Raw genomic sequence first — 144,179 nt, 5'->3', positions numbered from 1 at the left:
ATTTCTGAAGCAGCAATTTGAGTTCAGAATCAATTTTAAGAAGAGGGTCCATGCATTGTGATTGCAAATTTGTAATTTCTAATTGAAGACTGGCATTGAGTGTAGTTTGTAAAGCTTGTAAATCACTTCTTAATTTCTTGACTCTGACATCAAGCATCAGAATCTCATCACTGTGATCTTCATGTCTTGTATGGCCAAAAATATCATAGGCATTTTTGATTTAATGGTTATTTATTATAGAGTATCTGATTCTTAATTCTATAAAAAAGGGTATAAGCTTGTCATAGGATCCAGGGACCTCAATATATAAGCAGTCACCAGCAGAAACAGTATAAACAGTGCCAGAAATCATGTTTGAGTGCTTTATTCTATAAATATTTCTCACTACTGAAATTTTAACATCACCCTCAGGGGTTGTAATAAATTGCAATTGCCCACTTACAGGTAATTGGTAATGATTTAAATTATTGTTAAATATGTACAATATTTTGCCTGTTTCATCATCATCTGTAAGTATGCTGTTCAGATGAATAATTAAGAAACCACTTAGTTTAGATATTATATCAGAAGAGGGTTGTGGTGTTGGCAGCTCCATAATAGCCCGTTTCTTGAACCCAAATAAGTTCATAGGCATGTTTATTTATTTCAAATCATGCTCTGTGTTTTTGCATTGATTCGCACTTTTCAAATCACAATGACCCCATGGTAGAGTATGTATGCCACATGATAAAATGCATCTCTTATCATCATGTGGGTTCAGAGTCACTTTTCTTACAATATTGCTAGTCAATAAGTGATCCACACTCTGAATTCTGCATTCTGATGTTCTGATTGTGCTACATGATTTGAGGCAATTTTCATAATCTTCAAATTCAAGCTCTTTTTCAACAGTTACTCTGCCAATGCCCTTGGCTTTTTTGGCAACAACACCACTACGTGTTTCAAAACTGTACATCTTGGCCCTTAACCCAGCAAATGCCACAATAACATCACCAAGTGTCTCATCTTTTAACTTGCCAGGCTCCTTTTTGTTGTGGTGTTGAATCTTTGTATGTTCACTGGTATCAAAGTATTGAAACAATTCAGGCTGTGATATATCTTTATAAACATCTTCTGTTTTAATATCAAGAACAAAACTATCAGTGTCCATGTACATCAATTTTACACTATCACCATAAAAAGGTTTCAGCACATCATAATACAATTTTAACATGTGTAATTTGGCCAATTCCAATATCACAGCCCCTACATAAATAGGTTTATCAAACTTAATTTTTGTTTTTTTCATGTTGAAAAGTGCCATATTTTCATCATAAATTCTTCTATAATTGAAATTAGGCTTTGCAACCAATTTTTTGCTCAGGCTGGGGTCAGTAATTATTTTAACATCGGTATGTTTTCTGACATTTTCAATAGTTTTGCCATACACAGAATTGACCATCAATTTAAACAAGGCCTTATCAAATTGGCTTTTTGCAGATGTTCGAAGCTTTGTATTTGTATCAATATATGGCTTCACCATTTTAAGTGCCTGAACCTCAAAACTTTGCCAATTTTGGTCACTTGAACACCATGTTTCATCAGGAACTGGAGGTTTTTGTAATATATGACATAACCCTGTTTTGGCTCCAGTGTCATCATAAGCTTCTTCTGTTTAGAGCCAGGTGAGCACTGAACCTCAGGAATTGGGGGCAGATCAGAAAATTTGTTGTGTAAATCATCAGGAATTGTCAGATCAACCTCTAAGAAGAGGCCATAGTCACTGTCATCAAAATCCTTAAGATCTTCAATATTAAAATCTTCAAACCCATTCAAGCCCTGCATATGGCAGTTTATCCATCATGGCATAACCATACAGGCTGTTTGCATCTACATACAATATATAATTTGATGGCCGTGCTGGATCATAATCAGAAATATATTTGTTATTTGCTCTGGCATATCTCTGAGAACATTGCACCATGCCTCCTCTTATACATTGCTCCATAAACAGATACATGTCCTGATCCTGGATCAGATCCAAATGCATTTTAGTGTTCAAAAACATTGCAGCCAATGCTAGGCCCGGAGCACTGTAAAAATATATTGGATCCAGTTCATAATTTTTCATGGAAGATTTTCTGAATACCTGCAATATATCAGCTAAGAGGGTCACATCAAGTTTTAAATATGCCATGTGATAATTACCAAATGTCTGGCATTTTAAATTGTTCCACATCAATTGGGCATGGTGATAATCATCATCAGTGATTCCAGATCCTCTGATTTTGCTGTAAAACTCTTGTTCTGGTGGCAAAAAACACTCATCAAATTTAGAAAAATCTGTAACATAGTCATATGGATATACACCCTTCCGCCAAATTAATTTCAGGTCCTGATTTGGAAACAAAGCACATGTGATTTTGAATTGATCATCAGATAATTGAGTGGCCAGTGTAGCCAGGCTAGCCGATAAAATTCTGTATGAATCAAGAAATCTTATGTGAATAGGAACACCATTAACTTTAATTATTTTGCTAATAGCTATATATTTCTCATCATTTTCAGCTAAAATATTTAAATTCTGCTTGTCAAACCCCTCGTATCTGATCAGATGATGAAAATCATAATTGGATGCTCCATGGCAAAATATAGGGACAAATTTTGGTCTCTTGATCTTAATATTACACCTATTACACAGGGCCATTTTGAATTTACCATCTGTATGAGAATGGTGTTTCACCTTGATTTTTGTATCTGAAAATTCAGAATCACATACCGGGCATTTTTCTGCATTGTTGAAATCTTCAATCTGTTTCTCTGTTAAAGGCAACATGGGTTTTGATTTTAATAAAATATTAGATGCTATGTCACGGCACTCATTTTCTATTCTATGTGCAAATTTTTTGATGGCATCTGGTCCCAAGTATGAATCTTTTTTAGTAACAACACCATCCTGTACAATCACATAATAAAAGCTGGAAGGTTCATGTAGCTGGTAAGGTGTAATTGAAGATTATTCAGGATCTGGGCTACAGAATGCAAGAGGTTTAAGGTTTGATTCAAAATCACAGACTATATATGCTGGGTGTTCCGACAAGGCTTCAAACTTTTTGAATTCTGCATTTTCACTTGGCATTGGCATCACCATATGAACAGATTTATAGTTGCCACAGTATTTTAAATGTTCAATTAACTTGTTTTTAGCAATTTCTGCATTTTTTTCCCGAACCCCATTCACCATTTTTTGACCATCAAATACAGTTAAACATCTTCGGCACAACTTGAATATTGTATTGGATTTGTAAAGTTGTGTTCTCACTAAAGCTTCAAGATTATGTATCAGAGTGTAATGATATGTGCCATCCCCTTCAATTAAGAGCAGATCAATCGGAACAGTAGAATCATCATCAAGTGTACTGATTCTGAGAGGTTCTATCAAACAATTGCCACGGCCAGTGGAACAAATAAATACATTAATAGATAATTGTTTGCCATTGATATCCCGGGCTTTTTCTTCAAATTTATCAATATTCTGAACAGACATTGGATATTCTAAACCCTCCATTGCCTCATCAAAATCGTGCTCATGTTGTTTGTAATAAGTTATTCTCTCAGGATGCCTTGAAACTGGATACAAAGCAGCTAAAATACACCACAAAAAGCATTTCTCATCATTATTTTTTATATTAACCACGGCTTTTTTGTTTTTAATATTGGCAGGTAATAGCAAATATGTAGATCCTTGTAATGGGCTGAATTCAGAAATATTAATATATAACTTGTGTGGAGATCCGCATAGGCTCCATCCTGACTCTTTTGCCGCAAATTCAGAGTGTTTAATATTCAATTGAGCTATCAAACTGCTTATTATTTTGTCTGAATTTGCATTTGAATATACAGGTACAGTTTCTGTTATGTGGGGCTGTGTAAATTTTGTGCCATTTGGCTTCTTATATTGTGTAAACAATTTGAGGGACAGCTTATAAGAGCCATTTTGTGCATTTAGAATTGCCTGCACATCAGGATTTACACTGCTCAAAAAATTCTTAATACCACATCTTGGCTCTGATACAAACCGATAATCTCTTAATTGGCCATTAAAACTGCTATGGATAGGTGGTGCATTGCGTGGCTGTTTTGCCGGTCCAGCATTAACAGGTGCTTCATGCTTCCTTTTCAGACCAGATGTAGATGGTTGTGAGGGCAATATTGATGACTGTACATAAGAATTACACTTATGCCATTTGTAATATGCCTTGCTTAATATTTTATGGCATCTTGGACACAATTTAGTAGCTTTTCTGCATTTCTTAGAGTCACAAATATGCCGGTGCCTAGACCAATGAGAACTACATATATTTTTATTACACTGATTGCAATATTTTTGTTTTGGCATTTTTGTTGTTGTTTATTATATAAAATTTCTTGGGGTTCAAATCAAAATTCTATACAAAATATCAGTTGGGTTCAGCAGTTAGTGGCTGAGCTGGTGCTTTTATACCCAAACAACAGGAGTAACTAGGTTTTGGTGATAGTTTTGCTCTATTATCCTGATGTACAACACACTTCACCAGGTTTAAAACCTCATCTCTATATCAACTAAATACAATTCAAAATTGGATTTTGAACTGTGCAATAAATATTCTGTAAGTCTCACTTGTGTTTATATTAACAGAACAAGACAAAACCAGAATTGTATTCAGGATTGCATGTTTTCATACAAAAAAGCCATATTTTTGACAAGTTTATAAACAACAATCACACAGATATAGCTTTTACACACATGGCCGAATCTGTCTGAGGGGGGGGGGATTCAAGATTCTTCGGATTTTGACAGAAAAATACACTGTGAACAATAAGATGATATGGGAACTTGCTATTGTTTTAAGTATAGGCAAATCTGTCTGAGGGGCTTCTCCTTTTCTACACTTCTTCAGAGCATATCACACCTGAAGAATTGGGGTATAGGCCCCTCTTGGCATTGTTTTAAGTGTGGGCAAATCTGTCTGAGGGGCTTCTCCCTTTCTACACTAGAATTCAAAATTCTTAAAAATTCAGAGCATATCACACCTGAAGAATTGGGGTATAGGCCCCTCTTGGCATTGTTTTAAGTATGGGCAAATCTGTCTGAGGGGCTTCTCCCTTTCTACACTAGAATTCAAAATTCTTAAAAATTCAGAGCATATCACACCTGAAGAATTGGGGTATAGGCCCCTCTTGGCATTGTTTTAAGTGTAGACAATTCGGGCTGTTCAATCAAATAGCCTCTCCTTTTCTACACTTGTAAGTGGTCCTTGTTATAGCATCAACCCCACTACTTGCATTTTATACCTAATTGTACAACATTTTGTACCTAATTGTACAACAGTACGTGTGGATTCGACATCTAAAAAATCATACATCAGCATATCTACATACGTATATAAATAAACACCCCCCAAAAATATGCGTCCTACGAAGATTTGTATTATGTATCCAGTGCATATTATGCACGACATAGTCGTACCTGTGTACCTGACAAACATTTAACAGCAACCGAATTGTGTCCTAAGTGTAACAAACACTTTACAATTGCATATGTCAAATAGCATATGCTTAATTGCAAGGGTACTGGAGACCCTGTGCTGCAACCATCGACCTCGGTCAAAAGGAAGGCTGAAGCAGATTTTTTTTTAACATATTACCATCTGCCAAACCCGTCAAGTCGGCAACAAAAGCAAGCCCGTTTGCTTTTGATCATATATTTGAGGATTTTGATTTTACCTCAGATAGCTTATGCGATGTACCTAGCTTCCTAGAGAGTGTGCGACCCAAGATAATTTCTATCTTAAGTGATGGACTGGCTTTAAACTCTACTAAATTTTATGCATCGCTGGGATGCCAATACAAAAAACCATCTGATGAGAAATACAGCTTTCACCATAATACCAAGGCAAAAATATTGCACTTGGCAGATGTTGCCAATCTCGAGAGTATCTACGACAAATTCTTGGAGGAGCTGGTTGCCAAACAGGAAGAACATCAGGCTGAAGGCTCGGGTGGTTCGTTGTGTGGTACTCCGCCTTAACTTAAATTGAGTCTTAACAAGTTTGTTCCACTGTCTGGGTCTAGTTATGTTCCACTGCCGGCAATAATTGCAGTCAAGAAGGCTGTTCTAAACATCCAGAATAGCGATTCAAAATGTTTTCTTTGGTCGGTGCTGGCACCGCTGCATCGTATCCACTGGAAAGATCAGCCGCGTCGTGTTACCCACTACATACCCTACGAATCAAATTTAGAAAATGCGATGACTGGGATTACCTACCCAGTTCAGTTGTCGGACATAAACAAATTCGAGACCCGTGCACACAACTTACTTAACCTGCAATTAGCTATCAATGTTTACGGCCTTACTAAGAACACGAATATTGTATACCCTATTCGAGTGAGCAACATGGAAGGTGAAGCTGTACAAGAAATCAATTTGTTACTTATCAAGAACGAGACTTGCCATCATTACACGCTTATTCGATCTCTCTCACGGTTAGTCTCAGATCAAAAAAGCAAGCATGTTGGTTGCATAGAAGTCTGTCGCAGGTGCTTCTGCACGTTCGATAATCAAAATCCACAGATTACCAACACATTCAAGGTACCGACATTGCTGCCCAGAAGCTTGCGCACCACATGCGCTATTTTTAATGACAACAGGTCTGGGGTTGCAGTCTTACCCGAGCCTGGTACTGTGGAGCAATTTCGGGCGAATAGTGCTATGGGAGAGCACCCTGCTATTATCATTGCAGATTTAGAGGTCTTTCTTGACCGCTGTCCACCTGTAAACCCTACCCAGAAGTTTCTTCTACCACGGCTTGTCAAATTCACAAGATCTCCAGTTTTGACTATGTTGTGGTGCGACGAAATCAAATAATTGCCCCTGAGCCATATGTATATCGCTGTCCCGATGCAGCCAAACATTTTCTGGAGAGGATGATTGTAGAAGTGAACGAGATACGAGAAATATTGTTAGATCCTATAGCTATGCGAGACTTAACTCCCGAAGAAAATCGTAAACACGAAGAGGCTACACACTGTCCAGTTTGTAATGAAAAATTTATTGATAGTAGGAAAAAAAAAGGTTCGACACCACGATCACTTCACCGGAAGCTATATTGATTCTTGGTGTAACGGGTGCAACCTGAAGGCTAAGGACCCGCGCTTCGTCTCCGTATTCTTCCATAACGGCTCCGGGTACGATTTTCACCACCTTATCAAGCATCTTGGATACGACGATGCGTGCATTAATATTGTAGCACAAAATGAGGAGCACTACATTGCCATCTCTAAATGGGTGCAAGGCATAGAACTTCGGTTTCTCGATTCTCTGAGGTTTCTCCAGGCAGGCCTCGATGCTCTTGCTGGGATGCTCAACAACAATCAACTAATTATTACCTCAGCCATTTTCCCGAACTTGGATGCTAGTCTCTTCAGGTGTAAGGGGGTCTACCCCTACGAGTATGTCAGCGACCCTTCCAAGTTCGAGGAGGAGTCGTTGCCTCCCCAGGCTAAGTTTCACAGCCGGCTGCGAGGTTCGGGCATCAGCGATGAAAAATATATGAGCATGCTCAGTCCATGTGGCTCAAGCTGGGTTGTCGAAATTTTGGAGAATACAACGATGCCTACTTAAAACTGGATGTAACACTAATCGCAGACGTCTTTCAAGCGTTTCGCGCAAATGAAATGCAAATCTACAAGCTGGACCCTGCATACTTCTACGGTCTCCCCTAGCTGGCATGGTCGGCCATGCTCCTTCTAACAAAAGTCAAGCTCGAGCTTATTTCCAATGTGGACATGATGCTTTTTGTGGAAAAGCTTGTTCGGGGTGGCATGGTCCAGGCGTCACAACGGTACGCTCGCGCCAACAACCAAAACATGTTAACCGGGTACGACCCTTCTCAACCATCCAGCTACATGTACACAGATGCTAATAATCTTTACGGGCACTCCTTGGTGCAAAAACTTCCATTTTGAGGATTTGAGTGGGCTGATCCTTCCAAATTCGACGTAGAAGGTTTCGACGACTCGGAACGAGGCTTCTTTGTCGAGGTGGACTTCGAGTTTTCCGAGAAGCTGCAGGATGTGTTCTGTGACCTCCCACCAGCATCGGAATTCAAGTGTCCACCTGCGTCGAAGCAGAAAAAAACATATTATGGATTTCGAACCCAAAAAGCGTTACGGGTTGCACTACGGAAATCTGCGGTGGTTGATGCAACGAGGGGTCACGATTACAGCAATTCACCGAGTCCTCACTTTCAACCATTCAAATTGGTTGAAGCCATATATCGACCTCAATACCAAACATCGTACAGCTGCTACCTCGGAACTTGATCGCAAATTTTTTAAGGACATGAATAATATAATATTTGGCAAAACAATGGAAAACACGCGAAATCGTGAAAACATAAGGTTGCTTACTTGCGTCGACCGTTGTCGCAAACTTGTTGCAAGCCTACTGTTTAAACCTCGAACAATCTACAACGAACAGCTTGCTTTGGTACACAAGAATCGTGGTGAGGTAAAGCTCAACAAACCAGTGTATGTTGGTGCCACAGTGTTAGAGTTAAGCAAGCTGCAAATGTTCGAGATATATTATGATATACTACGCTTGCACTAAGGTAACAACATCAACCTTCTCTATCAGATACGGACAGTCTGTATATCACGCCCACACTGCTAACGCGTATAAAGGTATAGCCACGATTCCAGCCCTCGTTAACTTGTTCGACACGTCGAGCTATCCCCAACCAAATCGATATGAAATCCTGGCTCGAAACAAAAAAGTACCTGGCAAACTAAAGGATGAAAAAGATGGGGATATTATATTAGAGTTTGCTGGTCTTCGTGCCAAAGCATATGCAATTCAAGCTGAGAGTTCTGTGACCAAAAAAGCTAAAGGCATAGGCAAGCAGATGGTTCAGAGACAACTCAAGTTTGAAGACTACGTCGAGTGCCTCGAAGCCAAAGGGCCGATTCTGCGAAAAGAGTATCGCATCCACAGTGTTAAACATATACTTACAACCAACACCGTCAGGAAAATTGCTCTGGATGCACGAGACGACAAGAGATGCGTTCTCGAATGTGGGATTCATAGCTTTCCGTGGGCTCTCTATCGCCTGGAAACAGGTAAAACTTGCTATGTGTGCCTAAAATAAAAAAAAGAGAAATTTGATTTACTAGTGTTTTTTTTTTGCCCTCGAATGCAAAACAAGGGGGGTGGAGGTGAGATATTTTTTTCAAAATAATAATTTCACAGTTGTTTTTTTTTGTAATACATACTATATATTCAATCAAGAGAATTTTTTGTTGACCTACACAAAAGAATACAAAAAATTAACAATGTCTGCAAATATATAGTATGTATATTTTTTTTAACGGAACCAACTCCCGTCGTGTCCTACGGGACGAAAATTTGGTGCATGTGCAGGGCCAAAGGGGAAGTTCCTTTGAGCGCTCAAGGATGGCCTTTTTTTATTTCTTGTTATTTCCTACGTATATTTAAAACTGCTCCGTCACTCGCTCGTTCCTGACATCATACACAAAAGTTTTCTCTGCGATGAGAATGACGCTGCATAATGTGTCCGCAGGCAGAGCATCGTGGAACTCACAAACAATTTTGATGTTAGTGCGATCATTTACTACTACTTGATTCCTCTTCGACGTGTTGATAACAAACATGGGCCTGCGAGCTATAAACTCTTTGGGATTGTAGTACACATCCACGTTACCCGAAGTTACCCTTTTGTAGGCAGTGTAAGCTTCGTAAAGTTTGAGGTAGTCCTCTTCTGCGATGTTTAGGTTGAAGTTCTCGCGTGGGAAAACTTCGTTCCTACCATTTTTAAGGTAGATGTTGTTAATCTTACAGTTGTCGAAATGGCTGGAATCTTTCTCTTGGTTATTGTCCCTTCCTGTCTGGAAGAGTACGGCTGTAAACTCGGGCATGTCGTACCGAATGTTGTTGAATTGCGTGGTTACGTCAAATTCGAAATGATTGCCGGAAGCAGGTATTTGCACACACTGGTAGCCGTAAAACTGAATGGACACTTGAGGATTCTTCAGGATGTCGGCTTTGTACTTGAGAGCATAGTTTGATTCGTATTCTACTACTGGCACGCGCAGCTCCATGGACCTTACAAGACACTTGGCAGCGTCGGGTAGTGTGTTGGGAAGCGGTGTAGTCCCGTCCGGGCCCAAAGTGCTGTTGCGCATCAGTGCGTCGTTGTCGTTGGCAGTTCTGCGAAAAGTGACTCGCAAACCACCCTTCCACATTATCTCCGTGTAGTCGGAGAAGAAGCCAGGAAGCAGGCGCATGGGAAACAGTACTGTGTGACTTTGAGTTTTGATTTTTGTACCTGCTTCGAATCCCCCTGCCTGGTAGTATGCCGCATCGGTCTTGGAGAGTTTCAGTGTTCCCACAGCTGTAGAGGTAATCTCGGGGTAGTCAACCCTATCGATGACGGTGCCATGCTTTCTAACTTCCACCTGCGAGAATAGGTACGCCACAAAATTATCTACAAGTCTTAAATTTGCATTGGCAAGAAATGCTTCGCCGTTGTCTCTCTTCACTACATCAAATTTGACGTACAAATCAGCTCTGTGAAAGTGAATGAACCCATCCCCGACGTCCACATCAAACTCAATCTCTCGGTTCGGTTCGTTGAGGTTGGCAAACGTGCGACGGTCGGGAGGGAAGGACTGTAATTCGTAACTTTCGATATGTTCCATGATGGTTATTTATATGTTAATCTCCACGATAGCAGTGGTCGTGGCTCCGGCAAAATTTACCACCTCACCCTTCTCGTTTACGAGATACAGGAAAATATATCGGCGAGGAGGATGTGTAGATGATTGGCTCCATGAACTCCGAACTTGGTTTGAACGTGGCAATGATCCCAGTCTGCTTGTGGCTACTCGGGATGCCGTCCGAAGATTTGGTGATCATGCCTTCCGCTACGTTGCAGTGGACGTTCAGAGTCTCGATGGCTAGACATTTAGGAATGTTGGCTCCGATGTGCTTGATGCCAGGTTCGAGCTTGGAATCGTTTTCGAATCCCAGGAGCTCTCCGGAGGTACCCAGGACCACGGTTTCCGTTGCAGACACAATTTCAACTCTGTGAGTGACTGAATTTTGAGAAAGTAGCACACCTCTCGGCAAGTGAGCCTGCAAGGTAGACAGGTTGTACTGACCAGGGGTGATGCTGATTTTGTCGCTGCCGACTTTGATTGTGTTGTTATGCACCGTCACATTGGGTATCAGGTACATACTGTAGAATGCACGAAGAGCAATTGATTTAGGATAGATGATGTCGTCGTGCAACACGAGTTTTAAGACCGAAGTCTCGCTGGTGAGATGGAATACTCCCATAGTGCTTCAGGTGCCACAATGCTTTTTGAAAATCCTCGATCGTAGGGTTCTTTATTTGAGACAGAAACACAAGCATTGATATGCAGAGATGACCGCAGTTCACTTCGTCGAAACCTTGCATGCGTTCGTCGTTGTAGTAGAGACTCGAAGCACCGAGGTACTTTACCAACCCAGCAGGTAGCACACCGCCGAATGAATCGAAAACAAATGCTTTGTTGTTGCTGGTTTTCAAGTAGCAAATCCAATGTGTACCTGGATTTTCGTAACTGTCCAGGTTAACCACACCACACTCTTTTTTCTTCTCAACAGAGGGTAGAGAATCGGACATGAAAACACCCCTGAAGTGCTTGATTCCCAACGGCTCGATCAGAGCATCAATGTCGAGGTTGGACAGCGACTCTTCTTATTTTTAAATTTGTTCAAAGCTTTGAGCTTCCTGCCCACACATTTCCCCTTCTTCTCCATTGCCAGGTTGTGGCGTTTTTGCTCTTCCAACTCGGCCATGTTCTTCTTAGCATCGATGACGGTTTTGGCGATAGCGGCTCTTCCGCCGGCCAAGCTACCGAAAGCACCCAGAGCAGCCAGGATGGCAGGGATGGTGAATATGAAACCTCCGGTCTTTTTCTCTTGCTTTCGCGAATGTTGCAGCCTCTTCAACTGAGGGATGCTGAGCAGCAATTTGATTCCGTGTCCTTTGACCAAGCAAGAATGTTTCTTCTGGCGCTGTTTCTTGGCGAGTAACCCATCGAGGGCACCCAGAGTTTTCAGATTCGAATAAGGTATTTGGTATACTACACCCTTGGGCTTCATTTTGACGATATGTTATTTATATATTGTGTGAGCTTGAATATTTTTAAAGAGCAGTTCGGGTAGGTTGTTATTTATAGACCCCACCCCAAGTTTTGTTTTGTGTTCATGCCGATGGTCGTACATAATGCAGCGACCCGTTCACCCAGCGAGGCGTCTCTGCTGAAGAGTCTCCCGAAAGCTGCGTGCTCTAACTTTCTGTCAGCATCATGACGTACATCGATATCGGTATTACTATTGTAGGCAATATCGTGATCCTTGCATGCAGCATCCAGGGGATTCACACCCTTGTCGCCTCTCTCCAGTCGGTGATGAAGATTGGTTCCGGGGCCGCAGTACTGGTAACCTGGTAGGTGCATTTCGAAGGGCAGCTTGTTGATGATGTCGTTCACGAGACCTCGACCCTCGGCCACGTTCCAAAATTTCGGAGGAAAGCTGTTGATGATCTTGGTGAGGTACCCTATGCCTTTGTTGTCGTTCACGATGAAGGTGGCAAGCTTGGAGCTAATCATGTCCACGATGTCCACCTTCTCGTTGTAAAAATTACGGTTGCCGGCATTCTCTTCGCCTGCAATGACCAGCAAACTGTCTGCGAGCTTTCTCACGTCGTCCACACACACAAACTCCTTCGGCAGGGTGTTGTAGAGTTTGACGCCGCTGCCTGTTTTGACCTGGTTCCATATCGGCTTGATGAGATTCCAGTATTTTTCACCGCTGCTGGATTTGACGCGATTCGGCGTAGCGTCGTTGTTTTGGTACAAGGCATCCGTCATGATCACAATTTCCTTGTAACTTTGGTAATCCTCGGCTGTGTAATCTCTTGGCTGCTTTTTGGTGATCAGTTCCCACAGTCCAACCGTGCCGGGATACCTTTTCCAGCTGTCCTTATCTCCCAAATTGACTTTCACGTCGTCACTCTCGAACGTGACTTTCGATTTTCCGATCTTCCAAACCACGCCCTCGTGGAGTTCCGTGGTCGGGTACAATCCGAAAACCTCGTCTTTCTCGAATTTCCCGGTGCGTAGATAATCCCTCGCCAACGGTCCCAGCTCGACTACATTTTCCGAAGAGGTGCTGCCTAGAGCCTGACGTTTCGGTGGCGGCGCAAGTTCGTACGGGATAGTGTGAATGCTGGATATCGGTGTTGGTATGGTATAATTTCGAGCAGTGAGTGGCACGAGCTCGTTGATCAGCTCTTTGTTTTACGGGGTGACATTTTTTATTTCCTTACCGAGTCCGCTGATGGCATCGATGATAGGTTGGTCCTGTTGTTTTCTCTGTTCGTAAATTCCACGATTCGCGGATTTACAACCCTTGAAGCGTTTCATCAGGAAGTTGCGCAGCTTCAAGTTGTCGTCAGCAAGTTTACGTTTCATTTTTTATGTATGTAGTTATTTATAATACGTCAAGATGTTTCTTGTAACGTTGCAACGTTTAGAAAATTATTAATTTTGTTTCTGTATTTTCCATCATTGGGTTTCCTCGTCATGTCAATTGTGACGAAACCAAAATCATCTTGATTCCAGCATGAAGAGCAAGATTTCGAAAAATCGTTGTAGCTCAAATCTCCACCCACGTAGTCATCGTGAACGTGCTTGAGGTTGGTGGCATCCTGACGAAACAACAAATAAAATTAGCATTGTCCCGAAGGAGCTGCTTGGGGATCTTGGAGAAAGTCTGTGCAAGGTAGAAGCAGTCCGTGCCCCTGTGGCGGCCCTGAGTAAAAAATTGCGAATCTCGTTTTCGTTTTCCAGGATTACATCGTCGAAGACCACCACCGAGTTATCGCGGCAGCGGTCCAGCGATATAACTTCAGGAGCAAAAGTAGCATTGCCCAGCCCGTCGTACAGGTGCTGCGCGAACCTTCTTCTCAAGCTGATGTGTTTCTCATTGCGCTGGATTGGTCGCTTCCCCGTTCCCCACTTTTCTTGCCAGCATGTAGGGTGGTCGCCCTGAGACTGGACAGGCACTTGTAGTGTAAAAGTGATTTCGCAAACAAGATTCCGCATTAAATCACGCTGAAGAATTAAATATTGTATATTATCTATATTTCCATATGTGAATGCTAGCGAGCGTGAGTGTGACCAAGAAATGATCTACAATCTATGGATCTTAAAATATAATTTCGTTAACAATACAAGTGCAAACTCATGACAGTTATACAACTTTTTTCACAACAATGGGTGTTAAGGTTTTTGGTGCTACGGTTACGATATCGAAATGTAACGCCTATTACTATATACGATATTGAACCTACATTATTTTCTGAATAGCAGGAATGGAGACAACATGAAATTAGTAAACAATTTAATTGTCCTTTGTAGTCGAGTTGCGTTTTATGATTGATTTTGATTTTTCCCGTTGTGAAAACTGCAAAACGAACTGATGTCACTCTGGCATCAATGAACATTTGAATTATTCAAAATGGCAATATGACAGCTCGGAATTCAAACCATCAGATTCAGAACTACGTAATTCAAGATTAAAATTGGTAAACGCTGTAAGTGCCAAAATAATTCAAACAATGTTTTACTAATTAAACTGTGAAATGTGTCATGCTTTATATTGTGGTAAACGTGAAATGTGGCTGCTAACCCTCTAAGTAGTTCAATGGGCGTGTAAAGAGGTCACTAGTGTGAACGTTCTTACGGGCTGATGTGATGAACAATGCAATTTCCCAACACTTTCGCTTTTGGCACTTACAACGTTAACAACTTTTAGTCCTCAATTCTTCCATTGCGTTAGGTCTACTAAGATTAATATATATTAGTTTATTTTATCAGTTTATTCACTCACTTTACTAGTTCTACAATATTGTATCCGTAATGATGTTCCAGTTATTAGCCCTTTAACTTATCTCTTCTCAATTTTATACGCACATGAAAATGACATTTTTTCTTCTTTTCTGCCTCCACCTTAATATGCCACCAACCAATGCAGTTAGAAATCTTAACTTTTGGGAACGTTACTGATACTAAGGCGTTGTTTCAACACCTTAATGCCACAACAAACAAAATTTGAACAAAATATATAGCATGTTGGTGACATGTTTAGACTACTTACCAAGCAATTACCAATTTGAACATTTATAAAAATAATGGAAAAGCACATTTGTGATAAACCGTGAAGAAACTCTCCATAATGAATCATATTTCAGACTCACAAGCAATTTTGTGTTGCATAGCATCGTCTTGTTATATAATAATGCCCTGTGATGACTTCATGAAATAAATTAAATGTGTAAAGAATGTATTTATAGCTGTAGTCAGCATCGTTTCAAAACATGAACAACAATGCATAATTTGTTTCATAGGTTAAAATATACAACTAAAGTTCAATAAATATTTACTAAAAATTTACTGAATTTTAAATAAATGCAATATTTTATTTTATCATCAGTACGTATGCTTCTAAATGTCTTAGGTTTACTTACGAAGTGAACAGCAATCTGAAAACTAGAAAAATTGAAACTGCTCATGTTTAGAAGGGAGGGTCGCAGCTTGAGTATCCTACCAGGGAAAGAGGAGACGGGGGTAGCGAACCTGACTAATAAAATCAAAAGTCTAACAATAAAAAGTTACGTCATAACATATTTTATTTTGTGCTCAGTGGTGTATTAAGCCGGGGGTCTGGCTTCGAATCCCTACCAATTGTGAGTGCCCAATCATCAATTTCATCATGTCATCACTCATCCCCATCTTTACAAATTAGCCAAAAGTGGCACAAAAAGCGAAGTAAAATAAATCGAATCAATCGATCATAACCGTGGTGCAATTGTTAGCTTAGTATGGTATAATGTCAAAGATCCTGGGTTTGAATGCTTGACAAGGACACATTTTCGTAGATTAAGGGACACAAGAGTCACCAGTGTGAGGTCATCACTTGAACTAGTTTATTAATAGTAACTCTATAATATATAGTGTGGTGTAGATCGGTGGGGGTAAATCACCAATTTGGTGACAACGAAGACTGCAGCAAATTTATACGTTTTAAATTCATATAACAGTTAGGTGAATTACATTAATGATTAGCGTTGGGTATTAGTTAGATAGTACCTCTAGAATGATTGTGGGAAGGAGGCTGGAAGTCGGGAGATATGCCAAAGCCCCTTACGGGATGTAGAGACATGGGTTATTATATTTATTACTTTGATATGGTAAAGAAATAAGGAACTTGTCTTTTCTATGAAGCGTCAAAATATGCAGTTCAAATCAAAAGACTACAGAAAACTAGCCGGATTGGAACCATAAGCAATTCACAAGGGTGAAAACCCTTCGGACGTTAGTCCTTCGGTGTAAAAGTAAGTTAATCTAATTGTAAACAATTCACAACATATATCCGAGCGAGAGAAACGTAGCACACCAAAATTCCAGGGACAATATTCATTCAGTAAATCTCGATCTACATAAAAATCTCATCATGGTAAACAATGCACCAACCTAAAATCCTAGCATGTAAGTATCTTACCCAACAAGAACTCTGTATAACATCGTACAATGCAATTGGAGAGAAAATAAGTTATATTTATGGCTGGCTTGTTATGATTTAAGGTAGGAAACGTTCCTAGATGCGCCACTGCGTGCCTCGTAAGATAGACCGGTCACATCTAACTCTGAGGCGTGTATGTAACTGTACAACACCAGAAAAATTGCGCGAACGCCTCTATGTGTTCTTGCGTATATTGTAGATATGTTACTTCTTGATATTCTCAGCTTTATTGCGCTGGAATGGAAATTAATTACAATTTTTAAAACGGCAACACTCAGTGCCGCCCTTTAGGGTAAGAAGGGTTAATTAATTTTTCTCATTATATTGGAATTTCCCAGAGTAAATCATCTAATTGTGTAAATGTCATTCTGCATTTACCATGCACCGTCAGCATAATCCAAGCATTTACCATATCTAAAAGCCAAGAAACACCCGAATTTGAATACATCCACACCTTACAGTAAATCAAGAAATGTGGCTTGCAGGAAATATTAAATTTCTTCAATCCTTTTGAAGTCCAGCCTTGATATGTGCGCTGTTGATTCTGGTCGCGACTTTCGAGTAAGTACTTGAACTTCTCCTGGCAAACTTTTCTTACTGATTTCATTTTTCATGTGGAATCCCACTAGCGACTGTTACACATACATGATGGGTTATCGACATAGCTTATGAGATAATTCGGATTGAATTTTTGTAATAAAATATATGCCTTTCTTCACCAGTATTAGATGAAGCCCAAATCAAACGATATCGCGTTCCTCCTCAATGGTATCCCCAATGCACTGCTAGAATAAATCATCCATTAATGAAACTGAAATTTTTAGGGTTTGAAAGGAGAAATCGGGATCAACATCTGAATCATCTAATCTTGCAAGTAGGTGTCGCCTAATATTCTGTCACTTCGATATTTGAAAGCCATTTTCACGACCACATTAGAGTAACAATGTTATGCAATTGAAAGTTATTTTAGGTTGTGATGTAAAGAGAGGCTCCCCTCCCCGATTCCGCTGTAATTACGTTGCGTCGTCGTCTTGTAATCAAGGGATCCAGATTCGATACTCGTATGAGGCGCATAGTGTTTCGGATCCCACTTTAAACTCTTGGTCCAGTCCTGATGAACTTTAAAGTGAATAAAACACCAAATCAATTAATCAATCAATAATGTATAAGAGCTTGTAAAATGAATTTTTATCTTGCAACATTGCTCTGAACACAATGTTTTTTTCCGTATTTGCAAAATTTATGGCTCAGATTGAGCAAAAATTCGCAAAAAGAAAATTTTTAAAATCAATTTGAATAATATTTCAAAATGACTGAAGAAATTTCAAGTTTGAGCAAACATTTTTATTTAATGTGATTGGGAATGAGAGGGAGATAGACAATATGAAAAACTTATATCAATACCTTATGAATATGATAAAATATGTAGGCATACCTATATATTTCTCGTGTAATGGATCAATTTTGAAATTTTGTCAAAAACAGTTTCATATGTAGAAAGGATTTTTCTTATCTTACATAACGCAATTTATGTTAGTGTCATACTAAAATGCTTGGATAAATAATTTCAATTATAATTGTATATTTTTGTTACAGGGAAACCATAAGTTACTAAAGATTTAGTCTTTAATAAAAATTATATAGCAAAAAATGTTGAAAATAAGAAAATATTAACTTACTTCAATCCAGTATTATGTATTTAGTGCCATAAACGCTTAAGATTGTGTTTTCATTTTATAGTTTACGCACGTCATGTTTGGCAGCTCTGTCGTCGCTTTTGTGAAAATTGAGTATTCTCAAGAGAGAGCACAAGCTGTGTGGTATGGTGGGCGGTTAATTAAATGTTTATCATAATTTTAATTTGTAATCAATATGTATCATAAACTCGCATAAATAATTTGATTAAAATACGTAAATCACAAAAATATTTTAAAATTAAATTTCGTCCCCATTTGAAAATAATTTATAAATTTCTAAATGCACTTCCTATGTTGGTACCCGTTTTCACTGTTTTAGGCTTTTGTTTCCATCTCCGTTCTGTTGTTCGTAACATTGGTCAAAATACACTGTGTGCAATACAAACTCAACAATAATGGTGTTTAATAATGGTCCAGTGGATAGTTTCGTAATGTTTACATACATATGTTGCCAAGTAATCGCTAAATGTTGATATAACAATCACAATGGTGGTGTATATACACACGTACAGCAGACTTCAGCATTAGTTTGACAATTCTAGAACAGAGTTGAAGCCATAGAAAAGGAGCAGATGTGATGGAAGAAGGCTTCACATCATATAAACGTATGATGGAAGAAGAAATATTTGAGGTAATTGAAAGTTAATGATTCATTACAGTTGACAATGGACTTTGTTTATAGTTTAACTTATAGATGCAATTGAATCAAAGACTAACACTTGTAAGGATTGAATTCAATTTATATTAACAAGCATTCAATAAGGGATAGTAGGAACATTTGTTCAATGTTTATTATTATATTTTTAATTTCCAGGTACTGTTAGGGTTTCATGTTAAATAACTGTTGAATAGTCTCAATGCTAATGTTTCACACTTATATTCCTGTCACGTGACACTAACTAAACGAAATATGATTGCACTTGTCCTGTGTCTACGTACGGACTCTAAAATGACACGGATGGTCACTGAGAAACTTTGGTAGTGAAAGATTAAGAGATGCGTCAGCTTTTGGTGGGCTTTAGTGGTGGGTTTAGCTTTCTCTTTCAATGTTACTAATTTAACGTTGTAAATGGTGTGCGGCTTGACCGGTCTTCGCGTAACGTCTCTGTAAATGGGGTGCAAGAGAACAGAACCAAATGCAATGCATCAGGTGGAGCAGGTGCAATGATGGTGTGTTTTCTGGCTTTTGTCAGGAATCAGATTTGCATCAATAGATGCCGGCTATTTTGTTTCAACTGACGCATTTACTTTTCTGTTCGTGGGAGGGGAATACTTAGGTGAATTTTGGGGCCACTTTGGTCCCCTAGGCGATGGTCGTATGGGGGGGTTGGACGCGGTATGCTTAAGTTGTTCGTAGTTTTCACACCAGGTGAGCAAGATACATGCAAGTTTGGTGGATTACTTATTGCAAAGACCTTGCACGAAGAGGTGGAATATGGCCGTGGTTGGGAGGAATTGATGGGTGCGGCGATATCGACTGGTAGGCTACCCTGCACCTTGATATTCTCACCTGACCGATATAATTAAATTGGTAGTTTAATGTTAAGAGAGATATAAATTGTGGTGGGCGTTTGTGGTGGGGTTAGTCATTCTATACTTGTAAAATATTTGTTTTTCTTTCAATTTCACATTTTTTGACAATTATGTTTCAAAGACACAAAGAAAGGCAGTTGCGGAGACCAGAAATGTGCACATTAATAATAAATGTTCGTTTCAAAACTTACGTATAAACTTTTTGACCGTTCCATTTTTATTTCAATGCTGGAATTCACGTGATTGTGTTTATATTACTTTTCAAAATTGACTAGCTATAAACTGATAATTTATTCTAAAAATTCGTATCGTATTACGAAGTGATGTTTTTGTTTTAAAAAATAAACTATAAATTTAACCAGATGTTCCGTCATCAATGGAGTCAAGTTATTTCATAAAATGCTTGCAGCGGAAAATGAAAACCTTACCGGATTAGACAAAATAGAACATAATTCCATAATTCCCAACGTTTTCAAACTGCGATGTCTGTTTAATGGCCTTTTTACTCCTTCAACTTGAAGCTTTTCCAGCTCAGAGAGAATTTAAAGACTGTCTACTTATCATAATTACATCCAAGTGGAATACCGATACATCATGATTGTTCCGTTTCACGTTCTCTCATTTTCCTTTTTACGTCGTTCATGTATTTTGAGGAAATAAAGGAGGTAGTTAACATACAAAAATTTGTTTACAGTGAACCAACACAAGAACCTCGGTAGCTCAATCGTTATGTCGGCCTCTGTGGAGGATTGAACAGCATGGGGCTCTAGAATGCTATATGCTCAATGTTCAAGTACCGATCAGCACATCGATATTGTCTTAGTTAAGATTAAGAAAGAAACAGAAATAAGAACAATAATAACTACAGTTTTACCAAAGCCTCTGAGCAAGACTTCGAATCAATATATTGTAATTTGGAATTCTACCACCAACAGCTGCAGTTTTGTACAAATTTTTCCGCTATTCATCTTCGTAATTATCTCTTTACTTGTGCTGGTGTTGCTTGTATACTTAACACTGATGTTTTTTTCTTATACTGGAAAGAGCGCTAACAAGAAAATGGAATAGTCTTCATGACAATTTGCACACAAACAATACGGTGTTTGCAACTAGTCTACAACGTATTTGAACAAAGGACACCTGGGACTGATAGACATGAGAGTAAATTATCTTCCTCTGCAAACATTTTACATTTATCTGAATGAAATACCATGTTTTGTCAAATATTAGTATGCGGTATACTAGTGGTGGCAAACACATACTTTAGTTCATCTAAAGATGAACTGCATAACTTTCAATCATTTAGAAAAGAAGCTCATTAGCAGTGAGTAAGAAGTGCTTTAATATTTTTAAATGTCAGCACCGTGTTTTTTTCCAATATGTAAATCCGAAAATGAGTGACATAATCAAGGTTCAATACATTTTTATTTCTTCTTTTGATACATGCTTCATTCCAACAATACAATTTGTATATCTGGCCTCAGGCGACTGGCCAAGAATGGTGGATTGAACAGCTTTCCTCTAGGTGAACGTTCGACGTTCAGCACAGGTCCCCTCAAACTACGATTCTATAAGGTATATCATAAAATCACTTCTGAAACTAAAAATTGTGTGTGTTGTGATTCACATTACCCATGCCAATAACCAAGCCATAATGTTAACAATTCGTTATCAGCACCTTCATATTAGCGCAAATGCCTTGCTCGCAGCACTGAATGCCGCCTTATTTAAACAACTTTGTTTACATTAATTCGCGATGCAAACAGATGTTGAAAAACACTAACATTCACTGGAAATAAGGCAATATATATATATATATATATATATATATATATATATATATATATATATATATATATATGAAATAAAAGTTGTCCATATCGGATGCTTTTGTTGTCTATTAGAGAAAATTAACTTCAAAGAATGAGGAAAGTATATCCTAGAATTAGAAACTTAGACTCTTGAAAAATATGCATGAATGTATTTATCTCAAATTAATTCAATCTTTGATATTTTAATGATGGAACTGAAAAATGAAATGATCTTTCTCAAAATGCAATGGATTTCTTAAAAAAAACAATTAACGTATTTTTCAAAACGAATTGAAATAGTATAACGTGCATGGGCTTAGAAAGAAAACGTATGATACAAAATTCTCTGTCAAATTTTATCTGAATAAAAAGGCAATCAAATTTGTAAAATACAACTTGATGAAAGTTACAAAATATTTGTAAATTGTTCAGATCTCAATATGTATCTCTAACATATATGAGATATATGTAAAAAAGGTAGATATACAGACCCAAATAAAAGATACCGAATGTTGTCAAGTTTCAATATCGTCTTTTCGAGAACTCTGACAGATCTAAAATGACTTCTGCATAAAAAAGTTTACATTCCGAGCAACATAGTGATATTTCATTCTTCTTATTTTAGCAAATATTTATGGCTGGCTTGTTATGATTTAAGGTAGGAAACGTTCCTAGATGCGCCACTGCGTGCCTCGTAAGATAGACCGGTCACATCTAACTCTGAGGCGTGTATGTAACTGTACAACACCAGAAAAATTGCGCGAACGCCTCTATGTGTTCTTGCGTATATTGTAGATAGGTTACTTCTTGATATTCTCAGCTTTATTGCGCTGGAATGGAAATTAATTACAATTTTTAAAACGGCAACACTCAGTGCCGCCCTTTAGGGTAAGAAGGGTTAATTAATTTTTCTCATTATATTGGAATTTCCCAGAGTAAATCATCTAATTGTGTAAATGTCATTCAGCATTTACCATGCACCGTCAGCATAATCCAAGCATTTACCATATCTACAAGCCCATAAAGACCCGAATTTCAATACATCCACACCTTGCAGTAAAACAAGAAATGTGGCTTGCAGGAAATACTAAATTTCTTCAATCCTTTTGAAGTCTATCCACCAGCCTTGATATGTGCGCTGTTGATTCTGGTCGCGCCTTTCGAGTAAGTACTTGAACTTCTCTTGGCAAACTTTTCTTACTGATTTCATTTTTCATGTGGAATCCCACTAGTGACTGTTACACATACATGATGGGTTATCGACATAGCTTATGAGATAATTCGGATTGAATTTTTGTAATAAAATATATGCCTTTCTTCACCAGTATTAGATGAAGCCCAAATCAAACGATATCGCGTTCCTCCTCAATGGTATCCCCAATGCACTGTTAGAATAAATCATCCATTAATGAAACTGAAATTTTTCGGATTGAAAGGAGAAATCGGGATCGACATCTGAATCATCTAATCTTGCAAGTAGGTGTCGCCTAATATTCTGTCACTTCGATATTTGAAAGCCATTTTCACAACCACATTAGAGTAACAATGTTATGCAATGGAAAATTTATTTTAGGTTGTGATGTAAAGAGAGGCTCCCCTCCCCGATTCCGCTGTAATTACGTTGCGTCGTCGTCTTGTAATCAAGGGATCCAGATTCGATACTCGTATGAGGCGCATAGTGTTTCGGATCCCACTTTAAACTCTTGGTCCAGTCCTGATGAACTTTAAAGTGAATAAAACACCAAATCAATTAATCAATCAATAATGTATAAGAGCTTGTAAAGTGAATTTTTATCTTGCAACATTGCTCAGAACACAATGGTTTTTTTTTCGTATTTGCAAAATTTATGGCTCAGATTGAGCAAAAATTCGCAAAAAGAAAATTTTTAAAATCAATTTGAATAATATTTCAAAATGACTGAAGAAATTTCAAGTTTGAACAAACATTTTCATTTAATGTGATTGGGAAAGGGAGGGAGATAGACAATATGAAAAACTTATATCAATACCTTATGAATATGATACAATATGTAGGCATACCTATATATTTCTCGTGTAATGGATCAATTTTGAAATTTTGTCAAAAACAGTTTTATATGTAGAAAGGTTTTTTCTTATCTTACAGCTTTTGGTGGACTTTAGTGGTGGGTTTAGTTTTCTCTTTCAATGTTACTAATTTAACGTTGTAAATGGTGTGCGGCTTGACCGGTCTTCGAGTAACGTCTCTGTAAATGGGGTGCAAGAGAACAGAACCAAATGCAATGCATCAGGTGGAGCAGGTGCAATGATGGTGTGTTTTCTGGCTTTTGTCAGGAATCAGATTTGCATCAATAGATGCCGGCTATTTTGTTTCAACTGACGCTTTTACTTTTCTGTTCTTGGGAGGGGAATACTTAGGTGAATTTTGGGGCCACTTTGGTCCCCTAGGCGATGGTCGTATGGGGGGGTTGGACGCGGTATGCTTAAGTTGTTCGTAGTTTTCACACCAGGTGAGCAAGATACATGCAAGTTTGGTGGATTACTTATTGCAAAGACCTTGCACGAAGAGGTGGAATATGGCCGTGGTTGGGAGGAATTGATGGGTGCGGCGATATCGACTGGTAGGCTACCTTGATATTCTTACCTGACCGATATAATTAAATTGGTAGTTAAATGTTAAGAGAGATATAAATTGTGGTGGGCGTTTGTGGTGGGATTAGTCATTCTATAATTGTAAAATATTTGTTTTTCTTTCAATTTCACATTTTTTGACAATTATGTTTCAAAGACACGAAGAAAGGCAGTTGCGGATAACAGAAATGTGTAATAATAAAAAGTGTAATACCGGTACAATATGATTGTTCCGTTTCACGTTCTCTCTTCCGTTTTAGGTCGTTCAAATTGATACGTGTAGCCGCCTGTATGAATCATTGAACTTAATTAAACCTGTTAGAAAAGTTTTGAAGCACTTTTCTTCATTCTGCATTAAACGTTCCTCGTAAAAACGTGAATGTTTACACAAAATAAAACTAAAATTTTGTAAAAATAAGGTAATATATGCAACATGAACAGCGAGAAATCCATGCCATCACTTGCTGAAGTAAATTGTGACCTGGCTGATGCAGGATAAAGAGAGGCTCGATGTGGTTCAATAGGAATATTCCTACAGATTGAGAAAAAAAGTTTTAGTAAGTTAGGTAAGAAATAAAAAAAAGAAATTGGATATGTAGATTTGTTACTATCCTTCAATTCTTCTCCTGTTCACACCTTACCTTCGTACAAATGGAATTTCACTTATTCATAACTCTTTGGAACTCTTGTAAAGATTTTCCGTTACTGATAATTGCCACAAGAGCAAATAAAGTCACTCATTATCCAAATGCTAGGTGAAAATGACTAGTCAAGAATCGAAGTTATTTTGCATACTATATGGAAGTAATGCGAAGATGTTATTATTTATTTGTTTGGCATTTCTAGACATCCTTCCTGCATAATTTTGTACTACCACTTCAGGAAAGTGCACTTTGGCTGTGGATAGATATTGCAATACATACTTGTAGTCACAGAAGTGCTAACTCCATCACAAGTCTTATGCTTCAAGTTTTGAATATGGAATGTAATAAATTATAAATAATAGGTATTATCCCTTGACATATTTTGCTACGATTTTCGCTATCTTATTTGATAAACTAATGTAAATCCAAAGGCAGCGAAACTTCGTACAGGGCAGGGACGTAGCTAGGTTGATCAGTTCGCTGGGGCCAAATCTGAAATTTGTTCCTGTGTAAATATTTCCAGGCAGTAAAGGTAAAAACTCTGTGTGTGTAATGTACACACACCACAGATAATATATATATATATATATATATATATATAATATTATATTACATTATAATATTGCTACATATACAGTGCATTGGTATATTAAACTACTAAGAAGTGTATATTATATACACTTCTTAGTATATAATATACGTATATGTGAATACTGGAGGTCAAATAAAAATTAGAGTTCAACAATTTTCAGTAAGCAAATCAATTTATGTAATTACTATTAAACTATTACTTTACAGTTTTCCTTAATGTATTTTACTTTCTGCTTGTCTCAGTGACAACCTCTTCTTATTTATCGAAACTATATCCTCTGTGGAAGTGCTAAACTGATAAATTATTCTGTGTAGGATCTTTCCTATTCATTCTGGAGAATACCGGGATTTTTTTTCACCTGTTCGAGCGGCTCCGGTGCCCACCCAGCGTCGTACGTATAAAGTGGGTACATGGAGGAAACTCTGGCAGGTAAACGAGGCCAGGGACGTGGTGCTGATTGATCACATCACCTCCACCTTCGGCCGTGATCAAGAAAGTGTGGAGCCCTAACTACAGATCCCTATACGCTTTCATGGCATAGCGAAAAGCACAGGGGAGCACATTACTTTATTTTTTTCATTATTTGGTATCCAGTACGTCATCATTAACAAATCATATTACATACACGCACACATATACACAGTTTTTTGGGGTAACCATTAAAACTTGTTACTTATTAGAAACGCTTATATTGAAAGCGAAGCGAACAAGAAAAATATTACTAATTTCATACCTTTCGTTCTTTCAAACAGGCAATAACAAATACTTTCACGAGTCATCATGTAAGTAAACTGCTACATTATCTTCGTCCTCTTGCATCTGCCCGTCCTCCCTCTCCAAGCCCTCCTACCTCCTCACTAAAGTTTTTGCTTGCTCGAAGGCAGCGAGGTCATTGGACTGTTCTGGTACTTGGCACCCTGGATAGAAGCAAAATCTAGCAGAATGAACAAAATGAATCGAAAACAAAGGTTTACTGGGAAAGGGAAAATTTAACCGTATTTGCGTATTGCCTTACAGAAACGGTGCACTGAAACAGCAGTGGTACAATAACTCAACCCAGGGATAAGTCTTCCCTGCCATTTGAATGCCATTTCCTTCCCTTAATCCCTTAAAGCAAGAAAGACCGCTCCCTGCAATTTGTCAGGTTCGACACAAAGGGGTCTAGTCAAACAGTGACGACCACAGATTAGAAATATGTCTCCCAGGAACATTTTATGACGGGCAGTTCAGAGAGTATTTGGGACGCAGTGCCGCCTTTGGTTGTCCGCGACCATCTCGCCAACATTTGTTGAACAAGCTTGTTGTATTGTCTCCATTCAGGCTTTGTGCTGGTTAGGGCCGCCTGTCAAGATGTTGCTTTCCTGAAGAAAGAAGATCGCGTTTTATTCTAATTTCTGGGCCTTCCCGATGGCGCAGTGGTACCGTCGTTCCCTTGTAATTAAGGGGTCCCGGGTTCGATACCAGGTGGAGGCACATAGTGGTTCGGATCCCACTTGAAACTGTAGGTCCAGTCCCGATTAACCTTACTGTGCACAAAGTGGACTTAAAACAACTCAATCAATCAATCAATCTTATTTCTGGCTGTGAATTTAGGCAGGGACGTAATTATAACAATAATAGGACGTTATAAAAACAATAATAATAATAATAAAAATAATGACGCTTTTAACATTGAAATGATTGTCAAATTTAAATTCTAGCACATTTAGTAGTATTCCAGCGCAAACAGCACTTTAAATTATGCGAGTGATTTGTAACTCTCCTCTAGACACTAACGTGTGCAGGTTTTTTTTTCAGAGGGGAGGGGGAGAGACAGTATAACATACTTCATAATTAACCACTTTTAAGCTTCCTTTTGAAAGTTGCTCAAAGACAGAAATTTCGGGAGAGTTATAGCCGCATCAGCTCCCCCATGTGTACACCAGTGCCTCGAGATGTAGTAGGAAAAATAAATGCGTGCCACTTTTTTTGCGGCAATTTCGAAAATTTGTCACCTCTTAACTTGCACCCTGCATTCTCCCAAAACAACGTTGATGGTTTGTGCAAGTATCATGCACAAAGACACTGAAGTAGGTGTTTTCACACTTGTTTATTTCTGTCTTGAGTTCGTGTTATCAGTAGGGAGCGGGTTTATAATAGCCACAAAGCGTGCTAAAGAGACAGGCAAATTGGCGCCAAAAATGACAAAATTTGACAACTTCAAAAAGCACAAAAAATAGGTAGTAAATATAAACTTGTTATTACCTTTCTTTTTCAGTTTCACACCTATTTTTTTTATTCTACGTATATTATATTTTTTTAAATGTTGTGCCGCTTTTCTGTTACTTTTTAGTTAATCGCAATGTTGACGATCATGAATGACAATTAATGAAGGAAAACTCACAAATCGCCATCACAATTATGATATGTAATATGCAGAATATTATTGGCGACTCAAATGTTCTGTTTCTTGTTGTTGTTGTTTTTTAACATTCTTAAGAATAAATTCATGTTTTTGCTTTATATTGCATATTTATTATAACGTCACGTTTACCACGGCGGACCTCCTCGGTGTGGTTTACCACGTTGCCTTGTAACCAAAGAGTGCCAGGTTCAAGTCCCGATGGAGACACATTGCACAATGGGTCGGAGTCAAATTTAAATTATAAATCCAGTTCCAATTAATCTATTTGAGCATAAAATGGACTTTAAACTATTTTTGATTACGACGACAATGGGATCAGTTATTGTAATAGTGAAAGAAAATAATATCTCCTTCAGGATTCAAACCTCGGACTCAGTTTTACAGAAATTGTAATCTCTAGACCAGTGGTTCCCAAAGTGTGCCCTGGGGCGCCCTGGTAGGCGTACGGGGCCGCCGCGAGATGTTCCAATATTTTCACTGAAATTCAGTCATTGATATGATTGTTCCAAATACATGTTCTTATTTAGAACATTTTACATAAAAAATGTTTCGGAATTTGAAATATATGTTTATTTTTTAACTTAAGGAAAGCAACCTATGCACACTAACAGAGCGTTACAAGTGTTGCATAGGGCCTCCCCGGTGGCGTAGTGTTAGAGTCACCACCTTGTAATAAAGGGGTCACGGGTTCGTTACCCGGCGCAGGTACATAGTGGTTCGGATCCCACTTTAAACTGTAGGTCCAGTTCCGATTAGCCTTATTGTGCATGAAATGGACTTAAAACATCAATCCAATCAATCAATCAATCAAAGCAAGTATTAGATAGGCCTACATTCTGATTTGGACGCCGTGGAAAAATCTTGAAACACTAATGGCGTTGCGAAACGAAAAAGTTCGGAAATTCCTGCTCTACACCATAAATATTAGCTTTGTTCCTTCGTTCGTCAGTGCTATATATATATATTTTTTAAAACAATGCAAATATAGGTAAAGATATTTTCTCCGTTGTGTGAGGTATCGGTAGACCGTTAACATCTGCTAGCAATGCCAACAATGCATTAGTGTACATTGTTATTAGCTAGGCTTCCACTCTCCCCGACATCCATTCTAAACAATGGCATTACTTATTTCATTTATTCCAGTGTTCGTGGCGAAGTGGTAAGCGTAAAGGGCTACGGAATCAGAGATCCCATGTTCAAACCTCCACCAGCCATTGGTGACTCATTCTGTTTGTCTATGCTCCCATCACCTTTCCATCCGTCCATCATTCATCCATCCACATCGACTTGTAAAAATTAACCTACGAGGTAGGTAAAAAGATAAAATAGCCAAAATGAAAACCTATTGAATTCTAGCCGCCTCAGTGGCTGAGCACGTTAGCTACCGAATTACGATTTTGTCCCCAATTGATCTAAGTTCGAGTCCGTGAGTTTTTGTATTAAGACCTCTTCATGCACAGATAGGCCAATCGGGACTGGACGTACAGTTTAAAGTTGGATCCAAACCACTACGTGCGTCCACTAGATATCGAACCCAGGCATATCTTTGACATTAGCTAGAAGTGTCAGTAAAGTAATGTAAAATCAGGAAACGAAAATCAAAGTACATCCAGTGTTCAAACTGAAATTTTTAATTTAACTCCTGACCAGGTAAAGAATTTTCCTCTTAAATATTCTCGATCATATTTTGCTATTGCTAAGAATTTGACGTAATCATTTCTTTCAACTTCAAGTAAATATTACATTAATATCAGCATATAAATTGTCAGTTTCTGTACTGAATTTTACATTAAAATTAATACTGTTGTTGGTTTGCAAATTACAATATGTATTTGATGAGAAAATATTTCCTGATTAATTTGCCTTCCTCTAAGAAAAATAATTCTGATATGAAATAAAAGTCCACTGAGACGACATCTGTGATTACTGAACTCTTGTACATTAATTGGAAAATTTGTGTTATTTACTTTGAACCATCAGTCCGTATGTTTTAAGTACAAATCTCAAAATTTGAAAAGGGAAACTGATATGACTTTTCTCCTCAGCATTTTTTCAATTTGAACACTCGATATACAGACATATACATATTTCATTATTTAAGTTAAACTACGAACACACACACACACACACACTCATATAATTGTTTTACAAAACTGATTGGTACTCACTTTGTAATTCGCCCACAGTTCCATGCATTTTAGATGATAGGACGTTCCTCCGTTTTCCTTAATTTTTTCACCTGGTTTCTTCCAGTTGTGAATCCCTATTTTCCTGAAACTTGATTCTGCATATCCTGAATCTGTGCCAAATTTACGGCATGGAAAACAAAAGCATGTGTCAAGTTCCACACTATATTCTAGCCACGGCGCAGATGCAAAACAGTGTTTTTGAAATGACCGCTTTCGCTTTCCGAACGTAGTATTTGGATAGTTTTGCAAAAGTGGTTGCCTAGGATTATTTACCCCAAGATCAGTAATTGTTTTCACATTAGTACATTCACTTGTTTTGTCTAACTTTGGAACGTCAGAACTTGGACCAACACCCTCTTCATTGCCGTCATCTTCCACATGTTTTGAGATAGTTTTAAAATATCCGGTTTTGATAAATTTATCCATTCAAGATGGAAATGCACAACAACGCTAGAACTCTTCCCACACACGAACAAGTACACAGTGACCGTAGAAACCCGATAGCAGACCTTCCTCGCAAGCAAGAACACAAAGCTAATCTGTGGCTCTGAAGCTGAAGCATACAGCAATTTTCAATCTCAGAACAATGTCAGTACTGGAGAACTCTCTCCATAGCCTATGTCGCTCGACCACCTACTGTTGACCGCTCGGCCACGGCGGAGTCTTTGATTCCATCTGTATTGGAAGGGTCATTTGCAACAAAAGGGTCGGATCTCTGGTTTCCAGGAACTTAGGGCAAGGGTAATAACCTCTAAGCAGGCAGATTTTATGACCTTGGTTATAATCTGGTAAGCAAGGAAAGGGTGGAATTTTGCTGTCCTACATTTGCTTCCGAAGATTTTCTTCGGAACAGTGTTTCCAACTCTGCTACAAATTTACCAGAAAATAATATGTAGTATTAATTTAGGATAATTTTTAATCGATCAAAATTTTGTTTGCGGGTGCCGGAGTTACAACTGCCGGGGCCAAAGCCCCCCCCCAGCCCCCCCCTAACGACGTCCCTGGTACAGGGTGACATTGTGAGCCTTTCTCGTATCAACAATATTCGTAAGACAAATAGACAATAGACAAGACAAGAATATATTTTTTCATACATTCCTCTTTTCCTAAATACTTATTAATATTTCTTGAATATTTTTGGGTGGGCGCTTGCACATCCTGATTTAAGTTCTCACTATTCTCACTCTGTCATAACTTCACGTGATACAATCAAAACACTTCTCTACTTCCGTGAAGACCCTGACCAAGTTTCCTCCAGCCAGTTTCTTTATGTCATCCGAGTTCCATTTGCGATCTCTGGCCAGCTCTGCCAGGAGCATTGGGTAGCTGAAGACGTCCTCCAAACTGGCTGGAGTGCTGCAATGCAATGCAGACGAGTCAGTTGGTGACATAATTTTCACTTAGAGTTTCAACAGACCAGTTATTAGATAAATACGTATGTTATTTTTCATTATATTGTACATATTGTTTATTGTATAGAATTCCTAACAGGTTCGTTTATGTTATGAAATCTGTTTGTGTGAATTTCATTTCATTATCAAAGAGGCCAATCGGCAAGGTAAATGTTTGTTACGGACCACTTTATACTCAAAGTCGCCCACTTTCAACGTGGCCTATGGTCACATCTTGTATTGCTGACATGACCTTCGAGCTCGTTTTGGGTTAATCAATGCTCTTAATATCTTTGAAAATATGGGTATGTATTGTTGGGGAAGGAAATCGAGTAAGTACTTTCGCTAATTTGAAAAGTTTAGAACATATATTAATGTGTACGAGCTCCAATATTGTACAAATATATAAAATATTATTGTATATTTTGTTAATAATAAACTGGGTACGTAATATCCATTTCGAAATAGTTAGTTAGATGTTTTATGAATATGAGTTCAATAGCGACACTAAATTGGAGAAGCAATATTTACTTCTATTGTCATTTTAAACATTTTTAAACCTAATTTAAGAAACATGGCTTTTAGTCATTCTTCGCCACTTCCTACCTTGCCTCTGTAATAAATTTTGGCGCTCATGCATTTGAAATACGAAAATTCAAGTAGGCTGTAACTTACAAGGGTTGATCAAATGAAAAGGTACAAAACAACACTGTCGGTGTAAATGAATACTTTATTCAAAGTATCCTCCATAGGCCGGAGAAGATTGATCCCATTGATGAACGAGCCGAATGATTCCTTTTTCCCAGAATTCCTTTGGCCGTGACGCGACCCAGTCCTTCACAGCGTCCTTGAGTTCATCGTCCGAGGTGAAGCGCTTTCCTTCGAGATGCTTTTTCAGGGGACCAAACACATGGAAGTCACAGGGGGATGAGTCCGGACTGTAGGGCGGATGGTCTATCTGCTCCCACTTGAACCTGGCCAGTTCCGTGTGTGTGACCCTGGAGACGTGTGGACGTGCTTTGTCATGGAGCAGAACCACACCCTCCGTGAGCAGAACCGGTCGTTCGTCTTCCACGTAAACGTTCACCATCCGGCGATGAATATCGGCCGGTTTAACACCTTCCGCTGTCAGAAAACGGATAACGCCTCGCTGCTCCTCAACAGTCGAATTTGCCAATGTTAACGCCATCCTGTCCGAACACGCACTGCCGCGTCACTTGGACGGCGCTCTGTATCGGAGCTTCTGCTCTCTCCTTCGCATGCGCGTTCCCCTGCATGCTCCGATGCCGCATGGCGACTCCAATCTCACCCCTACATATCACGCTACTTTCTCCCATCGCGGCATCGGTATTATATAAATGATTCCGTTGTTACGACGTTTCGTACCTTTTCATTTGATCAACCCTTGTACTTACTGTATTTTTCGGGGAGAAAATAAACTTTCCTTAAGTTCCCTAGCAACGTCCGTTTCCATTGTTTAAAACAAAAACGGTAAAATCGAAAGAATTGTTTGTTATACCTCTAAACATTTCATGAAAACATCCACGAAGTACACTAGATATTTTCGTATTGAGTACCAATATTTATAACTGGACTGAATCTCCTTATGTAGATATCACTCATTCTAACCAGCATTTGATTCATCTGTGCGTTATTGATCTGTGAGAAACAATGTAGGGACAATGGAGAATGAATGAAACAATGTGAGCAAAAAATGCCCATGAAACCGGACGTTGCTAAGTACTTGAAAAAAGATCATAATCACCTTTTAAAAAGGGCTAAGTGAGTGATTGTTTTTAATTTCCCCGGTGTTTCCAGAAAATTTCATGAGGGTCGTAATGGAGCATTTTTTTGAAGTCGTAGTGTCTTCATGGAGATCTTTCATGTGAGTGAGTGGTGAGGCTATACACGTATTATAGGGTAGTCGGGACTGGACATGGGTTTTAGAGAGGGAATGAAACCACCGTGGAAGATGCTGCCACCAGGAATCGAACTCTTTTATGTTACTTCAGGCCTGTGGATTCCTGGTGGTCTTCGAAAACGTAGAAAGTCTATTGTTATGGGCTACTAAGGTAACATTCTCAAGTGAGTGTGTCCTGTGGATTGCAAAACACCATTTTAAGAGTGATGTCTGTTTCAAGACTTGTGCAGGTTTAATTTACTACGAAATCAAGATAATTTATATCAAACTACACTAAAACTTGTATTACTGAACCAGAGCCCATCCTAGGGGGTGGCAAGTCGAGACCTAAAGCGTCAAGGGACCTTGCGCTGCATGCAAATAATTGCATGTGGTTGTTTACGAGTTTATCAGACGCTGGTGCTTCTGATATAACCTGCCTCCATTTGTAGATTTTTAGACATATTCAAACTTATCCAAAATTACTGAAATCATGTACCAAATAGATATTTGCATCAAAAATAATTAATACGTATTGTTTGTTTACATATCGAAGGAAATCATGGTGTGGCAATATTATTTTATGTGAAACAATATAAATTCACTACAGCGTCAAAATTGAGTACAAAGTAAAAAGAAACAGAATTATGTTACTGGATATCATTAAATATTGCCACTTTTATAGTCAAAGTAACAGTTTGATATTGAACACACACCCAGTTTCCTAATTAAATATAATGAACTTCGCACCAGAAGAATGAAATGATTGAATAATTTTAAAACTGTGCTCTTGATAAATATATGAAATATATATAAATTGATGCAGCAATGATATAAGACACATATACTTCAAACTAAGGAACAGAAATCTGATCTATTTGGGTTATGAGCCCGCGAATATTATATGCCCCACGCCCCGCATTCAGGGGCGTAACAAAGCTGGGGCAGCCAGGGCTGTGCCACAGGGCCCCCGAGATAAAGGAGTTACATTTAGTACTTGGATTTCTCCCAAGATCCTAACTGCTTAATTTTGAAAATTTCTATTTTCTCAAAATTTTAGGAAAGATGATCAACAGTCCATCAAGCTTATTACATTGCGTTAGTCAAAATTTATATTTTTTTCTTGGAGATGCTGTAGAATTTAACCGGACTAATCCTGTCTTTTTTTAGTAGTTCAGAATATGATATTATTTTGGTTAAGAGTATAGTGCAATGGCAAGAGTTAAACATCGAACATGAAATAATCCAAACCACAAGTCTCCAAACGCTTAATCCAACACGAGGGCTGGAAGATAGGAAGCTGTGTATGCTCCTAAAGAAAAGTTTTGTGATGTTCTGAAAGTCTTATTTTATATTATAGTAACAAGTATGAAGCCAAGTGAAAGATGTGAGGCACTTGGCGATAAGGAGAAAATTGAATCTTTCAGTTTCATTTTATTATTAACTATTCAACGTAAAGTCTTGGAGCAGATAAATATTACTTCTTAATCATTTCAAGCAGAATTTGTTGATATTATGGCTGCATATGATCTGTTAGGGAACGTTCTCTTAGAAATGGGGTTCATTGAATCATTTGTAGAAGTGATCAAAATATGTGTCAAATGGAGGATTTCAAGTGATTTCTCTGACAAAATAATCAAAAAGATAGAGAAGCACTTTGATTGGATGAACTCTGTCAGGACCTAAGACTTACCAACCGAGAGAGCTGGTTCAAAGTATAAACATTTTACACGATGACAGCCACAATTTGCTCACAAATGGACAATCGTTTTAAAGGCATACACACAGAAAGTGATACAACCTTATTTTTGTCAAGTAGCTTTGAAACGAACCTGGCAAAATTGCAAAAATATTTGCAAACCTTTATTCAGTCACACATAGCATCCTAGTTCTTTCAAATAAAATATAAAGGATATGGATTATATGAAAGAGCTTGCTGATTTCACTGTGACACAACACACTTCATTAACTTCCAGTTTTCCTGATATATTCGTGGCTTGTTTCACGTCCCTAAGAGCGCATTCACAAGCGCTGATATTGTTATCAGCGACGATACGGACATAGGCCGGGCCCCGTGGCAGAATGGTTAGCACATCGCGCTACCACGCCAGGGGTCCCGGGTTCGAATCTTGGCCTAGGCAAAGGTGGTTTGTGAGTGTCCATTCATCAATTTCATCACTCATCCCCATCTTCGCAAATTAGTCAAAGGTGGCACAAAAAGCGAAGTAAAATAAATCAAATCAATCAATCAATCAACACGGACACTGATATTTATTTTAAACACGCACAAATAAAATTGAGGTTCTCGCCGATACGTTGGTAATCGACACAGGCTGAAAACACTGATGGCTCCTGCCTCCAATTTACAAAGCAACTTCTTCCTTAATACAGCTGGGAAGTGGGTGTGTTCACTTTTTTTAACTATCTGAGGGGCGGCAGGGGTTAGCCCAACTGCCGGTTTGCCGAGCTCCCACCCCCACACCAACCTGTCGGTGGTTGTTTAAAAAAATGTATCGTGTAGAGCCATGTGTGCAGCTGTGTTATACCCCAGTTGGTTTTTGATGCTGACGATATCGGTGTCAGAGGGTGTGTGAAAACGCTCTTACAGTCCCTGTCAAAGTAGGAAAGCGAAAAGGTTGTTTTCTAAATTGAAAGTTATATCAACCTATTTACACAGTACTATTGGTCAGTAACATTCTAGTGTTCTGGATTTACTTTCAATTGAAAATCATAGAGCCCGAAAAGTCTATTTTAACAAAGTAAACAATGCTTTTCGAGACAAAAAATCAAGAAAGAAATCATTTAAGTGTTACACCTAAAATTGTAAATGAAAATAAAGGTAAGAAAAAGGTAAAGTGCTCCCCTGTGCATAGCACTATGCCATCAAGGAGTATAGGGGAGTGGGGGTAACTGAAAGTAAATTAATAAATAATGTAGTCATTGTAATTAATCATTACTCTTAATTTGTTAATCAGTAAAGCTTGTGTTTTTTTTCACAGTATTTATTTTATTAGTTTTTAAATACACAATCTTATTATTCGTCTCTAGCTATTGTCAGTAACAAATAAACATATCTCAATCATAATCAAGAGAATTATATTTGTTCACCACCCCTTATGCTAAAATTACTCATTTTTATACTTGTAGATCCAGCTACTACAATAGCTGTAACTGGGGGGGGGGGGGGGGTGGCTCACTTGAGTAATCTGCGTTGGGGCCCCCATGAATCAGTCTACGGCCCTGCCGCACTGCTTTAGAGCAGGCACTGTAATAAACATATTTATTTTCATTGAATTCATCACAGTCATAATATTCATCTAATGATTGAAATACATTCCGTATTAAGGTAGTATTTATTGAATCTTGTGTTAAAATATCTTCACTCTAAAACAACATGCAAATACATCATTATCCACAAGTAAACCTTAAAACCACCATTCCAATGTTAGTATCAATATGCACATTATTCGAAGACTAAAATTGGTAAACGCTGTAAGTGCCAAAAAAATTCAAACACAGTTTTCCACTTTAAACTGTGAAATGTGCCATGCTTTATAATGCGGTAAACGCGAAATGTGGCTGGTAGCCCTCTAAGTAGAAGTCATTAGTGTGCACGTTCTTACGGGCTGATGTGCGGAACGATGCGATTTCCCAACACTTTCTCTTTTGGCACTTACAACGTTTACCTATTTAGTTCTCATTTATACTTACAAGTTAATTCCATCGTATCCGGCACCAAGCCCGACGTGGTTCACACCGGCTACATCTCTAATATGGTTAATATGATCTGTAAAAGAGAAATGGTAAAGTATCATCTATGCTAACATCAGATAATGGACAATTTTAAAATTTATGATTACGAACATGGATACTTGTAAACATAATTAATGACTAATAATCCTTAAATATTTATGAATTTTAAAATCCTTCAATAACATCTAAATTAAAGGAGTCACTCAAAACATATCCTTATAATTTCTTCAGAACATCATTTATTACATGATAGTATTGAGCACTATTCCACATTCATTAAAGTCATATTTTTTAACTCGGAAGTCAATTTATTTCATCTGTAGAATAAAATGTGGCATACATTGTACTTTGTTAATTTTCATTGTAAATAAATTTTTCGTGGATTTATTTGAATTTTAACTTTTTATTTTAGTCATTATACACATTCAGGGGCGCACCCCCTAATTTTCTATCGCACCCCCTATTCAAAACCTGTGTTGAAACATTAACTCTTACAGTGATGCACCCGAATGTTAGGCATTTTATTGAGGCCGATGTTATTGTATGCAAGAGCCAAGAATTGAAAGAGGAGCCACGTAACATGTTTAATAAAGTACTATTTCACAGTTTGCTGAGGAGCCCAAAGTTCGCGAAGAAATGTTACAGTTCGTTGATGGGGATAGTGCGGCAGAAGAGGATTTTCAAATTTCCGTGCACTTCCCTTTTTGTTCTGACACCGCAGACTGGAGCAGACGGAAGATAGTTATTGGCGCAACCACAGGGGGGCAGGGGGAATTACCTACTTAACCTTGGTCGCAAACAAATTCTATTTCGGGCAAGGGGGAAAACATTGAAGTAAAAAAAGCAAGGCTAGAAGGATCTAAAAGTAGCAGGACAATATGATAATCAAGATATCTTTATTTTTTCTTCCAGACGGCCACGGGCACCTGCAAAGGGGTAGGGGGGTTGCACAGAGAGGCAATTGCCATCCTCAATTTTAAATTTTACGCTAAAAAAAAATACATTTCATGTTCTTTTCGTAAATACGTAAATATTCAGAGCCGTAGTTAGGGAACGGCCAACAATCTAAATTAAAACATTATAAAGGAGAGAATTCTGCGCACTACTAAATTAATATTATTTTCAGTTTGCAATAATTCGGATTTAAAGACTTTCTTGCATGCAAAGCGAGCAATGTTATTTATTTCTGAAATGCATTGTAAAATACCAGAGAGAGAAATAAGTAAGACCAACTATGTACTTCACAATTCAGAGTGTTCTTGCTAAGCAGTTTGATCTCTAATGCATGAAAAGAATAGCACACATTTGAGAGATTTATATCAATTTTGATGTTGGTTTGTTATGAAGTGGATAAATTGATTTATGTAAGGAATTTAAATGATGTTATATCTAATAACGAATTTTTAACTAAGTATACAATTTATTGTTGACATTTTTCATATGATTTTTTTAATTTTTTAAGTCGCTCCATGTTGCATATGTATAAAGCATTTGTTGTAAATGAGAGATATACATGCCATATGTACAAATATAATTATATTCGTCACGCATTTTCTGACTCTCAAAAATACAGTTTGTGTGCTTGTTTTCAAGTATTAGGTAATATGAAATTTAGCGTGTTGAAAAAATATTTCAAATTGTTTGTCCAACACACCGACTTGTCCCTTCCTTGCAAGATTTACGAGGATAGCGTCTTTGATACTAATACTACTACTGCTGCTAGTACTGCTATACTACTACTAATAATAATAATAATGTTATCATTTTTATCATTGCCACGTTGGCACAAGTTAAATTCGGTAAGAGTTGCGTATTGTTTCATTTTAAAAAGTTCCTGGACTGTATTTAAATTGAGCCGGAAAGAAAGTTCCAGGACCGTGTTTACGTTCAACCGGAAAAAGTGTTCCTGGACAGAATTGAAATACTTTAAACATAGAAAGGTTCCTTACGGTCTAAAACACATTTACGCTTGCTGATTTTCTATCCCTGTCGTGAATTGAATTTACTTACAAATCCTGGACCATTTACAACACTGGAATTCTGAAAGATCCGGAAACACATATATTTTAATGGGTTCTATAAGGTTCCGTAACAAGACTTAAACTCTTGTTCTCGCACAATTTAAATATTCGGACCAAGTTGCGTATTGTCTAATTTCAATCCGGAACTTCCCTATTTAAACTATCCGGGAAAGGTTCCAGGACCGTATTTAAATTGATCCGGAAAAAATGTTTCTTCGACCGATTTTAAATACTTTACAGATAAAAAGGTTGTTTACGATTAAGAACCCATATACGCTTGCTGATTTCCCTGCCTGGACCTGAATTGAATTTATTTAATATCTCTGGACTCTTAACAACCCTGGTTACAATATATTTGAGCTTAGAATTCCAGTTCACCGACGGTCCACGGTCATTAATTATCAAGCTTTAATATAAATATCCTTATTATTAAGTGTGCATTGTCCGAATTATCAATAAATTACACCGCTTCTTTAGGAAATTTGAAAAAGCACATTTGACGCTTTTTCGAGATTTTACTGTATTTTGTTCCAGATCAAGTTACGAACTTGGAACTGTCGGTTCGACGACGGTCAATGCAGACTGTAGGTTCTCCATTTCCATATTTCGCAGCCATCTTTAGGATCTTGGAAGAGCGCCAGGGCGAAGTCAAGGCTCCTTTGGGGTTGAGGAGATTTAAGAAACAGAGGGAAATGCAACGAACCTTCCAACCTGGATATCAAGAAATATGAGACGTGGGAAAACACAAAGTCTGTGTTTTACGCGAGTAGATTGAAGAGTTCAAAGATTCCAGAAAGGAAAAAAGAAGGAATGCGAGAAGCAGTGGAAAATAACGAAGAAGGATGACTTTATTATGAGAATCGGAACGCGACTGCCGTATATTATCATAGGAGAGGGATATTGGTGTGAGGACGGTGGGACATGAAAGGATGAAAGTTTTCGGATATTGGGATGAAGATAGCCAAGATAAAGAAGGGAAGCAAGAAACGCCAAGTCACCGAAGTATTTAGAAAGCGGGAGGGAAACAATAACGTGAGCAGGAATGACCTGTCGGCAGATCAATTAGGTTAGCATACATTACCACAATAATGACTGACCTACATGCTTGACTACACATGAGACCTGTATTGGAAATAGACAAAATTTTCAGAGGGGAAAGCGGAAAGAGATTCAAAACATCTCCCTCTCTCTTTGTGCATGTGTGTGTACATGGGTTTGTGTGTGTGTGTGTTGTGTGCGCGCACACATATGAGATGTAAGATTATTTTGGGATAATCCTGTATTGATATATATGATTCCTATCCAATAAAATTATTTAAAAAATGTTTCAAAGCAAATTTATACGCATATAGCCTGATCGATGCTAGACCTAGAGTTTAAAGTAAGACCCAAGCAACCGTGCAATATACAACAAAGAGTATGTTGCAAAAAGTAAGTTGTATTTGTCAAATTTCACACAACATTTTTAATTACACCCACAATTTTGTAAAACGTGCTATTCGAGGATTTCCTTTGTTTTCATAAAAATTGTAAACCCAAACCATGCGATTAACACTTCCATATGACAACAAGATGAACAAGATGATAGTGTTATATTTTAAATTCGGATCTCAGCTGAGAACCTTCACGTAAGCATAACAGTGATACATCTTGCACACAAGATAAATGGTAGCTCAATATCAAATCCAATGTGTTGTATTGTAGAAGATCGTATGCAACTTTATTCGTGAGTGTATCAAAACTTTCTTCCGGGGGAAGGAAACACATTCCCAAGGAGGGCGATGTTTTATTTTGAATTATTTGACAAGGAAATAGACTTTATTTTACGTTCCTAGTGAGAAACACTATGAACACAATGACATCTTTCACCATCCTTTTTCCGGACCTACAATTCAATTGTACCCTATACCACATAATACAACTACATTGCCATAAAATTGTTAAATATTATTAAATGGATACAGAAGTACACATATTATTATATAGATCATACATACAAATAAATAAATTAACTATATCAATCAAATATCACTAGACAGCAGTTAGTCTATGTAACGGGTTCCAACCGCTCTCATTCAACATTCTCATGTTGTAAACAATATCCATTAATGATATAAACTAGTATAAGGTTACGCAATTTTGAAAATACCGATTTTCATCAGTTTTATTTATATATGCTTTCCAAGTTTTGCCACACTACTTCATGATGGCTTCTCATAATTTCCATATAATTTTATGGAGACAGTACATTATTTATTTACACATAAGCAATAATTGCATGTTTTACAAAAATATAAAGACAATAAATGGCACACGCACACGCTCGCGCGCGCGCACTTACACACGTATGCATAACATAATTAGTACGAATATCTAAATTAAAATTATCTTTTTTGTAGAAATTCCTGTGTACTCACCTATTACGTCGTGCAGCGTGGCAGTGGATCGGCAGCTGAGAAATTTGTTGAAAAAACTCACCATTACTATTCCGCCGTTCATTGCCTGCAACGGGGAAATAATTTCAATATCATACAACCAGATTTTGTTGAAATGGAAAGATAATTCCTGCAAATATCAGCCTTTATTGTGTGGAGAACTGTGACAGTTTATCGAAGTTTGTTTTAAGTCCACATTCAACAAGAAAAAACATTATGAATGGCAGGTATGCACAGAACCATTCAGATGTTGCAATGGAGAGTTCATAGTTGCAACTTGTGAGGAGGAGGAAGTGCGGGGAAAGGAGCAACAGAAACGCTACAAACTGAGACAGCGATTAGGTACATGATACATTTGTGAAGAGGGGGGAACATGTTGAACTTTTATGTGAGGAATCATACAGTAATGGAATACATATTAAAAAGTTTTATTTTCACTTTTCCTGCTCATTCTGTCACACAACAAGGCATTAAACAAAATAACTGCTCCGGAGGTCCAATTATTTTGAAACGTACTGCCACGACTCGTTTTAATGCTCGGGTAGGCATCTCGTCGGCTCTGCTAGTGTGCAAGGTGAAACGAGAAGAAGAGATCTGAAACTTGTCCTCGTGGGTAATTTGCCCCTTTCATTTCCTTAAAAAAAAATTGGCAACGTTCATCCGTGCTGAGCCGAACTGAGCCGTGTTGACCGTTGATAATGGGTTTTCTGCCTTTGACTAATCAGGACTGGACTTGTAACTCAAAATAGGATCCGAATCACTTTCCACTGTGCCTTCACTGTTATAAATATGTATATGTATCGTTGAATATTTTCTTTAATAAAATGTTTTTTACCGATTTGATAATAAATGTTTTATATGAAATAGATGTTCAGCACCGGCAATTAAAATGCAAAAAGTAATTCCTGAAATACACAAAGCGTTATGTATGTTGACTAACTCTACAGCTATAAGTCGATTTTAATAGCAAATTTTCAATATCAAACCTATGTTATAGAGATATTTACACAACGGAGTAAAGCTGTACGCGGGACGTGGCAACAAGGCATACAGAGATGTCCGTTGAACCGTGGAAACAGCGGGCTGTCACTGCTAGTCATTCCGTGCGGTGTTGCAACGTTCCACGTACATATTTACTCTGTTGAATAAAAATTTGTGTAAACTCGTTTTCGGAATGTTAATTAACAATGATAGTGAATTTTAAAAACAGATGCAAGGAGCTTCAATAAAAGACCAATATTGTATTTGTGGGACTACCCAATTCTAAGAAGAATTTGTTTCTCAAATTCGATATTAACCTTCTTTTGAAAACTTGTAAAAATCTAAAAATAAAGGGTTGTGTTTAACGCCTTTCTGCCTTCACAGTACTAGAATTTCATAACGATCGGACAAGCCGTTTTGATTTATAGAATTACAAAGAGAGTGATCGTTTTCAAAACTAGAATAGAACAGCCCTTTTCTTGTTCTCACGACGATAAGATATGCTCGAAAAAAAAAACCGGTTAGCATAGATTAACGGAGAATTGAATAAGTTAAATTTTGATGTAACTCGTTTTTGTGTAGGTTTTATGGTTATTTTTTAGAGTCAAACTCGAGTATCCATAATTTTTAATCCGATAATAGTACCCTGCACTTTTTTACTCTATATGCACTCAGGCGTCTGATTGTTTGCAAGGCGCAACACCGACTCGTTACTTTGTTGATTTGGTGTCAGGTAATGTGTTTGGTGTCTACTACGTTCTGCAGAGGAGCACTGTGTGGTGTTTGATCGCATTGTGTGTGCTAACTAATAAAATGAATGTTTAAAGCAGGAAACAGACATGAATCTTCTGAACTTTTACACCTCTATCCGTTAACTTGGTTGAACGTCATTTCTTCGCACCAGCCTGACACCGGGATACACCTGCACTGCACTTAGTGAAAACTAGACGGGGCTTGTGAGTGACCAACATTCACTGAGCAAGTTCCTTATTTATAAGTGTCCGTTTTCAGAATGCTGATTACTGAGAGGCGAAAGGTCCATAAAGCAGGCTTGAAGTTCAGTCTTGTTGGAAATGACGTCATGTCATGGCAGTTCAAAAGAGCCAATGAAACGAGCATTCGAGTCGGTACTTCCCTTGTGTGCTCGTTATTCTCTTGTTTGAAATTATTTAAGTCGAAAGATGGCGAGTCGTTGGATGTAAGTTTTCTATTGTGTAGAGTTGTAAATACAGAAACTTTTTAAGATGCGCTGTGATTTCTGTTGGTAAAAATATATGTCTATAACGTGCAAGAAACAATGTGCTCTTAGCTTTATCTACTGACCGTAATAGGCGCTGCAGTCGAAGTGCAAATTGAAGGAGCCAACCTCAGTGAAAAAGTGGTTAGCATAAGGCGGAATGACGCCAGTGGTCCCGAATTCGAATCCCGGCCTGAACATAGGTGTTTTTTGTATCACGAGATCAATTTCATGATGTCAACATCCATTTTCATCTCCGCGATTAGACACAAGTGTCAGAAAAGCGAAGTAAAATATACCAAACCAATCATAACGCCATTAAGCCTTGTTTCCATGACAGAAAATAACACCACATCTGATAACAAAGGCAGTCTATATTTCAGTAAAGGAAAAGAAAACACTTACCAATGTTACATTTGAAGCCTCTATCATGGTCGTCCTCAGATTTGAAACCAAACAAAACTAAAAAAAAAATCTTTTCAAGTTTGAGGAAGACTCTGATAATACAGGCTGCCTTGGCCAGCATATGTAGTAATTTTTCAAATGAATCAATTCGAAAGATTTTCGCTTCCAATCCAAGACTTTCAGACTGAACTGCTCGACCATTCGAAAAGTACGCTCGCTTCAAGTACGGTCTTGCACCTTTAAAACACTCTCTGAAAGTGTGTTAGATAGAATGAACAAACTTGAAAATGTACTGTATATCACATTGCGACAAATAACATACAACAGTTGTTTATGATATTGTACAAAAATAAAATCTTACCAGTTTCTTGAGTACATAATCCGGAACGTTTCTGGAATTGTTGCAGAGCGCATGCGCGGAGGAGTGTGAGAAGATAACAGGAGCCTGCGTCACTTCCAGGGCATCCTCGATCGTCCTTACGGAGACGTGAGAGATATCCTCGATCATCCCCATACGGTTCATTTCTTGAATCACCAGCTGGAGAGACAGAACAATGCCTCTAATTATCATAAATCCTAACGAATATATATTTCATAGAAATTGCCACTAACGTTCTTAATTGAAGAGCTCTGGTGTAAAACATGGTAAGTGATATTTTGGTCATTTCTGAGTTCATTAAGAAAAAGGGTTATTGGAAGTTACTGTAGATACATTGTCTTTGAATTGTGTTTACCAAATTCAGAAGATTTCACTGAGTTCAATGCAATTGTATTACGTGGTAATTTCATTCAAAAATTGAAGGATGGCACATTTTACTTTGTGACTCAAAAATTACCAAAATGTCCCTTACCATGTTATACACTCGAGCCCTTCAATTGTAACTCATAATTTATTATATCAATAAATGTTGGCGAGCACATGAAAGAAAATTGGTCATCGCGTAGCTGTACTTTGTGCACACGAAATGACCATTTGTGACAACCACTGTTTTCAAGAACCCTACATGTCTGTAATGCATGACTTATTTTCAATAAGGCTTCAAATTGCATACTTTAGTTTCGTTGTATACTGTTATGAAATTACTTAAGGCCATTAAAAATGTTTCAATTTCAATCCGAACACCAAGTGTTCGTTATAGCTTATGTAACATGAAGCAGTATTATTATTTTTTCTTGCATATTAATTGGTCGTTGAATTCTCGTGAGATTTTTAAGTGTAAAGCTCTTGCGTACTGAAAACTACAGGGAAAATTTATGAGACTCAATCTAGACAGCCCTGCAGAAAGGAAGGACGTAGAAGAAAATCCAGCATCGCCACCACTGCAAACTACCCATAGCTGCTGTGTTTCATATTGTTACATTTATATGTGTTTACATCTAATTAACTTAAAAAGAAAATCAGCAACTACAGCATAAATTGACATATCTCTGCACAAAGTCATTTTTTGAAGCATTGAGGTGTTCAGTGATTAGTAGTGTAATAAACAGATACCACTTTCACGCGATGGGAAATTTAGATTGGCATGATAATACAAGTGTTGAGCTATGGAGAGAATGTTATTAATACATTATTAATATCTAATTGTAACTCTCTGATAAAAATATAAGTATTATTCAACACGCCTTCGTATTTCTCAGACATATTGTATCTTCCCTAAAGAAGTATGACAGCTTGTCCTGCAAAATGGAGAGTGCGATGCATAAGTATTACGAGGTAAATTGTCCACTACTAAAGGCACTGACTTTTCTCTTGCATTATACATGATATTAAGATGCATCTTCATCTTGTTTCATTTCGTGAACATCACATTGGGTTAAACAAAGTGAATGAGATGAATGAGGACCGTGATGGAAAATTTCATTCGTATTATTTATGCACGCCACGCTACCTCAATCTCCTGTTCAGAAACTACACAGAACCAATATACAAAATGATGATTGCTTAGTCTACAATCGGGAAAGTTTATAGTTGTGCCCAAAGAACATTCATTATAATGCTCGGAAAGTGCATTAGGGTAGTAACTTAAGCCTGAGAATCATTCTTAAAGTGATTTCGTGCAATGAACTCTATGCAAATGATTAACAAGTGATGACGACATAATTTAATTCCATATCCATACGAGCAACGAAATATTCGTGGAAACCGTTAGTCGTAAAGACATCTTGGGAATATATGTGAGTTGTATTCCACTCCTGAAGCAACGTGAACAAGCTTTCTGTTTCCGAATAACGCATGTCTCAGCTGGGAGATGAGGAAAGTGTTTCAAAATGTACACACCCTTCCGAAGTGGGAGAGGCCTCCATGTTCCACGAATGTCCAAGGAACGACGTATCCGGGGTCATCAGCCAATCCAGAGTCTGCCCTAGCGGAAAGAAGGTAATGTTTCAGCTGCAAAAGACAAATGAGCAACGCATGCCAGATAGCACCTCTACACTGAGGGCAGAAAAAGAAAAAAAAGCATGCATGAGGAGAATACAAAAAGAGTACGAAGGAACAGAATTCAAAAGAGCAATCCAAATTGTAATACAAAAATATAACTGATACGTGGGCTGTAAATTTAAAGTTGCTACACTATCAGGAAGAGGTGATAACACCGTACATGTGCTATCAGGCATTGAGTATTGTCGTTTGGGGTGACAATATGGGGAACCCAACATGATTCCATTGTCCTCATGTTGAGGTTGTTCTCACTGACACATCCCAACATCCTCAAGAAATGAACTTACACATTGCCCAACCATCAGATACGGCTAGGTATTGTTGCTACAGGCTTCATGCAAGTCTTCCTGACATTCTCGTGCATTTTAGCCACGGGTCACCTGGATTTGGATCCACAATCGCTGTTCTACCATTGTAAACATGTTTTAGGTCAGTGCATATAATGGTGTTCATTTCAACCTTGGTCATACACAACAGCATACTCTGCACCGACAACTTTTGGTACTCCACACATAGACATGGGCCGCAACTGACAATGCTCACTGCCTGATTGTACATGCACTGTGTTATCACCTTTTCCTAACAGTGTTGCCACTTTTAAATTTACATCCCGATTCATCTACCTATACCAGCCGATACATTTACGGCATATTGTTTTTTCACGGGGCCCGCAAGAATGCAGCGCGACGCTTCCACCGAGTCTAATTATCCTGCAAATTATGCAAAATTCCAACTTTCTTTTATTTTGCTTCTATGTTGCACAAACAACTATATCTTGAGATTACGTAATATCTATTAGAATTTTCTAATGTTATTCTTGAATATTATGAAGCCAATTTCTAGGTTAATTGATGCATATAATTGGAGAATGATATTTACACACCTATATTTATGAAACTTTTGAACAAATATAAATTATTGCACGTTTAAATTATCTTGATCGGTGGGAATCGATAAGAGTATCGATATCGGTTGAAAGTGGTATCGGCTCAGCTTTAATTATTATTGATATGATTTTTAGATCAGCAGCGAAAAAATCAAAGTGGAATGAGTTCGAAACTTATTTAAAAATGAGATTCCAATATAGGAAATAGAAAATTAAGAAAAGCTGAAACTATGATAATTAGGGGAAATACGCAATAAAGATTGTAACAAATGCATGCAAAACATACGATAGAAAACTCAAACAAAACATTTTGTTTATTCAGTACTTGTAAAGATTTACTATTGAGAGGGTGAAATCAATGATTTCACTAGCAGTTTAAGGGTAACAAGTGTTAAGTCTATATTACTTCATATTGTAGGGTGGGTTGTCACAGGTCGAGAACAAGGCTTTCTCGATAGCATTGTGGTATCTTCCTAGCCTTGTAATTAATGGACCGAGTGTTTCGATAACCTTTGCTGGCACGTAGTTGCTCGGATTCCTCTTTAAAGTGAAGGCCAGTCCCGATTAGACTATATGTGCATAAAGTAGACTTCAAACAAGAACAGAAATTGAAACAAGTCAGGAACAACATTTGAGTTTCATGTTGATTAGATCAAAAATTATCCAATTTACAAAATGTAGTGAAATTGTTAAGTATCTGATGCTCGTTTGCACCAACCTTGAACAACCTCGCAAGTTTGAAAATTCATAGGTCAGGGTCATTCTCGATTTGTGATCGTCTTCCATTGCACCAAACTCAAAGGCATGGAGGACGGAGCAAGTAACGAGACTCGGAGTTAACTGTAGGTTAGTAGTTAACCTCAAATCTAGCGCTTAAAAATCAAAGCACTTGAATGATTTATCTGTTTTAAGAAGGCATTGTTCTACTCACGGTGTTGCGGAGTGTTGAAGCAAGCATAAGTAAAGGAAGTTTATTTTCTTGTTTGCAGGAAACTGTGTTTCTTCCTTAAGGAAAAGTATGTCATAGAAAATATAAAAGGGAAATTGATATCCTTGCAAATGTCACGAAAAACTTCATCTTTTTTTAGGCCAATAAATACAATATATTATTACATCTTGCAATGGCATTAAAGAGTCTTGTAACGATGATTACAGGATACTTTGATTACATACATACATACCCCCCACACACACACACATATATATATATATATATATATATATGTATATATATATAGATATACATATTGATGTGCATTATTTTACTTTCCCTTTTGTTCCACTTTCGGCTAATTTGCGAACAACCACTCTGCCAAGTGGATAGACACACATATATATATGTACACACAATTACTTATTATTCACTAGCGTTTTACAGTTAAATCGGTCACAGGAACAACGTAGCGAACAATACCTTTGCCAGCAGAGACGACAGACACATTACGTTAAAAAAAATGAGTGGTTTTGGTTTAAGAGAAAGAAACATAAGTGAATGGTTTGTTGTTTCTGTGGCAATTGGGTTCTGTTGGATACAACATTGTTCGCGTGACCGGTTCAATTAATGTTTACATCGATCATTACATGTTTCTTTCTTTATTTTATTTCGTTTCCTCTACAGAAAAATTGACCATACAAACCATTCAACGTGTACGTAATAATTTCTCCATTTTCTGAACTAGATAAAGAAACTGATATTGCAAAATTCAAGTAAGAAGGGAATAGTTTTCTTAACTCGTGAAAGTATAATGAAGTACATTTTTTTGTGTTTTAGGACACTTTAGAATGGCTCTGACAAATAAAGTAAGGAGAAAAAGTTCTTTCTCACCATACTTATATATGTACAGTCACCGACACTTCTGGGTTGTAGTGGCCCAATTGGCTCTCATTGGAGTGTTTGCAACCTAGAATTGTCGGAGAGTGTATGGTCGTTTATTTATATTTTTGCTTATTTTACATTGCTTGCCTACTTTTATACATTAGTCGCGACTTAAGGGCCACAAATGAAACCATTCTGCATAGATACCAATGTGTTGTTCGATCTAGAGTTTCTACATTAGTGTCTCACAACATGTTGTTCATTTTCTGTTCATTTGTTAGACATCCAATGATTGACATAAGAGCCATGGGGACCGGGAGTGGGGAGGGGGGATCGAAAAGGTCAGTCAAACCCCCTGGAAATGAACATAGTTCATTTCAAGTTACAAAGAAAGAAATCAAGTTACTTCTATAGTTAATAACATAAAGAAATCAGTTGAATAATAAAATAAAAAGTGCTTTAGATCGATAAAATTTAGTGTAAAATCCAGGAGCGAGTTCACGTTTCTTTTTCTAGCATTTAACCAAAAATAAATTATTTCACACTTTTCAAAATTAAAAAAAAATATTTTTATATGAGAGGCCACATTAACACAACATTAACAATGCAGCTAAAATTTCCGCCTAACGTCTAAAGCTTTCTTTTGAACGAGATGTGCAAAAGTTGATATCAAAACAGTTCTACAGGATATTCACTCAACTGGTGGATAGAGTTGGAAAGTCTCATCAAGGTTATAATAATAATAATAATAATAATAATAATAATAATAATAAAATTGTAATTAAAGTTGTGTTTATTTGTTTATAATAGTTATTTTTTTAATAATAAGCATAAGCATAACAATAACAATATTGTTATTGTTTCTGCTATTCAAGTTGGAACCGTTCTGTTCATATATATACTTCATTTCTAATTATTTTCTAATATCAGTCAAGAATTCTAACATTTCTTCATATTTCTAGATCTTTCCAGCATTTTTCTGATTTTGCAGCAACTTCTTGCCAGTATTGCTGTAAGATTCTCCCTCGCAAACCCTAATTCGCCACACATGGCCCATAACGGATTCGCCCCGAGTCTAGCCTCGCAGCACACCCATCTTTACTTCTGAAATCCCTATGTCTTTACACTAAACGTTTTTTCGAATATGTTAAACCTGGCAACTATCGGCTAACCCTAGCTCTCTCTTCTAGTCATCTTTCCACTAATGACCCAGAGGCAGCCACTGCTACTGTCAACTGTGTGTCTCTCTCCAGCCATTCTGGCGACACAAGTCATAAAACTCATTTTCTCACAATAACCCCTTTTATACGTGCCGATCATCTGGTTTGCAACCTCCTGTACTGGTTGCAAACTCCAAAGATGTGACACTAGAATTATAGTAATATAATAATGTGGTTGGATACTTTGCTTTGGTGTAACAGGAATATATTGCCTGAAATCATAGGAGGTTTGACATCACTGCAAAATGTCCTTTGCTGCTTGTAACTTTTCCCTCCAAATTCCCACCAATAGAATTTACAATGTCAACTCAATTTCGGCATAACCATAATCTTCTAAATTTTGTGGAAACAGTTTCGACTCGAGTACGAATAAGGACGGAGGTGTCGAACACCATCGAGATCCGTCGGTGACCACTAAGCAGTGCTAGTTCTGACTCATCAAAGAACAGTACCGAATGTACGAAATATTGTTGTGGACAGTGCTAAGATACCTAAGTGTGTGAGGTGACGAAAACAAGTTGACATCCAAGTTTTGCTTATTTTCTGTACCGAATGTACAAGTTTATTGTGCGGACAGTGTTATAATATATATACGAGTGTGAGCAAGGAACTAAATGCAAAAATTGATCGGTTTGAGCAATGTAGAACCGGCGTTTTGATAAAGGACATCGGGACGCAAGAATAGGAGCTGCACCACGGCAGTGTCGCCCAGGAACCCATGGAGGGAGTAAAAAAACAAAATTAAACATCAGTGCGGCAGCCCAGGTGATACAATAATCATCCCCTTTCGAAATTTTAATCAGGAAGAACTAGAACTTGTGTACCTACAAACTTTCTTCTTTACTTATCTTTTAATCAACATTAAACTCAAGTAAAATTGTTTCCAATCTTTTTATTTAAGTATTTCTATTTATTTGCAATGAAAACCTTCAGCTGGCTGGAGGCGGACTGTGGTGATTGTGTCATTGGTATTTGGTTGTATCTACCGAAGGATTAGTTCTTAATACTGAAGGTAGCGGCTCCCTAATATTCGTGCATCATCGGCAGTGACCACTGTCCGCCGATGCAATGGAAGAAACCATTGCATCCAAGGATGTTAAATTGTACCATCGCAAAGTTTTATCAATTGCCCGAATATCATTTCTGGTGACGCCCATGATAAGAGTTCCAGGACATGGACATGCAAGAAATCATGAGATACACATTTTACTCTCACTTTCCACAAAGGCTTGCATGAACTTTTGCGTTTTATACAGTCCCTTGTTTATTCATCCTCATTCAAACCCGACAAATCTGCAAAACTAAGTTTATTAAAATCAGAGTCAGAAAAGAGTCAGCTGTCAACATTCGCTTCAAAGGTTTAAGGCAAGCAAACGCACCGGTGTGTGTTTCTTTGAAAGTGGAAAGTAGGGATATCGCTTTTTCGATTGCCGGAGGAAATTTAACCTTTATGATATCCTCTCCTACACACAATGTGCATTTCATGTTGCAAATTTCATCTCCCATAAGCTACGAAAGAGAAGTTTTCATAACATGTGCCTGAATGCAAAGGGATCTTAAATTGTCAGGAGTTTCTACACCTGTGTCTCTACCATATTCAGAACTATTGCTAGAGATTTTTGAGACAGGGAAGAGAATATAATTTCGTATTCAGCTTCAGCTACAGATGACCGACCGCAGGAGAGATAGTAGGATTTCATATCTTGGCGTTCTGTTATAGAAACGTAAATTTTAATTTTGTTGTTGTTGTTGTTATTATTATTATTAATATTATTATTATATTTTATTATAAATTTACAAATCGTAAAATTGAAATTGACTTAAAAATACTTTGGCATTATTGACAATTTAGATTTGAGTCCACTATTTAAATAGGAACTAGATTATCCTTGCTTCATTTCCACAAACATCTATCACTTTGTCGACAAACAGCCCTGACTTTTCGCATTCCCCACACTCCGAGTCAAGGCAGTCAACATGATTTTAATGTCTCCTGTAAAACATTCTCTCGTTTTTTGTCGAACAAGGCAGTTAATTGCTGTAACTTACAAGCTGTAAATCACAGAAAACAATATTATTTGTAATAAAATATCGCTCCAGTTTCAATGTTCGAATTACATGTACTTTTTCCAGATATCTCAGGGATCAGGAGCTCTCTCTGGCCCAGCTCTGCGGAAACCCTTGACTATTCTATTAGATCAAAGAGACAGAAACAATGATTACTGTGTGCAATTAAAATAAATTGCACATTATTTTTCTAACAGAACAACACTGTAAATGGATGCATCTGCTTAAACATAATGGAACACCATTGCTGAAAAACGCTTTTTCATAAATGAATTGATTACTGAATACTGAGAAAAGTTTTTTTTTCGAAGCAAATCACTTCTTCTAAACTCCAAATGAGTATTTACGAATTGTTTGAACTTTCCAAATTGCTATTGTAAAAAACTTGGTACGTACAAATCCTACACATTACCTACATATAGGCAACAAATATAAATCTGATATCACTTGGAGAAAAGGCAGTACGAAGAGCAAAGCGACCAAAAAAGAAAATTCTTGATATGTTTCTTTATATATTAAAATGATATTGCTCCCCCCGCCCCCAGTTTTGGCACCTTTCCCTCAGTTCTGGAACTAAATCGCGGCCACTAGTAATTCACCTTAAAAGCCAGTCTCTTGAATTAAACTTTATAACTTTAAATGCGAGAAGAGCAGCGTGACAAGTAGATTTTGCGATATTGAAACATGTTTTACTTTCCTAATTTATTTCAATGTTATAGTATCGCATGTAGCAGATATACCGGGTTGTCCAAAAGTCCCGGAACGGTCACATATCGTGAAAAATACACATCGAATCGGAAAACGAAAAAATACCTTTTTAATAAGTGAAAGAAAGCTATTCAATGATATCACACTTGATTCCCCACCTCCGCCCCCTGGTGGTTGGGCGAGGGGCAACTGTGAAATTTTAAATAGAAACTCTTTGACTCTAGCTCAATTAGGGCAGAGCGTCATTTTTTCTTTCTTTTTTTGCGAAAAATAATTACAATCGCCATATCTCCGTTCCTAATTCAGCTATGAGCATGGTTGATAGCTCGTTGGACTCGTAATGAAGTCCTCTTTGCGATTCTACAATACAAAATGAGGCTTTTGTTTTAAAATTTCATAGTTGTCCCCCGCCCTACCCCCAGGAGTCGGGTGTGGGGAATCAAGTGTGATATGATTGAATAGCTTTCTTTCACTTATTGAAAAGGTATTTTTTCGTTTTCCGATTCGATGTGTATTTCTCACGATATGTGCCCGTTCCTGGACTTTTGGACCACCCAGTATAATACATATAATAAACGTCATAAATCACTCAAATATCACGAGGACATTCAATCTGAAATCAATCATATCATTACCGTTTTCTGTTTGAACAATATATGACAGTCTGTGATATGTTGCCACACCCGCCCATCAGTGAGACTGCACATATTTCGATTTCCCATTAATCAAATATGAAATGAATTTATTTGAATTTTTATTCACAAAAATGCACTGAGAATACCAGTTATAAATAACAAGTGAAAATTTCAAATTGTTAAAAGATAGCCAAAAATAGATTTCTCCAATCAATTATACATACGTAAAATGTGAGCGATTGCAAGGCTAGTAATCATTTCAGATACAAAATATGAATGAAAATAGTTATCTTCCAATAAAGCGGGGTATTGTACACTCGAGCTCATATATATTAGCGGACAATTTCCAGAATAATTGAATCCCAAACTGCGTAAAGTGCTTGAACGTTGATAATGGACAATTTGTTTGATAATAATTATGGGTCTCAATTTATTAATGCTATTTTACCGTTAATGGCTTAACAAGTTTCCAAACATAATGTGAATAAAACATTAGATCGACAGATAGCTCTGATTGGCCTTAATCCAGTGCATGTTGAAAGACACCGAATGAACAATAAACTGAATATTTAGCGCGAAAATTAAAAGAATAAACAAACTATTGAGCATCATAACCTAAGAAATTTGAATGGGTAGAGAAACGGACGTGTCCTGTGTGAACAAAGTATTGTTCGAATTGTTCAATAGCATACATTATTTGTAAAAGATACATGTGTGAGTGTGGAGGAAGATAGATTAAAATTGTTAAACGCAGACCATTGTGTACAATATAAATTCATTATTTATGTGCTTTAAGTTTCAATACTACAATCTATTCCGGTAATCTCTGTAGCAAGGGAACGAAAACAAGTATCTGCGCAAGTAGTGACTCGAGGGGTGTCGACCAATGAATGCATGAGGGGGAGGTGAGTGCATGAAGAAGGACATGCGGCTGCAGCTAACAGCCCACTCGCTTTCTACCTTCTCTTCCGTTATGTGCGATCTTGCTCCACAGATTCCCGGTGCTGTGTATGAATTGAAGTGTATCGGTTTCAGTATTGCAGGAAAAGAGTATTTGAGTACCTAGGTGTCCCATATTTATTGCCGTGACTGTACATCTATATATTTTTTGTCTTTTTTAAAAAAATCTCGAGACATTCCTGAACGTAATCATCGCCGCTCTGCTCTACAAAATTCGATAACATAGTTGATTGAAACTCTCCGAATAGTTAATAGTCATGGCACTTAACCTAATCTCTAACAGTTCTTACTAATACATTCCGTTAATATGAAGCTTACTGATTACAAGTTCTTGTATTCTGTTTCCCCGAAACAAAAGTTGTACTCACCAAGGAGTATTGCAGGTGAGAGTGAGAAGCAAATATCTGACTCCCAGCTGATAAAACATTCTGAGGACGCCCAGGCTGCTTCCCAAGGAATGGCCTCCTTCAACACCAATTAGACTCGCCATTCTGACTGACTGATGAATATCTTCAATTCCTAGAACCAAAGTCAAATCTTCAGTTATTTTCCTTCACACACGCTTCCTTCACAAAATATCAGCATAGATCTAGAAGATTAGTACAAGGCCTGTTCAATAGGAAACCGTACTCTTTATGTAAAGTATGTATATACATTATTTTAAGAGAACCGACAGTGGTGGTGCCTAGCGGTGTCCTAAGTTATTAACTTGCATCAGTTTCAAACCTATTGCCAACAGTAGTAAAGCAGTAGATTGTGTTGAGTGCAGGTGTGTTGAGCTCCCGCGGCGATGTTCAGTTACTCTACCATGAAGGAACTTGAAGAGTAGCGAGTATGTGTAAAATTATGTGTCAAATTGCAGAAAACACAGAACATGGGTGTAAGGATAACATGTGGAAACTAAGATCAAATTATCACAGTGGGTCAGAGAGTCCTCACCACGGCCCAAAAAAGTCAGGATTGAGTACGTACATACATCCCATGTTAAAGTGATGTTGATCGTCTTCTTCGATCATCCAGAGTTTGTGCCGTGTGGTTCCACAATGAATGCAGCATTCTAATTTTACGTCATTCAATGATTACAAGAATAGGTACGGCGAAATGGGTCACAGATGTGGCAGAACGAGTTTTGGATGGTTCATCACGATAATACACGTGCTCATTCTCACTCGTTGCTCGAGAGATTTTGGCAAAGGACCAGCCTGTTGTCTCACAACCGGCCTGCTTTCCTGATTTACACCAGCAGACATCCTCCTCTTCCCCAAGTTGAAATCTACCCTCAAAGGTCACAGATTCCAGACAATGGAACAGATCAAGGATAATCCACTACGGAATCTATAGGACATTCCCAAACTGGAGTTCCAGCAGGCATTCCAGGACTGGAAGAAACGCTGTGAGCGTTGTGTGCACAGTGGAGGGAAGGAGACATGCCCAAATAGCTCGGTAACATCACCATTTCCTCAATTGTTTAAAAGTTCGGTTCCTTCTTGAACAGCCCTTGTATTTTTGTAGCTGTGTATCTAATTTAGAAGCAGTAGCAGGTGGTCAGTGATTTAGCCCTACTACAGTAATGGTCATCTTACGGTGAAATTTTCATTAAAACAAGAAATTATATCCCTAATCATTTTCCGTGTCAAATTAAGTCTCTACTATCTTCGCACTTCGTTACAATTTTTTTTTCAGAAAACATGCAAATATTAAAAAAACACAATATTTCGTTATGAGCGAAAAAGTAGTAAAAATTCAAAATATCTGTTCACTGTATGAACATGGCCTCCCCGATGGCGTAGTGATAACGTGGTCGCCTTGTAATCAATAGTTCCCGGGTTCTATAACCGGTGGAGGCACATCGCACTGTGGTTCGGATCCCACTTCAAACTGTAGGTTCAGTCCCGTTTATCCTATCTGTGCATAAAGTGTACTTATAACAACATACAATCAATCAATGTTCACTGTACATTCTGTGGGTGGAAAATGAATGTACAGAGCTAAAATATTGCTAGTATCATTATACAGGGTGTCATTTTAATGGCGCCCACGGACCACAGATTCGTATAGAGGGCATTAAAACAAACAACTTTTCTCGTAACATTCTTCTCGTTGGTGCGTCGATTCGACGCTACAGCCGTTGAAAAAAATACCGTTTTGCCTCCTGGATTCTGGCAAACCAACACAACATTTGATCGTATCTGTGACATGATTTCCTGCTGCGAAACAACGCACAGTAGTGTTGCAAGGAACATACAAATTTTGTGAAAAATGACAAAATACCAACCACATTATTGGCTGTAAAACGAAGGGAGAAACGCGTCCAGTACAACGAATATGAAGCCTACAAGCCACAATATCAGCAGTCATCTCAGGGGAAGGGGGAAGTGAACCAACGATATGAGAAATGGTAAAAAACGTATTCAAAATGAATTGTAAATATCGGATTTTGTCTCAGCCTACATATCAAATATCAACAACAATAAATTTTATTGGACTTTCAGCTTACATGTGGCCGTTAACGCCCAACTACATGTCAATTATATTTGCAAATCTCGTTGCAAGGTTGATATCTACAGGTTTGTGTCCAGATGCCTTGGTACTTTTGTGCTGATAGCGGAATTATCCGAGGTTCACGTTGTTACATTACGTCTAAAACACGCACAACCAAAGTAACAATCTAATGATGAATCAGTAGCGAATATACTGCCCTGTTCACAGTTGCAAATTATTACATGTGTATCCGGTGCATAGATAAACACAGTCGTGGGAGAGTTTGTTTTACTACTACCGTGCGTCCATTTCGATCTGCAGCCGAGAGATCGGGAGAAGCGTGGCGGGCGGCGCTGACGGAGAAGCCGACATTTGCGGCCTGTAATGCCCACTTATTTTTATAGACATATGCAGACATTTATATAAATATTGCAAAACGATCACTAACCTGTGTTATAACACGCAAAAGTTCTTCTGTAATTCATCCAAGTTCTGCTCTTATATACACAAATAAATACGCTATAGAAACGATGTTAAGAGCCACAGATAAAAAAGCATTTTAATCATGGTTTTGATAAGTAACGTCCTGCTTAAGTTTATATCCTTGAAAGAGTTTTGTGGCGATGGGAATCGTTTGGAGGTTTCGAATGTGCAACACTGTATCAGGATTACACTGCAGACGAAACCGATAAAAGTGAATGGTTTTCGTGAGCTTCCTCGCAATCCGAAATATCCGAGCTCGAGTTTTTTGTTCCTTCGCGACTAGATGAAGACACAGTTGTAAATATAGTGGCGAGCAATGTAAACCAAGAGCGTGTTAATTTCGTACTGTGCGCAAGAGTGTTATTCTTGGTTACTTGCAGTTACTTGTTTGTGTTATTGTAGTGTGTATGTGTGACGTGTCATTGAGACGACTGGAATGCCAGCCGCAAGATTCACGTTAGAACAAAGATTTTTTATGTATGACACGTACCTACGTGAAAACAAACTCGTGTAGAGACGTGTGTAGGTAATTTGTACAGAAAGTCCCATGCGTTTCAACTCCACACAGAGATACGGTTAGACATCTTGTCCTTAAATTACGAGAAACTGTATCGTTAAATTTTAAAACACCTAAGCAAAAACGACGGATTCTAACCGAAGCAAAACTCGATGATATTGGTGCAGCGTTAGAACGTTCTCCAAACAAACCTCTACGCCGTGTTTCACAAGAGGTGGGCGTGTCAAAATCATCGGCACATACAGTCACTAAGCTACTAAAATTAAAACCATACTCTTATAACACAGGTTAGTGCTCGTTTTGCAATATTTATATAAATGTCTGCATATGTCCATAAAAATAAGCGGGCATTTCAGGCCGCAAATGTCGGCATCTCCGTCAGTGCCGCCCGCCACGCTTCTCCCGATCTCTCGGCTGCAGATCGAAATGGACGCCCGGTACTTATATCCCTGTGTTCATATCCCTGTATTTATTTAAGTGCCTCCCCAATGGCGCAGTGGTATCGTCGTCGCCTTGTAATGAAGGATCCCGGGTTCGATTTCCGGTGAAGGCATATAGTGGTTCGGATCCCACTTTAAACTGTAGGTCCAGTCCAGATTAGCCTTACTGTGCATAAAGTGGACTTAAAACACCAACTCTATCAATCAATCAAACAATATCCCTGTATTTATAATCATTTTTGTCACTTTCCTCATAATGCCCTGAATATAAATTATATTATGTGTTGCTTACCTTTGGAATTTTGACTTCTTTCATTTCTGTTTTGTCATCTGTTCATTGTGTCACAGACAACTAGTATCAGAAAGGTGAAGTGGATACACTAAATTGTAGATGCCAACTTGGTGACTAGATTTGCAAATATTTGACATGTAAGCTGAGACAAAATTCGATATGACCACTTCCACTTGATTCCATTTTCTTCCTACCATTTTTCGTACCGTTTGTTTACTTCCTGTTAGGTTACAGAACATGTTATCTTCATTCATAGCATAATACCCCAAGATTTTTTTCCCGTGAAATGGCAATGGTGATAAATTTTCTTATCGTCATCTGAAAAATATGAATTGCACTGTGGACAGATCTCAGTAGCATCATATAATTGCTTTTCGGCTGCAGATATAGTAGCTTTTGGTTGCACTGCAGATAATACACTACCAATTTTTGTTGCCTCTTTTTTAAATTTGTGGAAAAAGTATTTGACAGAATTGAGTCCTCGGTATACATAAGGCTCATTAGGTTTTAAAGAATTGCACCACACAACTACATAACTATAACTACAAACCTCATGAACCTGATAAGGTGTAGTAGAAGATATTTCAGGGTCTGAATAGTTGAATGGTTTGAGAAATGCCTCAAAATCTGCTACTATTATAGTTTGATACTCCAACAGGGCATTGTGTTGTTTGAATTTCTCAACCTCTCTTGGTTTGGGCATAATTATACGCACAGGCATGTTTTCACCATAGAATAGTTTGTGCTCTTCAAGTTTTTGGTTATTAATTTCTTGAATATTAAATTTGACATAGTTCTGTTGAATACGATTATCAAATGTAGTCAAACATCTATGACTAATCTTAATTTCCCCGTTATGTTTGGTAATTTGACTTCTAACCAGACGAGAAAGATTGCGAATAAGACAGTAATGGAAATTCTTCTCATCTTAAATAAGTAACAAATCAATGACAGTAGCATTATCATTATTGACGGTGCGTATTCTGAGGGATATACAAAATTATTCTCTGTATAGGCATACACATTGATTGCCAAGGGTTGTGTTACTTGTTTTTCAAATTTTGTTATATCTGATATAGCAACAAGATATTGGTTATCCGACATAGCACACTCAAACTCTGTCTCATACTGCATATAAAGATGAACTCGCTCTGGGTTGTTTTCTCAATGAACTGGGTGAAGTTTCGCCAAGACACACCATAGAAAACACTTGTTATTATCATTTTTTATATTGATCACTGCTTACTTGTTCTGAATATCCACTGGAAGAGGAGCATAGGTAGAAGCAGAGAGGGCTAAGAATTGACTTATTTTCAGTTCTAATTTGTGTGGAGTCCCACACAGTATCCAACATGATCCTCTCGTTGATCCCAAGAAGATATAATCGACACCCGTGGTAGAGTGGTTAGCACATCGCGCAACTACGCCAAGGGTCGTATTTGAATTTGATCAAATTTGAGTTGATTTATTTTAAGACATTTTGGTGTTGTTACTTATTAATTGAATCAGATAATTTTGAATTTTAGATCTTACATAATGATTGTAAATCTCATTCTTGATTATTTTGCATGGATTTTCATGTCTAGTTAAAAGTGATGGTGGCTATGTTGTTTTCGTTTGATTTTCTGCATATTTTATTTTATTAACAGGCACATAAAATAATAAGTACATGACAAAACTCTATTTCATAAACTATAAAATCAATTTTCTTTTACGTCTTAAGCAAAATAAAAGTATCCCTGTCCATGTTCCATTCTTTGGTTACATATTGCTCCAAAAGCTTTATATAATGAACACTTCAAATTTCTATCTGATGGTGAATATTTGAACTAGGTTTTACATAACAGTCGCTTTCCTATGGTCTCTGAAGTCTTTGTACAAGATTCACCGAAATCCGATGAATCAAACGGGCTCCAGAGGAACATTGATTGTGGCCACGCGATATATCTAAAAATGTCCACTAAAATTAAAGAAACAAACAATAATAATTATTAACAACAAAAAGGTGTTTGCTTATTTGTAACTTGAAATTAAAGATGCCAATAGTTTTCGTTCTGGAGTTTTCTCCTCTGGTATGTACTCATCTTGGCATGACTCTTTGATAAAAGAAATATCTGCAGAAACCATTTCTTGTACATGTACTTTCTCTCCGGAGGCTCAGGGATGTGTAAAAATTCGTCGTGTGGGTCTGGTCTTCTTGTATTTCACATTTTATTTTGATCATCCAGTTACGTAATCTATTTGAACATGATGTACACATAATATGGGGTGCCTGACATTTGTCCTGATCACTCAATGGACATACAAAGCACAACTGATACATGTTATTCAGTTCCGGTGTAATTGTACGTCGCTGAGCTTCCTTTGCTAAGGAACCACATACGTAGCGGAAGGTGTTTGAGGCATTGTGAATGTCTCTTTAGTGACACACTCACAGAAAAAACAAACACATCCTGCAATGACAACCGTCTTCTCTCCCTCTGAATCAAATACTGACGTACGTTACTGGTCGGATTCAGCTTCAGCAGGCAGTAGTAACCTTAGTTAGTAAACCTGTATCACAGCAGTAGGGCTCAGCCAAGTAATTTATTTTTTCTATTATTATTATTATTATTATTATTGCAGAGCAAGTGAGAAATTAAAGCAGCTAAATTCAACCGTTTGATCAGATGGCTGTCTTGTGACGGCTGCAGCTAGCAAGTCAACGGATCGGCACATCTCTAGACGTTACACTGAGTGAATTTCACAACCCTGTCTCATCGCAATAGCTATACGTGCTGGGGGAAAACTAAGCACAGATTTGAGATCAGAGGGTCAAACCTAGTCTACAGCACCTATTACTTTCTCTGATGATTTTTCATTATAAACCAGTGTTATTTTTGAATCAGTCCCCTGCGCGTGTCAAATTAATTTAGAGTGTACAGGGGTTACAACTTAATCTCCGGATTTAAGGGTTCCCCTTCAATTTAATCATGTACCCCACCCCGCGTTCCTGCGCGACTGTAACAGAGTTACTTTTTTGCAATAGAAGTAATGTTTCAACAGTTACTACGACACTTAAATTGCTAACTTGAAATTTTGTAACGTGGAAGTCATGGATTCCTAGGCAACCCCTCTACAAATAATAAATTAATAATAATTGAAATAAATATGACTCAGCTTTTGAAAGGCATATATATATATATATATATATATATATATATATATATATATATAAGCAACACACACAAATTTTGTTAATAAAGCACTAGAAATGTTAATAGATCTTATGTAAGAATTTACAAACTTTTCATTTCATGTATCAGAGGATGATGCACTTCAGGAATACGTACTTCAGAACTTTAACTCTTGTTTGCTTCACTATCACATGTTTTCTTGTTTTGAAGTTAATTAAGAATGGAAACTAAACGTAGCTTCTCTTCTGAAAATTTTCTACTCAACTCTCGCCTTTTGGATACATGCAGGAGCAGCGGGATATGAAAGAAAACTTTTGGAAACCTAATTTATATTCCCTCTACTGAAAGTATTCCATGAAAGCAACCTCACTTACAAGAAGTTCTGGTCGCTTGGGTCTGCATTATTTGAAATCTTTCAATTTTTTTCATGAATGTCACATTCTCTCTACTTTCTTCCCTTTAGGTAAAACGGTAGAACCTCCTTAATTCTGCTGGTGCTTATGCGACTCAGTACCTCCGTAATTCCTTCTCTGATATTTCTGGAGAAAGGCCGAGCATAGAGGTAGAAAGGGGAGGAAGCGAATGAACGTAACGGAGGAGTACATGCTGCTGCAAAGGCTGGTATACTCTGTCCAGTCTCTCTCTGGATGAAGGGCGAGCATAGCGGCAGAAAAGGGGAATCGAGTGAGCAGAGCGAAGCAGTACACGCCAAGGCTGGTAACAGCAGTCATTCCACCCTCCATGCAATCCCATTCCCTCTCGCGTGTTCATTGGTGGAGCCGTCTTGCGTCACTACTTGCGCAGAGACTTGTTTGCTTTAGCTTGTTCCAGAGATTCCAGGGACACTGGCCAATAGTGTGTTACAACAATACTTCCTGTTTGGCAGTTACAACTTCATGTCCATAATTGAGCATCTGGGGAGTGAAACTTGATAACACACTTTCAACATTGAGTTAACATTGGATTCAGTTGCTATATAATAGTGAATGAAGTGCCTTCAGTAGCTGCAGAAACATCTGGATAACCCATAATCCTCAATGCAATGGGCGAACTTTCAGCTGCGTTTTCCCGCTTTCATACTTTTGTAGCTTATAAAGTGTTTTTTTTTTCCCGAGTCGCTCAATTTATGCACGTAAAATGAGTATTTCGATACATTTTCATATTTTCTTAAGAAGGGAACTGAACTCTTGCTTACTGTTCTTCCTTCCTTCTCATGTAACAAATGTATACTATCTGATATATTTAGTTTACAAAATTAACAACAAATATTACAAATCCGGAAAGATAAAGAAAAAGCCTATGATAGAGTATATTTTACTACATTGTTATGTATTTACTAGAAACTTATATCAGGTCATTTTGACTTCAAAATTCATTCGTTATACAGCAGAAAACAAATATCTTATATTACCGTGGACCTTTAAAATAGGCACTCGTAGCTCGCAATAAGGAGATTAAATCTGGATTACATGTTTCTTCGCGTGAATGAACATGTACGAGAACTCTGCCTCATACAAACATCCCTATTTGTCAAGCGAGGACAATGTCATGACCAGGAAAGCTACGAACAGGACGTTATTACGAATATCGTATTTGTGATTTCATTTCAGAGGCTACGTTGTATTTGTGTCTGTGTGTGTTTACGTATGCATAGGTCTACGGCAACAGACAATTTATGCTAATCTCGCATTTATTTTTAGCTTACATTGTTCAGTACAATTAACATACAAATATCAAACAAAAATAATTCTCCTTATGGCAGAAGAGAGAAATCAGATTATTAAATAGTTAGTAGCCTTTAAATCTGTGGGCTCATTGCACTCCGGTGAATAATTAATTTTGGACGTCCAAATTGTTGTGCCAAACTGTTATCACCTAATACTCGTAGGTTTTGTAATTCTGTAAAAAACAAATTGGGAGTGATACATTTCGGAGTCGAAGCATGATATCCTACTTTCCTAATATGAGAGTGAGTGTTACTCATTATGTACAGTCACGAACACTTCTGGATTCTAGCGATCCCAAAGAAGGTCATGGGGTTTGTTATAACTCAGAAGTGTAACTCAGACTGTACATATATTTTAAGACATCTGAAATATTTCTTGGTTATCCCAAGAATTACCATGTTACCACACGAGCTGTAGGTTAAATGTATTTTATGAATTATAATTCATTTCCAGAAGTTTGTTTATGTATATGTAGGGGTGTACATATATACGTATGTAAATAATACATATACATGTATTTATGTACGCTTTACAATGTCTTAATTATAATTTTGCAGACCACTGTCCAATTGGGATCCATAATAATTACGACGACTTCCCCCGATCTAGGGCGGAAATTGCCGAATGGAGATGTGGCACGAAGTGGGTCGCAGTCATCCGCAGGCACAGCCGATAGACTAGCAGAAAGAAGAGATAAAGGTTGGTCAACATTGCTACGGCCTCTGCAATGTCTATAGAATATAGAAAAGTGTGTCATATACTAAGTTGCAGTAATGGAAAGGTAATAGAGACTTAAAATGCATTACATTGGATTACTTGAATCAATTAGTCATGACGCAACCTTCGAAAGGTTTTATAAGTCGTTAATATACCAATTACTGAAGTTTAGTTGTTTAATTTTATGAGTTGAGTTGAGTTGTTGTTTTAATCCACTTTATGCACAGATATTCTAATTGGGACTGGACCTATGGTTTAAAGTAAAATCCGAACCACTATAGGCGTCATATTAATTTTCACATTGATTCAAATTAGGTGCATGCATTTTCATATTTTTATATACCTAATTTAAATCTAGGCGTGAAATAATATTTTAGAAAATAATTATATGTTTTCTAAAAGATTATGGGCGAACAATTAAATGTTGCGGGCGGGAGGGGGGGCAGAGCGTGTTAGTTACTCTACTGTATCAAAATGTGGGAAATATACTTGTTTGTAAATTAGATGGACATTAAGTTTGAACTTGGTAATAGAGATTTGCTCAAGGTTTTAGTCTTACTAGTTCGATAGCTATTTTTGTGTGACTTTGTGTTTCCTTAAACATGCTGTTTCTAAATTATGTGTAAATGCTCTCATGGGATCTAATGACCGATAGGTTTGAACCAATTTCCTAAGGTGCCGCAAGGCAAGACAATAGTTTAGTTTACTGACAGGTAACATACACAAATTTGCATACAAGAAAACTCTCCCGAAATGAAATCACAATTTCGCCACTGAGTGGGCACTCACCCCCCCCCCCCCCGTCCCCCAAAGCAAGAAGCTTAATTCGCACAGTCATGATTATACCTCGGATTTTAGGCTTTTAACCTATACCTTTGCAAGTTAAATAAGAAATAACAAGTTATATCGGCTTTTCATAAAAAAGAGAAACAACTTTCTAAGTTTTATAGTGCTTAAAATAACCTATTTTTCTTGTTAGAACCTAGTTTTGGTTTATATGCCTAAATTAAACCTTTTTTTAGGTTTTTATATATTTTTTTAGATTTTGCAGGATTTTTATATCTCACAGAGGTATTTACTAAGTTTGTTGGCGAAATAATTCAATGACTGGCGTGTTTGAAACATGTTTTCTGTTGATTTCCCTCCCTCCAAGTATATGATGTTTATCAAAGCTTTAAACAAAAGAAAAATGTCTGACGTCACTGTTAACTGAAGACAGTGGCGGCGAAAGGGGACAGTTCCCTCCTACTTTTTACCCCTGCACTATAGACTCTTAATGTTAAACCTTGCCTACTAAGATAAAGTAAACTGTCGTTGCTCCCCCCCCCCACTCCTTCCCATTCTGAGTTTTGGCACCCAATCGTCTCTACTACTTGCACAGTCCCAAGTTCAAACTTCTGATCTGTGTGACCTTGCTCCCTTTCCCGTCAGTTTGGTCCTTTTTGGCATTCACGCCTTGCGAAGTAATATTTGAGCATTCAAATTAGCACTTCTGACTATGTTGAGCACATGAAATGATCCTCACAGACAAAAGGTGGAGTTTGAGTGTGGATAACGCAAAAAGATTCATGGTGGTCATTAGGACCATGATAAAATTCAAGTATAATTCCTGGTTTTCAAGGTGAACTTTCCAAAAATTCAAGGATACGAGCATACGTTTTCTCGATTCCAACCTTGCGTATTACCGACTCTCACCCTCCCTTCCATACACGAAAATATTGACAATTTATAGGTTTGTATGATTCCAATGTAACAAAACAATTACCTAATCAACTTCAAGATATATTATTTTGTAATAATCTTCCCGTTTGTGAGATAGATTGTTCTGTAAAAAACACTAACAAAGTAAACGGATTCAGAAAACGTTGATTTATTTTCTGTATAGCTTTCTTTTTCATCCTATAAAAATGAATGAAATGAAAGGTAAACTGAGCGAAACTTTCCTCAGAGCATTTATAAACCTGTATAAATTTAATGGGATATACTTTAATAAAAGTTGCAATTTTTCACGTCTACGGAAACAAATGGAATAAAGAAAACATTACAAAGGACACACATCAATGTACCCATTCCCCCTCTGGTGCACAATGCAGAAAACGAACCATTTCGGGCTGCCAGCAGCCATTTTATTTAAATTACTTTGTCAGAGATCGAGCAGATTAATTGTCGTTGTTATTTTAAGGTAAGTAAAAAATGTGTGTGTGTATGTCCTTGAAATTAACATATGTTAATATGTTATACATATTTGAAATCTCTTTAATTTTCTTGTTGATCACATAGTTACATTGTAAAAATTTTTTCTTGTGTCATAGGAACGATACCTAATTTTGTTGAAAAGTAGTCCGGAGGCGAGTTCCTAAGGTGGCCCATGGCGGGTCGCATTGGCAACAGGTTACACTCGCCTCTGAAATTTACATTTTTTCACAATAAAATACATTTTATTATTAAATATTACGTACCTAATAATGTTAAATTTGCACAGACTTTCATGAATCACTAAATGTTACTAATATGTTGGGTTTATATGTTAAATACTTCTGTTTTTTTTTTTTTTTTTGCGGAAGTGTTTCTTTTATTTATTTCTAAGACAATAATTTGTTACTGTACTCAAAAGTTCGAGAATAACAATTTCTCTAATAAAATACAAAGAGTTAATAAACATGAATACATATGTTTCCTTGAGCGCAACCGACATTTTCTACTAAACTACAGTCCCTACCAAAAGTTTAAGACCACCAACTTTTTTTATATAAATGAATCCTGACCAAAAGTTTTTGTTACAAATATGGATTGAAATTGTATGGAATTAATATTGTGTGTGAGACATATATTGCCGAAAAATATTGGTATACGTCTTGTAGTACTTGAGATACGAAAGTGGAAAATCAAATTTCTTAACTGAAAAATCCAGCATTTTGAAGTACAGATGGATGTGTATACGCGTAACCGGCGTCCTTATGACAGTACTGAATTTTTTCCAGTATTGTGGAACATAAACAAAGGTTTTGGCGCAAAAAATAGAAGTCCCAAAAAAATGTTCTCGTGTTTTATATTTTTTTCTAAAATTCGCAAAATAAAGAAAAAATATAGCTAAACCGAGAGGTCTTGAGATAATATCTTCATCAGCGACTGCGCTGGAGTGAACAAATTTTATCAGTCGTTAGTTGAAAAGTGTGTCAATAGATGGCGCAGAAAGACATATCTCGAGTAGCATCATTGTGCAAGTCCATACCTCTTTTCGTTACACTTGATAATAAACAGGCTGTTTGAATCGCAAGCTACGTGATAATGTGGAAAATATCTGTACCCATGGCAGTGAAATGGCAAATAATTGGTATGTACAGATGGAATAGGTCTCATAGTGAAATTGCAGTCGCATTGAATGTGACTAAAACCTGCGTGGCGAACACAATAATTAAATTCAAGCAGCAAGGTAGAGTGGTTGACAAACCACGCTGCGGCCGTCCCAGGGTAACGTCTGTACGCGAGGACCGGAATATCGCGAGAGTGGCAAAAAATAACCGTAAAGCTCCTCTTTCAGCGATAATGAGGGAATTTGAAGATTCCACTAATAAGAGGGTCTCAAAGGTGACTATTTCGCGTCGTCTAGGGGAATGTGGACTTGCGTCTTACGCTCCTTTCAAAAAGCCATTGCTCAACAATGTACAACAGCTTTTAGCCAATTAATATTCCGCTCAGCCTTGCCCTCAGGGAAGAAACTTGTCCTTGGAACATTGGGGTAAGGTCCATTTCAGTGATGAATCGAGATTCCTGCTGTACAGATCCCGAAAAGTGAGAGTTCGGAGGACAGCAACCGAAAAACTTCTTCCCAAATGTCTCGTGCAAGATATTCAGGGTGGGGGTCAATCAGTCATGATCTGGGGATGCATGTCTGCTGCAGGGACCGGGATTTTGAGATTCATTCCTAGCTCCATAGATTCACGAGAATACGTCAAAACAATGAAATATAACATTCTCCCGTCCGCCCAGAAGCTCCACAACAGGTACTTCGTTACCCAGCAGGACACTGCGACTTGCCACAGGTCAGAAGCAACAATGGCTTGGATTCAAGCTAGGGAAATCCCATTGTTGCCTTGGCCAGCACGAAGTCCGGACCTGAATCCTATAGAAAACCTATGGAATACCATTGGTCTTCGTGTAACCAGACGCTAGCCAAGGAATGTCCAGGAACTTCGCGAACAGATATCTGAAGTGTTGAATGAGAATTCGCCCCAAGAATGCCAGAAATTGGTTCGCAGCATGATAAAACGTGTGCAAATGTGCTTGAAATTTAAAGGTGGACCTATTGACTATTAAAATTTCACACTTCATTCATTTAATTTCAGGAGAAATGTTTGTTTCCAAGTATATTTTTAAAGTTCAGATATAATGATTTTACAAATTGTACCTTTGGTTGTATCTATATATGCATATTCTATATGAAATATGAACAATATTATTTTCAAATTCTGGAATATGCAGATTTAGAATTACTACAAAAAATTTGGCAATGAAGTATCACGTAACTCTCATTTGCGTGGAAGATTCATTTGTGCAATGCAATGATTCACCACACCAACGAAATAAACAATCCCCTAATATCCCCTAATATCAGAGAATCAAGAGAGATATATCAGTCTCAGTAAAGCAGTAAAGATTCCTGGTGGTAGTACTATTAAGATGAGATTCCTGGGCTCCATGCGATTCCTCTCTGCTGGTTTGGATGCTCTTGCCAGCAAACTATCTAAAGACCAGTTCCAAATTACAACAAATAGTTTTCCTGGCTTGGGAATAGAACACATTAGACAAAAATTGGCCTATCCATATGAATATGTAAATGACCATACTAAATTTGATAATGAGTCTCTTCCTCTTCAAGATAAGTTCCAACTCAAAGAAAGGAATATCACAGATCAGGATTATGATCATGCACAACTGATGTGGAAGGAATTAGGGTGTAGGACACTGGATGACTACAATGATGCATATCCAAAATTGGATGTAACAATCCTAGCTGATGTATTCCAAGCTTTTAGAAAATTGTCTATAAATATCTATAAGTTTCTTTGCTTAGGTGGATGTTAATTTCCCTCATGATTTACACAATCAGTTTTCTGATTTGCCTCCAGCTCCTGAGTTCAAGTGACCACCTGAATGAAAAGAAAAGAAGCTTCTGATGCCTCTTGAATCTAAAGACAGATATGTTATCCACTAGAAGAATCTTATATTCTTGATAGGGAAGGGGGTTCGTATAGTGCAAATTCGAAGAGTCCTCAGATTCAAGCATTCGGAGTTGTTACAGCCTTATATTGAAACCAACACAAGATACAGAACAGAAGCCATTTCAGATTTGGATAAGGATTACTACAAATTGATTAATAATGCAGTATATTGTAAGACCATGGAGAAAATTAGAAAGCATTTAGATGTTTGGCTGGTCTCTGATCCAAAAAAGTGTAATACATTGGTGACAGATACGAAATTCAAATAGAGCAATATATCATGAAGATTTGTCACCATTTCAAATGGAGAAACCATGGATCAAATTCAACAAACCAATCTAACTTCGATTTTCAAAAAAGGGTTGCGCGATTACTGTATTAAAGATGTGGAAATTCTTCCTGCTGCTTGTATGAAATTCTCTAATCTGATTGAAGACCTGACTGGAATAGAGTGCCTTGTTTGCTTCTCGACCCTTGTGTTTTTAGCTTCCTTCATATTTAGAAGTAAATATCTTAAAGAAAACACCCTTATTAAAGTTCCACCATTTGGATTTCGTGAATAAGATGAACAGTCTCCAATCGCATTAAAGTGGTTAAAATGGGTGGAAGTACTGAAAAAATCATGCAGAAAATCTTGGGAAGGCGTTTATAGGACGTTATAAACCGCACGGGCTCCATGAAGAAACCATAACAGTTTATAGTTTCCATGGATGTTAATTTCATGCATGTAGGAAAAGCGTTCCTGAAAACAGGGATAAGCCACTTAACGTGAATGGGGAGACCCTAGACCATAGGTATGAACGTACGGTTACCCGTAAAGAGATATTAGAGAAAATGGGGTATACGGTTGTATAAAAATGGGAATGTGAATTCAATGAGGAAATTAAAAACGAAGCAGAATTATGCAAATTCATTGCTGAGAATTGTTACTCTGAATAACCCACTTATCCCAAGACAAGCTCTTAATAGGGTATGCACTGAATTAAATTTTATAGGGCAGTTTATGAACGACAAGAGAATGAAAATAAGTGCATAAAGCTACTAGATGTAGTTTCCCTATAGTATACAATGATGAAGCAAAGAAAAATGCCTACAGGGAGACCAGTGATTTACATGTAAGATTTTCCTACCTTGGATAATGTGTTTGGGGTTGTAAAATGTGATATACTCCCCCTAAAGATTTATATTTACCAGTACTGGTCATGTCATGCAACAACAAATTAATGTTCGCTTTATGCAGGACTTTTGCTCAAAGCGAGAATCAAAAACAATGTTCACATACATATGAACAATGATACTTACATGGCACCTGGATATCGGATTAACCCGAAAATGGTTGTAAAAAAGGGTACAAAATTTTCAAAATATATTTAATTTGGGATTTTCCTTCGGCTGATCAAAACGATAACGTGTTTATAGATTATGTGGACATGTTTCTTAGACTAAAACAACAGTCCTCAAGATATCCTTCAGGCTGAACTTCAGAACATGACAAAGACAAATATATTTAGGATTATTTCGATCATGAGGGAATTAAGCTTGCAAGAGATGAAATTGCACCCAACCCTGGCCTTCGTTTTATTTCCAAAATTCTGCCAAATTCTCTGTACGGAAAATTTGGAGAAAATTTTAAAAATTTAGTCAATTTTTTTAAAATACAGAACAGAAATTTCATAATATAGTGTTTAATCCAGAGTATGAAATCGATAATGTTATCCCTATTTATGAATCTTGTTTCTTGGTGAATTATATTGAGATGAAAGCAAAAAGGAAGCGTTAGTACTCTCAAATGTACTGGTTTCTGCTTATATTACTGCTTATGGAAGGATGCATTGATGCTAGGAAAGTGTTCACTATGTGGATACGGACTGTGTGTACTATGTAGAGAAAAACATGAAAATCGTATTCCTTCAGGCTCCTTTCTTGGTGAACTGACGGATGAGATTAAATAGCCCTATCAAATTACATGCTTTTTGGTTGGTGGTCCCAAAAACTATGCATATAAGATGGTGAACAAACATGATCCTCAGAATGAGAAACATGTTATTAAAGTAAGAGGCATTACCATGAATTACAGGACAGGACTCCAGATTAATTTTGATTATTTCAAGCAACTAGTCAAAGGTGAAATTGAATGCCTTCCTTGTTCTAGCGTTCTCGGCAACCTTGACCTACCTTGACTGAAACATGTTCTAACATGCAAGCATTCTAAACCTAAACCCCATGCTATAGCATCCAGTGCCTTGAGGGCAAGGTTGAGCGGAATATTAATTGGCTAAAAGCTGTTCTACAAGTGACGCAAAGATTTCAAGGATTTGACCCTGACTGCGCATTCCCAGACATCCTATGTTGTCTGGTTGAATTCCCTCCCTTGTCGTGTCCTACACGTTACATACCTTGCGTTCTAGTTAATCTTGCAAAAGCCGGTTCTCAAAATCAACCGACGCGTTTTCTCATTGGTGATTCGGGTTCTTTCTTTGTTCTGGCGTTCTGACGCCATATAACCTTGACCGCACATTGCCCAACTTCCTTCGCCGTCTACCTGCGCGAAGTTCACCCTCTCCTATCTAACGTCTTGGATCACCGCCTTTCATACCATATAACATTTTTCATAGTAGCTATACTATAATTATTACCATTACAGATAGTGGGTTCGAGCACCAAGATCGTTCTAAATTGTAATTGAACTTTTACCATTACCCATTACCCCCATTCATAGCGTTTAATAAACCGTAAAATCTTATTTTCCATATCATAAACATTAACTATTATCGTTTTATACATTACATACTTTATAGTAATTAACATAAAACCATATGCATAACATTTAGTAACACTAATTACCTCCAACTTACATAATTTTACATAATTAAAACTTCGTAAAAGTTATAAGCATCCAAATACATAAATATAATTTAGTTTTATGAGTATGTAAATTTATTCTAAATACATGCAAATAAATTATGAATATTATACACCAACAGACGTTGGCGTACATATATACTACTCTCCATAATTTTTCAGATTTCTTTTATGCTTACGAATGTAGAGGGATTTACAGCCACATCAACCCTCTCCTTCGGCGCGCACTTGATGAGAGTTATCGGCTTTAGATTGCAAATGAAATCACCATTTTAAAAAAATATATTTCTTCATTTTCGATAACTTTGAGCGGCCAATTAAAACTTATAAAAATTTAAACATGATGGAAGTAAATTTTATTCAATTGAAAAAGCGTAAAATAAATTTGTTGATAGGCATGCAAGTAACAAAATAATAAGTATTTATACAATATAAACTTACAGCAAATTTAATTATTTTACATTTAATCGACCTTCAGTGAAACTTCTACGTTTCAGTTTGCAGCTGTTGGAGTTATGTTTACTTTTGTCTGCGTTTCATTCACGTTAACATACAATATTTCATAGTTCAAAATATGAGGAAGTAGCACATTTATATCAACGAATAATAATATTAAATGTGCTCGGTGCATTGTCGCCTATACTGCCCGTTAAATCTAAAATAATGTTTTTTATGTTACAATGTTCTAGTTATTTCAGATAGATAAGTTATTCTGGTTCAATGAAAATTACAATCTTAAATAGGTTATTAATTATAGTACTCAATTAGCTCCGATACACCATTAAGGTTTCCCAACTTGTAAATTGCGACTAATCTGAAGAATGAGTAGGTTTCACACTTGCAAGAACTCACGCAATCAAAGTATTTCTCTGGGAACTTATTCCAAACAAAAATGAATATTCGGTATCCTGTCACACCCAGAAATTAGGCATCCCACGAGAATCGAACTCAGTCATGCTATTCTACTACCATATTCCATCTACCAAAAACGTTCCTTTATTATATTCATTGCTTCGCAATGCTAAGTTTTAAAGAAGCTTAGAAGAGCTGCTTGGACAAGGAAAACGACTTCGTTATCAGCCGCAACAGGATATAGGTTATCTTCGGTGACCGCAGTGGTCACAGATCTGCCCGCATTGGTTGATAAACTGCCTTGTTTGTTTGCCAGATGATGCAAGCGCTGTCAAGGGTTATCAGAAGCCAAGCCGCAGAGAAAACTAATGAGCTACCACAAGCATCCTGTTTGTTTGGAAAGTTGATGAGTCCACATGCCTCGAGCATGTGATTAATTCCCAAGTTTTCCTTATACGCCTTCCTCTGCGAAAAACAACCAAAACGTCAACCTTCCATATATGGTAGATAGAACTTTCCAATTCCTTAGAAACTTGTAAATTCTTAGATTTTGACGTCAAACAGAGTTCGAAGAATCTGACGTAAGTTAGATAACCCCTATGGTGACAAGCCTTTTTGAATAGTATAAAAGCTCACTTTTCCTCCCCACAGTCAGTCTTTTTGAGTCTTTTGAGTCTTCGTAGTCTTTTGAGTCAGTAGTTCGAGTTCAAGTCTTCAGTTAGTTGAGTCTTCAGTCGAAGTCTTCAGTCCTCAGATGTTATCCAGTCTTTAGTTCGAACCCAGGTTCAACCCCTGAGTTTAGAAGTTAGACTCAAAAGTAGTGATGACGCTATATTCACGAAGATATTAACAGCCGTAAGGTAAAGTATGTACTTCTATATATTTTTTATACCATTAGGCCTAACGGGCCCATGTAACTTGAATGTTCATCGTAAAACGCCAAAGGAAAGGAGAATCGATCAGTCAGATCGATATGTACACTTCGAACGATCACTCATGGAGAGTGAATACATTAAATTCTGTATAAATTCAAATACTGTAACATTTACCAAAGAATATATGTTTATTAAGTTCACCTACGTGTTTCTCTTCTTATTGTCTTGGTTCAGAAGGTAATTGCATGCAAGTTCTTTTCCAGAAAGTCATAGTTTTAAGTCTTAACTCTTCGTAGTTAAGTGGTGGAACCCACAAACATTGCCCTTTTCTCTTTGTATCTCGTACTCTTCTGCCGGGAGTACAGATGAGGAAAGAGTGTACAGCCCAAGAACCTAGTTCTGTGTCAGGTGAGCGCAGTGGCTGTGAGATCCCTGGTGAGCCCCGGCAAACATATGTCCCACGGACTCTGAGGGTAGCCCAGTGATAGACTTGGAGGTCTATGGTTCGAGTCAGGGTTCGTGACAATCCACAATGCTGAGCGTTGAACTACGTGGTATGAAAGGTAAGAATAAAGAAGATATACAACCACCCACCCTTCTCAGATCCCTACTCCGTTAACCCTCGGATGCATGTCACTTTGTTTTACTACTTTACGTATGTGGGGTCAATTTGACCCCAAAGCAATTATGCATTGAAATAAGTACGACAGAGTAAATAGTTCAGCTAATATGGTTTATTGATCAATAATTTCTCTGAATATAACATAGGAAACATTTATTCTTTTTTATAATTATTTAAGCCCCCCCAAAAAATAACAATGTATTGACAATTCACTGTTCTATATATTAATGTTAGTTTCACTTCGCTCGCAATTATCAGAACTTCAGTTGACCTGAGAAACAGTATTTTAGAGATAACACAATACAGCACTAAATATATTATCTAGAACAAATAAATTTTAAAATAATAAAAAAAAAGGAATAAAAAGAAGAATGTGCCGGCCTCTCATGGCAATTAAATACACCTCATTCGCATTCTGAGCACACCACAATCACACTGCTGTGAACCTTGCACACAGGTTTCCCACACCTTCTGCAACGTTCCGTCGTCTTCCTGTCCTCTTGTCTTGTGCAGAGCTGGCATCTTACTCTTTTCTTTGAAGATCTATCCTCCAGTCTCTGTGCCTGCCTTACAACGCCGGAAAGTCACTGCCTCGGTTACTGGTTTCTTCAGGTTCAAGCTTTGGCTCCTCCACCGCATGTGAGGAAGAATCAACTCATTCGCCAACTCGATAAGGATCATACGGCGTCTGTGACTGACGCCTGATTGGTAATCAGAATGCTGTGGCAAGTAGCGTGTGTATGCATTGAGAACGCCTACATTGATTACATTATAGAAGAGGGCCATAGGCCATCGACTTGTCTTGTCTTCTGCAGGTGTATGTTTGAACCAGTTTGAACCCACTCTTTGTTTCGTTGTAAAACTTTATGATTTCTGGCTTCTTCTTAGAATCATCAATGTGTATGTCATGATGCATGGTGCTGAGTAGAATAACATTCTTGTTTTTCTTCGGCATGTAGCTTACCAGGGTCTCATTTTCATGGAAGGCGAATTGTGATGTGCAAGTATGTCTTGTCTTGATATTGGATAGTGCAGGTGGGATTTCACGTTTCTTTTTCTTTACTGTTCCAACAATGGTTACATTGTGTAACAGGAGATCGTTAGCCAAGTCATGAATTATGAAGAATTGGTCAGTTGTGATATTTCGTCCAGAGTTCCGCAGTGTGTAGCACAGTTTCTTCACGATGTTGCTGACGAGGTTTCTTGAACTGGCTCTCCTGTCTGTCGTCCCAAGTAGATTAGACCATCTTTGGCGTAAAAGTTATCCGCATCGCACAACCAGAGGATCTTGATGCCATATTTGATCGGCTTACTTGGCATATATTGCACTAACTTGCATCTCCCACCGAAAGGCACTAACTGTTCATCAATCGTAAGAAAGGCGCAGGGTAACATGATTCTGCGAAAGTTTTTGATAAAAGGTGTCCATATATATCGAAATGCAGCCATGTGATCAGTCTCCAGACGTGCAGCGAAAGTATGTTTGTCATCAGATCAGAGCAGTCTTCTGATGTCTTCGAAACGATTTACTCCAAAGGTTGCTATGTACTTCGGATTTAAGAATTTGTTGAGAAAAAGCTCACAAACAGGAACATCCCAACTTCTCTCAGTTGGCCTCGATCCGCTACAAATACATCTGCGCATGCGTACTTTGCATTGAGTCATTGCAGGGTGGGTGGTTGACCTTCAGATGATTACGTTTAGTTTGGGCATAATTGAACATAATATGTAGGATCAATTTCCCTTTATGAATGTTTTCTTGCTGTTTTCAGGCTGGGGTCAAAATGACCCCACACATGGAAAGGAGGGGTATTGTTAAAAAAACGTAAAAATATAATTTAAAATAAATTGTAAGAAATTTATTTATACATGTGCCTATAGCTGAAGTAGAATGGTAAGATGTCACAGAAAATCAGAATTATTTATTTAGATTTTATTATAATAAAAGGAAATAAACAGACAGTGGGGTCAAAATGACCCCACATATGCATCCGAGGGTTAACATAGACAGAAAATGCAACTACACTTAAATTAACCTGCATTCATGGCAAGTGAATTTAATGGCACCGTGTCCATTTTGGATATACAAAATTTCCGATAATCCGGAATATATTCTGTTCAACGTCTAGTGCACATTAAAACATTACGGTGAATATGACTCAACAAAAAATAAAATACGGTTTGGTTGTTAGATTTATTTTACTTCGCTTTTCTGCCACATTTCTGACTAACCACGAAGATGAGGATGATTGAAGATGGTTTGAGGGGACGCTCACGGAACACGGAACTACTAGCGTCTTAGCGCGCCCTACTAACCACTTCGTCACGGAGGTCGGTTGATAAAAATACCGATATTAATAATTACACAATGTTATGTAAAACGTAATAGGAAAATATGTCTCTAAGACAGTTTCGCAAAACCGGATCTTCCGATAAACGTTTTCAGATACATGAGTAAGTGTGTTTCCGAAGACATGTTTTTCATATTCGAGTCTGCAAGAATCGGCTTGTGCTGAAGGAAACACGAGCTAGAATAAGTCGTTCTCCAGAGAAAAATCTTCCATGTCATTTCGTCGTATCGCTAAGTAGGATAATCAGAGAGCAGCTTTCTCGTCGGTATCAGCCCAGATAAAATAGAAGAAAGTCGGAGGGGTTTTTGTTTGATGTTCAGATTACATCAACACCTGTTCTGCGCCCCCTGCGAGCCTCGCCCGATAAGCAACTAAATGAGTTGGCAGCCTTCCAGCCCAGGAGCTGATCCCTTTCTTCCTTTCCTCCGAGGAACCAACTTTCCTACTTCTTAGATTTCGCGATTTCAAAGGAACAATCCTAGTCTTCCGTCTTTCTTGCTCGCCTTTCACGCAAGACATCATCCAGTTTTCTGATTGTCCGACTTCAGTTCAGGAATTTCTGTCCAGGAAGTAGATGAAAACTCTGGCAAGGAGTTGAGAAAGTATTTGCATTTATGAGTTCTGACTTACGTAAATACCGCGGTCACTAATGTCAAAATGATCCTCTCGTTTGTGTTTCAAGGAATACAGTCTGGACTCTGGAAGTATTCCTGCAAACATTTTGGTACTATGCTTTATGCTGTAATGCATTCTTCTAGTCTTAATCTTGTTGTCATCTTGCTACCGAGAGATCTTAGTTTGAGTTTTAAATTGTATTGGTTCTGCAGCAGGACAGAAGTCTATTCTTCTCACACAATTTAAATTCGGTACAATTTGGGTATTACTTCATTGAAAAATGTTCCTCGGCAGTATTTAAACTGATCCGGAGCATATTTAAATTCATGCGGAAAAAATATTCCTGGATCGAATTTAAATTCATCCGGAAAAAAGGTTCATGGACCGTATTTAAATTCAGCCTGAAAAAAAGGTTCTGAACCGAATTGAAATACTTAACAGATATAAATGTCTACTGGACGGCTAACTAATTGAAGTCAAGAGGTACTGGGTTCGACTATTGCTGGACACATATTGCCCAGTGGTTCGGATCCAATGTTAAGCTGTAGGCCCAATCCCGATTAGCCTGTATGAGCACAAAGTGGTCCTAACCCTAGAAAAGACTGGAAGGTTCTATGGGACCAGGTAGTATTAGTTCTCTAAGTCTCCAATAGAGTCTCAACATACTGTATTGTGGCTCTCAGTAACTTCCCACTACATCCTGCCGATGTCTCTAGTTTACTGCGTAATCCAGGGGTTCTCAGACTTTTTCGTTTCATGGCGCCTTTAGTTTTCAAGATTTTTCCGCAGCACCCAAGTCAGAATGTAGAGCTATCTAACACTTGCAACGCTCAGTTAATATGATTGGGTTGTTTGCGTTAAGTTAAAAAATACGCACATATTACAAATTCAGAAATATTTTATATGTAAAAACTACTAAATAAGCACATATTTGGAACAATCAAATCTAAAACCATGTGCAGACTAACAAGTAAGTGTCATTTCAGTGAAAATATAGGAACATTTTGCGGCGTCCCTATATGTCAGCTACGGCGCCCCAGGGCACCGCGGAGCACACTTTGTGAACCACTAGCTTAAGCCATTCTGCTGCATGAACTGAAACGTGCCTGGATCTAGAATACCCAACTTGTGCGTTTGTGCTTGATTGTATGCGAAGTGGCATTGTCTTACTTCATCTGACTCATTTGACAAACACATAAGATGAAGTTTTGTACATTAAAATTCAAATCGGAGCTGCACGCGAGTTTCATTTTTCCATGCCTATTTTCTTTTGCATCTTCTTTATAAGTTGTCAACTTTATGGACATGTAGGCTACTCCACACAGGACCTACAATCTTGAAGTGGAATCCGAACTATTTTGTGCCTACTGCCACCGGGCTTCGAACCCAGAACCCTTTGATTACAAGGCGAAGACGCTACCACAACGCCATCGAGTAGGTAGAATGTCAGACACTAAAAACATAAAAGATAGAAAAACGAAACAAAACTTCATGAACAGAATATATCATTAAAGGAGGAATGTTGTTTCATCAGAATGAAATTTGTAAATTAATGCACAATAATTCTGTTAATGTGCTTTAAACATGTTTACTTCTTATTATTTTGCAATTCATTTCAGTTAAGATCCTCACATCTTCATAAAATAGCCTATAATGTTACAATGCAACAGCCTAGGTCCGAAAATCCAGTATTGTCTTCACTAAAATATTTTACTGCTAAATGCATAAACGAAGCCTTTTCATCGCATATACCAAGAACGGCACAGCAGAGTTGAACTTTTGGGACGGAGAGCACTTCCAAAAATTAGTTGCTTTCCTCCGGTTGTTGATGGCCCTTCATAAATCCTTGTCTCCGTCTCTAATTAGATTACCTCGTTGACCATCCTTCGAAAGAAACCCTCCCCCCCTCTCTCTCTCTCATCCCTTCCACCCTCCTTCTTCTTGGACGGATGGAAAGAAATCATCTTAAGAAGTTGTATTTGTGGTATTATTGGCACAACAAATGAAGAGGTTATTTGATTAACAAACCCGATTTGGCTACACTTAAAACTATGCCAAGATGCCCATATGCCCCAATTGCTCAAGTGTGCTATGCTGTCAATCCCAAGAATCCTGAATCCTAGTGTACAAATGAAGAACCCTAATAGATTAATTTGCCTACACTTAAAACTATGTCAAGTACCCATATGATCTTATTGCTTATAGTGTGCTATGCTGTCAAAATCCCAAGAATCCTGAATTCTAGTGTACAAATGAAGAACCCTCAACAGATTGATTTGGCCATGTATGCAAAAGCTGAATCTGTGAGATTGTTGTCCATAAGCTTGTCAAAAAATATGCCCCTCTTGATATTGTTATGGCTACACTTAAAACTAAGCCAAAAATGCTCATAAGAGCCACCCACGCACACCCACACCCACCTACACCCACATATATTTACTTCCGGTCCACTTCCGGTCACTTCCGGTCCACTTCCGGTCACTTCCGGTCCACTTCCGGTCCACTTCCGGTGCACTTCATGAACTTGTGAATGTCAATGAGATTATAATGTATTTCCTGTGGCAGAAATTCATAGACTGCAATGCAGATTGCTTGGTGGAAATCTTGAGGTTTGGCCTGTTTGATACAAAATGTCACTGCGGTAAGCAATTGTGCCTGATTTTGCCATAATTTGTTCTAGATGCAAAACTACTTTGACAGAAGAAACATCTCAAGATACATAAAATCCGAGTCAATTGTTGAGGATTTCAGGATTAGGTTGCAGGGTGTAACAGAGTATGACCTGTTTGCAATCAACAATGAAACAGAGTTACACTGGGTGTTGAACAGCACCAAGTGCTTCAAGTATCTGAGCTTGGGAGACATCACAATATTTGAAGAGCATGTCTACAATGAGTGCAGGAGAGTTGTTGGATTTTTTGTTGCTTTCAATATCTGTTTAGGGTGGAGATGGTGTACAAATTGCTTGATAAATGATAATATTGTTTACCTGTATGATTACCAGGTTACAGATCAAAGTTGTTTCAAGAAGCTAAGCTTTTATCAACACAATATGTTTTATAGATTCTCTGATTTAATATTTGATTTTGAGAATAGGCTTGTGAATATGAATGAGATTATAATGTATTTCATCTGGCAAAAATTTATGGATTGCAAAATAGATTGCTTGACAGAAATTTTAAGCTTTGGACTGTTTGAAACAAGATGTCACTGTGGCAAGCAACTGTGCTTAACTTTAGCCTAATTTATATTCTAGATGGGAACTTTTTTTGACAGAAGAAACATCTCAAGATATATAGAATCCAAGTCAATTGTAGAGGATTTCAGGATTAGGTTGCAGGGTGTAACAGAGTATGACCTGTTTGCCATCAACAATGAAACAGAGTTGCACTAGGTGTTGAACAGTGATGGGTGCTTCAAGTATCTGAGCTTGAGGCATATTAGCAAGTTTGAAGGGGGCATATATAAAAGATGCAGAATTGTTGGATTTTGTGTTATTTTTTATTATTGCATCAGGTCTGAATATTATGGGCGCTGGTTTACAAACATACCGGGCTATGGAGACACTCACAGTGTTAATTTGTATTCCTGCCAGAGTTCAAATTGGAATCATTTGATATATGAGAGTTTCTATCTGGATGGGGTGATGTACAATATGTTGGATTTCAATACTGCACTTTTGTTTTGTTATGACAAGGATATTGTCAACATGAATGAGATTATTATGTATTTTATCGGGCAAAAGTTTAAGAATTGCAGTATTGATTTCCTGCTGAAGATTTTAAGGTCGGGTTTTTTACACACAATATGCTACTGTGGCAGGCAGTTGTGTTTTATGGATGATATAGTCCGGTTTTTTTTCAAGTAGCCTGCAAATTGCACAAGCAATGCTGATTAATACAGTGCCTGTTTAATTTTCAGATGCAAACTTTTTTTGATAGAAGAAACATTGCAGCATTTATAATGTCTGAATCACTTGTGGAAGATTTTAGGATAAAATTCTCAAAATTGTCAGAATATGACCTGTTTGCAATTGTCAATGAAACTGAGCTGCAGTTTGTGCTTAATAGTGATCATCACTTCAAGTATCTGAGTTTGAATCATATTAATAGAATTGAGGCAAGGGTGTACAACAAGTTTAGGAGGGTTATAGGGTTTTTTGTTAATTTTCAGTATGTTGGATTTACCTTTTATGGGTATTGGTTTACAAGCTGCAACTCTGGAGTTGCTTATGATTTTTACCTGTATTGCCACCAGGCTTCAAACTGGAGGCATTTCAATTCTATAAACCTATTCACAAGAATATTTGATAATTTAGAATTTGTGACCACAGATGATGGAAGGTTTTATACTGGTGAAGATTTTGTGTGTTTGAATAATTTAAAGATTGATAAGTTGTTTAATGTAAATGAGCTTGTTTTGTTTCTTCTTAAGCAAAAATTTAAAACTTGCAGCAGTGATTGCCTTGTTAAAGTCCTAGATATTGGATCCAGTTTTTTACATACAGTTTGCAATTGCAACAAGAAGCTGAATAGCCTACCTGTTGTTGTGGGTTAGGGGGAGCTAGGATAGGGTATATTAGCCTAGGATATACATATATTTGCATGTAAATCATGATTTAAAACCCTCCATGTATTTATTTCAAGGCTGTGGAGTGATAGCATGCAAACATACTTTGAAAGAAGAAACATTGCAGAATATATAAAATCAGACTGTCTTTTGGATTGTTTTAGGCAAAAATTTGAAAATATTTCAGAGAAGAATTATTTTTCAGTAAGAAATGAGACAGAAGCAAGATGGGTGTTTGACAGTGATGCTGGGTTTGGGTATGTGAGTATAAGCATGGAATATGCCTGTGATGAGTTTGAATCCAATATATACCGGCAGAGAATTGATGCATACCTGCTGCACTGCTATTGTGGAAAACATGTTGTGTGGTTCAGCATGACAATTATAAATTTAGAAAAAAATAGGTTTTATATATTTTTTTATTTTCCCATTGTTTATACAAGCAGCCCACTGTTCAACCTGACATGACAATCCTGACAGATGATGATGGCAATGTGTATGAGGCAAAAAAATATCCAGTGGGTTTAAAATCTAATCTGGATTATGTATTTTTCAATGAGGCAGTTATGTACCTGCTTGAAAGCAATATAAATTGTAGCTTTTTTCATTCCAATCAAAATAATACCTTAGAAATCTAGAGATCTGTGGCCTGTAGCTTATAAGATGCAAACATATTTTGAAAGAAGAAACATTGCAGAATACATAAAATCAGACTGTCTTTTGGATTATTTTGAGCAAAAATTTGAAAATCTTTCAGAGAGGAATTTTTTTGCAGTAAGAAATGAGACAGAAGCAAGATGTTTGACAGTGATGCTGGGTTTGGGTATGTGAGTATAGGCATGGGCTGTGTTTCTGATGAGTTTGAATCCAATGCATACCGGCAAAGAATTGATGCATACCTGCTGCACTGTTATTGTGGAAAACATGTTGTGTGGTTCAGCAAGAGCACTGTAAATTTAGAAATGCTTAGGTTTTACATATTTTTCTATCCTAGAGTTCATACTAAGAGCAGGTGGTTTATTAAACATAGCCCCCATACCCAATACAAAATAACAATTTTCACAGATAGTGATGGGCATGTGTATGAAACAAGAAAAGAGCTACTGGGTTTAAAACCCACTCTAGATTATATGTTTTTCAATGAGGCAATCATGTGCTTGCTTGAAGGCAGTATCAATTGCAGCTCTTTTCAAATCATTCCTGTTCCAGATGTTAATTGAATAATACCTTCTAAAACATCAGAAATTTGCAAGTCTAATCTGTTTACCCTGCATGTATTAAAATTGTAAATTTTTTTTGTAGATGGAACCCCCACCAGATTACAATCCATTCTATGGAGAATATGTTTACACAGGTCCATTGTCTGAGTATAAGGGACACTATGTTGTGTTTAATAGATATGGGAAACCTCACAAGATCCTACCCACTGAGTGTGCTGAGGATATTGAGACCTAGAACAAGATCATCTCTCCAAAATTAGGGGTGGTGCCTCTGGCACAGCAATGTGCAGATGTGCTTGTAGAGAACAATTTAAGCTTTGTGGCCGAGCCTGACATATTTCCTGAAGCAATTACTCACATAAATTACATGTGACTGTTCGGGGCCTGACATGTTTTCCTGGAAAAATTAATTATGTATACATATGACCTTTACATGGTCTGTTTGGAGCCTTGCATGTCCAGAGCCTGACAATTAATTATATGTGACCTTTACATGTTCTGTTTATGGCCAGGCATGTCATACCATAGCAATTAATTATCATGACATGTTCTGTTTGACAGAGTGTGTATTGATTGTGTGGCACAGAATAGAATTCACTTCTAAACAATTTTACCTACCCAGCGGATGTTGTTCTGCAAGCAGGTGAATATTATAAACCAAGTATGGAATATTACAAGAATGTTGAGAGACAAGAACCACCCCAACATAGAGAGGTGGAAAGGGATTGTTGTTACTGCCCTGTTAATCCTGAAACAGGATATTCTCAGTGTGGCCCTACAGTTTTGAAGGCTATGTTTGCCTTCTTCTGTGTAATATCACTAATTTTGATTTTATCACCAAGCACCATGTCTATAGCATCAATAGTTTCAGAGATATCAGAGAAACAAAATTATTGATTTTTTTCAAAATTTGAGTATGTTGTTCTGTATCCTATGCTGGATCACCCCCAGAAATACAAGTGGCCTAAAATCAAAATTAGTGATATTACACAGAAGAAGGCAAACATAGCCTTCAAAACTGTAGGGCCACACTGAGAATATCCTGTTTCAGGATTAACAGGGCAGTAGCAACAATCTCTTTCCACCTCTCTATATTGGGGTGGTTCTTGTCTCTCAACATTCTTGTAATATTGCATACTTGGTTTATAATATTCACCTGCTTGCAGAACAACATCCGCTGGGTAGGTAAAATTGTTTAGAAGTGAATTCTATTCTGTGCCACACAATCAATACACACTCTGTCAAACAGAACATGTCATGATAATTAATTGCTATGGTATGACATGCCTGGCCATAAACAGAACATGTAAAGGTCACATATAATTAATTGTCAGGCTCTGGACATGCAAGGCTCCAAACAGACCATGTAAAGGTCATATGTATACATAATTAATTTTTCCAGGAAAACATGTCAGGCCCCGAACAGTCACATGTAATTTATGTGAGTAATTGCTTCAGGAAATATGTCAGGCTCGGCCACAAAGCTTAAATTGTTCTCTACAAGCACATCTGCACATTGCTGTGCCAGAGGCACCACCCCTAATTTTGGAGAGATGATCTTGTTCTAGGTCTCAATATCCTCAGCACACTCAGTGGGTAGGATCTTGTGAGGTTTCCCATATCTATTAAACACAACATAGTGTCCCTTATACTCAGACAATGGACCTGTGTAAACATATTCTCCATAGAATGGATTGTAATCTGGTGGGGGTTCCATCTACAAAAAAAATTTACAATTTTAATACATGCAGGGTAAACAGATTAGACTTGCAAATTTCTGATGTTTTAGAAGGTATTATTCAATTAACATCTGGAACAGGAATGATTTGAAAAGAGCTGCAATTGATACTGCCTTCAAGCAAGCACATGATTGCCTCATTGAAAAACATATAATCTAGAGTGGGTTTTAAACCCAGTAGCTCTTTTCTTGTTTCATACACATGCCCATCACTATCTGTGAAAATTGTTATTTTGTATTGGGTATGGGGGCTATGTTTAATAAACCACCTGCTCTTAGTATGAACTCTAGGATAGAAAAATATGTAAAACCTAAGCATTTCTAAATTTACAGTGCTCTTGCTGAACCACACAACATGTTTTCCACAATAACAGTGCAGCAGGTATGCATCAATTCTTTGCCGGTATGCATTGGATTCAAACTCATCAGAAACACAGCCCATGCCTATACTCACATACCCAAACCCAGCATCACTGTCAAACATCTTGCTTCTGTCTCATTTCTTACTGCAAAAAAATTCCTCTCTGAAAGATTTTCAAATTTTTGCTCAAAATAATCCAAAAGACAGTCTGATTTTATGTATTCTGCAATGTTTCTTCTTTCAAAATATGTTTGCATCTTATAAGCTACAGGCCACAGATCTCTAGATTTCTAAGGTATTATTTTGATTGGAATGAAAAAAGCTACAATTTATATTGCTTTCAAGCAAGTACATAACTGCCTCATTGAAAAATACATAATCCAGATTAGATTTTAAACCCACTGGATATTTTTTTGCCTCATACACATTGCCATCATCATCTGTCAGGATTGTCATGTCAGGTTGAACATGTGGGCTGCTTGTATAAACAATGGGAAAATAAAAAAATATATAAAACCTATTTTTTTCTAAATTTATAATTGTCATGCTGAACCACACAACATGTTTTCCACAATAGCAGTGCAGCAGGTATGCATCAATTCTCTGCCGGTATATATTGGATTCAAACTCATCACAGGCATATTCCATGCTTATACTCACATACCCAAACCCAGCATCACTGTCAAACACCCATTTTGCTTCTGTCTCATTTCTTACTGAAAAATAATTCTTCTCTGAAATATTTTCAAATTTTTGCCTAAAACAATCCAAAAGACAGTCTGATTTTATATATTCTGCAATGTTTCTTCTTTCAAAGTATGTTTGCATGCTATCACTCCACAGCCTTGAAATAAATACATGGAGGGTGTTAAATCATGATTTACATGCAAATATATGTATATCCTAGGCTAATATACCCTATCCTAGCTCCCCCTATCCCACAACAACAGGTAGGCTATTCAGCTTCTTGTTGCAATTGCAAACTGTATGTAAAAAACTGGATCCAATATCTAGGACTTTAACAAGGCAATCACTGCTGCAAGTTTTAAATTTTTGCTTAAGAAGAAACAAAACAAGCTCATTTACATTAAACAACTTATCAATCTTTAAATTATTCAAACACACAAAATCTTCACCAGTATAAAACCTTCCATCATCTGTGGTCACAAATTCTAAATTATCAAATATTCTTGTGAATAGGTTTATAGAATTGAAATGCCTCCAGTTTGAAGCCTGGTGGCAATACAGGTAAAAATCATAAGCAACTCCAGAGTTGCAGCTTGTAAACCAATACCCATAAAAGGTAAATCCAACATACTGAAAATTAACAAAAAACCCTATAACCCTCCTAAACTTGTTGTACACCCTTGCCTCAATTCTATTAATATGATTCAAACTCAGATACTTGAAGTGATGATCACTATTAAGCACAAACTGCAGCTCAGTTTCATTGACAATTGCAAACAGGTCATATTCTGACAATTTTGAGAATTTTATCCTAAAATCTTCCACAAGTGATTCAGACATTATAAATGCTGCAATGTTTCTTCTATCAAAAAAAGTTTGCATCTGAAAATTAAACAGGCACTGTATTAATCAGCATTGCTTGTGCAATTTGCAGGCTACTTGAAAAAAAACCGGACTATATCATCCATAAAACACAACTGCCTGCCACAGTAGCATATTGTGTGTAAAAAACCCGACCTTAAAATCTTCAGCAGGAAATCAATACTGCAATTCTTAAACTTTTGCCCGATAAAATACATAATAATCTCATTCATGTTGACAATATCCTTGTCATAACAAAACAAAAGTGCAGTATTGAAATCCAACATATTGTACATCACCCCATCCAGATAGAAACTCTCATATATCAAATGATTCCAATTTGAACTCTGGCAGGAATACAAATTAACACTGTGCCTGTCTTCATAGCCCGGTATGTTTGTAAACCAGCGCCCATAATATTCAGACCTGATGCAATAATAAAAAATAACACAAAATCCAACAATTCTGCATCTTTTATATATGCCCCCTTCAAACTTGCTAATATGCCTCAAGCTCAGATACTTGAAGCACCCATCACTGTTCAACACCTAGTGCAACTCTGTTTCATTGTTGATGGCAAACAGGTCATACTCTGTTACACCCTGCAACCTAATCCTGAAATCCTCTACAATTGACTTGGATTCTATATATCTTGAGATGTTTCTTCTGTCAAAAAAAGTTCCCATCTAGAATATAAATTAGGCTAAAGTTAAGCACAGTTGCTTGCCACAGTGACATCTTGTTTCAAACAGTCCAAAGCTTAAAATTTCTGTCAAGCAATCCACATTGCAATCCATAAATTTTTGCCAGATGAAATACAATACAATCTCATTCATATTTGCAAGTTTGTTGTCAGAATCAAATAAACTTTTAAAATCAGAGCCTCTGTACAGCACATATTTCCCATTGTGTTGGAAATAAAAACCCAACTGCCTGAAACAATATTCATCTGTGATCCTGTAAGCAGTGTGCAGGTGAACAACACAATTATCTATTGAGCAGTTTGTGTACCACCTCCACCCAAAGCAGATATTGAAAGCAACAAAGAATCCAACAATTCTCCTGCAATCATTATAAACATGCTCTTCAAATATTGTGATGCTTCTCAAATTCAGATACTTGAAGCACTTGGTGCTGTTCAACACCCAGTGCAACTCTGTTTAATTGTTTATTGCAAACAGGTCATACTCTGTTACACCCTGCAACCTAATCCTGAAATCCTCTACAACTGACTTGGATTCTATATATCTTGAGATGTTTCTTCTGTCAAAAAAAGTTCCCATCTAGAATATAAATTAGGCTAAAGTTAAGCACAGTTGCTTGCCACAGTGACATCTTGTTTCAAACAGTCCAAAGCTTAAAATTTCTGTCAAGCAATCTATTTTGCAATCCATAAATTTTTGCCAGATGAAATACATTATAATCTCATTCATATTCACAAGCCTATTCTCAAAATCAAATATTAAATCAGAGAATCTATAAAACATATTGTGTTGATAAAAGCTTAGCTTCTTGAAACAACTTTGATCTGTAACCTGGTAATCATACAGGTAAACAATATTATCATTTATCAAGCAATTTGTACACCATCTCCACCCTAAACAGATATTGAAAGCAACAAAAAATCCAACAACTCTCCTGCACTCATTGTAGACATGCTCTTCAAATATTGTGATGTCTCCCAAGCTCAGATACTTGAAGCACTTGGTGCTGTTCAACACCCAGTGTAACTCTGTTTCATTGTTGATTGCAAACAGGTCATACTCTGTTACACCCTGCAACCTAATCCTGAAATCCTCAACAATTGACTTGGATTTTATGTATCTTGAGATGTTTCTTCTGTCAAAGTAGTTTTGCATCTAGAACAAATTATGGCAAAATCAGGCACAATTGCTTACCGCAGTGACATTTTGTATCAAACAGGCCAAACCTCAAGATTTCCACCAAGCAATCTGCATTGCAGTCCATGAATTTCTGCCACAGGAAATACATTATAATCTCATTGACATTCACAAGTTCATGAAGTGCACCGGACGTGGACCGGAAGTGGACAGGAAGTGGACCGGAAGTGACCGGAAGTGGACCGGAAGTGGACCGGAAGTAAATATGTGGGTGTGGGTGGGTATGGGTGGCTCTTATGAGCATTTTTGGCTTAGTTTTAAGTGTGGCCAAAACAATATCAAGAGGGGCATATTTTTGACAAGCTTATGGACAACAATCTCACAGATTCAGCTTTTGCACACATGGCCAAATCAATCTGTTGAGGGTTCTTCATTTGTACACTAGAATTCAGGATTCTTGGGATTTTGACAGCATAGCACACTGTAAGCAATAAGATCATATGGGTACTTGACATAGTTTTAAGTGTAGGCAAATTAATCTATTAGGGTTCTTCATTTGTACACTAGGATTCAGGATTCTTGGGATTGACAGCATAGCACACTTGAGCAATTGGGGCATATGGGCATCTTGGCATAGTTTTAAGTGTAGCCAAATCGGGTTTGTTAATCAAATAACCTCTTCATTTGTTGTGCCAATAATACCACAAATACAACTACTATCTTACGAGAGGGTAGAAACCATTTTGTAATTACTTTCCTTGAGCGCAGGTACATGTGTGGCAAGAATTCTAAGTTGACGTAAATACATAACCACGCAGTCCACGTAATGCACCAAAAGTTAGATAAAATATTATATCTCCTTCCGCATAGAAATGTATTGTTTGTAATATATTCCAATACCAATTACAACGTTGAACACACACTAGTTAATTTCACTCATTTTTAGTTTACTAACAAACGTGTTTTTAAAATAGGTTTACGTTAATAATACTTATTCAGTAATTTCAACAGGTAATATTTATCACATTATATACTAGAGGAAAGGAGACAAATATGGAAGAGGGCGCCCGCAGGATTTTTGCTCAGGGGGGCAGGCGCAGAAACTATTATTATCACTATCATTATCATTATCATTATTATTATTATTATTATTACATTACTATTACTACTACTACAACTTATGCTTTTTTAGTTACACACATTTGTAATTTCCATATTCTGTACATCTATTGTATATACAATTTGTATAACTGTATACTTAACATTAATTCATGTAATAATGATAACTGTAACCCTACTTCAAATAATAATAATAATAATAGTTACTGTAACGTACGGCCTGTAAGTCAAAAACAATACCTTTTTTGTTATAATATACAGTACTGGCCAAAAGAGTGTCAACTTCGTGTTTTTTTCGCATACCTCTTGCCAGTGTTATCCGATGAGGATGAACGTCTCATAATATGTTGTTGAGGATGTTTCTGATGCTCAACGCATGTACTTTGGTCGAAGTGTACCATTTTCACCATAATATTGAGGAATTTAGAAAAACCGCCGAAAAATTACTATTGTACCTATCTATGCTGGTTAGTGATTGTAACAATGTATACGAGACATTGTCCAATTTGTGTTCATCATGACACATATCTATGTGTTCAGAGTATGGGTGCTCGTCGTGGATGCACCAATCTGTCTCCGGACATGCTGAGAGGCATTGCTAACGGACGCGCACAAGGGTGAACACTGCAGGAACTGGCAACACAGTTTGGAATCACTAGAAGGACAGTATCGAAATGTCTGAGGCGGTGGAAGCAACAGTTCTCTCTCCTCTCTTGTAATCTCTCTCTCTCTCTCTTGGAGAGACTGAAAGAGGAAAGAAATGCAGTGACAGGAAAAGGGAGAAGGAAGAGAGAGAGAGAGAGAGAGAGAGAGAGTGAGAGAGAGATGACAAGAACATATATTTATTTCTCTTTCTTTCTAAAAGAGAGACTCTCATATATATATCTTGGAGAGAAGAAAAATGACAGAAATTGACTGAGAGAGATATATAGGGAGAAGAGGGAAGGAATGAAATAGGAGAGTGAAGGAGTCTATCTCTCTCTGACAAAGAGTGAGAGGGGAAATAGAGAAAGAAGGTGGAAAGAAAGAAAATGGAGAAAAACAAGAAAGAATGACAGAAAAATACAAACAAATTAAGGGAGAAAGAGATTCCTCTCCTCCTGTACCGCTTTCCATGACTTATTGTTATTGTAATAATTAAATTTCCAAGCCTTTCATGGGTAGCTTGATGTACTTAAAACTATGTATGCTCATGAAAAAAAATATATTAAAAGCCATTCATTGCATATGACAATATGTGTATATATAGTTATTTAAAATTATTTATCAGTTGCATTAAAATAAAATATTTTCAGGGGTGTATCCTGAATTTTCCATATGTGGGTGTAAGTTTATATTTAGGGGTGGTAGGGTAAATTTAGAGCCAAAATGACCTTATGTCATTAGCAGTTAAAAAGCAAAATTGAACATGAAATTGACGTAAGGTTCTTTTTTTTAAAATGCCTACAAGTATAGAAATCATTTTCCACAAAAGAACTCCACTAATGAAACAAACATAACATCAGCTCTGTGGATTTTGTATACAAGTATGAAACACATGTCAAATAATTTACACACACATTGAGAGAGAGAGAGAGAGAGAGAGAGAGAGGCAACAAAGTTAAGCATATGGAATGAACCCCAGTCTCATATAAAAAGCTAGGTATCAAAGGTGATAAGGGGCTTAAGAGCTGATCATTATGTCATTCAATGAGAAGCTGTTTGGATTTTGAGTGATGTTATCAGATATCAGGATTTTAGAAAGGGGGTACATATACTTATTTTTATTAATAAGCCCTCAATTTGCCATCTTTCCTGTCTTTGATGTTCTTAGAAATACTTGACCAAAGTGGTGGTTATGATCCCCAACAAACCCCCTTGAGCACACCACTGGATGTTATTTGAAGCATTTTATTTAATGAGCCTAAAATCTATCAAATGAAAAAAATATTCTGAAGATATGTTAAATTAATTCAACATGGAAAAATTCTATTTACATGTGTTAACTTGCAAATCTTAATTTCAAACATGAGCAACACTTGCACCATGGTAAATTTTCTGTGGAAAGTGAGATTTTCTTAGCTCATATTCATGTTACGGATAACACACACTAACCTTTTGCTTGCATTGTTGGTGGGTATCAACAACAACCAGATAATAATCACTCTTCAGTCGGTTTATTTGCTTCACAATCCTCTGCAAAAGAGCTTCTGAATATTTCTGTATTGTCTTCAGGAAGGGAACAACAAGTACCTTAAAAATAAACAAACAAAAAAACTTTGCATAAGACATCTACTTGGAATAAGCAGAAAAAACGAAACTTAGTGATATCAAAACAAAATACTAGTTGAGTATAATTTTAATGGTAATGAATAAAAGACAAGTAGAGCATTCAAAAATAAATTTTTTATACAAGTGCTAGAACGATCATTTATTTCATTCCTAATTACTAAGATGAGTGAAATATCATATATATATATATTTATTGTTTGAAATATGTTAGTTCGACATTATCCATTATGTAGTTCTTGAAACTACACATATTAAAGCACTAGGCAATTGATAATATCCAATTAACATTGCATGCTAAAGTAGAACCCAGTGGCGTGCCCAAGAGGGAGTTGGTTGGTGGGGGTCATAACCCTCTTTTCCCCAATACTCTCAAAAAAGAACGTGAGATGCACGAAAAGATGGCAAAATGATAACTGACTACTAAAAAATACCACAGGTAGAACTATTGTCTCTAACATTCAGGGATATTAAAATAATATTTCTGAACTTTCGTAAATAAGATTAAGATATTCTAGATTTTTACTGTATGTACGCCTTCTCAATTTTTATAAAAGAAGAAACAAAAATTCAGTTTGTGTAACAAACTCAGTTTGTAAAAAATTCAGTTTGCGACAATCGGAACCTGCAGATTGCTTTTCTACATCTCTCTCTCTCTCTCTCTCTGTCTTTCGCTCGTTTCCCTATTTATGTATTTTCCCCCTCTCTCGCTTCCCTATTTCTCTCTCTCCCATGTCTTTTATTTCCCTTCGGCCTCTCCCTCTCTTCCCCAGATTTGCAACCCCCCCACATCTTCGGTGTATGTCTGTGTATCGCTTATTTACTTCGCATTATCTTTCACTTATGATTCTCTTCTCTTTACTTCACTCTCTGTCCGATTTTTTCAATCTTCTCTCTTATGAGTGTGATGGCATGTAAACAAGTTAGACACATTGACATCATATTCCATGTCATCATAAGAAAGAAGCACGTTAAGGGAGATAAAATAGATGAAAGAAGCGGCAGAGAATTTGAGAAAGGAAGAGAATTAAAAAGGCAGACGGAGTGAAGGAAAGAAGAGAATCACAAGTGAGAAACAGATAAAAAAAAAGAAGTGAGGTGCGCGCACGCACACACACACACGTTTGAGAGAGACAGGAGGGGAAGAGAATTGTTTTTATTTTTAATCCACTTTATGTACAGATAGCCTGATCGGAACTGGGCCCATAATTTAAGGTTGGATCCGAACCAACGTGGAATGCGTCTTCACCGGGTATCGAGCTCGAGATCCCTTGATTACAAGGCGACGACGTTACCACTACGCCACCGGGAGGCCAAAAGAAAGAGACAAAAGAGGCGAATCACATAAGCCAGGCAGAGAGAGGGGAGAGAGAACATGAAAGAGCGAGAAAGAAATAGGGAAGCGAGAGGTAAATAAAATAAATAGGGAAGTGAAGGAGAGAGAAGAATAGAGAAACAAGAAAGGGGGAGAATAAAAGACAGATAGAAAAGCGGGAGGATAGAAAGGAAGTAGTTAAAAAGAGCAAACAAAAATAGAAAACAGAGAAAGAAATAAGAGGAGCAAGGGAGAAAGATAGAAGCAAGACAGGCAGAAAGAGACAGAAGGAAGAGGAATAGTAAAAGATTAATGAAGACACAGACCTAAAATGTGAGGAGAAATATAGAAAAAGAAATGTTCGATTGATTAATATGTTGTTTTAAGTCCACTTTATGCACAGTAAGGCTAATTGGGACTGGACCTACAGTTTAAAGTGGAATCCAAACCACGTGTGCCTCCACCGGGTATCGAACCCCTTGATTACAAGGTGACGACGCGACCACTTCGCCATCGGGGAGGTCCTAAGAAGAAATGTTCGAGACGACGGGAAGTAAATAGGAAGGAAGAGGTTCGAAGAAGAGAAAAAAAAAATCGGAACCAAATTTTATATGTATGTATTCGCTTCACGACACTGGGGTTGTCCTCAATTGCAAAAATAATAAATTATGAAATAGGCAGATAAAAGCAAAGAAACTGAATTCACACCCAACATTTGTAGTTTTTGCAACTTAAGGTGACAGCGAAGCTTAGTGTGAAACTATTGTGCTATATTCAATATTGGGTCCTGAAGCTGATCTCCCATTTTAATTCCATCGTTTGGGACTGAACACGTGTTTCATTTTTACTCGAGCATTTGGAATTTAGTACTAAAATCAGAACTTCTACGGAAAAAAGCAAAACATAAAATTGTAAATAACCTGGACAGATACTTACTTTTCTTGCTCCGAAAATCTGTAGATCTTCTCTCCTTGTGCAATCTGCAAACAACTGTAAAACACACGAGCACCAACAAACCACGTATCACCACAAATTCACAAGACGACAACAGCCAACTACGAAAACGAATGGAATGCACGCTTCTGGTAGTGAAAGCGTATAGCGTCAGCGTGCAACCCTCAGTGATGAGTCAGTCACCCAGGAGTTGTTTACAAGGAATTTTCCTTGTCGGGCAAGTTGATGGTGGGGGGTGGAGGGGGAGGGATTTGAAATTACATTAAATTTAGAGCCAAAATAACCATAAGTTGGGCCTATGCGAAAAATGTTAGGTGGATGTTACTAATATCAAGTTAGCGTGTAGTGAATACCTCAAATATCTTTTGTCTTTATTTGATTTTTGTTATTAACGCCGCTTTTCTTACACTTTAGGCTAATCCGACGATGAAGATGATTGATGATATCATAAAATTGATGAAGAGACACGCACAAAAAAATCTCCAGCCCGGGATTCGAATTCAAGACCCCTGACATCGTAGCGCATTGAGATAATCACTCCGCCGCGGAGCAGATTAAGGGATCTTTCATATCTGTATATCTTGAAAAAGTACAAAAAAGCCAAAGAACTGTTCATGAACAAAGTGATGTACTTAGATGCTTATGGAAACAAGCAAAGCGAATCTAGTTTTTACCTAAATAGCGTACACAAGTCTCAACTTGTTAACAACGCCAAAGTATTTTCAATATAATTTCAATTTTATGTTTTGTAAAATAATAATAATAATAATAACTAGCACTTTTTTCTGGCACCTTTTTATTTATGAACATGCCAAAATATTTTGAGTATTTTTTATGATGAACACAAGAACAAACCAACTTGAACAGTATCGGAATTTTCCTCCCAGAAAGAAAGCACTGATTAACGATACTAAAACGAAAATTTTAAGTTTCTATGATTGGAGGGCAAGATGTGTCCCCTCCTCTTTCCTCCGAGGAAAAAAATCCTGCACATACCCTTACAATGCAGTGCTTGATCAAAGAGTTCAAATTACTTACCGTGCAAAAACAATGCATCAAAAGAACATTATTACTGGCTTGAACATACAAGTGTGGCACCAATTTTGATATTTCAATTATAGGAAATATAATTTAGTTACTTAAAACTAAATTTACTTTTGTTCTCGATACCTTATATTTTTACTTCGATCAGTTTATGAATTCCTTTCATATTATCGTAATATCAAAATTTATTTTCTGTATAAGTTAAGTAAATTCACCGAACAATTGCTTCGTAAGAATTATGCATGCAAGTGTATAAATTGAGAAATATACATTTCGATGCATAAAATCCCATCAGATGGGCAATTGACACACTAAGATGCATCAAAAGACACACTCCACAGTCGATATTCGATTTGATGCAGTAAAAGTGCATCAAATCCGAAGACAATTTCCAATAATCCAAGATTACACGTTTGGGTGTGTCATTTGATGCACTAAAAGTGCATCAAATTCGCTTTGATGCATTTCGAGTTCTCTGTGTACCTAGAGGTGTGGAGATCTTCAACCGGTAATGGGGTGACGAGGGCTCAGCACGTCGATGATTAGGAAACCAATGATGAAGGGGCACTCTCAAAGGAACACCATTGTTAATGCTTCACCACTGATTGAACTGTGTGTAAAGAGGACAAAACTTGCCTCAAATTATGTCGAAATAATGGAATTGACGACGGAGACTATTACAACATTGCTCGTTCGGTATCTAAGAAAACATCTAGGAGCAAAGAGTTATAAATAGGTATTTAAAAAAATATATTTTAGGAAGGAGAAGTACCAATTATAACTAAGGAGTTGAAAGATTGTAAGAAATTGAAATACGAGAATAATAACCTATCTATAAGTGAGAATGAATTGAAAACCTTCATTTTTTATTGCTTCCTTTTATACGTAGTACACTCTGTAAAGAAAAAATAGCGACACTTGCTCGGATATGGTTTTCACAAGAGTCATTAACCAACACCCCCAGATCTCTTCTATTTTCATTTATGTTTGTATGTTTCAACGCAAGAGGCTCCCTCCGGTGCTCCTCTGTTGCATGGAGGCCGATGAGAGTTTCGTGCGATGTGAACTTCCCGCCTGCACAATGCACCTCAAAAGCAACAGAGTAGCACCAGAGGGAGCCTCTTGCATTGAAACATAAAAAAAGAAATGAAAATAGGAAATAACTGATGGTGTTAGATAAATATCATCGTTTTCGCAAAACCACCTCCCGTTTCTTCTGCGACGATAGGAGGGAGTGAGAGACGCATCACATGACGAGAGGTTTTCCATGGAACGAACACAACCGACAATGCCTCCTGCCTCTCTCACTCCTTCCTATCCGCTCCCTTGCAACGCTTCAGCACCCCTGCTCGTTTTACAGTTTACTAATGCATTCGAGAACGCCCCTTGACAAATACGGCTGGTGGACAAATCCTATTTTTTATTGTTTAATTTACTTCGTAATCTTGTGAAAACCATATCAGAGCAAGTGTCGCTATTTTTTCTTTACAGAGTGTAGATAGTACACTCCTCCTTCAGCAGTTGTATGTTCGGTTCCACAAGATTACCAGCATATTTTAGTATAGAATAATTATTGTTCTACAATTATTTAAAAGCCCTCAGCACGCGAATTGTGTATCTCGACAAAAATAATCTTTGTGAAACTTGTGGTATTTGTCACACGCCATTTCCCATCTGTGTGACGTCATTTCAGGACTTACGCTACAATTTGTGAACTTACTGGAGTGGCATCCATGCCTGAGGATAATGAAGTTTGGTTTACCCAATAGTTACCATAGATTTTAGGTATCGAGAGGACCAGAAACCACAGCTTGCCACTATTGCTTAGAGGAGGCGACACATTTAAAATAACACAATTCCTTTTTTGCCGCCCACTTGGCCAGTGTTGCAGCCTTGAGGACGTTTTGCAAATTAATAACACATAAAGCTAAGCTATCCCCTATGTATTTCACAGTGTAATGTAGGCACATCCGGAGTGTTGTGGTATGTGCCATACATTCTCAATCTCAACCGTATTGGAGAAGATGTGATCAGTACTATGCTCCGGCTTCTTTACCCCAGGTACTCATTTATTAGAGACTAGATGGTCTCAAGAGACACTCTATTTCCTGAACTTTAAATTATTCCAATTCACCTACTTTCGTACTTGTAATGGCAGATGCTTTATTATTGATATTTGTAACTATTGCAAATTACTTTTTTTTAGCTTGTTTTTAAGTCCACTTGATGTACACAAAGGTTATCGGTAGTGGACCTAAAGTTTAAGTTGGAATCCGAACAACTGTGTGCCTTCACCAGGCATCGAACCTGGGACCCCTAGATTAGAAGGTGATGACGATACCACTGCGCCATCGGTAGGCTAAGGTATGGTTAAGTTTATCGTAAATTTTGAATTTTTATGAGATCCACCAATATCACTCAGTATTTTAAAATGTTAATACAGTGGGCGCCCTCTTAACTGAATTTTTAAAAATATATGCATGTACAGTATTTAATGAAGGATGCATTGCATTACAGAAGAAATCATTATTTTTTTCTCAGGTGAGCGGCCGGTTAAACCGAGACCGGTTGAAAGAGCGCCCACTGTAGCGTGTTTTAGCATGCAAAGGGGTATTGTAAGGGTGACTGTGAGTGCATTTTGAATGAATTATGTAAAATATCTGATAATTTTGTTAGGAAAAGTAAACTAACAGAAGAATCTGAGTTTGAGTCCACTTTCTGCACAGAATGGAACTGAACGTATAGATTAAAGTGGAATTCAAACTACGGAGTATCGAACCAGGGAACCCCATTATTGCAAGGCAATGACGAAATAACGAAATACATAGCCCCAACAAACCCACTTTCGGCACGCAACTATTTACGTGAAATCTGCATGTAATCTCTGTGTAAGTATAAATTAAGAATCCTTTTCCATTTATATTTCTCGTATTTTGAATTTTGTTTGCGACAAGAATTTTCGTGTTAGATGAAGAGTGTTTCGCTCAAAGAAATTAATCGTGGCAATCTCTATTCTAGGAGTTTACTTCTCTTGCTACGAGAAAGAGTGACGCTGTGTGGAGCGACAACAATTTGAAGATTGGGAAATCTTAACACGGAGTTTCCATCCAGGAGAAAAATTAAGAAGATGCAAAAGAACCAGCTGAGAGCAGCCGGAAATCTCTGCCAGAATACTAAATGTTCCACCCTCATCTCCTTCATTTGCCTGACTGGTATTTCTCTCAAATTAAGTAATGGGGAGCAACGCTCCTTAAAAATTCCAGTAACCCACATGAATAACAATGCCCTGGAAGTTTACAAGTAGGCGAATTAAACGTGTTCTTCCAATCGAAATGAAAATTTATAAGAAGACGAAGAGGATGGAACGCGACGTAAATTAACGGATAGAACTTCAAAGATCAATTTCTGCATTTTGTGTATTTTTTTTGAATGACGATATTTTTTTCGTTTAGCACGAACAGGGCTCGGATAGTATGTACCATAGCTCTTGTCTGGTCTTACGGCGGGTGGCCTACACGCTGGCATGGGGAGCGGGGAATACGGCGCAGACCAAGCAGAAAACAGCGGTGGAGCTAAGAGTTACGGCGTCACGGGAGGAGTAGATGCGCGCACCTCGTTCTACAAGCTGCTGGGTTTCTCATCGCGCTGGATTGGTCGCTCTCCACTTCCCTTGCCAGCATGTAGGCTGCCCGCCGTAAGACTAAACAAGAGCTATAACAAGTTGCTTTCTACTTACACACATATGTACTAAAAATTGGCAAAATATGGACTGACTAAAATATGGGCTAACACATGGGCAAAATGCAGAAAAGGATGCAAGAACTTCTTCATGGCGATTCCTCATTTGTGTGATTTCAAATAACATAAACAATTTATTATTTCCCATTGCATTAATTGATCTGGTGGCATTATAACTGTTCACTCCCAATAAATACGTCTGCACTACTGCAACGAGGAAATACACGACTGACACTACCATTGGTTTAAGGATTAATTACCAGCGAACGCCGGCACCCATGCCGGAGTGGATAGTGCATTGCGCACATCCGGGTTCTAATTCCGGCCTGGGAATGGATGTTTGTGAGTGTCCATTAATTAATTTCATCATATCATCACTCATCCCCATCTTCGCAAATTAGCCAAAAGTGGCACAAAAAGCGAAGTAAAATAAAGCAAATCAATAACAATGACGAATCAAAAACAATAACTTGCGATCGTGTTAAACCTCGACAATTATACCACAACACTCCTCCTTCAGCAGTATTATTGCCTCGTTGTGATTGGCGATAGTTGGCTTCCTTTGTTGTACGTTTACAAACAATGCCGGCTTCTGCAACAATGACAAGTTTTTATACTATCACCAGACGATAAGACGTGCGGCTTTTTCTCTTCCTATGAATTTGTCATCCATTAAAGCATGGCAAGTTTAACAGAGAAAACAATATGCATCCCATCAATCAGCAAAAATGGCAGCCTCTTTTATTCAATTATTACAAGAACACGTGCTGGAGCCGAGAGTTGAAATGGAGCCACATAATTTATTTCTTTTGAACTATTCGAACATGATGAAATGTGAATAATATGTGAAATAAACCTGTTCAAATATGTAAAATTAAGTATATTTTCCTTAAATATGTAAAAGTATGTATTAAAGGTAAACATATATAAAAATATTGACATTAAAATTATCTTAAATCAGTACAAACATTACTATTCGTAAAGATATTAGAAAAATGTAGAGCATGTACTAACATACAGTATAAATCCTAGTCCTGGTCATAAACTAACAAGAATTTATGTTCAAAATTTATACTTATCTGTGAAATCCATACTTTCAACTATCAATACCACAAATCATTATTGGTTGCTTCAAGGGGAATCTAACATGGAACCTACTGATTACAAGGTGACTGCGTTGACCAGTAAGCCACGAGCAAGGACCTGGGCACAGTTGCAAATTGAAAAATCTATTCTTCTTATATATCAATATGTTGTGCAGTTAGGAAGATATTTGGAAAATATTATCTTAGATGAAGAGTTGCCGTTAGTGACGTGCTAAAGTCTTTGAAAAGCCCGTCGAATCCTGAAGACGTGTTTCCCCCAGTTTACCAAGTGCTAAGACAGAGACCAGGGACGTCATGGTCCGAATTGAAAAAACACTCCACTCCATTTTGCCGAACGGAAGCAGGCCGTGACGAGAAGAGGAATTAGACGGAGACAAGGCAAGCGGCGGCATCATCAAACACATTTTATTACCCTATCAATAAAGGTCCTTTATAGCTTCCTCCTTAGCCGTTTCCGAGAACTGGAACACGGTTTGAGGAAGGTCGATTCCAAGCTGGAAAGGTTCAGCGATGTTTCTTTGTTTTTAATCAGGAGGATTCCGTTAATTAGATGAAGATAGCAGTTTCTGGAATCTCTCACAAAAAACTAAAGCGACTTTCATTTCAAATCCTAATTTAGTGTGGATTGACATTTAAATTCGAACCAGTAACTTTAATTGAGTAATTCGCTTCTTTACTCCTTCGTATCTAGTGGTGAAAATTCAATGAAAGTGTAGTGAGCATTGCATATATTTACCTAAATGAAGGAATCTAATTTTATTATACAATGTGTCCACATTGGAATACCCTAATTTGAAATCTTATAATGAACAAATAAAATCATTTTGTTTCGAATGCCAGGTGGTAAATGGTAGTGTAACTGAAAATATAAAATTATCTAACACTAAAAGGACCCACAAAAATGTTCTACATCCATATTACCTGATATCGTGATTGAACAAACACGTCACCTGCCTTTCTTGTAAACTTTTACTAAATTTCAAGGACATGGTGTATTCAACAAAAGTGAGAACTGTGTAACAGCCTCGTAAAAGGAATAAGTTGCCATTAGCACAGTCACACCACACAACCTGGTGGGAAATCGAGTATCGATGCTGACCCTCCGTGTGACTCGTACGGCGCATGTAGAAATGTACTAAAAGTACTTATTACTACTTTGCTCACAGGAACTTTATGACAATGTATATTCATTTTTGCATAATTCATTTGGATACATCAAATACACGTGGAGTTACAGACAGTTGCCATTAGGGCGTTTCAATTCGGACACCCTGTATATTGGTTATTTACGTCCCCTTTTCTGTAGCAAGGTTAAGTTCAACAACGGGGATGAATGATGAACAGATGAAGTGTATGGATGAGCTTCGTAGCTAGATACTTTAGCCCCTCTCCTCCTGCACCTTCGATATTATATTTTGCCATGGCTTGTAATAATTACTTCTTACACCATAACTTTTTAAAGATTCTTAGTTTGCATTTCTGACTTTAAAAATAGTTTAGCATACTTAAGAATATCGCAGTTATGTCTTAGTGCCTGAAGAACATCTTGATGGAGTAGTGGAAACGTCGTTGCCGTATTATCAAGGGATCGTTACCCTTTCGAAGCATACAGCGGTCGAATCACACTGTACGTCCAGTCCCGATTAGCCTAACTGGACATAAAGTGGACTTAAAACAAAAACTCCAAGTCAAACTGAAGAACATCTTTATAAACGTACTATTAATACTACTTTTGGAAAACAGAAAATTCGACCAGTGTGTTACAAGATGAAACTTGTGTCAAGTGCAAATTTCTCGACCGGATATTTTGACTTTTTTGCTGGGGTATATTCAGAATTTCCACCCCTGTGGTGTAAGTTCGTATCTTGGGGAGGTGTAAGATGCTATACATTTTGAGCCACAATCCCCATAAATTGGGCTTTTGCGAAACATTTTAGGGAGGTGTTAATGCATTTGTGGTACAGGGGTTGTTAGAGGTGTGTGGATATATCTCTACTTTGTTGTCTTTAAGAAAAAGCTTTGAGTGGCACCCTCTGTGATGACGCCGAAGGTTTCAGCCCTCCTAACCTACCACTCGGATCTGGCCTGATACGAATAGCCGAATCCTGACTTGGGTTTCCTTATGGATGTCCATTCATTCATTTCATCATTTCATCCTCAGAATCTTTTGTAATATCAAAACACAAAATATGTACATACATATGTAACAATGATTGATAAAATATGTACCTAAGTATGTATTATCAAAAGAGTATGTAGCTAAATATGTAGTATCGAAGAATATGTAATATAAATAATAATCGAGTATCCAAGCAATTTCAAGAATTCTGTTAGATTTTTTTAACATATTCAACATAATTTTTAGGAAATAAGTTGTTCAAATTAAAATTTGTATGAAATTTATTAAGTCAAAAGACACTGCAACGTGTACATACGAATTTATGAAACCAATTTTGTCAACTTTTAATTACTTTTCACATCGCAAATTATTTTATTATTCGAAACAAATTGTAAAAAGAAACATCTATAGAAAACATAATCGGATGAAAATACATAGCTACTTTTGCACTTTATGTACAAGTGAAGGAAACATATTGTGTATCGCGCTATGTACAGGAAAGTAGCTTTCTTGTCCACCGATGCCAAGTTTATAGGTTCTTTGCTAAACCTAAAAGCGAAACGAGAAAATATAACCAGAAAAAAGGGGGTGGGGAGGAACTTCAGCATATTTCGATAAATAACAGTTCCAGTATTTGTTGGTCTTTCGAATTTGCAGTCAATTTTAGGTGACCGTAAGCACTATGCATCTTATTGATTAGAAAATATGACATCAAATGGGCTACAAATTTCCTGCATCTTGTGCCAGAGATCGAACACATAGGAAAAGGGATTAAGATACGGAAAAAAATACCGAAATATGTTGCTTTATGTAAGGTAAGTTAGCAAATATGTAAAAGTATGTAACATAAAACTTATGCAAAATCATGTCCACTCAGAACTTACTGTTATTCTGGCGCATGGTTAGGTTCACCCTATGGACATGATAACATGCCACCATGCGTGAGAATAAGTTAATTTACGATTGCTTTCAACTTTGTGATGATTCAGTTTGATTTCTTCGAAACGTATACGCAATATACTCGTATTTTCAATTTGGCATAAAGCACAGAACTTAATGTTATTCTGCCGTATGAGTAGGTTCACCCTGTGCGCATGCTAATACGCTATCATACGGAAGAATAAGTTCAGATTATTTCGTATCCATGATTATTATTTATTTGTCAGGTTATTCATTATTGATATCTGGTATGATTAGGTTTTGCCCAGTGAACATGCTAACATGTTCCCATACCCGATATCAAGTCGATGTCTCTAATATTTTACGAATTATAACACTTTGTATTTCTGCACATATCTTGAACCCAGACCATATTGTCCAATTAGTATGGAACAACTTATTAATATTAAATCGGAGTCAATACTCAAAACCAACTAACTTCTCACATTGTTTTTAATATATATTTAATGGACATTTATTTTTTCCTATAACTTAGTTCCACTCACTTTTGTATACTGCAACATTGGAAGTACTCTTCATCAGTCCTAGACATATCCCAAGAACTTTCATCTGCATTACATCCAAATGTCGAAATACACGTTCCGAAATTGTATTAAAATTATATTATATTGTTAGTTTGTAAGAGTTTTTGTAAAAATTCATCATGGTACTTGGATGATATCCCCATTTTTTTGTAGCCATAGAACGAAATATGTTGAAAATTAATGCTGCCTTTTTCACTAACTTTTTTACATAAGGTTTCCATTTAATTTATTATCAAATATAACCACTACATATTTAATTGTATTTTCTATAGGTATTTGTAACTTTTTTGTTTATTGATTCAGATTATTCGGTATTTCATTTTTACTAAATATTATCAGCTTCGATTTTTCTGACGATATATTCATAGTCGTCCTATTCTCTACAAATATATTTATCTCCATTATTTTCTCTTCCATGGTGTTAATTCCCTTATCAACCAGACTGACACTCTCATATATACATAAATCGTCTGCATATTATATTCTTTGAACATCCATTAAATATATATTGAAAAGTAAAATACTTAAAGCGCTTCCCTGTGGAAGTCCATTGTTATCCATCTAGGTCCCTCAATTTTATTATGAAAGTAAAAGCATGAACAACGATCTTTTAATAGATCCCAAATTATTTTTAGATGCATATAATGTATTTTCAGATTTTCGGAGAGCCCTTTACCTTTTTTGTAGTATTTTTAATAATTTATTTATATTTACATTAACATATGCCCCTTTCATATCTAAGAAAGCAGCAATAAGACTACTTTTCATTTTCATTGTATCACTTTTGATGATAACATTGCCAAGGCATCTGTACACCTCATATCCTTCCAAAAGTCAACTTGAAGCCTTCAAAATAAACCCTGTACCTCTATATGCCAACTTATTCTCTTTAGAATTAATTTTTCAAAAATGTTTCGCAGTACTGAAGACAAAGCTATCGGTCTATGAGGTTCTCCTCCATGTGGGCTTTTCTCAGGTTTCAATATTGGTAAAATCATTTGAGTGTACCACAATTGCGGTACAATTCCTAATTCATTATTTAATTGTAAATGTTACAAAAGTATATTTTACCACATTCCGGCAAATTTTGTATCATTGAGTATGATATGCCATCTTTTCCTGGAGTGTTGTCCTCGGCTCTTAGTATAACGTCTCTAATTTCTTCTATCGCAATATTGGTGTATAATCATTGTGAATGTCTATCTTTAGTACTAGAAGAGACATTTTCATGAGGGACATCTGCAGGTTCGTATATGTTATTACATGTTACAGAAAATCAGAAGTTAATTGTTAATGTAATTGTCTATGGACACAAGTATAAATATTCGTATTTCACAGAGTTTTCAAAGAAATTTGTCCCACAGTAGATGAATGAACTAGATTATTAGTAGTAGTAGTACATAGACATTTAGTATAGAAGACGATTAAAATGCCAAAATTTGAAACAATAGCGCATTTTGAAAGTAATGGGTAATGAAATTATATCAATATATAACTTACTATCGTTCATTAGTCCGTTAAATAGCTATATGTTATTAAAACATCTTGCGACATATGTTAATAAAAATATGCAAAGTTGCCTATTTTCCACACAGAGAGGTAATTGCAGGAGTTTTCAATGAATGAGTACTTTAAACAAATTTAAATATCGGTAATATCTCTAAACCGTCCGAATTTTCCCTGAAGTCGCAAAGAAGGTTATGTGCAGGACCCGGATTTTGATGACATAAAATATCTGAAAAATGATCTATAAAATTACCTAAAAGATGACTGAAGTCTTTTGTCTTTATTTGAGGGTATGACAATTGGTACGGCATAGTTCTTATATCTGTAACGTTACAACTGAAAGTAAAAGGTGTATATGAATTTTAACTTCTGTAAAAATTTTAACTTATTCAAAATCATTGCTGTAGGCAATGTCCGACTTTATTCCAACAATCAATCACCTGGCGATAGAATTCTTGTTTTCATTGTTACAGACATCAAGGCGATAACTGTCAGTTCCTGGCTAAAAATGAGTGAGTGACGTAATGAAATTACATTACTTGTTTTGCAATTACGTTACGAAAGACCAGAAAAATAAGTAAAACACGAGAAATGACATAAAACTTGAAAAATTACAGAAAAATGACGTAAACTTGAAAAAATGACCTAAAACTTTAAAAATATATAAAATATAACGAAAAATGCACAATAAAATTCACATCAGAAGTTCACATTCAGTATTTTAATACTTAAAAGCAATGTATAGTACGTTCAAAATCTTATTGGTACTTCAATAGGATATTGGTTATAACATTGCAAGATTCGACAAAGCATAGCAAATAAGTTACGTAATAATCTTTTTACTTTGTCCTTTTAAAAATATAAGTTCATTCCAAAACAACAAAAAGAAACACTTGAAAATAGTTATGAAGAATTAAGTATAGGCTCCATACAATGTGTTGTTTACCTACTTGGGAATTTCTGTAACCAGCTATTCTCTATTTTATACTGAAAAATACCTTTCTCTCGATTCAGTTTGAATATTATTTGTCCTCATGGCAGTCGTTATTATACGTATTACTGTAACTGATTGGACATTCACTTGCACAATTAGAATCAGAATCATAATATACTGTTATGCTTGTTTCGTCGGTAAAGATGAAAAAAATTACTTGTGGAATTGATTATGCAGAGTTACATCACCTTGTCGTTGGTTAAATCCTTCTCAGTAAACTTAAAAATGCAATCTTGTGTGGCGCAATGGTTCACAATCTTCAAAATATAAGTTACAAGCGGAAATATGAAGGAAAGGTGGCCGTCATGACAGTACCCCCCCCCCCCTTTCGAAATTTTGTGCTTCATGTTGACTCATGTTAAAAGGCCTACGTCCCCGGTCTGGTAGCTTGAGGTCTGTGGAATTACCGCTCTAGGTCCTAGCTCCGGAAGAGGTTTCCAAGTGTAGGTTGGGGTGTTGACGATTCCATAAGTCCTAGCTTGGCCTCACAGCACCGTTCAACGACCAAGTTTCTATTTATCTTCGTTTACTAGGTCATATCAAAAAGTAACCACTTCGAGATACTCAATCTCCAGTCGTCTCCGATATCCTGTCGACTTGATGTAAATATCCTGGTGGGACAATAAATATTTACAGTTAAAACTATATCCCGGCTACAGGAGTAGATGGATAGAGGGTTACCAGGAACGAACACAGAATTCTCTAAAACTTGCGAAAAGAGCAGACTAAAAGCAAACTTTACTAGAAATTTTACAAACTAGGAATCTTATTTATCGGCAATCATTTGTTGTATTTCTGATAAATGAGAGTGAAATTAAGTTTTCTAATATTTACTTCCTACAACCTTCATTCTTATCTAAGCAGGGTGCTGCATGAAGCGGGTGTATTTTCAACACTGGATATGGCTATAGGTAACACGTCACTACTACTGCCATCTTGCACAGCCTGCTCTCATTCATGTGTGAGGGCACTGTGCGCATTTGCTGTAAAAGTGTATTACAAAAACAACAACGGAGGTATTCCTTGGTCCACCAGATCATCGGATCGGTCCGCGTGTGGTTATTTTCTTTGGACGAAGTGAAGTAACTTAAAAACGAACTCAATGAACTTAAAAATATGATCTGGGAAGAGGTGGCTCAAATTCCTACCTTACTTGTAGAGTGTCTAACGAAATTGAGGTCATCGTAGTAATGCTATTTTCAAATAAATCTCAATGTAAGGACTATATCCGTATTTTATTTTGGTATTTCTTCTTCAGTAAAGAAAATGTTAATTTTGTCTCCATTACGTACGTATGTTTTGTATGTATTATGCACTATTTTGTCTTAACTGTGGAGTATTTAAAATCGCCTGATTCGTTGCCGCACTGTACAGGGTGTTTCACAATTATCTGAACGATAAAAACACGTTCCATGTGTAATACAACATAATAGTAGATAGTAAATATGCCTTCTAGGTCACCCCTGATTTTTTGACCTCTAAGAAAATCGCACCAAAACCTCAAAAACTCACTTTCTCTCCACGTTCCGCGCCTCATGTATTGCGCTGACGATGTTTCACAGCGCAGAAAAGCCGGTACGAGAAAATACACTTTCTCATCCTTGAAGTACGAATGCACCTTATCGTAATTTTTTCTAAGTCCCGGCCAATGTTCATATATCGTGACCTTTGTAAACCTCTCGCGAACGATGTGATATTTCTGCCACACACACATGCGCGTGCCTCTCATTATTTCTGTATTGTGACGCAAGCAAACAAACAAATAATAATTGTTTTTTAGGATTCCTGGCCCCTATAACCCCGCCAGGGTGCGTGGTGGCGAAATCGTCACGAGTTTGGATTTGTATTGCGAATGCTGCCAGAAATTTAATAAACGTTGTTCGTTCTCGATGCTGGAATCTTATGTAGATTACTCCATGAAAAATAAATTGATAATCCTGTGCGAAGCTCCCAAAGCGTTCGCGAAATTTTTGATGCTTGCGTGGATAGCAACGCTCGGTCGAACGAATCTTTCAACCCCGATACAGAAATTGTGTTCCATCGCTCAACGCAACGTCTTCATCACTGACCAACGCTTCAACGATCCGGATTTTCTGCGAAACGTTCGAGAAGAGAACGAACGAATTCCGAAATACCGAATGTCGCTCGAGAGTGGGAGAGAAAAATTGAAATCGATTTTCGATTCGGTGAGAGCGACCCAGACGTTGACAATTCAGGGGCTTGCACGGCAAGAACCCAAAAAATGCAGTTGTTTGCCCGCAACGTGCGAAGCATCTTACAACCGTTTCCGAAACTATCGTTATTAAACGACGCAACCTTGGAGGCGATATGCGGCGATGCGGAAATCGAACGTATGTGGCTTCCAAACATTACTCGCTTTTTCTGCTCCGCACCTGCATACTGGAACGATTCGCAGTTTCGCTCGCAAGCTTTTTGTCTTTCTTGCAGGCTTGTGCTCGATTGGAGAATAATGTTATATTTTCGATTGAACTAAAATCGCTCGTTTCGCCCGCGACCATGCTACCCGCTCCTGCGGTAAACGACCCCGCCTCCGCAACCCCGCTACAACAACGGCAACTCCCCGAGCCCATTCAGCCCGCATCCTCTTCCACCCGAAGCGAATCTATTTTCTCCGCCTCCACGGTCATGAACGAAGAATCCACATCCCCGATAACGATCGAATCAGAGGAGGTGGCGGCGAGCACAACATCCGCTTTGGAAGATTACCTATCCACATTATGCTCGACCAAAAAAAAGCTGCATTGCTGCACGTCGAATTTTCTAACATTTTCGCGTACTGGTACCACGAATTATTTTTGTGGAATCACAAATACGAAACGGTGGACGCCTCCTTTCAAGCGTGGTTGAGTTTTGTGCTGGTTCTCGCAGAGCGGGGCCACCCGTTTCATGCAATTAGTTTGGCCAAACTCTTGGATCGAAACAAAAACGCTCGTCAACTTGCTGTTTTGGATTTTAAACCACACCACCCTGACGGGCGTGGAAGAGGCCGAGGAAATGATCGAATACCATGACAACTTGCATGGGTGGAACTGTCAACGGGGTACTTACTCGTTCATTGCCATTTGTCCCCAGGACATGCGCATCAAAAGATCTTGCTGAAAAAAAAAGAAATAGGAAGTATAGCATTGTTCGTTGTACCACACGCATGAGTGAATCGGTCAACGGGGTTCATTGCTAGGACATTTGCTCATTGTGTTTTAACCAGCTGGTCGCGTGGGTGGGGTTCCTATATAACGCACCAGTTTCTCTTTTTGTACATCATTATCATAGTGAACGTCAATCGTGGCAGTTCAGTATCCTTAATTGTTAGTCTGACAGTATACATACATATCATCGTGGAAGTTCAGTGAGCTACAAGTTTTTTTTTAAGTCTCTCTCTCTCTTAAAAGGTAAGTTATTTTTTCAAAGTGTGTTTTTTTCATGATATATTTACTTTGTTTTGCGTCTAACACACACACATATTCAGAGGAGTCATAAAAAAATATTGACACACACACACACATGCCACACATTTTTTTACCTCCTACAACAGTGCACACACACACACACACACTGTCTAATATATATATATATATATATATATATATGCACACTTGTGGAAGGAAAAATGTCTAGCACTTTTCAGCTTTTTTAAATCTTTTTTTCCTTCTGTTTCAGCGCGCTTTCCTCTACCACCACCACCACCCCCCAAAAAAATTCGAGAGTGTATATATATATACAGAGAAATGGAACCGCAACCAGGACCCTCAGGGTTTTGCGGGAAAATGTCATGTCCCAACTGTGGGAAGTTGATTTCTAAATCGAACATCTCGAAGCATTTGAAAAAATGTCGTCTAGCGGAACATGATGTCCCCCCGGCAAAGAAATCTCGCATTGATGCGCATGAAGGCGGTGCTTTGAAAAAAGTGCACGCATCATGACGTATAACTCTGGAAGTGACGAAAAGTGTGACTCGACCACGTTCCTCGACAATGTGAAATCTCTGGTAGTTGATAAATTACGGGATTGCCTCATTAATGTTGCAGTTAAAATTCATCTCGTCTTGACCCTGCTGTATGAGAAAGTTGTCTCGGACGAGACAAGCACTTTCAGCTTTAACGTAGGGTGCGAAGGCTTACATGAGGGCAATCACGACGATCTTGACGAGATTGTAACACGGCTATTTGAGCATCTGGAACAAAAACAAGAAGATTTTGAAGGTCGGGGAAGTGGATGGAGTCTTTGCGGTCGCAGCCACATGTTACAGCTTCGAGTGTGCAACTTCAAAGCCTTACGCAGCAAACAAAAAACAAAAACAAAAAATGCTGCACCAGACATTAAAAAAAAAGCCGTGTTAAACTTACAAAGTAAAGATCAGAAGAGTTTCTTATGGTCTGTCATCGCCGCATTACACCCGGCTAATAATGATAACCCCCGTCGTCTGTCAAATTACACCCGACACGAAAGGAGTTATAAAAATGTGATGAAAGGAATTTCCTATCCTGTGGAGCTGAACAACATAGATCATTTTATAAAACAATATCGAGAAAAAAAGGAGAAAATATTGATATTTCTGTTTTAGGGGTTGACGATTGCGGCGACATTTGTGTGTTAAGATAAGCGAGAAGCCAGAATAATGTAATTCGACTCTTGCTTGTAGATGGCCGTTACAGTTTGATTCGCAATTTTTCTCGCCTAGTCGGAAGACAGATCAGCAAGGATCACGATAAGATTGAAATTTGCGATCGGTGTTTGAGAATTTTTCGCGGGGGAAAGAAGATGAAAGAACAGCACAAGTGTTTTGGCTCCGTGAATGCAGAACCCGAAGATGTCATGCCAGAACCCGGAACCAAGATGAAATTTCAGAAACACCAGGCTCTTCTCCACCATCCCGTTGTCCTTTATGCCGACTTTGAAAGCTTCCAAGTTCCCATGACGTCTTGCAACCCTGATCCCTCTACCTCAAGCACAATACAAATTTTTCACCACGAACCTTGCAGTTTCTCCATTTACGGAGAAAAATTAAATGATGTCATCTTGTATTGCGGACCCGATGCGGCAAAAAATTTTGTTAAGAAGATAGCGGAATGCGCAAGAGAACTTGCACCCAGCCTGAAAGGCCCTTACGTTTCTCCACCTCCTCTCACAACTGTACAACAACGAAGACATGACACGGCGACAAGATGTGCGGAGTGTAACCAGGCTTTCACGCCCGAAAATCACAAGGTCGTACACCATAACCATCAGAATGGATTTTTCCTGAACACCATCTGTAATTCCTACAATCTTAAAATTAAGGAGTCGCATTTTGTTGCCGTGTTTTTGCATTACCCAGAAAAATATGATACGCATCTGTTCATCAAAGAGTTGTACAATATCACGACTCGAATCAGCATCATCCCAAGAACAAGCGAGAAGTATATTGCAGTAAGAGTGTGGATCCCTCTTGAAGAAGGAGGAAGTGTGGAAGTTAGAATCCTAGACTCTTACAATTTCCTGTCCTCCAGCCTCGCCACCCTTGCATCTCAACTTGGCGACGAAGATCTTGTGGCCACCAAGCAAATGTTTTCGGGAGATGAGAATTTGAATCTGTTGCGTCGCAAGGGCGTCTACCCCTACGAGTACGTCAATGATTTCAACAAATTTGACGAGACAGAACTTCCACCCCGGGAAGCATTTTATTCTCATCTCACGGAGGACGTCTGTTCCGAAGAGGACTACGAACACGCTCGTAGTGTGTGGACGGCCTTCAATTGCCAAACTTTTCGCGACTATTACGACTTGTATCTGAAATTGGATGTGACCCTTCTCATGGACATTTTCGAGTCGTTTCGCAAGAGATGCATCGCGATCTACAAGTTGGATCCTGCGTATTTCTTCACGACGCCGGGATTGACTTGGGAATCTATGATGAAATACACCAACGTAGAACAGGGGCTCATCGCAGAGAAAGAACAGTATGCTTTCATGGAGAGTGCGATACGCGGTGGTATTGTCCAATGTCCCCGACGCCATGCTCTCGCAAACAATCCTCATACGCTTGGTTACGATGCATCGAAGCCCAACACCTACATTGTCTACTGGGATGTCAACAACTTATACGACCATTCCATGTCGCAGTGTCTTCCCATCGGCGACTACGAATGGATGAACGAAGAGGAACTCTCCTCCGAGGATTTTCTCAACTGGAGCGAAAATAACGAATGGGGCTGTTTCTTGGAAATGGATCTCGATTATCCCGAAACGCTTCACGAGAAACATCACGGATTGGCCCTGGCCCCCACCAAAGAGAAGCCACCTGGAGGAGGATCGGAGCCAAAACTGATACTAAACGTGGAGAACAAGAGGAATTACGTTCTGCACTACCGACGTCTCCAATTTTACGTAAGTCACGGCTTGCAGCTGAAGAAAGTACATAGAGGATTAAAGTTCAAACAGAGCAAGTGGCTGGAACCGTACGTAGCCGAGAACACGCAACGCAGAGCGCAATCAACAACCCCTGCGGACAAGGATCTGTACAAACTATTCAACAACGCCATCTACGGCAAAACGATGGAGAACGTGCGCAATTACATCGACGCAACGTTGGTCACGGACGAAAATAAATTCGAGAAGATTGTCGCGTCCCCCTACTTTAAAAACTTCACCATTTTCGACGAGAATCTGATATTCGTCGAGAAGAACAAGAAGCAAGTGATGCTCAACAAGCCGATTGCCATAGGTGTTACCGTCCTTGAACTCTCTAAATTGCACATGTACCAATCCTACTACGATCAGTTTCAAGCCTTTTATGGAGATAACATTGAAATATGTTACATTGACACGGATAGCTTTCGTTTTTCTAATCCAAACACCAAACCTACAACATGATCTGAATTCGATGAAGCATCTTTTTGATTTTAGTAATTTACCATCAGGCCATCACTTGCATTCGACAGAAAATAAAATGACGATTGGAAAATACAAAGATGAAGTTGGCGGGAAGTACATCAGCGAATTTGCGGGGCTTCGTGCCAAAATGTACTGCGTCAAGATTGCAGATAAGAAAGAGATTAGGAAAGCGAAGGGTGTGGGAAAAACAAGCACTGGTAAATTCACCATGGAAGACTACAAAGAATGCCTGTTTCAAGGTAAAAGAAAACTCAGCACCGATCATCGCATTGCGAATACATTACACGAACTGTACACAACGCGCGTAACCAAGGTAGCATTGGATGCCAGAGACAACAAGTTACGTGTTCTTGATTGTCAAATCCACACAAGAGAGTGGGGCCACTGCAATGGAAGCGACAAATGTGACGTGTGCCCCACTCTAATCGCATAGCAATGAAGTTCGCTGTCTTTTGCCTTCTCCAAAAACATACAGAGGAAAAGAGGAAGCACTCAGGCGATGAAAAGTTGGAAGTCGTTATTATCTCATTACGCTCGCTCTAAACGAGGTCTCATTAAATTCAACTCTTACTTTTTTTTTCTTCATCATGATCTAATGACATAATTACATGTTCGAGTCTTTTCGAATTGCATTGCTGCGATCTAGAAGGGGCACACCATGTAGAAATTTAATTTAAATAACTACCAAGGGACAATGAATCTTTTTGGTTTCCGAAAACAGATCATCATGGAGACTGTACACCGCACGACAGATCTACCTTCCGTGTTAACTAAACTCAACGGTCTACTGATCGTTCACCTCAACAGCATTTGGACAAAATTGGATGACGATGTGGGCAAGATATTTTATGCCTTCAATAACAATTTACATTTTTACGAAATTCCGATCGACGGGAAACTTCGGATCACCGTGAATCCGGAGAACGAAGGGCGAAAAATCAAAATTTCTAGCGGCAAGAACATTTTTCGAATGAAGCACGACAAGGTGCTTTCTAACATGGCATACAATGTGTCTGCAGGAGATTGTTTATACGTGGAACTCCTCGGAGATTACGACAAACTCATTCCTCTCTTCGTAGAATTACGAATCGGCTATCCTATTATAAATAACCATAATGCCTAACGACATTTTCGGCCACACCAAGCGTGTAGACCACGCAGAAAATATTCTCATGCTGGACATTCGAGTTAAAAAGTTGAGGAGCGATTTGATTGCTTTGCAGGAGACCTTAAACAAAAGTTTAGAGTCAGAGATCGCTACGCTCCAAACGCAATGTCTCGATCCTATTCTGAAAATCGATTCCGAACTGAAAACACTCATAAAAAATTATGTTTATGTACCTTCTTACGACAACGTTCAAAATATACAGTTGAGCGTGGATTCGCTTCAAAATGATTTGGCCAAATTACAGCAATTTCAATCGAAAGATTTGGAAAAATTGAAACTCGAAATTGAAGAACGAACTTCCGCAATTGAAAAGAATTTCTCTGAACTTCAAACCGTTATGAATGATATCGATGTAGAACGCTTGCATGTCGTCGTTTCTAAATTACAAGAAGAATTCACCAGTACGTTGGAAGAAATTAAATCCAAGTTACAGACTTTGGAAGATACTATGACAAACCTACCATCGTCAGACGAACTGCAGGTCATCGGAAAAAGCGTTGCGAACATAAAAATTCAATTGCAGGCTTATCAAGATTTCGAACACATTCAAACCAGCATCGCTACGCTTCAGGCGTCTTTGGAGTTGATCAACGAAGAAATTAAAAATATTCACGTTCAAGCAAGCGCGTTGACGAGTATTGAAGACACGTTAAGCACGGTTCAGCAGAAGATCGAATATTTAGAAAATTTGAACGTGGAATCGAACCTTGCTCATTTTCATCACGTACTGGACAACATACAGGGTGACTTGGAATCGTGACGGACGATTGTACCTTCGAAAGAAGATTTGGAAAAATTGAAAACGGCGGTGACGGCATTATCCGAATCGAGTGACATCAAAAGTTCATTGAGCGATCTCGAAAGTACGGTGGCCAATCTCCCCACTTCGCAGAGCGTCACGGATCTTCACACATAGTTTACAGAGATGCGAAGCATCGTGAACGATCTTACCGAGAAAAGTTCGAAATTGAATCAAGTTGAGAACCTTCAGAACATTGTCGTCAACATCAGAGATCAAGTTGGAGTTCTGGAATCCACTCAGGAATCGACGCTGGCCTCTTTCGGTGCCAAGTTGCAAGAACTGAACGAAAACTACAAGCAGTTGAACGTGGAAGTGAAAATCAAACCGTCATTTTCTGCCGTAACGGATACCATAGTCGAGCATTTGTTGCCCATTGAAAATAAACTTGGAGACGTTCACAGTAATCTGCTCAGCGTCGATACTAAAATCGCCAAATTGTTCACCTTGCAAGCCATCGAAATCAACAGCGTACCCAATCAACAGAGAATCTCCACGTTCGTCGAAGGTAACAAACTGTACATGTTACATCCTTATCATCCGTATTACAAGTTTCTCCTCGATGGCACGATTCAGATACACGAATTTTCGTACTGGTCTCACGGCAGAAAAGCTAGCGTTCCCACCATGACCTTGATATCGAATCGTGGTGTCCAGAAAGCAGGAAACATTCCTCTGGCACGTTGGAACCAAACGCGCAACATATATGAAATACACGAAGACGAAAATCTTACCGTTTTCGACGTGAGTGCCGGCGATAAGCTGATCATTCAAAACACGAGCGAGGTGCCACCCTCTTTGAATCCCATCACGCTCGTTCTTCTCTTCAAACGTAATCTCTAAAAAAAATGTCTAGGCAAGCCATCGTCGAAGAATTGCATAAACCTGCACGCCGCAACTACGAACGTTTGGCGGTGGTAACCAAGGGCATCGATGACCTCTGGGAAAGTGACCTCGTGGAGATGAGTAGCGGCAAGTTAAGAAATGTACATAAATTGAACAAGGGCAACAAGTACCTCCTCACCGTCATAGACACATTTTCGAAATTCGCATGGGTAGTACCTTTGAAAGCCAAAACGGGAACATGCGTCACGGAAGCATTCAAATTAATTTTTCGCTAAAGCGGCAGACGACCTTGGTTTCTGCACTCGGACAACGGGAAGGAATTCTACAAAGCCACGTTCAGGCAGTTTATTCGGAAACACGACGTTCAACATTACTCGACCTTCAGTGACGTCAAAGCCAGCATCGTGGAAAGATTTAATCGGACTCTGAAATCGCGCATGTGGTCACGCTTTACGCTTCAGGGAAGCTACAAGTGGGTCACCATTCTTCCGGAACTCGTCAACGACTATAATCACACACGGCATAGAACGATAGGCATGAAGCCAGCTGACGTTACGAAGTCCGACGAGCAGCGTTTAATTTCTACCGTTTACTGCCCAAAATACACACCCACGACAAAAAGACCTAAATACAAAATTGGAGACCAGGTGAGGATCAGTAAATTGAAGCGAACATTCGACAGGGGTTTCACACGAAACTGGAGCACGGAACTTTTTACCGTGGTTCGCGTTTTACCCGGGAACCGTCACACGTATATAATAAAGGACAGTGGCGGTGAAATTTTATTTAGGAGCTTCTACGAGGAGGAACTCTCTAAAACTAAATACCCCGACACGTACCTTATCGAAAAAGTTTTGCGTAAGAGAGGTGACAAACTTTGGTGAAATGGCTGGGACTTCCGGGAACGAGTTGGATCGATTCGAACGAAGTGATTCTTTGAGTACGTAGAATGCTGTAAAACGTTTACCTGATTCGGAAAGTCAAACGAAAAAAAGGAACGGCGAATTGCTCCCCGACAGCATACGGTGTCTGATCGTAGGACCTTCAGGGTGCGGAAAGACGACACTGCTCATTGATAATTTTATCCTCGCACCCAATTGGTTAGACTGGGAAAACAGACACCTCTACGTATTTTCGAAAAGCCTCGAACAACCGAAATACCAGCAACTTATGAAACTGTACGAGGGACTGGACATTGCAACTTTCGTATCTGAAATCATTCCACTGGACGATTGTCTCGAGAATTCCGTTGTGGTGTTCAACGACATGATCCTGGAAAATCAAAACGAGATTCGTAATTTTCTCACTCGAGGTCGTCACAAAGGATTAGATTGTTTCTACCTGGCACAAACTTTTTCCAAGGTTCCGAAACAACTGCTACGTGATAATGCTAATTTTATTTGCTTGTTTCGACAAGACCACACCAATTTAAAACACGCACATGATGATTACGTAGGGGCTGACATGAATTACAATCTATTTTCTAAATTCTGCTCCCACTGTTGGAACCAAGGTGATTTCGGATTCGTGACCATTGACATGACTCAAAAAGCAAACCATTGAAAGTATAGGAATAAAATAAACGTTTATCTAGACGTCTCAGAGGCTAACAAGAGGAAAATTTCAGATTTGCAACAAGAAGAAAAAAATCCAAAAAAATCAACGGTCGAGAATCTAAAAAATAAAATTTGAAAAAACGTTCTTTTTTTTCAAACGTCTCAAGCGTATATATAAAATAACCATTACAAACAAACAAGTGAGTATTAGAAAAAGTTGATAGTCTCAAGCTGGTGATGGCAAGAAAACTACGAGAACCGAACGTATAGGCTGAGAATTCGACGTTTCAGAAACGTTTCGACGCATATAGAAAAATGTAAAAACGTCAAAATGCAAGAAGAGGACAATCTCAAGTTTCGCGATTACCTCGCGAAACGCTTCAAAGGTTGGAAATCGGAGAATCGCGGATTATACGAAGAGAAGAAGCGTCAGGATCAACCTGTGATCGATGCCATCAGCGATCTAGGTAAAGAAATTAAAAGTGTCACGGAACAAAATAAAAATTTGATCAACGAACTCGTACCACTTGCAGCTAAAAGTTACACTGTACCCACGCCCATTTCGAGCATTCCTTCGACGCCGTTCGAACTGAAGGAAGTTCCGGCACGACGTCAAGCCATAGGTAGCACGTCGTCTTCGGATAAGATCGAGTTGGGACCTTTGGCACGAGACTACCTGAGCACGGGGAAATTCGACAAGGATGAAGTGTTCGGATTTTATCCGAGCATGGAAACCAACGAAGGCGTCGTGTGGAAGATTGGGAAATCGAAAGTCACCTTCGAAGGCAACGACATTAAAATTAATTTAGGCGATAAAAATAGTTGGACCAGGTATCCGGGTACGGTGGGACTGTGGGAACTCGTTGCCAAAAAGCAGCCGAAAGATTACACGGACGAAGATTACCAGAGTTACAGGGAAATTCTAATCATGACGGATGCCATGTACCAGAACAACGGTGCCTCGCAGAATAGGGCGAAATCGAGCAGCGGTGAGAAGTACAGGAATCTCATCAAACCGATTTGGAACGAGGTGAAGAGCGGAAGCGGTGTCAAACGCTACAACACGTTACCCAAAGAATTCGTTTGGGTGGACGACGTGAGGAAACTCATCGACAGATTGTTAGTGATAGCCGGCGAAGAGAATGCAGGCAATCGTAATTTCTACAACGAGAAGGTTGGCATCGTGGACATGATCAGCACGAAACTTTCCAACTTCATCGTGAACGACGACAAGGGCATAGGTTACCTGATCAAAATTATCAACACGCTGCCTCCGAAATTCTGGAACGTGGCCGAAGGAAAGGGACTCGTGAACGACATCATCAACAAGTTACCTTTCGAGATGCATTTACCTGGCTACCAGTATTGCGGACCGGGTACCAAACTCGAGAAAAGATTGGAGAGAGGAGACAAGGGTGTGAATCCGTTGGATGCGGCATACAAAGATCACGACATCGCTTACAACACTCGCACCGATCTGGATGCACGTCACGAAGCAGACAAGAAATTGGAACATGCCGCTTTCGAGAGATTCGTCAGCAGAGACGCTTCTTTGGGTGAAAGAGTTGCATCATTGGGCACCACCATCGCCATGAACACGAAACAAAAATTTGGATGGGGAGTGTAGAAATAAAAAAATTCTCGAACCGTGAAAAAAAAATTCTTCGCTATATAAATAACACTACGTGAAAAAAACTCCAGTTGTGTTTGTCATCTTATAAAAAAAATGAGTAAACAATCACTAGACGCCCAAGCATTAAAACAAATGCTAAATTCATCAGTCGAATATGTAAAAATTCAGGAATTGGAAGTGGACGAACCTTACACGATAACTTCCGGTTCAATTGTTTCTACCCAGTATGGTCCCAAGGTGCGTCTGTTGCTCAACGGACAATACAGTCTATTTTTACCAGATCGATACGCTAACATGTTATCCGACGAGAAGCTTTCTATTTTAATCGAGAACAAAACTCGAATCGTGTACAAGGGGACAAAGGAACTTCTTGGTAAGAAAACGAAGCACGTAATAGAATTTGTTTAATCACGGACACCCACCCCCGGAATATATATATATATATAAATAACATACCATGAAAAATGACAACTTGTATAACTCAACTTCCTCCCGAAGTGTTGCACAAAATATTTACGTTCACGTTCGACGGGGATGTAACTAAACTCATAGACTTGTGTAAAGTAACGCCAGAATTTCATTCACCGTGCAAAATGATTTTCATGGATCACCTCCGACAAATAAGCGAAATGAAAAAATGTTCCGATCCCGAGACTCTCTTTCCAGCTGCAGACAAAAAAAATTATGATAGGTTAGACGAGCTGCACGAGTGGAGGCAGGGGAGAAGAAGATTTACCGAAGACTGGTACGCGTCGAACATTGAAACTGACGATCTTGTAAACCACATGATAGTATTAGGCGAAGCAAAAACTTTTTTTCTTTCTCAGAATACATATATATAAATAACACACCGCCACAGTTGTGTTGAGTGAGACGATATAAATAACACACCGGTAAACCTAGCAGAAAAAAAAGTTGTTCTCTTTCCCAGATAACATAGCATCAAAAAAAATGAATCCCAAGGGTGTCATGTACCAGATACCATATTCGAATCTGAAAACGCTGGGTGCCCTCGATGGGTTACTCACCAAGAAACAACGCGAGAAGAAACGTTCTTGCTTGACGAAAGGACACGGAATGAAATTGCTGCTCAGCACTCCACAATTGAGACGGTTGCAGCGTTCGCGGAAACAGCAAAAGACAGGGGGGTTCATATTCAGCATCCCGGCCATCCTGGCAGCATTGGGGGCCGTTGGAAGTTTGGCTGGGGGTAGCGCCGCCATCGCAAAAACCGTCATCGACTCGAAGAAGAACAAGGCGGAAACGTCACAATCTGGCCATGGAGAAGAAAGGGAAGGGCGTCATGAGGAAGTTTAAAAAAAAGAAACAGCACTCACCAACCGAGACATTGAATCTCTGATCAAACCATTACAAATCAAACGCTTCAGAGGCGTTTTCATGTCCGATTCGTTACCTTCAACCGTTAAAAATAGAGAATGCGGCGTGGTCAACTTGGACAGTCAAGAAAATCCAGGCACGCATTGGATATGTTACCATAATAACAACAAAGCATTCGTTATCGATTCTTTCGGAGGTGTTCCACCTACAAATTTAGTTCGTTAACTGAAAACGAACAAACCTATGTACTACAACGACGAACGCATTCAAAATTTCGGAGACGTGAACTGCGGTCATCTCTGTCTCTCCATGCTCGCGTTTCTCTCTAAAATAAATAAGCCACAGGTAGAAGATTTCCAGAAAGCATTGTGGAACCTAAAGCATCACGATGGGCGTGTTCCATCTCACGAGCGAATCTTCGATCTTGAAACTCACGCTGCACGACGACATCGTCTATCCTAAATCCATAGCTCTGCGTGCATTCTACAGCATGTACCTCATACCTAACGTCACGCAGCACAACAACAAAATTAGCGTTGGAAGCGAACATATCGTCGTCACGCCAGGTCAATACAATATTTCTACTTTGCAAGCTCAATTACCCAAAGGCACGTACCTTTCTCAAAAGTCGGTCACGCACAGAGTGGAAATCGTGTTCGCGACGGAGACCGTGGACCTGGGCACCATGGGAGAACTTTTAGGTTTCGAGAACGACACCAAACTCGAAGCTGGCATCAAGCACGTAGCAGCCAATATTCCTAAATTCTTGGCCATAGAGACTCTGAACGTTCACTGTAACGTAGCGGAAGGCATGATCACGAAATCCGACGGATTGTTAGGAAGTCAAAAGCAGACGGGAATCATAGATACGTTCAAACCCAGTTCCGAATTCATGGAACCGATCATCTACACACCCTCTTCGCCGATCTATTTTCCAGTATGTCGCAACCGCATAGTCAACATAGAGTTGGTGGTGACGAACGAGAAAGGAGACGTGGTGGATTTTGCAGGTGCCACGACCACGGCCGTCGTGGAGATCGACGTATAATAAATAACACATAGTGAAAAAAAATGGAGCAAATCGAAAGTTACGAATTGCAATCTTTCCCTCCCAACCGTCGCACGTTCGCAAATTTGAACGAAGCGAACCGGGAGATCGAATACGACGTGGATGTAGGCGATGGGTTCGTTCATCCTCACAGAGCGGACCTTTACCTTCAATTCGACGTGGTGAAAAAGGAAAACGGAGACGCGTTCCCCGCAGCAGCAAATTTGATACTCGTGGACAACTTCGTGCCTCACCTGTTCTCGCAGGTGGAGGTGAGGAAACACAACACCGTCATCGACAGAATCGATTATCCAGGCATCACGTCGACGGCAGTGTGAACATTGAAGAAGTCACACGGTGCTCTTTCCCATGCGTCTGCTTCCGGGATTCTTCTCGGACTACAAGGAGATCATGTGGAAGGGAGGACTGAGAATCACATTTCGAAGAGCGGCCAACGACAACGACGCACTGATGCGATACAGCAACTTGGGTGCAGACGGTATCACGCCGCTGCCCAACACTTTACCCGAAGTACCCAAATGCGTCATACGGAGCATGGAGTTGAGAATGCCGATCGTGGAATACGAAACGAACTACGCCCTCCAGTACAAAGCGGAGATCTTGAAAAGTCCACAGGTGCCCATTCACTTTCACGGTTACCAGTGCGTGCAGAAGATAGCGTCGGGAAGTCACATGGAATTCGACGTCACGACGCAGTTCAACAACATACAGTACGACATGCCAGATTTCGTCGTAGTACTCTTTCAGACCGTGCAACTAAGCTGTAAAAAGCCCCATTTACTCATATTCAACACGCTCAACCTCAACTGCATAAAGCAGGATCTACCATACAGAGGCACAGTGAAAGCAAGCTGTTATCAGAGTCCATTATTCTAGGAAATTAGTTACGAATTCAAAACCAGAAACTTAGATCTTTTCCTTTTTATTTTAACAGTGCAAAGTACTTTTATAGAATTGTAACAATCAAAAAGTAAATAAATTCCCTTTCTTTATATATCCATAATCACACAACTGTAGGATATGCAACTGAAATTTATATTCTACAACATAAATTGACAAGTAATTAGGGGTCAATGCGTGTATAGTGAATGCGGCCATACGACCGAGAATTCTAAGAATAGGTTCCTCAATACCCAAACTAATATTAATTTAATTAGAAGTTAGAATAACAAAAACCTAATATAGGGTAAAGAAATGAACAAATAAACTATAGAATTTTAAAGGAACAACACTACGTAAATTCCCCATCATATCGCCACACTTACCATACACGTTTACAGTCAAAGCTACACCGCTCTTTTCCCCGTGACCGTTGCCTCAAGACAAACCGTGCTCGTTTCCTCCTGGCGGCTCTGAGCATAACAGCCAATCAAATCCAGGCATGACATCAGTTGCAATGTTACCAGCACATTCAATGCATTTGTGGGGAGAGGGTTATAACATCCCCTCCCCCTAGTGTATAACAAACCTTAACCTCTGAACACAAACATCTTCAACAGCTTACAAATCAATTACATTTACCAAATTACATTCATCATATTTTCATAGAAGTTGCTCTGGTTTATTCAGAATTTCAGGAATCATATCTACGAATTTCCTTTTAAGTTGAAGGGTTGTCGACACAGGTTCCGCAGTAAAATTCTGTAAAATAAAATCTGAACCAGAAACTGGAAATTCTATGACATACAAATTATTTTAGGTGCACCCTGTATATACTCTTTTACAATGATTTTCAATATGTTGAATTTTTACATACACACTCTCACAATTATCAAACACGTAACATTATCTTTAGTATTACAAAACATTAAAAAAAACAATACAAAGGAAGGGATTACTCTAATAAACAATGAATGGTCGGGAGGCATAGTGACCTAGTTTCAATTCTTGTTATCAACACGCCTGGGCAAATATCTCTTCAACGAAGTTACATGGCAACGTTTGTGCTTAGAAGGGTTGTTGACCTCCACTGCCAGCACACTGGCAGGAGTGATGAATCGTATTATGCGATAAGGTCCCGAGTATTTTAGTTGCAGTGACCTTGTAGTCTTTTCGGGGCCAGAAGAAACAAGTTGAGATTTTATCTCAAGACAAGATCGCCTATTGCGGAGGGAACTCTCGAAAACTTACGTGAATAAAGGCGATTCCTTTTTTCCGAAGATTTCTGCATGTTTTCAAGAGCAGATTTCCATTTTAATTCTAGTTGATCCTTTGACAATTGATCATTTTCTGAGTGTAATTGCCATCGAACTTCCAAGGGATCGAAAAATACAAGCCCCATAAACAATTCTGACGGAGTGTTACCAGTAGCATAGCTTTCAGAACAATTAATAGAATACTGTATCTTTTTCAATCCCTTCATCCAATCATTTTGTCAGTCGTGAAAATACGCTCGAAGAGAAGTTTTTAAAACTTTAATATATCGCTCCGCTAATTGCTCTGAGGATTATATTCGGTAAATGTAATATGTTTAATTCCAAAATTGTACAAAAATGATGTGAAATATTGCGAGACAAAGTAAGAGGCATTGTCACTAACCACTTCCATGCACAAACCGCTTTTCATAAACAACTCGTAAAGTTTATCAACTATAACTCTGGAGTTCAAAACTCTTAACCCTTCCAAATGAACAAATTTGGTTGCAGAATCAACTATAAACTTGGACACGTTCACAGTAATCTGCTCAGCGTCGATACTAAAATCGCCAAGTTGTTCACCTTGCAAGCCATCGAAATCAACAGCGTACCCAATCAACAGAGAATCTCCACGTTCGTCGAAGGTAACAAACTGTACATGTTACATCCTTATCATCCGTATTACAAGTTTCTCCTCGATGGCACGATTCAGATACACGAATTTTCGTACTGGTCTCACGGCAGAAAAGCTAGCGTTCCCACCATGACCTTGATATCGAATCGTGGTGTCCAGAAAGCAGGAAACATTCCTCTGGCACGTTGGAACCAAAAGCGCAACATATATGAAATACACGAAGACGAAGATCTTACCGTTTTCGACGTGAGTGCCGGCGATAAGCTGATCATTCAAAACACGAGCGAGATGCCACCCTCTTTGAATCCCATCACGCTCGTTCTTCTCTTCAAACGTAATCTCTAAAAAAAATGTCTAGGCAAGCCATCGTCGAAGAATTGCATAAACCTGCACGCCGCAACTACGAACGTTTGGCGGTGGTAACCAAGGGCATCGATGACCTCTGGGAAAGTGACCTCGTGGAGATGAGTAGCGGCAAGTTAAGAAATGTACATAAATTGAACAAGGGCAACAAGTACCTCCTCACCGTCATAGACACATTTTCGAAATTCGCATGGGTAGTACCTTTGAAAGCCAAAACGGGAACATGCGTCACGGAAGCATTCAAATTAATTTTTCGCTAAAGCGGCAGACGACCTTGGTTTCTGCACTCGGACAACGGGAAGGAATTCTACAAAGCCACGTTCAGGCAGTTTATTCGGAAACACGACGTTCAACATTACTCGACCTTCAGTGACGTCAAAGCCAGCATCGTGGAAAGATTTAATCGGACTCTGAAATCGCGCATGTGGTCACGCTTTACGCTTCAGGGAAGCTACAAGTGGGTCACCATTCTTCCGGAACTCGTCAACGACTATAATCACACACGGCATAGAACGATAGGCATGAAGCCAGCTGACGTTACGAAGTCCGACGAGCAGCGTTTAATTTCTACCGTTTACTGCCCAAAGTAAACACCCACGACAAAAAGACCTAAATACAAAAATGGAGACCAGGTGAGGATCAGTAAATTGAAGCGAACGTTCGACAGGGGTTTCACACGAAACTGGAGCACGGAACTTTTTACCGTGGTTCGCGTTTTACCCGGGAACCGTCACACGTATATAATAAAGGACAGTGGCGGTGAAATTTTATTTAGGAGCTTCTACGAGGAGGAACTCTCTAAAACTAAATACTCCGACACGTACCTTATCGAAAAAGTTTTGCGTAAGAGAGGTGACAAACTTTGGTGAAATGGCTGGGACTTCCGGGAACGAGTTGGATCGATTCGAACGAAGTGATTCTATGAGTACGTAGAATGCTGTAAAACGTTTAACTGATTCGGAAAGTCAAACGAAAAAAAGGAACGGCGAATTGCTCCCCGACAGCATACGGTGTCTGATCGTAGGACCTTCAGGGTGCGGAAAGACGACACTGCTCATTGATAATTTTATCCTCGCACCCAATTGGTTAGACTGGGAAAACAGACACCTCTACGTATTTTCGAAAAGCCTCGAACAACCGAAATACCAGCAACTTATGAAACTGTACGAGGGACTGGACATTGCAACTTTCGTATCTGAAATCATTCCACTGGACGATTGTCTCAAGAATTCCGTTGTGGTGTTCAACGACATGATCCTGGAAAATCAAAACGAGATTCGTAATTTTCTCACTCGAGGTCGTCACAAAGGATTAGATTGTTTCTACCTGGCACAAACTTTTTCCAAGGTTCCGAAACAACTGCTACGTGATAATGCTAATTTTATTTGCTTGTTTCGACAAGACCACACCAATTGAAAACACGCACATGATGATTACGTAGGGGCTGACATGAATTACAATCTATTTTCTAAATTCTGCTCCCACTGTTGGAACCAAGGTGATTTCGGATTCGTGACCATTGACATGACTCAAAAACCAAACCATGGAAAGTATAGGAATAAAATAAACGTTTATCTAGACGTCTCAGAGGCTAATAAGGGGAAAATTTCAGATTTGCAACAAGAAGAAAAAAATCCAAAAAAATCAACGGTCGAGAATCTAAATTATAAAATTTGAAAAAACGTTCTTTTTTTCTCAAACGTCTCAAGCGTATATATAAAATAACCATTACAAACAAAAAGGTGAGTATTAGAAAAAGTTGATAGTCTCAAGCGGGTGACGGCAAGAAAACTACGAGAACCGAACGTATAGGCTGAGAATTCGAAACTTTAATATATCTCTCCGCTAAATTGCTCTGAGGATTATATTCGGTACATGTAATATGTATAATTCCAAAATTGTACAAAAATGATGTGAAATATTGCGAGACAAAGTAAAAGGCATTGTCACTAACCACTTCCATGCACAAACCGCTGTTCATAAACAACTCGTAAAGTTTATCAACTATAACTCTGGAGTTCAAAACTCTTAACCCTTCCAAATGAACAAATTTGGTTGCAGAATCAACTATTAATAAAATATATTTAAAATTCTTAGACCGTGGCAATGGTCCCACAATATCTACATGATATCTTTGGCTGGGTATCGTTATTACACGTGAAAATAAAATGTTAACAGGATTCTCATTTCGTTCTTTAGCTTTCTAACTCAAGTCGCAGGTTTGACAGAACTCTTTAACCATCGACTTCATATTGTCCCAAGTAAAATGTTTCTGTACTCTTTTCAAGGTTTTAAACCAACCACAATGTGCTCCACTATAAATATTGTTCTGAAAATACTTAATCAAGGATTTTTGAGTGTTACTAGGTACACAAATTCTATAAGGCATCCCCGATACTTTTTTTTTTTTGTACAAAACATCCTTGACCATTTTATAATATTTTACATCTTTATTTTGACGAATATTATCTATTATAGGTTTCAAGATTTCGTCTTTGTATTGTTCGCCCGACAAAATATTACTATACAAAGGATGAGACAACATTGTCAAATTGAGGTTTGTGAGCTCTTCCAAATCATGCGTCTCTCTGTCAAAATTCTTATTATCATACATCCTGGACAATAAATCGGAACATACGTTATTTTTAGCAGGAATATGTTCCATTTCAAAACTAAATGATAACAACTTTTCCAAATAACGAGCATATTTAGTGAACTTTGTTGCCTGCTTGATCATCCAAGCAACATTCATGCTATCTACTTGAATTTTAAATGGCCTAGCTCTCATATAATAATGAAACTTATCCAAAGCTAACATTAGGCTCCATAATTCAATATCATATATCGTACGATTTTTATCTCGATCTTTCAAACGTTTCGAGTGAAAAACACAGGACGTAAATTACCAAATTCGTCCTCTTGAAGCAGAATTGCTCCATAGCCTGTCAAACTACCGTCGGTTTGGACAACAAAATCTTTATTCATATCAGGCAATTTAAGTACAACATGTTGTTCAAAAAGAAGTTTAATATGATCCAGAGCGTTTTGTTCTAAAGATCCCCATTTAAACTTCACATTCTTTTTCTTTAAGTCATTAAGAGGGGCTACAACTTGTTGGAAATTAGGTATAAATTTCGCAAAATATTGTAAAAAGCCCAATAGTTTCATCAAAGCTCTTAAATTTTTAGGAGGACTGATATTATGAATAGCTTCTACTCTTTTGAGGTCTAGTTGCAAGTTTCCCTGAGAAATTTTAAAACCTAGGAAAAATATTTCATCCTGCATGAATTGACTTTTAGAAGGAGAAATTGTAACACCATATTTATGTAATATATCTAGTACAATTTTGAGATGTTTCAAATGACTGGCTTTATCTGGGCTAAAGATTATCAAATCATCACAATACCAAAATAAAATTTCTCCTTTAAGATGACCAAACATAATTTGCATAACTCTCGCTAGAGCACTTGGACCTACGCTTAAACCAAATGGTAAGGTACGATACTGCCATTGTCCCGACTGTGAGACGAAGGCTGTTACTTTCTTACTTTCTTCATTAATTGGGATTTGATTGAATGCCCGTTTAAAATGAAGAACAGAAAAAACTGTGCCCTGACTTATTTTAGACAAACTTTCTTCCAAAACACATGGAGGATAAGCGTCAAACATAATATGTCGGTTAACCTCTGAATAATTTACGACAAGACGTTTGGTGTTGTTTTTAGAGTCAATCAGGAAACAAGGACTAGCATACGGGCTGTTAGAAGGTTCAATTACATTTTGGGCTAACAAGTCTGATATTATAGCTTCTAGTTCTTTCTCCTTCTCGACATTCAATAAATAAGGGGCTGATCTAACTGGCACATTATCTTTCATGTGAATATGGTACACAAAATCTTTTATAACCCCAATCTTATCACAAATGACATCACGAAATTGATTTTTACACTCGCCAAGTTGATGTGCAAAATAGTTCTCATCTTGCGATGGCACATCAGGGAATGTCTCCCGATTGCGTGGATTCTTCCAATTTCCATAACTGGATCTGTCACTGGGTACAGCAGTCTTCTTGCCTAGTTGTCGTCCTGGTCCTCTTCTTGATGCATTTGAAGAAAACTTGATAGTAGTACGATCATGGAAACGGGATTTTACTGTAGACGTAGAGGGGGGATTTTCCTGCAAAACACGTCCAGTATTAAAAATGCTGTCACAGTTCCACATAATAGGACATTTTTGAGGCAGGGTTTCAAATTCTAACAAGGCTTTGTCCATACGAAACACCATCTTCGTTCTGATATGAAACTTTACTCCCAATATCACATTTACAGGTAATGTCGGAGACACATACAGTTCCACTGGCCACGTGAGGGACCCCAGTTGAACAGGCACACACACTACTTGCGTCAACTTTAACTGTTCATCGTTCCCTAGGATGACGTTCAGATTCTTTTCTCTTACTTCCACTTTACAAATTTGTTGAATGCGTTCTAAAAATCCTTGGCTTATAACATTTTCAGAACACCCTGTATCTAAACATAGCGGAGTGGGAATGTTAGCCAATTTTCCTTCCACAAACAAGGCTTTTACTTTAACGAAAAGGTCTCTATTGTTATATTGAGGCATCATATAAGTGTTCTTATACTTCGAAAAACTTTGTTTTTGCTGGGGAACTACAGGAAAGCACTGATTGTTTCTTAATGAATTCCCATCTCTAACCGAATTCCCAGTTTGTGTCTTACTAAAGTTCTTACATTCTATGAAATATTCACGACAAAGATAAGCATGTTTTTGAAATATCTTATGTTTATTTCTCAACTCGTGAATTGAAGTAGGAGTGTCCGAAAATAACAATTGTTGAGACAGAGAGGGATGAAGTCTATCAATCATGAGTCCAACGAACTCTTCTTCTGAAAATTTCACTCGCAAGATCTTGACTCCTCTTAACCTAGTATCCAGGAAATCCACCGGGTCTTCTGAAATTTCTTGCTTTCTTAATACCTTTTCAGATATGCACACTTAGACTGTTACAAAATTGTTTTACAATACTGTCTAGAATTACGTCCCACTTGGAACCTTCTTGAATATGTTGTAACCATATTTTACTAATTCTACATTGAACTTTAGATTTTACAGCAATCAAAATATCTTTTACCGGAAACATTTTCTTTTCTATAAGCATTTGAACGGAATACAAAAATCTAAAGATATTTTCAGCCTTTTCATCGTTCAAATTGGGAATATTTCGCAGAAAGTGATTCAAGGTAAATTGTGCCATATTATTAGACAACTTATTCATAGCTCTTCCAGAGAATATTGAAGTACAGTAGGAATCGTCTTGAGAAGACGATTCAGCAGAAAAATCTATTAAATTCTGGGACGGTCTTTTGTTCACCCAACATGGTTTATGGGGAAATCTACTATAAGTCAGTTTGACTGAAGTTTCCACCTTTCGGACATCACCAAATTGCAAAGGAGGTTTTGGCAAGGCAGGTGAAAACGGGTTTAATGACTGACCTTCATAAAGTGTGGAACTTATAGGTAAGCCCTGGTACATAGTGCAGTCACCAGCAAGTGGCAGCAATGTGTCTGGCACACCAGTCAAGTCAACCGTGTGGAAGGGATTGCCGGTCGCATGACTCATCTTTAATGCTTTCGAACAACCAACTATCCACCTTCTGATTTTCAAATTTGATCAAACCAATCTGCAATTAAAGATACTATCAATTACAAATATTCGTAACAAAAATTTCCCAGAACTAAACCATGCTCTCTTGCAACTAAGCTGTAAAAAAAGCCCATTTACTCATATTCAACACGCTCAACCTCAACTGCATAAAGCAGGATCTACCATACAGAGGCACAGTGAAAGCAAGCTGTTATCAGAGTCCATTATTCTAGGAAATTAGTTACGAATTCAAAACCAGAAACTTAGATCTTTTCCTTTTTATTTTAACAGTGCAAAGTACTTTTATAGAATTGTAACAATCAAAAAGTAAATAAATTCCCTTTCTTTATATATCCATAATCACACAACTGTAGGATATGCAACTGAAATTTATATTCTACAACATAAATTGACAAGTAATTAGGGGTCAATGCGTGTATAGTGAATGCGGCCATACGACCGAGAATTCTAAGAATAGGTTCCTCAATACCCAAACTAATATTAATTTAATTAGAAGTTAGAATAACAAAAACCTAATATAGGGTAAAGAAATGAACAAATAAACTATAGAATTTTAAAGGAACCACACTACGTAAATTCCCCATCATATTGCCACACTTACCATACACGTTTACAGTCAGAGCTACACCGCTCTTTTCCCCGTGACCGTTGCCTCAAGACAAACCGTGCTCGTTTCCTCCTGGCGGCTCTGAGCATAACAGCCAATCAAATCCAGGCATGACATCAGTTGCAATGTTACCAGCACATTCAATGCATTTGTGGGCAGAGGGTTATAACCGGGAGGGACAAGAATCAGGAAAAAGATTCCAGCAAGTTCGACGACTGCAAGATCAAGAATGTTTATCTGAAGAATGGCAGGAACGAAGTGTTCCTGCGCGAGAATTACAACCTCGACATGACCAAAGATGATTATCTCAAACTTTACGAAGCATTCTCTGCTTACAAACGCGTGACCGAGGGGAACGTGGACATGTACTACACGCCCAGCGAATTCAAAGCACGCAGACCCATGTTCGTCATCAATACCACGAAGCGGAAGCAGGTGGTGGTCAACGATCGATCCAACATCAAGGTCGTCTGCGAGTTCCACGACGCGCTGCCCGAGGATACCGTGTGCAGCGTCATCCTGGTCGCCGAGAAGTCCTTCATCCATGACGTGAAGAACGAGAGGGTCACAGAGCAGTTTTAACAAGTTTAACATTTTTTTCTTGCACTTGCACAATCAGTTACAATAAGAATTTTTGTACTAGCACAATCAGTTACAATGATAATATGCACAATACGAATTTCACCAGTTATCAGTTACAATATCTTTTTTTCATCCTATCAGTTACAATGAGCATTTTCTTTCATCAGTTTTTTTGCACTATAGCACGAGACAATCAGAATTTGCACAAAATTTTGTTGTTTTTTTTTTACATGAGAAAATTAACAATGAAATTCTTTTTTTTTACTTTATCGTTTCAGATGCTGTCGAACATCAAAACACATATACATACGCACTAGAAAAAAAACATGCAATTTTTTTGTTTGTAACACATTTCTCCAACTTTCATCAAGAAAATATTAAAATAAACATTTTTTTTTAATCTATCTCACAATAAACTCTATATCAAAAATACAACATCAAATAACACTAGAGTCGTTAGTACACGTTGCATGCATTACGGAGGTCCTCTGTAGAGTTTCATGGAAGTTTGAGAAAAAAAAAACACGTGAAACTCTATAGAGGTGTGGTTATCTATAACCGCAGCCGTTAGAACCTTTTTTGGTTGGGCACCACGCACCGTGGCGGGGTTATTGGGGCCAGGAATCCTAAAAAACAATTATTATTTGTTTTGTTTGCTTGCGTCACAATACAGAAATAATGAGAGGCGCGCCCGCGCGTGTGTGTGGCACATCGTTCCCGAGAGGTTTACAAAGGTCACGATATATAAACATGGCCGGACTTGGAAAATTACGATAAGGCGCATTCGTACTTCAAGGATGAGAAAGTGTATTTACTCGTACCGGCTTTTCTGCGCTGTGAAACATCGTCAGCACAATAAATGAGGCGCTCAACGTGGAGAGAAAGTGAGTTTTTGAGGTTTTCGTGAGATTTTCTTAGAGGTCAAAAAATCAGGGGTGACCTAGAAGGCATATTTACTATCTATTCATAATCACCGATCGAATATCCCGTGAAATACATTCGAACACATCCTTAATTATAATTATTATTATTATTATTATTATTATTATTATTATTATTATTATTATTATTGCAGGGAACGGCCGCCAAGTGCTTGGCTGACAAGTTGTAAAATGGCTGCCAGTGGTGTGACGAGAAAGCATTTTCCGAGAGTGTGCAACGTCAGTTTCCTACAAGATTTCATGAAGATTCACCAGCAAAGAACTTTATTAGATTCACCGCATTACCGCAACGGTGCAAGTTACTGATGAAAACTTTTTGATACATGGTGAAATGTGTCCGAATGGAGTTGTATTACCGTATTGACGTGTGCAGAGTTCAGAGTAAAGAAGGGTGCTCACATTGAACATTTGTAAGTTAACTTCGCGATAACCATTGACATTTAAACTTGTACAGTTATATTACATATGTGTAAAGTTGTATCTTATTTAGACAATTTATGAATATAATAACGGGTTGAAACCGTTAGCATAATTTTAAAACACTGTGTTCTTACTTCCACGAAAACACGCAACATTCAATTCCTCTTGCAAACAAAATATTATATCATTCGATCCTACATCGAATAACGTCATAGGGAAGGTGTTTCTGACACTTTTGGCATTTCGCATGGCGCCATAAAGAGAAAGGGACTGTTTCTACAACCAGGAATATATTTCTAGTTTTCGTGCCTAATTTTCCCATTCAAGCTTCATCCATCTCTCTATGTTAAAAATATTTCCTTAACGGCAGTAACTTCGGTATGGGATTTTGGGGTGGCATATAATAGGTTTTCACAAACATTTTATCATATATTTAATAATTCAGGTACAGCATCACCCTACTTGATTTTGCGAATAAAAAAATCTATCTAGAATTTAAGGACTAGAACATAACCGTTAATGTGCAAGAAAAGTCAAGTTAAATGTAATAATAGCAATGTACTGTAGTTGAATGTACATACATTGTGATGAATACTATAGAAATAATAGTGTAGACAGCTAAACATAGCTTATTGGTATTTTGGACATTGAGAAAGAAAATAACGTTGTGCATGCCTTCAGTTAGATAAACAAAAAGGAAGGGAGTGGCCCAAATATCGTCCCTTAGTCACTTTTGCGTACCTGCAGACCATATAAAATGACGTAAGAGCTCCAAAGTTTTCCATTACCTTCGTCAACTACCTCTTCACCTGTGAACTAAGACAAAGCGCTTGTATAATCTATTGTTAGTGCCAAAACAAATACATTTCGTAAGTACTCACATATTGCAAAAGCAAAAGAGTGTGCCTAATCTTGTCCCCACTAAACAAGGTAAAAAAAGAGGGTAATAATGATTTGCCAAGGTATTCATGTTACTTTCAAAAGGTTATTAGAAAAGAATGAACATAATTAGTTGAATGTAGCAAACTGAAAACATAAATTTAGCACATATCAGAAACAATATTATGTTTACTTGAAGATAATAAACTTAAGTTATTATTTATATGTAAGACGAGCCTTTAACCTTCCAAGCAAGTATCACAAGTAAATTGCTCACATTTTCTTACGCCGGAGCATGTTTCGTGGAATCATATGAGATATTTGTGCATATGGATGAAATTAGGAACATGACGGGGGACGAAATTACGAACAACCCTCAAACTAACATGGCGGTTCCCATCTTTTCAACAAGTGACTTTGACGCAACACAACGCACACACCCTCCTATATTGACAACGTACCTGCGCCAATGACATCCAGGAAATACAAAACCTACACTCATACTGGGCGTAAATGACTTCCAACAATGATATGCAACAACTCACCTCATCGCAAAACCGAAACTTCTTCGTTACAACGGACCATAGATTGTCTTGAACCCAAAATTTTCACAACTCACTCTGCTTGCCTTTCTCTATCCTGGAGTGCTGGCGCCGACTGCGCTTCTGGCTGCAGGGCCGACATACCGAGGGGGAACGAAATTCGGACCCTCTACCTTACGTATTTTGTAACTTTTTGTAAACATTTCTTCTTCCACTCCAAGAACATTTTGAAAAATGTTTCTTAAATTCCATTATAAAAAATGATTTGAAATATTTTTTGTTATTTATTGCAAACAAAGAATATAGTTTAATAAAGGGAAGTGTGTACTTTGTATGCTTGATAGAAGTTTCGTTATAATTATAAATATATAAAATTAAGAACAGTTCAAACAAAGATTTCATATCGAGTAAAGAGTGTGTTTGAACTTCATGAGTACCTGCGCACTACCCATTTGAATGAAGCTGTTGAACAAGTGTACAAACTAACAGAATTGTTCCTCACTGTTCCTGCCTCAAGCTCGTCGGTGGAAAGGTCGTTCTCTGCACTGAAGAGGAATCATACATTTCAAAGCAGCGAACAGACTCAGGCAAGGAAATCTGACATGGGACTGATATCCATTGAAAAGGAGCTGCCAAAGACATTGACCAGAAACTCCCGATTCTACGACGACGTGATGGAGGTGTTCAGACTAAAGGATCGTCGGATTGAGTTACATTATAAATGAGAATTTTCATTAAGTAATACATACATGTGCTATTATTGTTAACATAGAGTGTGTGCATTTTATGTTTGAAATTGAGTATGCCCATGCATGACTTACATTCAAATAGATTCTATTTAATTAAGATATCTTTGGGTTTTCTTTATCCAATATTCAGATCAGGTTTATCTAAGGAAGCCTTACACCTTTCATAGAATCACGCTACGGCACTGGACATGGTGCCTTCAGTCTATTAGCAAGCGTTGCTTGCGAACAACAGATAGGCGACACGATAAACCGCACATTACAACAACAGATCTAGGCGACACGATAAGCCACACTTGTCGCTTTGTCGCTTCTGCGTCGCTCAAACTGGGCCATTTCCTCAATAGCTTGCAACATGTTTCCGTGGTTTGTTGTTCGCGCATACGCGATGCAATAATTGTCTTGCTTTAGTGATATTGCGCTCCAAAGCGACAAGCGACACGCGACACCTATCGCTTGAGGATTTCACCAACCGAACGCTGGCCTGTGCTTCCCTTCATGCCCTTACGATGTGAAATGTTGCTCTTGACTGGTTCCTTTCCAAGCAACATGTGTCGCTTCGGTATGAAAGTTGCCTTGGACCGAATGACCCTTGTCGCTTTGATGTGAAATCCTCGTATCGTTTTTCGCGTGTCGCGTGGTAAAATCTCCTTGAGGAAACGGTGCAGTCAGAGCTTGTGTCCCTACGGTTCGAAAGGCTGCATTGATTTTCGACTGCTCGCTTTCAAGCGACACTTGTGGTTTGTCGCCTCGGTATGAAATATCCCTCAGGATACTATTTATATTCTAATAACATAGAAAAATAAACTCTAATACACAGTCCAAGACCTGACGTTCGGAATCACATTGCGATGTTTCTTCTTGTGTTACGCACGCATGCTATTTATTTATTCCTTTTATTTTACTTTTCTTTTCAAATTAATGCCATTTCGTGACTGCAAATCAATCCACAAATATAACTGTTTCCATCAATTCCCGTACCGCCTTTCAAGACAAACAAATCTACATCATATATTCCAAAAACTAACAAAGCCGCATTACTTTTATGAGAAAATTAGCACCAACATTGATCGCACTGCCATCTATGATTCTCATCCGTCTGGGGAACCAGTTTGTTGGGTCGTTTTCCACACTACGTTATTCAAGGCGCTGTAGCTTCACTGAAGAGATAGGCTCGAAGTACTTCAAGCAAATATTAGTGAATTACAAGGTCAAAAGCTATTGTAAGATCAAATGATAGTACACATGCTGATGTTTGTTGCATTTCATAATAAGACATTATATCACGTATACCCGCCACGTTGAAAATATAGTATTTTGAGTTTTACTGATACATGCTTGCTGTGTACTGAGTAAGGAAGATAATATAGGTTTCAGTCTATTAGCCAAGACCTTGGCCATAATCTTATAGTCGCGGTTTAACACAGTAAAGGGTCTAAAGTCAGTTACTGCACTCGGTCGCGTTTTTTGGGAATTAATATAATTATACCTTCAATTTGAAGCACACATCTGTTTCGAAATGCATTTTGTATTATCTTGACCAATTCATGTTTGATGGTATCAAAAGAAAGTATATAAAATTTGTAGTCTATGCCATCGTTTCCAGGAATTCTGTTAACGTTACAAGTACGCAGTGTTTCATACACCTCATCGACAGTGACGTGATACATAGTGAAATAGAGAGGTTCGTTCATCTTGCAAGGATGACTCAGGAGTAGCTCTTATTCTTATACCTTTCAAGTGACGCCGTTGCAACGTAAGGATTTGTGATTTCTATTTTTGTATCTGTGGATAATGTTCGGTGACATCAGGTCGTATACGTAACTCATGTAAACATTTGTAAAAGAAGTTCAACATTAAGTTCCGGTAACGTGCACTCTCTTTCCCTAGCAATTGAAAAAAAGAATTTAATTCGAGGTTTTACGTATTTTACCCACCACGTATTGTAATCAGTATAGTGTTTTTGTTGCCGGCACCAATACTTCCATTTTTCTTCAAACATATCATTAACATTAGGATGTTCAAGTAGGCCAGAGTTCATTTACCAATATGACGGACTCCAAACTAATTTAGATTCTTGTAGATTAATAGTAATTCTGATTGCTATAAGATCTGAAAAAGTTACCGGCAAAACATCTATTGTCGTCAAATATTTTATATTATGACCAACTGTATAGATCTGTCGAGTCGAGAACCTGCTTTGTTATTGAAATATGTAAACACTATGTCCTTTCGTTTTTCGGTCCAGATGTCCTTCAGTTGTAAATCACTGATCAAAGTCGTTAATGCTAATTTTTTTGAAACTTTCCTACGCAATCACATGGTCGCATCAGTTGGTTAAAATCACCGCCTAGGATTATACACGAATCATTATTTGTAAGTAAGTATACTATCTCAGCCTGGTAATATTGTTCTCTTATCAACCTATTTTACTGTCCGGAGGGGGAGTAAATATTAATAAAAATATAGCGTTGACTTTAAAAATTAATTCAACTCCCATCGACTAATTTCTTTACATTTTGTATTTCTTACCACTTTTGATTAAAATTGCCGTCCCTCTCCCGCTTGTTCCCAAGCTTACAATAGCTTCGTACCCATACAGTAAGTTAAAATCTACAATGCAAACTTCCTGAAAGTATAAAATGTCGATCGAGTGGATTTGGACATAGTCCGCAAGGAATTTTCATTTCGCTGGCGGCAAGATATACAATTGAAATTAAAGGTGCAAAGACGAGTGCTGTAATTTATGCACAATATGATGTTATAAAAAAACTGAATGTAAGGATACCACGTAAATGTGCATTTTTGGTGATCAATTACACTTAAGTTAGTCCTAAGTGGATTCCGAATAATAATAATCATTCATGTGAATGACACAATTTACACTATTTTTGTCTACATGATATTATATCGATATTCATCTTGTAACTCACTAACATGTAATATATAACATTACACTGTATACACTAGGAAAGTAAACAAATTTATGTCTCGCACTACACCCGTAAATCACTCTCATCTCAACACATAAACAAACATTTCTCCTTACACTCACTAACTAATGGAGGGTGAGCCACTAGTACTGAACGTAAAGTTCAAACAATAACATTCCCACGGCATAGATCTTTTAATTTAACAAATTCTCGTATCCGTATTTCTCAAATCACGAAAACTGAAATGGCAAATACCCAGCTTTGTTTTTGAGGTGTCTTTGTCTTTCCCACTCGTGATATTGAAAAGACTTGTGCTTGGCCTCTCTTCATTATTCAACGTTTCTCAGGACTTTGAACTTCTGAACACACGAACGAACTACTTGCACATCCATGTGTAATTCCACGCACGTTTCACATAACTGATAGTGATTACGAATACGAGATTTTTGTTAAGCAAAAATACCTTAATACGTAGTTGACTTTCATATTTTAAACTACATGTTGAGTACAAGAGGTTTCTGCGGTGTACTGGTATCGTGCGTTACAGGGTCTTAAAATCGATTCCCCAACCTCAACAGAAACAATTTGTGATGGCGAAATATAGAAAGAAATAATGTTTTCTGGTTATAAATGAAGGCAAACAGACTGATATTAGGTAGTCCCATAGATATTCTCGGGAACGGGCACTCCCACATTTCTACCACGGTGTAGCACAATGTTCGAAGGTTCGATGTCACCCTCTGGGTTCGCTCTTACCGAGCACCTATTGTGTCGGTCATGAGGGTCGGCTTGGATATTCTCGATCGCTCCTTGTAGCAGGATGAACATCCGTGGAAGTTGCACCCACGGAACTGGTAGATAGTCCTCGTAGTTTCGTCGTAACCGTCCACCGGAATCCCATTTACAGCCACATGCTCCCATTCTTTACCAGCATACTCAAGCTCTACGTTATCCGTCTTCTCCAAGTGCAACAACCACTTCAGATCGATCTTGCTCTGATTGCCAATGTTGCAATAGCAATCGCGAGGAATCACACTATGGTGTTGTCCGAGAGGAAATGTCTTCGGTACACCAGGGAGTATGCCGAATCAATGGTGAAGCAGTCCTGTAGAATGTCTATATGGGCGATGCCTAGGAAGTACTGGCGAAATTTGAGCACTCCACTCCGAAGAACGGTGACGTCCTGAAAGCAATACTTCCGACACTCGTAGGCGTTGTTGTACAGGTCGCACTCCTTCGATGCTCAGTTGTACCACTCGTAGAATTTTTATCGCGCTGCTTCGGTGACATGTTGTCCGGATCGAAGAACCGCTCGTTGGGGAAGGGACCTTTTTAGTTTCAGTTACCTTCGGTGTTGAACAGATGTGGATAGAATCCCTTTGCCTCTTCCAATTCGAATGTGTTGGAGATACTCGACAGCGGCATCTGCAGGTAGTTCAAAGAGTCCAGGAAGCACACTTTCTTCCCCACGGTCATAAACAGTTTTTTTTGTACCGTCCATGATCACCTAAGGTGCTTACACATCCCTCTTCAGCAAATCGAACAACACGATCATACCGTCGTAGGCTTGGAAATTGTGGGCCACCAACACAATCCTCTTGAAGTAAGGTCGCTCCACGAACACGTAGTACATAAACTGTTGCACGGGATCCTCTTCTTCGAAGCACTGCTGTTAAATACCACACTGTACGCAACCTTTCATCATATCCGTGTCGTGGATGCATGCACTGCACACTTGCTGCACCAGGCACATACAGGGTTCGTGCATATACGTATATGTCTAGGGTCGGCCGACTTACGGTGTGAACTGCGTCACCTCGAAATCGTAGAACATGAACAGGTATATCTTGCAGGCCGCCTCCTCACCGCCTTCTTTATCCCTATGCATGTAGCATAGATGGTTCATCTCGCGGTTTCCATTGCACGTGTTGCAGTATCTGTAGCCGCACCGATGTTTTGCACTGTCCGTATGGGTGTCATCCAATAACAGGTAACAGCTCGTGAGCTTCGTATCTGCGTGCACACCGTACCGCATCGCAGCGAGGCTTAGGTGATTGTTGTAACAGACAATGCTGTTGAACATCCTGTTGCATCGTTCGCAACGTACCACATCTTCCTTCTCAGACACAGGCGACGTGTGACACAAGTGACATATATTTTTGCAAACGTTCCGCATGTTTCGAGAAAAGGCGTAACAACGTTCGCAGAAATAAGGAATGGAGAACGCAGCCACAGGATTCGCAATGACGTCATAGTGGTTGTGTCTCTGATTCAGCAAGAGGAATATCGACTTCTTCGGCTGAGGAACCTCTTGGGCGAAAAACACATCCGGCTTCTCAAGATCGCTGAACACAAGGATCTTGTTCTCATTTACGAAGTAGCGTTCGAACGCAGCCAGTTCAGCGAGACCTCCTCCTGTCGTCCCTAGTGACACCGCGGCCGTAATACACAAATCCATGGACTCCGACGTCAACAATCTACGCCCATGTACCGTGCGTCCATTTCGATCTGCAGCCGAGAGATCGGGAGAAACGTGGCGGGAGGCGCTGATGGAGGTGCCGACATTTTCGGCCTGTAATGGCCGCATATTTTTATGGACATATGCAGACATTTATATAAATATTGCAAAACTAGCACTAACCTGTGTTATAAGAGTTGTTCAAAGTGATGTCCATCTACATTCACACATTCCTGGCATCGTTTGATGAAATTTTGATTCACACGCAAAAGTTCTTCTTCCGTAATTCTTCCTAGTTCTGCCCTTATATTGTCTTTTAGTTCGTCGATGCTATGAGGGATATTTCGGTAGACTCTATTTTTCAAGGTTCCCCACAAATAATAGTCACATACGGTAAGATCTGGCGAACTTGAAGGCCATAAACCTCTTGAAATTATTCTGTCATCAAACACCTCCCTTATAGCGTCCAAAGAATCAGCGGCGGTATGGGCTGTGGCCGAATCTTATTGAAAATACCCATATTGTCTCTCATTATCTGATAACAACTGAAACAACGGCGCGAGTATTAGTGTGCGGTACCTCTCTGAATTTATTGTGTGTTCAAAAAATATAGGCCCTATTATTCTTTTGGCACTTACAGCACACCACACACCAATTTTTGCATCGTGTAACGGAACTTCGTGTATTATTCGGGGATTTTCAGTGCTCCAGTATCTATTGTTCTGTGAACAAACATGACCACGCAAGTGAAACCATGCCTCATCCGAAAAAATTATTAACTGTGGATCAACAATACCATCTACAATATTCTGCAAAACCCAATTACAGAAATTTACTCTACTTACGTTGTCAGGGGGCCGTAATTCTTGCACTATAGAAACTCTGTACGGTTTTAATTTTAGTAGCTTAGTGGCTGTATGTGCTGATGATTTTGACACGCCCATCTCCTGTGAAACACGGCGTAGAGGTTTGTTTGGAGAACGTTCTAACGCTGCACCAATTTCATCGAGTTTTGCTTCGGTTAGAATCCGTCGTTTTTGCTTAGGTGTTTTAAAATTTAACGATCCTGTTTCTCGTAATTTAAGGACAAGACGTCTAACCGTATCTCTATGGGGAGGTGAAACGCCTGGGAATTTCTGTACAAATTGCCTACACACGTCTCGACACGAGTCTGTTTTCACGTAAGTGTCATACATAAAAATTCTTTGTTCTAACGTGAACCTTGCGGCTGGCATTCCAATCGTCTGACTGACACAACACACATACACACTGCAATAACACAAACAAGTAACGGCAAGTAACCAAGAATAACACTCTTACGCACAGTACGAAATTAACACGCTCTTGGTTTACATCTGCCTGCCACTATATTCACAGCTCTGTAGTCGCGAAGGAACAAAAAACTTGAGCTAGGAGATTTCGGATTGCAAGGAAGCTCACGAACACCATTAGCTTTTAACGGTTCGTGTGCAGCGTAATCTTGATACAGTGTTGCACATTCGAAACCTCCAAACGATCCCCATCGACACAAGACTCTTTCAAGGATATAAACTTAAGCAGGACGTTACTGGTCAAAACTATGATTAAAATGTTTTACAGAGTATTATCTGTGGCTCTTAATATAATTTCTAAAGCGTATTTATTTGTGTATATAAGGGTGGAACTTGGAAGAATTACAGAAGAACTTTTGCGTGTTATAACACAGGTTAGTGCTCGTTTTGCAAGATGTCCACAAAAATAAGCGGGCATTACAGGCCTCAAATGTCGGCATCTCCGTCAGCGCCGCCCGCCACGCTTCTCCCGATCTCTCGGCTGCAGATCGAAATAAACGCACTGTATAAATGCATAGTAGTATTTCTGGAAATTCTCGGGATCCGTCTCTTTGTCGGCATACATCCGTCCGATCACCATAGCTGTGGTTAGACATATCTTCTCACCCTTGGACTCTCTCTTCACAGACACCACAGTTGTCTACACTTTTGCATTGCTACACTTGCGTCATCGCTGACACAGCTGCAGCACACGTGTTCAGTTTTCATCCTATCCGATCCCCACATTTTTTTATCTTCGCCGCTCTCAAAACAGATGGTGCACAGGTGTTACGCTTGCGTCATCGACAAACCACGCCTACTTCCTTTGATACTCAATGCCGCCGACAACAAGATGCGCCCGCACATACATTCTTATTCGTTCACACACACACATATATATAAATTTGTCCAACACACAGCACAGCCAGACACGCCGCAACCACTGAGACATCTACCGACTGCAAGCGACTAATCAATAAATAACCAATCAATCGATGACATCAACAACAATTAAATAAACAATACCTGACCACTACCTTTCATCACCTGTCACTCAATCGATGACCATTGTTTGCCTGAAAAACCACAACCAACACAATCAATCGATAACGTCATCGATAAGCAATACCTTGCCCCTCCCTTTCATAACAACCAATCAATGACCATATTAGGAACTTCATTGATTACCTGTCGCAGCCCAACCAACAAGTAAAAAAAATATGTAAACAATACCTTGCCACGCCCTTTCATAGCAACCAATCAATAACCATATTTGGAAACCGTTGTTTTCCTAAAATGTACAAAAAATTACAAGAAATCGATTTTTTACCCTCCCCCCAAAGTTATTGATTTCTTATCGATTATTAGAAAACGATTAGGATAATAGATACTGATTGATTTCTGCCAGCGGATTCCCTACTTAACTACTCACTTCAGCACAACACTGCCATCTTCAACGCCTCAGTTTCTTCAAATCGTT

The 144,179-nt window shown here is 38.2% G+C and overlaps 1 protein-coding gene across 1 annotated transcript; it reads right to left on the bottom strand.

The window, feature by feature from the left end:
* Positions 1–31,348: 31,348 nt before the first annotated feature.
* Positions 31,349–140,407, bottom strand: LOC145979968 (dipeptidase 1-like). The gene is made up of 7 exons (XM_083112906.1): positions 140,278–140,407; positions 55,376–55,526; positions 46,554–46,638; positions 44,637–44,813; positions 41,635–41,719; positions 37,155–37,230; positions 31,349–31,508 (listed from the first exon to the last, which is right to left on the bottom strand). The coding sequence occupies exons 1-7, from the start codon at positions 140,405–140,407 to the stop codon at positions 31,349–31,351; spliced, it is 864 nt and encodes a 287-aa protein (XP_082969032.1).
* Between the last annotated feature and the right edge of the window lie 3,772 nt (positions 140,408–144,179).

This window comes from Lepisma saccharinum, chromosome 27 (assembly GCF_977018435.1).
Source record: "Lepisma saccharinum chromosome 27, izLepSacc3.1, whole genome shotgun sequence".
NCBI lineage: Eukaryota > Metazoa > Arthropoda > Insecta > Zygentoma > Lepismatidae > Lepisma > Lepisma saccharinum.
This window is presented reverse-complemented; position numbering and strand designations above follow the sequence as displayed.

What these genes read in the sequence shown, in the direction of transcription:
- LOC145979968 (XM_083112906.1), bottom strand. Translation starts at nt 140,407, where the DNA reads ATGACCGTGGGGAAGAAAGTGTGCTTCCTGGACTCTTTGAACTACCTG. An exon ending in CTCACCTGCAATACTCCTTG is followed by an intron (nt 46,639 to 55,375) that starts GTGAGTACAACT and finishes TCTTTCCGCTAG; the next exon opens with GGCAGACTCTGGATTGGCTG. An exon ending in GCCTCTCCCACTTCGGAAGG is followed by an intron (nt 44,814 to 46,553) that starts GTGTGTACATTT and finishes CTGTCTCTCCAG; the next exon opens with CTGGTGATTCAAGAAATGAA.